Here is a 101,534-nt window from a genome sequence, read left to right as displayed (position 1 = left end):
TTAACTGATGGAATGGGCTTCTACATAGAGGCAAAAATGATAACACGCCGTGTAAAATTGTTTCTCTCTCCCTCTGCAAAGAGACCTGTTTGATGGCAGAACAAAAGGGGACAACCAAATTTCTAAACTGGGCACTATCCAGTACCTCAAATATTTATGTATGTGCTTCATTTCATTTAACTTTTATAATAGATATGACTATGACATAACATTTTGTGAATGTTAAAGAAACACAATAAATAACATTTTTCAGAACTATTTCTGTCTTTACCAAAAACCTGTTGCAATTTTTGCTGAAACTGCCACCACCCATGAAAGTTCACTTGGTAGGTAATCAATGAGACTTAAACCAGCAGATAAAGGGTAACATCTACCTTATCTTAGAATGCTAAAAACTAAGGTTGGTTAGGCTGTGTGTAGGAAGAAGGAAGCTGGAGAAGACTTCATTGTTGGAATAATAGAGTTGACCTGATAAGACAGGATTTTTAAAGATCCTTCGTTGACCCTTTGAACTCCAATATCCTCCACCTGAGGGACTTTAAGGCCGCTCTGCAACAAAAGGTATAAACAAAGCATTTATTATTTTCTGAGTTCTCTGTGTTCTGATAGACCTTGTAGGTGCAGAGATATACTGTTTTCAATTTGGGTATGTCATTTTTCTAGCAGAGACCCAAAAAAGAGGTGCAGGCTGAAAGGGTTCAAGTTGTAAGAGAAAAGCATGGGAAATTGAAATCAAACTGGAAAATCATCAATGGCATGATAGAGAAACAAAACAATGAATGAATGTATCCCTGAAACTGAAAATTTTATGATGTGAAAAGACTTTCAAGGTTACAAGATGGCGAGAATGAGAATACAACATCAGTGTGTTTGACTTTTGGAAGGAGCGCTTACAGAGTGTACTTGGACTATGTATATGTTATAGAGTAGGACTCCTTGAGAAAGCTCCACTTGGGAGCTACAATTGCCAAGATTATTCCCTTATCACAGCTGTTTCCAGGGGAGTCAGAGGAAGTTAGAAATGTGGCAAAAAATGTTGCTGTAATGAATGTGAAGTTCACAGGGAGCAGGCACCATGTTTTCACTGTAGAGGAAATCCTTTTACAGGCTCTGCGCAGGAGGCAGTGAACATGATACGATCTGAGTGTTATTTAAATGATTATCTAAATTTGAATCATTATACTAGAAATTAAGATTATGCCTGTGAGATGGATTTCATTTTCTTTTGTCACTTCACTGAACATTAACTCTGGAGTTCTGTCGTTTCACTGGCAACTCAGGCAAAGGAAATGTGCGTTATCTTTCTGTCATGTTTCACTCCCCTTATTGAAACATATATTTTCCTTTTTATCATATTATTGTGGAGTTTTTTTTTACCATGACAATGTAAAACACTAACCTGTGCATCTTGTCCCCCAGCTACCACTGAGGTGTGGTAAAACCCTGACCCACAGGTCACCAGCCTGTCCAAAGTGTAGTTCTTTTTTCTTTTTCTTTAATCAGTCAAAGTTCATTTTGTGCTCTAACTAATCATTTATGACCTGGGCACTCTGACCTGTCTGTCTTTAGAATCAACCCTCCTCCTGCTTACCTTCTCTCCATGGCCTGATTAGCTCCTTCACATTTAATCATGCCACGTTCATCAGTTCTCTGCCTGATTGTGTTTGCGTGTAGCTGTGTTGTGCCTTCCTGTTTTTCTTTTTTATTTGTTTAACCCTTAGATGACTTGGATACTTTCACACAATCCAAACTTTTTGGACTCTGCCGTAACAAAGATTCACTGAAACCAGTTCACCACTGTAAACAAACAAATTGCAGATCATTCATTTGTATTTATTGAGTATAGACTGCAGTTTGTCCTCATCTGTGACTTTTGTTTCCTGGTGTCGGGCAGCAGTGTTCAGTTCCAGGGGCTTTCCCTCTGAAATATGTTCTTTTTTGACCGTCAGAACTTGGGTGTTGATTTAGTTCCCGGCATGTGTTCCCGGTAGTACCCATAAAAATCACCCAGCCTGGGGGGCTGGTGCTTTTCAGATGTCCAAGAATTTTGTGAGGTGACGTGCCTGCAAGCTAAACATTTCTGATAGTTATCACTCTCTGTTCTTTTTTTTTTTTTTGGAACTTAATTTTTTTATTTGACACCTATATTCACATACACAAATATCATTTCGGAGATGCTTTCACATTTAACAGCAATAACACAGACAATACACAAAATCATTTCTACATTTTCCATATTATTCCTTAGTTGTTGTTTTTTTCATAAGTTCATCTTACAGTTCTCAGTTTAACCTACTTAATGATCATTTCATTACATGATGAACCTAAGTAGTCATCCCATTCTGGACAAGTGTATTTAAGACTAATGTAAGTAAATGAATCACTCTCTGTTCTTAATAAAATCACACCCAACTGTGACTGATTTGGTTTGATAACTTCTAAACTTTTGTATCCTTTGAGCCTGACAGAGCTGATGTGTCTCTGTCTGCACCCAGTGTTACACCAGTGTTGTTTATGTGTCAAAGGATATTGAGTTTACAACACCTGTAAATACGGCAGAAGTCCTGCATCCCGAATGCATCCAAGTTTTGTCTTAACAGTGTCAAAATATCCTCACCAGAGAAATAGCAGATTTTATTTTCAGCCATTACACGTCGCTGTCTTTATGGTTTAGATAGCAGAGTGACGGTGTTACGCTGGTCAAAGCTGTTTCTGTTTAAACTGTGGTGTCAGCAAATCCATCTGCAGTGCAATAAGAGCAAGATCAAAACCAGCACAGGTTGTATATCCTCAATGCTAACAGGCTAACTGAGATGCTACTCATGAGGATGTCTGCTTGTTTTTACCTTCTATGGTGTTATTTTTGCTGAATGGCCCTCTTTATTGTCTTACTGCCCTGCACTGTTAATGCCATATGTTGCAATTACCCTGTTTTTTCCTCCATACGTCAATGACCTGGTTTTCATAATCTACATGGGTCTTTAGCCCATGGTAGAAACACAGAGTTATGTGTATCTAAATCAGTTTGAGAGGAAACTTTATTGCCCCCTTGGGGAAATTTGTTGTGGACTCAGTGCTGACATCATACTGCCTTCATAAATAATAACTTAATAATAATAAATAAGTTAGAACCCTTTAACACACAATGTCTCATACACTCATGCAGTTCAACACGTTGCACGATGCCCATATTGCACAAACCTGATGACATTAAAAGAATTAAAAAAAACAAACAAACACTAAGATACTATTGCACACTACATACAGTCTCCTGCCCAGATGATGTCCACAACCCTCACCCCACCCTGCCCCTAACCCTGAAAACTATTTAGTAATTGGTTAAAATGGGTAAAAAGAGTTTTTGAATTGGTTCAATTTACATTTGAGGACTCTGTACTTCCTGCAACGAGTCCAGCAGAACTCTCTGCACCTGTCTAAGTACAGTCGCAGAGAGTTCTGCTGGACCCATCACACATCCTTTACTCTGGGTTCAAGCTCCAGTGTTTTACCAGGGACTAGAAGTTCATGGACCTTCTGGTTGAAAAACACCTTGTGCTAACTTTAAAATTTTGAACTCTTTAGAACTTAAGATTTGGTGAGTCTGACTACACTTTACCACTTTTGCCTTTAAACTGTGACACAAGGCCTCTACAAGCAAAACTGCTTGACAGTCAGACCCATCGCTGTGTCTAATTACTCTTTTGGCTGTGTAAGGTAGAGTCTAAAATAAGGGCTCCATACCATCATCTTAGCATATCAGTTGGTAAATATGTAGACTTCTGTTTTGGAATCCATCATTCGACCTACTTATTGAGGCAGATCAAATAACAGAAACATCCAAACAGTGGGCATTGAAATGTGTCAGCTGTGATTAATTCAGAGCAAGTTGGAAGAGAAGAGTCCTCTCTCTGTCTTTCTCCCTCCCTCTCTCAGAGAACTGGGTCATCCTTTAGATGTTCAGGAATAGCATTGTTGTAAGAGTTATAACTGAGGCAGTCGACATGCTTTGTTAACATGAACTGTGTCATCTAACTAGTGCATATAAATATTAATAGGAATAATCAGGACTCTTGTGTTATGAGAAAGATTTAGGACAGCACAAGACTGTAAGGAAATATCGTAACATGATTTCATTTCATTTTTTTTCTTTAAGCAATAGATATAAGAATAGCATGAGACATTTATTTTATATGCACACATATAACCAGTAGATAGCAATACATGCTTTTCTCCATGGACATAATTATTTAGTTCAAACACCAGCTGCTGTTCATCTTTTGTCCAGCAGATGGCAGCATCCTCCTTTACAGTGTGTTTATATTGCGAGAGACCAAAGGCCGAACCAGCAGGGATATGCAAAAGGAAATGAATCATGAAAATGATTCCACTTGATACATCAAGTAGCATTATAAATCATAGTCTGTTTCCAATTTTCAGCCCTGCACCTTAATCAATATTTGATTCTTTTATGCACTGAAATATTGACCAGCATAGAAAGAGAGAGAAGGTTACCTTACACACCCACAGCACCTTCTATAACAGCCCGTCCTCTAGTCTGAGCAGACTCCTCTCACCGCTGACCTGCAGTGAGGCAGAGCTGGCAGTCAGAGAATCTGTAGGCTGTAAGAAACAAGAGGATGAATCAATTGGTGAAGTCAAACACTCGATCCCTGTCTGTCAGGCTGATATAAAGAGTTCAGGCTTGTTTGTCAAAGATCAAAACACACCCTGAAAGTGAGCCTGAGGCTGTGTGTTAATAGCTTCGCTCACAGCAGGACAAGTAAATTCTCACACATCCTGCTCTCTGTCTGAAGCAGAAACAAAAAAACAGGTAGAAAAAATGTGCATCATCAGTCATCCATCATTTTTTTTCTACTGCTTTTCCATTCAGAGTTGCAGGGGCTGGATCATGTCCCAGCTGGCATTGGGCACGAAGTGGGTACACCCTGAACGGGTCACCAGTTTATCACAGGGCTTGCATGAAGAGACAGTCACACACACCTAGATTCACTAACTGACTTTTCCAGCATGTTTTTAACAACACTAACAACATAAATGAATCAGTTTTAACAGAAAAGTACTGTTTTGAGCATGAACATGTCGAAGTAAACCTGATTCTGTTTTGTTTGTTGGCATGCCTCAGTGTTGGAGTTGATCATCTCACAATCAGAATATCAGGAGTTTAGTAACATATGCAGAAGGGTCCTCAGGTGAGACTCTTAACCCCAAACTGCCTTCAGTGCTGTGCCATTGGTGTGTGAGTGGGATAAGTTGATGACACTACACAGCAGCCTCTGCTATTAATGTATGAATGAGATGTGAATGTGACTTGTAATGTAAAAGCACCCTAAGTGGTCTGAAGACTACAGAAAGCAATGTAGTCCAATTTACTCTTGTCATCCTGTAGGAAGGCTTTAGTAGTACATTCCTGTGTTACTTAAGCTAAACAACCTAATTTATACTAACAACAAATAGCAAAAATAGTTGTTGGTTGAAAAGTTGGCTTCACGGTTAATTAACTAATCAATGCATCTGTGGTACATTGTTTTACCAATTTAAGATCAAGTCCCCACACAAGTGAATGTGCTTCTTGAACTGGGCTCCTTTATGGATACGTGTTGAATGCTGTGATACATAAAAGGAATCCATGTTTAATGTGTCCTTGATGATTTAATGTCATAATAAAACCTACTAAGCCTGCAGCCTACACACTGGAGGAAACAAAGATATTGTGATAGCTCTATGTTGTATTGTATGGCAAGGCAAGACAAAGTAAGACACTTTTCAAAGCTATTCAGAGTATATAACACCTTAAGCTGTAGATTGAGATCACCAAAGAGCAGAGTGAGAAGGAGATCTTTTGTAAGTTATTACGTAAGACAACAATGTTTTATATATTTAATGTGTATTAAAACCTTTTACTGTAGGGATATATTATGGTCATTATGACATTTAATATACATTTTCAATACATAGTTTTTCTATGAATTCTATTTTTTTTGACATTTGACTATATTAAAATTATTCATATTTGAATTATAACTTTTCAGCACTGGACCATATTGTATTTGTGCATGGGTGCGATATAACTTGTCTTGAATTGTTCAAATATTTCAAGTTGATGCTTACTTGTAAATTTAGTATGTAAATTGCACCTTTTCATTTTTAGTTCATGTGATACAGTTTAAAATAAATGAATAAATAAATAGATAAATAAAATTATTATTCGTAGTATTTTAGGGTCATTATCATACAAAACTTAGGGTCAAATTTATATACACACATTAAAGTGCATAACATTTCATTTTACACTAAGTTGCTTACGGTGTACCACAAAGATCAACACTGAGGCCAAAGATGTTCATACTCTACTGTGTTTATAGAGACAGTTATAAGCTAACGTGTTACATTTGCACTCTGGTTTAAAACATGAAAGAATGTTGAGTTATACCTGAAATTTTGAAGTAACCATGGTCTTGTGAAATGTGTTCAACTCAAATTCATCCAGAATCGGTATGTACCATCTTTCTGAGGAAGAAAGGTGGATTCAGAAAATAAGTTGATAAATTCATATTAACTTCTTTTGTCTCACTCAGTAATTGGTATGAGTTCTGTGTGGCTAATATGGTGCCCAATGTGCCTGGTAAAGAGTCCCTTTCACTGAGGCCCAGAATGAGTTGGCTCCTAGCAGAAACTCTGTTTACACATTATGTCACAACAATATTTTGGAAACATAATCTTGAACTGCATCCATGGACCCCTTCTCTGCTGCCCTCTGGAGTCTGTTGGTGCAGTTGTCAGTTTTTTCTCTCTGTAGGTTTTAGAGGCCAGCCAGGCTCCAGTCCTGCAGATGGATACTGTGGCATTATTGTGACCAAAGTATTTCTTTTATTAATTAAAGGCTTGCAGCTATTACACGTCTTTGAATCTGGCTGACAAAGCATCATCCATTATCATCTCCCTACTCCAGAACAGAACATTGTGTTAGTCGCTGTAAGAAATTGAGTTGTGATAATTTTTATGAGTGTAGTCGCTCATATAATGGCTTTAAGCCCAAATGAGCTGGCACAGCCACTATGAAACTTGATATTACTGTAAGGATCTCCTCTTGGTGCAGGCTCAGTCCAGTTTCTTGAAGCAGACTCACATCCATTATCTTCTACTCTCATTATGCCTCACCAATTTAAGGGCAGAAGGAATACCACTACTTAATTATTAAATCTTATTTATGGCCATCCAATTAAACATAACTCATTGACATATTGTGCATAAAAACCCCCACAATGATGCCTCACTGAAAGGGTAGATGGAGGCAATTACAAAATACTTAACCGCACAAATCAGCAATAAGATAAGACCATTGAGTTCATGGTTTGTGAAAATTAAAAAAAAAAAGATTTTTGAATGACTTTGTCCAGTAGTTTGAAATTTAGCGTTTTAAGTTTGAATGGGTTACAATGGCATCCAAAACAAGATACAACACAATACGATACCATACCATTCGATGCGATAAGTTTGATACGATACGATACGAAACGACACGACACGATACGATACCATACGGTACGATACGATTCAAGACGATAAGATTTGATGCGATAAGATACGATACGTTACAACAAGATGTGATACAATTTGACACAATATGATGCAACACATTGCGATATGGTATGATACAATGAGATACAATACAATAGAAACAATGCAAGATGTTTATGATACAACATAATTCAATGACAGTTTGTAATTTTGGAATGCAATTCTTGTGAAATAAAGTTTAATCTATTCAATTATTGTACATTGTATGAAATGTTATGGACTGATTTGATAAAATTTGGTAATCCAGATTTTTTATATGTTCATTTACTTTGGTTATTATGGTAAACCTTAGTATTTGTTCTGCACTACAGTAAGTTAGATAACTATATTTCATATCACATTGTTTTTTTTTTTTTTTTTTTACAATACATTATTTTACATTGTGATACATAAGTATCATCATGATGTAAGATGATTTGAATAGAATAGAACTTTATTGTCATTGTAACAAGTACAATGAAATTGAAGTCACTGCAGCAATCAAGAAAACGAAAGTAAGAAAGTTTATAGAAAGTGCAAAAAGGTCCATAGGAAAATAGATGATGACAGCTTGTTCATCATTCTCCAGTTCAGCCAGTCTCCACCTCCACAGGGTCCAGGACTGAGCTTCTTCAGCAGTCTGTTCAGTCTCTGTCTCCTGTATCCTGTCTGCTCACAGCAGGTGAAGCTCTTCCAACATGGCCTTGGTGTCTGATGTTAGCTCTGTTAGCCATGTCTGTGAATAGCATGATGCTACTCTGCCCTCTGGTATTCCCTTTGTTGCTGGGTTAGCATGGCAAGCTTGTCCATCTTATTGGAGATAGATCTTACGCCCCCAACAACGATGGATGGAAGGACAGGTCCATGTCCTCACTTCTTAGTGCACATCTGAGAACCAGCACGTCCTCCTCACCTCCTTCTCCTCACCTTGTGGGAAGACATCAGGCCTGGCACCAGTTAGCATTTACATGCCACAGGCTGCTAACAGCTGATTTCACATGTAAACAATGCAGCCATGGTTACATGAAGGATCACCAGACAAACACAGGAGAAAAAGTAGTAAAAATATCACTGAAGACAAAAGCAGTGTGGCGTCCATGACCAACAAATGAGCCATACAAAGTAATGATCCACTCCAAATACAAAGATTACGAAAAAGAGATGAAAAAATTACAAGAAATGGACAAAGAAGAGAGAGCTGCCACAACAGGCAGCCATAGCCAACAGGGCGGCGCTAAGCAACCAACAATTTGATATGACATTATAAAATCCTATGATATTTTTTAGAAAAATACCTTAAAATAAAATAACTTGATATAGAATATGATTCTGTACAATATAGTATAATGCAATATAACACCAAAACTTAAGATTCAGTCGATACAAAACAATGTAGTTTGATAAGTGCCATGACTCTGAGGTTACAATTAAATTTCTGATGTCATACTGATAACAGGATAACACGTTACTTTTAAAGACCTACCTTGGGAAAACTGTCATTCAGAATGAAAATCTCATGCTTCTTATATGCATAACATATAAGAAGGCCTGAATAAATACATTAGCATACTCAAATATGCTATCAGAACAGTGGATTTTTTCAGTCATCCCTTCATTCAATAAGACAATGCATGTTTGATTAAAAATACATTTATTTGACTAATGTTATAACTAAAGATAATGATTACAGGGATTTTCAGATCTCAAACAGTATAAGAAAACTAAATCACTCAAATGTATCAATTATGTATTTAACCCTTGGTAATAAATTATTCCAACATGCAATATTTTCTTTTTTTCTTTCTTTATTTCTTTCTTTCCTTTTTTTTAACATAGCTGCTCTTATACTGCTTTCTATAACATTTTTTAAATGTGTTGCCACCTGGTCACCCCTGACATAAACACTGTATCTCATGAAGTTGTTCCTTAGAAAAACGGGCCGGTCAAACAGTGTATCAATCAAATTCTCTTAGTTATTTTCAGCACCTGACTTAGACTTCTCCCACAGGATATTTATCTGTTATAAAACATGAAACCATAAAAACTGATGTGTCATCCGAAAGCAATTTTTTCTCAGACTTCAATTGTGACCATATATGAGGTCTTGGTCTTCATAAGCAAGATAAGCCTCAGAGTGATGTGTAGTCAGGGGAAATTACTGCCCCGCCTCGAGATCTCAGGAGCTGATCCTCATATTTAATATCAAACACAGACTCCTACGTCCATCAAAGATGTAAATATGTGATACAAAGACTATGAATACTGTGTACCTGAGTGGTACCACTGCTGGAATAATGTGACACTCATCAGTTTATTCTGCTGAAAACAAGTGTCAGAAACAAAACATATACATCTCATTATAAACAACACTGATTGTGTCCTTTCTCTTTGCCGTCTTTTCCCCAGAGTGCACCATAAGCATTGATTTTATGACAGGGTGAAGAATGAAGCAGTTAAACCCTGCTGTGGTTGAATGTAGGACATACTGACAAGATCTCTGTTTGTGACAATTTATGCCATTTTCCTGCTCTCTCCTTCTTATCATGGATGGACGTAACACCAATACTAGCTTTATTAGCCCAATAGATAATGTTCCTAAAGCTAAGTTAATTCACTTCAGAATTTATTCACATGAATCCAAGTTATTTCATTTTTATTTAAGTGTTGAATGGATAGAGAATAAAAAAGGGAGGGATAAAAAAAACAATTAATTGATTTTATTCTGTGAAGAATGTGCAAAGAACTTCTGTATGTTTTTGCTTACTACATTAGGAAACTTCACAAAAACTGAGTATCCCTGCGAGCCTGGTATTGATGGGTCTATTTTGTGTTCTTAAAGGGATAGTTCAGTCCTTTTTAGGCAGGGTTGCCTGAAGTTACTGTCAATAGTAAGTCAATTTGCAACAGGTGATGCCAGTGAGCTTGAGCATTTCCTGGGCAGATCAATCAACCACTGCAGACAGGCTCAACACTGCAGGTGGAAGAACACCTTTGTCTTATGCACATAAATAGAGATTAAACAAGACAATTTTTATATAATGAAGTTAAATGCTGAAAAATTGTGTCAATAGAGTGTAAACTAACATCATCTTTGAGTTAGGAAAAGGTTTTGACATGGTTTATGGCTATGAAATGATAGATTATATGATAAATGGACGTAGCCTCTGTGATGTCACCTATTTGTTCCCGATAGAGAGTTTTGTAGCCCATTGTCAACAGCAGCCATGGTAAAAATGCTAAACACAACTTAGCTTTGTTCAAGTTTGAGTGAGGCAGGCAGTCTTTAGCCTCTGCAGTCAGCTACAGGGTTCCCACTTGTCTGCCTTATCATCCATCCATCATGAACTAAAACGCTTTCCCCTTTCAGGGTCACGGAGCTGCCTATGGGTGCTCGCCTATCAGGGCTCACTGTCATGCGCATATATGGGCAACACTTGTGAGTTTCATAAACTAGTTTGAAATATTTCACTCTCTGAACATGCAGAAATTGCCAATTCAGACCCAAGAAATTTTTGGAACCAGGCTGTAAAAATGTTGATTATTGCTGTCAAAGTCCTCTTTTTTTGTCTGGGTGTGTATGTGGTTTTTGGTGTTTCTACAGCCAGCCTAAAGTGGGATCTGGAAGAACTGCAGTTTTTAGCAACTCCTTTTAGGCTTCATATTTATAGACAGTAGGTTGCTGCTTGTCTTCAATTCTTAGTGGTTGGCAGAGTGATTAGTTATGAATTTACAGTATTTGCCATCTCTTGGTCCATCTTCATTTTTTACTTGCTTGTGCATGGAGATATCAAGCCTATGCAGATATGTTGGGGTTGGAGCAAATACACATTGAGCAGAGAGGAGATGTCAGAGGACATGAATCGGTGTAGATAGTGGATCGTGGAATTGGGAAATACAATCCAAACCAGCAGGCCAATCACAGGACAGCTGCAGTCTGTGCCAATTCCATGCATAGTGACATTTTTGAGTCGGCACCATGTAGATAGGTTTCTGTGGAAGTAGATTGCTGTGTGAACCCACAGCAAATGCAGCAACATAGATTTGATGCAAAGGTATTAATCAGTTTATTTTTGAACAAGTTGTACTGGAGTCTTAACATTAACATACTAGCCAAACTTTGCTTACTGTTCCATGTTTTACAGCAATTGTCATGGTTTAGTCATAAACCAGACACTGAAGAAATCGCAAATGTGACATGGCAATGCTACCAATTAGAACAGTTGATAGAGCAGTTGTGTAGGGGATGGGTACTGAATTAGGTACTTTTATAGGTGCCAACCAAATTCTGTCAAAAGTGCGTAGTACAAATTCATGTAAAACCAAAAGGTATCATGTAAAGGTACCTAATTGCATCCTTGTGACTGTGAGGGAGTGGAAGAGTAGGTGATTTTCCATGCTGGACAGGAACACAGCACTGCAAGGTTATATACTGAAGAATAAATATGTCAAATAAAAAAAAGTACTTTATTATTGAAAAAAATGAAATTTTTTACCGCATAAACACAAGAAAGTACCAAAAATTGGTACCGTTGAGTACTGGTACTGATTGCCAGGTACTGGGCACCACATTGTTTCAAATGTGAAAGGTACCCATCCCTAATTACGTAGAAAGATATTTTTCACCTGACCTGAACTTTTTTATGATTCAGTATGGCCCCCACCCACCTTCACCTACCAACTAAACTGTTTTCGCTGCAAAATACTGGCTAAAGCTGCGTTTCCACCAAGTAGACTGGTTTGGTTCGTCTCAGTACGGTGTACATTTTCTGGCGTTTTCACTGACTTATTCCGACACATCCCCAAATAACCGAGTGAGCCGTCCCAGACTGAACTGATCCGCTCTCGGAAGGTGGAGCAACACACTGGAGACCGTTGATTGGTCAAAAGAATCGTCACTTACCCCGACAGCAGCTGCATTTCTCCTGGCAACACACAAACTTCTCTGAGCTACATGCCAATCACAAAAAGGACGGACTACTGCATGTCTTCCGTCTATGATCTTTGTTTACTGTGTTTTTCTTCTTTGTTGGATTTATTAGCCAGGTAAACTGTGTCACGCTGCTACAACGTCACGCTTTTGTTTAACAGCTGCGGCTTTCGGCATCCGGCTTACACGCCGCCTACCATGAGAGGGCACAGTTTGCTGTGGAAACACAAACAGGAACAGGCGTACTAAACCGTACCAAACCATACTGAACCGTACCAGACTGCTTAGGGGAAACGCGGCTTAAATGCAGAGTATCACCTTTTTATTTCATATTTTAATATCCCTGTCATAAGTAACGTTGTCTCACTGTTCTTTTACTCCTCACACTATCTTTGACGTGTATTTATGTAACTAAATCCCTGCTGAATGCCAGATGTGCCATTATTTTTCCTCTGTGTGACTCCACACTGAGTGGAACATCAGAGCACAAACTCAGTCAGAGTTAAATTTGGCATGCTCAGTCCTAAATGGCCCTTAGCCCCCGCAGCACAAAGTTCACAGCCCGAGCTGGTCTAAGCCGGAGCGGTTGACACTGAACTGCCCTTTCTCGTTCTACCGGGGATTTTCAGAAATGTTTACTTGGGAAGTTCATGACCCCGCAGCTCAACGGCAGCGTCATCACTTGTGATGAAACGCACAGGAAATTAGTGGTTCATACATTTCCTGAAGATGTGATTTCTGACATGAAAGCTATAAGTCAATGAGGTGACTGTGAACGCTGCTTTCTCTGGGTATGAACCGAGGCTAAGTTAAGGTCAGAGCCAGGTCAAGAGTGGAATTAATCAGCTCTGAAAACATCATTGAGCACAGAGGGGATTTGCAGCTATCTTTAGGGATCAAAATAACCTTTGAATAACTTCTGTGAAAGACTTAACGAGACAATGCCTCCACTTCTAAAGAGATATGAGGACGCAGAAGACATTCATAGACCGGAGATTGACATTGCCTTTTCTCCCCGGTCAGTTTGTAAAACATTTACCCTTGTGCTTATCTGACATGGCAAATATCATCCATATTCTTTCAGTGTCAGCCAAGATCCCTCCAGCTGACAGGCTGAACTGTGGACCACAGGGACTTTCTCTCATCATGAATATTACATCCACTGTTTACATGCATGCACATGGCTGCCAACATGGAAACTATGCAGCATAGTGCTTATAGATCAGGACTTCATACATCATGTTTTTTTTTTTATTGGTATTTTGTTTAATACTGATGAAGATGTGCACATTTTACTGAGCCTTGATCAAACTTCAAAACAACAACTACAGACTGATTTAGCAGAATCATTTCTGAACCAGTTAAACTTAAAGCTAACCACAACTGTCACGGCTGAGTCAAAAAGGTCACAGAGGGGGCGAAAGAGACTTTACTGAAGCAGAGGTGCAAATATCTGAAAAAAAGACTTTGGAGCGGTCTTACGGTTAAAGCATTCAGATACTAACTGAAATGTATGCACACAAATTATAATGAAGAGAGAGCTTTCTGATTAGCTCTTTATTAGATATATTTGAGTAAAGCTAACTGGACCTCACATCATATTTGGAGTGTATCGATTATAAAAACAACTCCCCTATCCCTCTAACTATGCTAAATGGAGTGTGTTAAAATAAAATCGAAAAAAAAAAAAAAAAAAAAAAAGATAAATAAAATGGTATTTTACCAAGATAATAAATTCAAAAATAATAATTTAAAATAATAAATAAAATGGTATTTTACCGTCTATCTCTGCAAATTGGTTTGATAAAAAATAATGAATAAAATACATAAATAAGTAAATGCAGAATACAATAAAATGAGGACTTAAATTTGACTCAAACACAAAGTTGTGTCAGATTAATACACATTAAGTAAAGGTCACATTTTTTCTCTGGAGCAGTCGTTCTTCAGGCTCATATACTAATGAATGGAGAAACTTATTATTGACAAAGGATATCAAATAATAGATACTAGAGCAACGAAACTAGCATCGGAGTAGCTTTTTGGTATAGGTTCATAGTTTGGTCTATGTATGTGTTTAAATACATTTATTTAAATGTCAAAAGGGTAAAATGATAAGGTGCTTGGACTTGGTCTAGCTTTGTAAAATCAATGAAGGTAAAATATCTTTGTTTGAAGTTGGTAACATTAAGGTGAAACAGCTCATCACGGAAAAAAAAAACAAAAGTTATTTTCCGCCTTGAAATTGAACAAATGTCTTAGAAAAGATCTTAGTTTTTGCAATGTATGAGGTCAAAGCAAGAGCACCTGAAATCAGCTGTGGTTGGTGGTTTTAACATGACAAAGTCTGAACTGTGGCTTCACCATATTTATTGTTTTTGTGCCAACTAAACATTTAGTTAGGAATTAAGTAAGGAGCTGTGACTGACTTTAAACACCCTTTAATAAACTTCACACTGACAGACTTCTTAAAGCAGCAGCTGCAACACCTGCATCTCAAAATGTCAGCAACAAGACTGAAACTGCAGGGATGATAGTAAATTTGATAAGGTATGTTCAGCCAGAGAAGATACCTTTCAACATTCATTGTTGTTTAGAATAATAAAGAGCAGTAATAAAACCGTCTTTAAAAGCAGTGGGTTGGTGAGCAGAAACCGTACCTATGACTTTAAGGCAATTATGTTAAAGTATTGTAAGGTTGTTGACAGTGAGACAGAAAAAGAAATGTTCCAGTTAAACATCTATATCACCCTCACTTCCTTTAATCTTGAGTTAAAGCAAATAACAGGTGAACAGTTTCTAATGGGTAAAACACTGTCCTCACTTTTAATTACTGAAACTTAAATTTTGTAGATATCTCCTTATTCTACTTACGTGTAAACAGTGGGCTCTCAGAGGAAGTCAGTAGTCTTTTTACTTTGACTTATTGTTTCCAGCCTCTCTGCTGCAGCTTATTAGTAATTCATGACTAATTAGAGCTTCATGTGTGTGGAGCAGGAGGCCACAGGAAGCAGCAGGGGTCAAGAGGCTGTCAGCCATGAAAGGAAAGAAAGGACTGAAGCCATGCTGCCACTTGTCATATTTACACAAAACGTTTGAAGAATGGTCTGAACATGATGCAGGGGAGGGGGAGGAGGAGAGAGAGGGAGGAAGGTGGGAGGCAGTGCTGCTGGTGTGTGTGGTTTATGCTTGTATGCGAGGAGAAGAAGGGTGGAGGAGGGGAGGCAGCACAGCTGCAGGCCAACAGTTGATCCTGTCCCGGGAAACAGGATCAGCCAGGTCAGGGCAAGGAGGGGATGGCAGAAGGTCGTGACCCTCGGGGGTTAAGGAACAGACTTCACAAAGAGGTACATCTTCAAAAGCAAAGAACCCACAAGGGGGAAAAAAAAGTGGTGTAAGGTTGTGAAAATAAACCGATGTGACCTCCTTCTTTCAGAGCGGGAGTTTCCCCAGGTGTTTGCTTTAACCTCCTTACTGTTGGCTGGCTCTAACGCTGCTCTCATGCATTTGTGTTTTTAAAAAGAGGCTCAAAAATAACCTGTCTGGCAAGGCTGGTCTGACATGTACCTCCCTTTATTTCTGCATTTTGTGTGTGCTCTACTTTATCCTCAGAAGAATAAAAGGTTACAATCTTGACACAGACTTCCATATTTTATACAACAGAGGGTTAAGTTCAGTGTGTTTCATAACTTAAAAAAAATAATCAGAGGACCTTTAAGTTAAAATATATCGACTTTATAACTTGGGTAGTTTTTCTTTAGCAAAGACTTTTAGGGCTATCTAGGATACAGACTAAATTCAATTCAGATTCCTTTTAGTTAAAACACTAGGAAAGCTGAAAACAAGTGTTTACATCATCTTTTTAAGTAAAAAAAAAAAATCTTATTGGGCTAAATATGAGCCACAGTAACCTGACAAGTCCAGAAAAATATCTTATTTAAAGGTACTAAAACAAAAATGTATGCCTGACTTGCCTGTAGGCAAAAATGTACTTGTTTGGTTTCTTGTATTAGGACATTCTTCTCACGTAAATCAACCCGACAAGTACTCTTTTCCGACTGCATTGGTGTCTAGGTGTCATTTTTGTCTTTGAATTTCTTGAAATAAGACATTTCTCGGGACTTGTCAGTTGAGTTTGTCTCATATTTAGTCTAGTGAGACAACTTAAATAAAAATAAATCATAAACACTTGCTTAAATTTTAGTTTTAGCGGTGTACTTACACACTCACAGGCCAATACAGAATCAACAATACTTCTTATTTAGAGAGTATTTAGGGGGCGCCAAGCTCAACACAACAAAGTGGCGCTTTTATCTAGGTTTATTTGCCAATCAGTTCATACTTACTTTTCAGTACGTCTAACACGGTTTTGCTTCTTGTTACATTACTCATGGCCTTCTTGTTGTAGTTTTCTTTTGGGCCTCATTAAGTTACTTTTTATATTTGAAGTGTCATTGAGCTTCATTTCCATTCATACTTTAAGTTGGTTTTCCCTCTTAGCGTTTTCTCACAGCAAAAACCTCAAGTGAACTTTAGTTCTGTAAGCTGCTGTTTAACATTTGTTTAATTTGCAGTAAATATTAAAAGTTTGATTCCGCAAACATTCATTTATACATTTATTGGCTCAAATTTGTGTTTGTTTGAAGGGAAGATATTTGTATCTGGCAATCATTGTTTACCACTTGCTGTAAAAGAAAGCACAAATCCAGTCTGACTACTGCATGTTTTACTGATACCTTTGGTCAAAAAGTGCAAAAGTCTAGGATTTGCTTTCATTATCCTACCTTTATCAGTCTTCAAACCAATAAAATGATTGTTACTGTAAGTGCATGTATGTGTATGTGTGTGTGTGTCCTTGTATGGAGGAAGACTAAATGGTGTGAATCTCTTTGTTCTTTATCAGTGAATGCATAGAGAGAGATATCCAAGCAAGGTCTGATTGACTAATTAAGTTAAGATAAATAACAGAATGATTCTTGTTCCTTTTTTCTATAGAAGTGTGAATTTTTGCATTTGTTTCATATTTTCTGCTTTTATCACCCTTTAAACCCATTAAATGTTAATTACATTGCATGTGTGTGCGTGTGTGTTTACATAACATTTGAGGTCAAGCTTTGTGCTCATAGTTCAAACACTTGCATGAGGAGGTGATCGAACATCTGTGAGCATATTTATCACCCTGATCAGGCTGACAGCTGGTGACAAGTGTTGGCCGTGTATGGCCTCCATGTGAATAAACAAAGCACCAAACAAACAAAGTTTCCCATCAGCCCTCCAAACTCCCCGAAAGAGCTGAAACAGTTAATGCGTTCCCAGGCAGATAAACCCTGGCCTGAGCATGTTAAGTGTAGTCATTAAGTTGTTTGTCAGAGAATAAGCATCTGTAACGCCAGGAAATAGTTTCAAGAGACCTCATAACTATGAAAGGGCTGTTGTGGCACTTCCGAGTCCTTGGCCCCTTTTAGTCGAGTCACTGGTGGCCTGGTGTGCATGCAGCGCTCACATCCTTTTGGCTTCATGCTGAGGTCAGGAAATCAAAGAGAGAAGCCACAGACAAACAGCCGATTGTCAAGTTTTACACCTTGACCTCAGCTTAAACTTGTGACTCCCCCCTTTATGTTTGCCGCTGCTTCAGCAATCGCAGGAAATCAAGAGGTTACTGGCGGTTCAGCCTTGATAAGAATCTTGAAATGGAGAAGTTCAGCGAGGGGAAAGGTTAGCAGGAGTTTAAAGAGAGTGCGCTCAGTCATGGGGAGTATTAAATAAAAGGGAAGTCAAGGCTGAGGAACTGCACTGCGATTTCAAAAGTGCACTGCAGACAAAAAGCCGTCTGTTCGTTGCTGGACTTCATATTCAAACCCAGAGCGAGGGAAGTTTAGCTTGAACTCATCTTCACCTTTTGGAAGTCTCACGCTACGGGCTGTTTTTCTCAAGTCAGGAGAATTATCACTAAACGGACAACTTTCCAGACTGGATACGTGAATTTCGGGGTTTGTGTTGACTGTACAATGAGGTCTATTTTGGGCTCTAAATAAAAGATATATGCTCAGTTTTGTGAGGCACATCCTTGGGCATTCAGAGTGCATCTGGTGACCTCCACGTGTCCTCCCTCCTTCAGTGTCTTTCCTGCCTTTGTTACAACTCAGCACTGCAGAGAACAGCAGCCAGCTCATAAGCAGAAGTTTTAGGGCAAATACAGGACATCCTCCTGCTCTACTTTAATAAAACAGACTTTGATTACACAAAGTGCAGGGTGGCTTTGAAATACTTTCTTTAAAAATAGTAGCATTCTATTTTATGAGATTTCAGGGTGTTTGGTGAGGAGATTTTCTTATTGGTTGCTTCGATCGAAGCTGATATGGTCTGTAAAAATAACCTCTTACATGAATTAAAAGCTATTAAAATATGTGTTTGTGGAGAACTTAAGAAAGACCCATTGGCAGTGGCAAACCTGATTGAAAAAGTATAGTTTTGAGGTCAAATAATATGTTTATGTAAATTAAGGGTAAAAACCATTCCCTACATTACTATTTTTAAATAGGTATATATAAAATCCGGGTCCTTGTCAAGTTTGCTTCACTATTTAATGTGAACTGTATTGCTTCTGGTGCTCAACGGGTGCCTTTTACACATCAGACAATCATTTTTATACCCCAAATAACACAGATGACCTGATTATATTTATTTATTTATTTATTTATTGCTAAGAATCGTATAACTTTAATTTACCGTCGCTTAATTGCCATTTTTCTGAGCCGACAGTGAACGCATCATAACGTAACTACACGTCGCGGCAGTTGGATAGCTAACAAGCTATTTACTTTTCCGTAAATTTCAACCCATATTGTAGATAACTGCTCTTCACTTGAAGGGCTACAAAGTAGAGCAGCTGCTTGAAGCGGAAAAGGAGGGAAAATATTCAGGAGTTAATGGAGATTTACCGTTATGAAGACGGATGAAGGTATGACATTTTGGACTAAGTAGCTGCACCAGACAGTTTTAAGCTAGGTGGCCTAACTGCTACACAGACTCGTGGAGAGGTGTTATAAAATATATGTGCACACATATCAATGATAAACATGTATGTACACCTCCTGTCTCCACTACTCTTATAAATACTTCCCTTAAAGAATAAAGTTGTTTGTCAATGTACCTTTTATAAGAGGTACATTGACCCAGCGTCCACATATGTAAACATTACATTTCTGCCTCTCTGACCCATAATACTTAACCATGTGAAACTTTGACTTATCAATCACATTTAGGAAAGCTGCCCATGCCATCTTTTATTAAAATCACAACATTATAATAATTTCAGTGAAAAAATAAATAAAAACCAGCGCGTTTAACAACACTAATAACAGCTAATTAATAGTGAACTGCTGCCCAATGCCAAAGTGCTTGACCACTACTGTTGGTTGTCCACCGTTGCAATAAATTATTGTGCAAAATTAAGTTTTAATTCAAAACTATACAAGGCAAACTCTATTTGTGAAGAGTTTTTATTATTGTTATTTAAAGAGAGGGTAGGTTTGCTTTCCCTACTGCAAGCTTTGGTATTCCACACAAGCAAGTGGAGGGCAGAGTGTGAATTTTCATGTATTGCATGGAGATAAAAAGTTATTGTGACGAGAGTGGTCTCAATTAAAATAGTGTTTAAAGACGTGACAACTCAACTGGCTCAAATAGGTTTTGAAAACTGGGTAGTGATAGAACCAGGTTATGATCCTCATCCCCAATTATATCTGACAGGTACATTTTTTTTTAAATAATTAAGATGCAAAAAAGTGTTACGTTGTTTTAAGCCTGAAACACAAGCCCCAGAGCTTCCCTCAGATAACCTTATATAGTATCCAGGAAAACTGCACACATCCTCTTTTTTGGCATATGAAAAACACACTTCTTCATGGTGAACTAGAAAGAGAGGAACACATTCATACTAGGTCATGCATTTTAGTACTTTATTTCTGAGATATCAGTGCAAATGAACACCAAAAATGAAAACATAAAAAATGAAATAATGCTTCAGGTCTTCACATGAAAAAAATGAAACACCTTTTTTATATTTTGCTGCTACAAATGTATTTCTTAGATGCACAATGCAGATCTATGATTGTACGTCAATCCCCCACTATAGCCCCAAGCTCTTTCACAGAGCTTTGTTAACCAGTAACAGAAAAGAAAATCACAAAAATATTCAATGCACGTTTATTTTCCACACATTTTAATCAACTCTCTTGACAGTCTGTGGTTATTTAGGGACTGTTCAGTTTCTAAACCAACCTCTCTCTGTGATAAAAAAAGACCTATTTTAAGACTTGACATTTTCCCCCTTCACCAGTAGGGATACACAGGTAGTTCCCATGCGTCTGCATGCAACAGGCAGCAGTGAGGAGAGTCAGACATTATTACACAACACAGCGCAGGATAGATTATCATTTACCACATAGAGACACATGCAAAGAACAAACCAACCAAAAAAGATGGGCATAGCATCCTCTGCCTTTGTATGTACACTTGTACGCATATAATTCGTATTTACATATCAGGGCATTAAAAACTAGGGTAATATCTTTTCTTAAACATTACAAAATAGTCATCTTTCATACTGAAAGTACTATTTACACAAATATATTTAACCATTGTGAAAATGTATTAATAATCGCAGAGACATACGTCATGGGTATATGTATTAAAAAGATCACAAGACTAAATGGATGAAGCGATGTGTGAAATTAACTGAAAAAAATACAGTACAATCAAAATAAGGAGCTAGATAGCAGGTATCCCTTAAGACACATACATGTCTTGGTGATTACTGGGGGTCAGGTACACATATCCAGCTGCTTTTGAAAAGAAAGATGTACCTGTGGTGTTCTCTCATCATGCAGTTATTTTGACATTTTATGGGTTTAGAGACTGCCACAAAACAAAAGAAGTCTGAAAAACCACAACAGTTAAGAAATTATGAGATAAAAAAATCACAAACCATCAAATTCTCAACAGATAACAGATAAGATACTGACATTTTAAAAACATGCCATTAAATTATCATGAAAAGGACTAAGGACTCAGCTTTGATAGTGCAAACTCTGAGTGCTCATTAAACAACATGTAAAGAAGAAGCCATGTGCTTAAAACTCACTCTTTGTGTGTATGAAGCAAAGTTGTGTCGGTTTACCCAGGATGGTAAGAAAAGTCACTCAGACACGGTAGCCTTCTGACTGTTGCTCTAGAAACCTGTTTACATACAGTTGCTCAACTGTAAGCACCCACACATGCTGTGTTGACCCATCTACTCAAAACTGCAGAGTTTGCAAACACTTCACCCAGAATTTGCACTGTCGAATACTGCCCTCAAAGATTCAATTTAAAGAAAAAAAGCATAACCCAATGAGGTGTGACCATTTAAATCTCCATTGATATATTCTCACTCTGTTGGTTTTTATACCACAACATGAATCTCGAGGAAAAGCAAGACAAAGCATTCATCATGTTGGATCCTCACTGAAGCTATTGCAGTGTGAACATTATTTTCAAGGTCCTCCTTTGAATAAATTTATCATGTACGTTGTTGTAATAGACCGCTGTGTCTGCCCTAGAACGACTTTATTTGGATTCTTATCTAAAATTGATGGGGAGTTCTCTATCTGCAATGTTCTGATGGAGAAAATAAATAAATGTCCACTGAACTGAGCACTAACATTTTTGGAGCCATTAATAATAGATGTTTCCGGAAATGTTTGTTCTAAATGTTTTATGGGGAGCAACAAAGAGGACATGGCATAGTGATATGTGTACAATTCAGATATAAATAATAAGTGTAAAGCAAGATCGGATTGTAAAGGGGGACTTCTTTGATTACAAAATAAAATAAATGCTTCCAGATGATAGGGGAAAGTCAAATTTTGTCAGTTGTGTAATTTTTTTTTTTTTTAACCAGATAAGCGGACCTGTTATGAACCGACCCATGACCTCATTGTTTAAAACTGATAAACTATTGCACATTGTATTTAAGGTACGCATCTAAATTTGAACTTGCTCTATTCCACTTTAGAAAAACAAAACAGAAAAAAACAAAACAAAACAAAAAACCCCCATAGTTTTGTCCTTTACTTTTTGTATCATCAAACCAATTTGGCAAGTCATTAAAAAAGAATAAAAGAGTCAATGATATTGGGTTCCTCTCAGTTTTTTCTTCAGTTGATACAACTTCTATTCAGATGATTGGCTCAGCCCGTGGCTCTCTTGGCTGTGCTTGTCATTATGGGTTGGTGATTGTGGGATAGAGCTCAGACTGTGTTCATAAGCATGCATGTCACTGATTGGCTCTTCTTTAACTCTGACCACAGACTGGGTTCCTTCCGCCTGATCCCTCACCTCCTTCCTCAGCTGAATGCTGCCCTTCTGCAACATGTAATATAAGATCGGGTTAGAGCGCGAGAGCCGGGGGGAGTCCAGGTTTGAGTCACAACCCTCCTCCTCCTCATTCTCCTGACTACTCCACCGCACAGGGCTCTCAGGCTCCTGTTTAACTAGAGTAGGGGGGTCCCGCTTTTGAGTCACTGGCCATGGAGCAGGGTTGCGGCCCCAGGGGGTTCGTACAGGACTGTCACCTTGAGGGGGTGTGGGCAGTGGTCTAAGATTACTTGGGAGCCCTGAGTTAAGGGAACCATGAGGGTGCCAGCTGGGAAGGTGGAGGAAGCTGTGATTATGTGAAGGCTGACTGAGAATGCTGCCATTGGCCTTGCCATTAGCCTGCAAGACGGAAGGACTGGGTGTCCCTCGTGGCTGCTGGGACAGCTCCTTCAGACAGTTATCCGACAGCAGCAGCTGTTTGAGCACATTGAAACCCCGGCTCTCTCTGGTTAGGGCCTCACTTGGTGGGCTCCTGGGTGGAGCCACTGCTTCCTTTGGACTCCGCTGCTGTTCAGGCTCTTCCTGAACAGGTGGAGAGGCAAACACATTTGTGTCACCATTGTCTTTTGCTCTTGTAGAGCAGGTATGATTCAAACAATCAGTCCGATCAGTGCAGAGGCGTCTCTTCTTAGGACTGGGGCTTGGATACTCCCTCTGTTCCTCTTTCACCTGTCTGGGCTGTGACTCAGCCTTCATAGCAGCACTGGTATAATAGGTAGCAGTCTGTTGTTTAAGCAACTGGCTGAGGAGGCCATATTTTTCTATGACCTCTGTAGGCCTTGGCTCTGTTTTAAAGTCCTGCTGAGGATCCAACAGGGGGCTCATCTTCTCGTAACTACTAGGTCTTTTTCTGCCACTTGATTCCTCAGAAATAGCTGAAGACGGTCCTATTTCCTCCATGATCTCTGTTTTAACTTTTACATCCAAAGGGGGCCCATTTGAGCTGTCACAGACAGCACCAGGCACCTTTTCATAACTGCCTCCAGCCACCTCTACACTCCTTCTCCCACAGGCACTGGGTCTCTCTTTGCGACTGACCGTGGAAGTCGTTGAGCCTGTTCCTAGAAGAAGCTGCAACACAGTACGCCTCTCTAGAAGGTTCTCAATCTGTGATGAAGGAGGAGAGGCTTCCTTCTGACTAAATGGTGTGCCACTGCCTGAGGGTCCATCTGAGAGTGGAGTGGTTGTGGTTCTGGGGATTGGAGCATTGAGCCTTTCCAATAGGGCAAGGGGCCTACTGGCATCGTGCTCCTGACTCACCCCACTGGAGGGGATGGGTGGGGAGGAAGCGGTGCCACACTGAGCCAGATTCTGTAACAGTTTACTGGCACTGAAGGCAGGCTCTGAAGACTTCTCAGCAGGGCAGATCTTAGATTTACACAAATCCAGAGGACTAGACTGGACATGTGGAGAGGGGTGGGAGTATGGGGATAATGCACCACTTGGGTCCTGACTAAGTGGGTAGGGAGGCTGGGCTGGTGCTGCAGGTCTGTCTATAGGGCTTTTTGTCCTGGTCTCTTCCCAGGGCAACAGTCCCTTTGGCTGGCCACGAGACATGGTGGCCATGGTTATATCAAGTGGCAAATCTTGATTAACTGCATTTTTATTGACCATCTCATTATTTCTGCGCTCAAGAAGAAGCTGCATGAGTGTAAGTTTTGGGTGGGATTTTGCTTCAGGGCTCATTTCAGGTTCCTTACTCTTGGACACTTTCGATCCTGATGGCTCTGGTTTCCACTTGTTTAGTAAAGATTCTGTTAGTTTATCCAGGGAAGATGTAGAAATAGAGGGAGAGGAAGATGAAAAAGTTGCAGTGGAACCAGAGGAGATAACAGTAGAGGATGGTGAAAAGATCGTGGTAGGAGTTGGAGCAGAAGCTTGAGGAGAAAATGCAACTGGGGGGAAAGAATATGCTGTGGCTGAGGAGGAGAGGGTAGAGGTGGAAGAGGAGAATGAGGAGAAAGAAGAGGAGGAAGTTTTGGGCCCTGTCTCTTGTGTATTTGCCCGGCTTCTAATAGAGAGGTCAATGGGAGAGCAACTGGAGTAGGTACTCTCTGCATCACTGCTGTCCTTTGTCAGGCTCCTCTCCTGAGTGGAGCATTCACTGTCTGATGTGACAGAAGAGGAGCCACTTGGTGGCAGAACCCCACAGCTGTCTTCCAGATGCCCATTCTTTGTCAGCTGCTTTTGGTTATTGTGGTTATTGAGAAGCAGCAGTAACAAGCTGCTGCATGTCTGGGGGGGTCGAGTTGGACGTGAGTCGAAGCCTCGCTTCTCCCTAAGTGGTTGGCTGTGGGTGTGGTTTGGGGCATGTGGGGGTGTGGGTGGGGAACTTTGGCTGTGGCCACGCAGCAAAGAGGGACTCTGGGGACTGGAAAGAGTTGTTCGAGGGAGTGTTGATGCAGTAGAAGTTGCTGTCATTCCATTTTGCGTTGTTAGGGAGCTCAATGTGTCTGGGGCTCTGGGTGGAGTTGATCCCACACTAGGTGGCCTTGTATCTGGGCCGTGCTGCTGGTTTGCCATTGCAGCTAGTCTCTCGCTGGCAGATCTTCCAGAGAGCTGGGCTTTGAGTGCATGCTCCCGAGAGTACTGTTGGAGATGGGCTTCACTGGACAGCAGCAGAGCCAGTTGACTGCAGGCCACACTGGGCTTGGGTGAAGGTGCTGGACTAGAACGAATTTTTACCATGTTGGCCACTGCTTTCAGACGCTCTGCACAGGAAACTGATTCAGAAGCTGAGGGAGCAGAGGGAGGAGTGGCACTGTGTGTTGACCGAGGTGATTCCGGGGGTCTGTCCTGACTGTGCCCCCTGCGACTGTAAGGTGTGTTGCTATGATTCTGAAGTTTGTTTTTCCTCATTAGGCCCTTTAAACGGCTTGAGGCTGTCTCGTACGAAGGAAGCGGCTCTTTTTCTGCAGGTGGTGCCTTGGAAGGAGAGGAACACTCACTTGGAGATTTGATGGAGTGCTGAGACATTGCCACACTCTGAAGTCTGGAGCTGAATGACTGTAGCAAGGAAGCCAACAAGGTGCTCTCACCAGCATGCGGAGATCCCTCTAATGCTCCATTTTGCAGGCCACCCTCTTTACCATTCAGCTCCATTGAGGGTGAGCTTTTATGCTGGTTGCCTGGATCATTCCAGGCTCCGGAGCGCAGCAGGCGGGCCTTCTTCAGGTGTTGTGAAGAACCCAGAGTTGGCCCGTTGGTTCCAGTTTTGGGAGCTGTGGGGCCATGGCTGGGCAGTTGGAAAGGCCCGCCTACTTTTTCACTCTGCTCCTGGTTGCTATGGGCAGCCTCAGACCTCCCGCTTGCCGTGGCCCCAGGCCCGGCTACCACTGGATGCATCAGTAAACCTTCCAGATAAGTTAGAACAGCTGAATCCTTGTGTGTCTCAGGGCCAGGCTCCTCCCCATGAGTCATGTTCAATACTAGGATCCCCTCGTATGGTTCAGCACTGGTACTGGGAAACAAATGTCCACTAGGTCATCTGTTCGACAGTGGCATGTACTTCCTAAATACCAAAAAGAGGGCAGGCAATTCCACAGATTTAGCCTGCAGGGGAATGACGGATGCACTGGTCGGATGTGATTCCCCAATACTGTGGGTACAGTCAGCGCTGTGGTGTAACAGCTAGTGTGGTTGGAGGCAAACTGGGGCAGGTGAGCCTGCCAGGCATTGTTGTATGCCTTTACACACTGTAGGATCCCAGAAGGCCCAGATCCAGGATTATGTGAGTGGCAAGCAAGGAGTCAGCAGGATTTCACCACCAAGATGTTGACACATTCCGTGGCTGTGGATGTTTGGGATATTCGTCCTGAGGCCTGGCCGTGCTTCTGTCAGTGGCGCCTTTCAGCCTTCCAGATCTCACATGGGGGACCTATGGTAGAGACAGAGAGATAGAGGAAGGAGAGAAGGGGGATGGTAAGGTGGGGAGAAAGAGGAAAAAAAGGAGAAACTGTGTGAGAAGCAGGAATTTGCAGAGCACTATATCACATTCATTTCTCCACCTCTTCTGCCATCTCTGTTACTTAGCAACATTTCAGATTGACTGCACACGACTCCTTCTCCTCTCTGCACTCTCCCCTCACAGCCACTGAACAGACGACAAATGTAGATTAGGCCTGATTGGATCCAAATTGAAAATTCAAGCCCACTACCTTGAAAACATTCAGGTCGTGAGCCGTAAGCCCCTCACAGTGATGTCTTTCAAAAGTGAAGGGCCTTGTGAGTGCTGTGAATAATTTCTTATGCAGCTTGTCATTTCGGTGGATTACTCCCCCCTCCCAACATGCATACACACACACCTCCAGCTCCTCATGCACTTAAGCAGCAAGCAGCGTCTCCACAATGCAACCCTCGGTCTTCACAAAGAAAGAGCCCCCCACAATCTGCACAAGTTAGCATTTAAGCACTAAGGCACAAGCACAGATATATGCACCAATATGTACATACATATGTGCATAATTTCACACAGAATTAAATCTGGTGACTTCTCTGTTATAAACTGGCACTTGCATCTTTCTAAGGAACTAAGTAGCTAGATCCAACTCAAATCTTATTTCTTTATGTGCCATTTTTTATTAACAAAGGAAAAGATCCAAATGTGAACTGACTTGATGTGACATGAGCCAGTGAGGAGTGTTACGAAAGCAAAAGAGAATCAAAGGTAGGATATTGGGAAGAGGCAAGCTATACTCAACCTCCAAGTGTGTTTGTTTGTGTGTTTGTGTGTGTGTGTGTGTGTGTGTGTGTGTGTGTGTGTGTTTGTGTGTGTGTGTGTTTCCCTGTGTGCGTGTATCAAGAGGTGGGGGTTGCTTAAGGATCAGGTGCACCTGTCACAGCACAACACTGTCAGGAGGGCTGAACTGGTGACACTGGGGTGAGCATTGTGCCAGTTGCTATGACAGTGTGAGTAGCTCTGCCCTGGAAGACCTCTGCTCTGAACCCTGTCAGCGTGGTTTCCGTGGATACAGGACACCTCCGACAGTCCTGGCCGCATCCCATAAAGGTTAATTAATACAGAGTTTCCACCTCCCCTCAGCTGCTGTCCGTGTCCTTTCCCAAAGCCGCCCTCACCTTTGGTGTCCGCTGAGTGGACCGACATAGTAGGTCACACAACAGGACAGCAGCCCTTGATTGTGACGAAAGGCCACAGCAACCCACACAGCCACCAGTCTAAATACTTCACAGAAAACAGGAGCCAGGGCCAAAAACAACAAGGCAGCAGGCCTCTAATCGGGCAGAAATCCATCCCTGTGGCCAAGGTCCACAGGTTGTCATGACAGTAAGGGCAACAAGGTGGCACTTTCAACCCCTTTTGACAATGAGCTTGGATTAGAAGCTGGATTTAAATTATCAGTGCACAGTTAAGTCTGGGTGCTATTAGGAAAACAATCAGGCTTGAAACTTATAAACAACCTGCGGTGCACAGATTGATGAGGCATGTTGCACTGTGCAGCACTGAATTGAATATGCTAACCTTTTTTGAGATTGGCCTATCAGCGTCAATTACAGTTGAAGGCCATTTCTAAGCTGGTGACCTAAATCTGACAACAATAAAAGCCAACCTGGTCATACTGGGCCATCTGACGTCTGCTGTCATGCTAATCTTAGATGCTCAGGATTAGGGCTATTTCCACTCCAGTGAGCCTAAAGCAATTATAATAGAATGCCCTGTAACACTTCGTTTGATCACATTCATCACGTACACATGTTTACCTTCAATACAGGCTGGAAAAGTTGCTAACATGTCATGATACAGCCCCCTTCCTCAGTGAGTGGGAGAATAAAAATAAACTGGAAAGAAACACTGACACGCATTCAACATGGGAAATTCTGTTAATCTCTTTGCTGCTGGCAGTGAACCTTTGGAATTACAGTTGACCTTGTCTCTGTTTTTGCCCACAGAAACTTCAATACAGAGCAGACAAGGCTGCACAGGGACACGATGACACAGCACTATATAAGTTTATATACAACAGAGATACTGCATTCACCGTCTCACATTAAGTACTCTTCTAAAAAAGTAAGGACCTTCAGGCTCTTGAGAGACATGTAATGACAGAGGCGGTGTCAAAAAGCCCTGCTACAGCAAGGGCAAGAGAAAATATGTTTTCCTCCCTGACAGAGCTCTGTTAAATAAATGACCTTAATATAGGGAAAGCTGTCGTCTACACGGAGCCCCTAAAGCACACAGCCCTCCTCCTTCCCTCTCCCTCAATGTGTGATGTGTGCATTACTATTACATTATCTCCCCTGGTGTATACATATAAAATGACCTTACACATCTGTTAACATGTCATCTCATCGGTGGTGGCACCCAAAAAGCGTGACCTCCACCCCCTTCCCCCACCGCGGGACACCACAGCACCAATGAGCTGCTCTATGGGTTCTGTGGTGATTATCCATTATCCTTGACAATGTCAGCCAATGACAGAGCAGGCACCGTTCTAAAGTGATTTTTACCCCTACTGTCGGCCACGTACATGTGAGAGGGAGGGCAGAGAGCTCCATCAACCGCGGGATGGTCGCCTCTTTATCTATCTCCCTCTCTTTTTGTTTCACTTCTCCTGTACTTAAAAAGAAACCAGGAACATTAAAGGTCACTGCAATCTCAGCGGCTTTCCAAGATACGTGAAATTACCAGAATGTGCCGATGCTGAAGTCACGGATTAGATCTCAAAAAGTGACCTTCACTCACTCCCCACGAACACACATGTACTCTTGCTGGTTCCATAGGCTCTTTTTCCATCAGTAAAAAAGTGAGTTCTTTAATGACCTTCATTGTCAGGAATGGTAATCCATTTAAGCCATTTAAAATGTATGAGACCAAACAAAAGAATTAAAGGGGGGAGAGCCAAAGGAGCGGCAGTTAAAGTCAAGGTCATTCATGCCGCCAAGGCTTTTCCACTTGATGCAACAGCTGGTGTCCATGCAAAGCTCTGGGCGTTAATAAAAAGTGACAATGCTGCCCGAGCGGTGTGTGTTACTAATGTCTGACACCAGCCTGGCAGATGTGTTCTCCCTGCATTTAAGGGGAGTCAAGGTTAAAGGAATTTAAAAGGAGAGGCGATGCCTAAACACTATTATATCATGTAATCTGCAGCCCAGCCCTGCTGCACATACTCAACAGGGTAGCTCACTTACACATGCGGCGTGACCGCTATTTGTAAATTCAATATGGTCTGACATGATTAAATAAGAAAAAACACAAGCTACCTGACCAAATGCAGTTGTCTGTAGCCTTCCTCAAGTGAACAAGTGCACCAAAGTTGAATTAAAAGCTCTGGTTCACCTTGAGAGAGGTAAACAAGAGCAGAACACGCTACCAAACAGCGGGATAGCTAGAGCAAGAAGATGTTTTTGCAGATAAGTCAATCAGGACAAAATAACACTGAAATGTAATACACAGGCACATGCACGCCCACACAATGAGAACTAGGGCACTCTGACCCACTTCTTAGGATGCATTGACCAAACAAGTCATGCATAGCACACATGCCTCTATGTGCACACTCAGAAAACAGTGAATGCACCCTGCATAAAGGAAATGTGATGCTAAAAATCAGACCTCTTGTGTTAAGTAGCACAGGGAACCCATCTGAGAAAAAGATTCAGAGACTTTGTATGTGAGGAAGTGTGTGATGACTGAATGCTAACATCTCAGACTTGGACAAAATGGGAGCAGAGTGCTAAAGTTCTTGGCCTGCATCTGGCCTCAGATGAGGAGTGTGTGGGCGGATTTTAACTTCATCTGCACTCATCAGTACAAAGAGTTCTCGGGGTTGAGAGAGAGCAGAGATGAATTCATGCACACTGATGAGTCATCTAAGCAGTTCAGAGCCCAGCTGACTGGTGGAGGACCCAGCCAAACTAGCCAGTGTATTGATGATACCACTGTATCACAGACCCGGACCAAGGGTGCCCAGGCCTGCATGGATATCCTTTTAAAATGTTTTTATCCATAGTAAATATTTGTGTGCCATTTGGAAGACCCACCCAAGGGCCATTTCCTGAGTGCCTGAAAATTGCTGCATCAATTAAACACACACACACATTCCTTTCTTAATGAGCCGTGGCTGCCATCAATCTATACCTGATTCATTTCTATGGGGCTCCGAGGTAATCTTCTGCTCACATCGTCTGTCCAAAATGGTGCTCATTTCCCTCCCGCAACAACACACATTTTCCATTTGTAAACACTGGAGCTGGAAATAGGAACAGCTGATTGCCCCATGGCCAGCACGCCAACAGGCACAACAAGGCACTTGAAACAGACTGCAGTGGTGATGTCTGAGGGAAATGGGCCACTTTGCAATTGAGATCAAATGTCCCACTGTCAGGCTGCCCTGAGAGCTGGATAAAACCAGCTAAAAAACATCATCCTTTAATGAATCATTTCCATAATATGCCTGGCATCCGCCCTGAGAGGGGTATCGCCATGAGTCAGCAAGATGTCTGCCTTTATTGGGTTAACAAAGTACTGCTCTTTTTCCTCTAACAGTCAGTGATTTGAAGATGGTTGGGAGTAATATGGTGTGTGACAGAGGTCTAAGTGAAGTAAAGAAGAGAACATATCTCTGCTATCATTCTGCCTTTCGTAATGCTCCCATTGACCTACTTTCTAGTTTTTAAATCATCCTAATGCTCCGACTGAGGTTGGGGAATGATATTACAGGGTACAGTGCTTCGTGAAGGGACATTCCTTTGGTATCTAAAAAAAATACAGTTTTCATTTCTTAATTTGGGAGTAAAATCACAGGTATATGTTAAATAAATTAAGGTACATTTAACCCAATAAAGCATAAAACAATTATGCGTAACCTTCTCCAGGAAAATCTCCCAAGCAGCACAAATCCAGTTGGCAAGGCAGAGCTGAGTACATGCCAATAAACAGGAGACTTCAATGAGATTAGTCCTACACCTGGCCCTGGTGCCCCGACCCACTGCAACAAAACAGTCTAGCTGGAGATAGTCCTGACTATCTCAGAATCAAAAAGAAAACCAAGGTTGTTTAACAAAACCACCTTTAGATACTTGTCCAACCTTGGCTGTTGTATGAGAAGGGGACACACATGTTTTGTTTCTAAAAGTTAGTAACCTACCTGGACTTTCTCTGCTGTGATTGGCTTGTTCAGTTCAAAAGTAGTTATTATCGAAAACATCAGGGAGATAACTGGAGACCTCTTTTTGTTTCTCATGTTAGGTCAGAGACAAATAGATCAGCCCTTTGTCATCAATGTCACTTCAAACTTTCTGAATCTGTACTGAACCAATACCTAATACCAGGATCACATGGGAGCACCCCTACCTTGAATCTAATCAGTCAGACAAGTTTATACTATTTTAGTAGTGTAGGCTTGAAAAAGAGGCATGTTTCATGTCGGAACCATAGCAGAGCCACTCGTTGGAGCTCTAGCTGTGGTTGAGGATGATGGTTGTAATGATCACAGATGACAGGAGGCACTGAGTTGGGCACAAGATTTGGCTGATTTGATATGAAGGGTGAGAATGCTTGACCTTTTATTGTTTTGGTTAATCTTTAATTGCCTTTAAATGTGTCAGTTACTTGTATTTTTAGTTTCCATTTAAACAGGCAATTATTCCCTTTGGAAAATCCCTAATTTGAACTTTAAGCTGTCCGAGCCAAAAGAAGATTGTGGAGGCCTAGTAGAAAACAATGTACTCACTCCTGAAACTGTCCATTCAGTGTCTGGAAAGTAATCTGACTGCATATACAAATGTGTATAAAAGGGAAGAAACATGGGAACACGTTGCAAACGGAACAAAAAAACTAAAATGTTTAACTACGGGAGGATGAAGTATAATCTCCTTATGTTACAACACTCTTTGAAAAACACTCTAAGTGACTGCTGCTAACTACACTACCCAACAAAACAAGGGTTTTGGATAGCACTCATTAAACAACAACATGGCTGCCTTTCTGTCACCCCAAAGGACCTTGTACCACCCTGCACCCTGCTGTTACACAACCTGGAGAGGACCCAAGTTTAAGCTTAACACACGCAGCCTCAGCTATTCAAGTTAATGTTACAGGCCTCATATGATTTCTCTCAGAGCGAAAACACAGAAAAAAAACAGATATTTACCAATTATTAAGCCTGGATAAACCCGGTCATTTGCAACAAGGATTAGAACGTGATTCTCTCTGTCACTGGCCTGTGGGCGAAGATGTTTGCTACTGCAGTCAACAGAAAATCTAAAGTTCTGTTCTAAATTCAATAAAATCACATCATATACAGCTTTAAGTATGTGATGAAGGACAAATCTATATGACAGGCCTTTGTTAAACATACATTAATGAATTACTGCAATTTTGTGTTTAAACATGGAAACAAAGACTTTGAAGATGATGAAACAGTCAGTACACCCTCTCCACTCAGAGATAACTCTTAAGAAAAAGTATGAGAGATAAGCTGTTATATGACTGCAAACTGTCTCTTGAAACATTTCCATCTGCTTTGGCTTTTCCGAAACATAAAGCTTTACACCCACTGTAAACTTTTTAAGACACACTACTTCCTTTTTGGAACATTTCAGTAGCTCCACTGCTTACTACTTCACTGTCCAGCAGTCAAAAAGTTAAAGCAACCTGTAGTTACACTCCAGTATTTGTGGCCTACCGGGGGGAGTTTCCAGGGGATTTGTTTCTCTGAAATACACATTGGTATTGCAGTTAAATGCTTATTTGTCTAAGCTTTAAGCTGGACTTGAAACAACTAAACACCCAAAGACCTTTCACTCTTTGGATTGTCTGAACTCTGGGAAGTACTGTATGTAAAAAAGCAAGATTCAGTGGGATTTAACCTTTAACCAAAAATGTCAAAACTCAATGTTTTTTTGGTACAGCATGCTTTAAATGATACAATCCACATCCATCTACCAAAATGGACAGACCTATGGATTTATATTTTAACTGCAATGGAAAAATAGAGAGCAGGGGGTTCTGGTCACTCAGAGAAAAAAGAGGAGTGAGAGCAGACCTAATACAAACAAAGCAGTGGAACAGAATATAAGATGCAGTCTCAGTTCAATTACTTTTTTTTGTGCTGAGAAAAAACAAAACTGTGGGGGGGGGGCTAATCCTGCTTATCATGTATCACAATATGTTTAGACATCATTTGATTTTCACAAGTGTTAGATTCAAGTTTTATATTTACTTACAAAAAAAATCCTGTAGCAAATAAGCAGGCTGAGATAAGACAGTATTTTTACGGATGGCAGGAAGTTGTATTCATCTGTCAAATTTCCAACATACTCCTTCTTTCAACAGAGAAACCCTTTTCTTGATGTGTGCCAAAATCCCTGTGATCTCCAATCAAGCCAGAGATAAATCCATATCTTACAGACACTGGAGCCAAACACTCTTTGTTTAGCTTTACTTTCTCTTTAGACTTAAGCCTTCTCTTCAGCACAAAGTCTTTAGAGCTAAAACACAATGGTGTGTACTACTCTTTCTCAATACAGCATGCTTACATGAGTACTTCAATAGAAAGATGTAACCCTTCTTGAGCCTTTTTTTTTGCTAGTAGTAACAGATTTACGAAAGGACTTTTACATAATACAAAATGTTTTAAGGTATTTTTTTACGCATTTAAACCTTCATTAGTGTGCCCAAGAAATCATACTTTTGCTTGGAAGGGATATTTAAAAGTAAAAAAAGGGACAGATATTATGTAAACAAAGTAAGTTTAAATTTTCAATTAATTTTGACAGCCGTACATATCAAACTAGAAAAGCCCTCAGACCTCCGCCAAGCATATTGTGATTGTCACCAACACTTAAGTCTTACTTTAATGTTATACTCCCTTTCAGCAGACTGTCTGCTACAACTTGGTGTTGGTTGCAGGTTTGTGCGATAATTTGTTACCTGACAGTGTTGAAAGTTATGATGTCCCAGTACATATTTCATATTCCAGATCTTAGTATCCAGAATATTGCCAGGATCTGGATCGTACTTTTACATCTGTCAGAAATTATGGTGACCCTGTCTTGTATTGTTTTGCAAAGCAATCCCACCATTTATGGTGGAGTTATCTACACATATGGTGAAAACAGCCCTATCTCACAATGATAAAGAATCCTTAAAAAATATCCTGGATCCAGACTGTGATCCGAATCACCTCCAAAATTTAATCACTTCTTCCTTATCCCATTTTGAACATTTTCTGAACATTTCATCAAGATCGGTTTGTTACTTTTTGAGTTATGTCGATCACAGACAAACAGACAAACTCTCCCAAAACAATAGCCTCCTTGGCGGAGGTAATGAAATTATCATTCAACCTGATACATGAAATATACATGTTAAGACCTCAGCTAAGAATTAAGATTACTTTTCATGACTTTCTACTGTTAAACCATACAGTGAGGAGTTTTCATGCTGTAACAAATAACACTACAATTATTTTGGCCACAAAAACAAACAAGACAATCAGTGAGTGATGCAGTCTAGGCTCCAAACAATTCAACTAACCACACAGTGGAAAATGGTTGAATTTACAAACCGACCCATGAAATGCAACAGACAAGCTTAATTGTCTGGTGTGATTAGGTTAGCATTTAAATTTCACAGAAAAGACTGAAAAGACTGAATTTAGCTTGGATTTCTGTAGTCATAGGTCAGTCACTAAAGCAGCGAGTGACCTCCGTGGTTGTCAGTTCTGGTTGTCATCACTCAAACTGCAGCTGCTTCACTATCCAAGCAGGGTTAATTGCAATTAATTGCCTTCACCTGGAAGCCCAGGTGTGATCACTATCTGACTGAGGGGGCAGGATTGAAAGGTAGGAGGATTAAGCCTTGTCTTTATTTATAGCATATTGATGGATATTATGAAAGAGTACAAAAATTGCTTGCTGTGTTTCTATTGCTTTAAATCTACCTGGATGCTCTAACTGTAGAAGAAACAAACTGTCAGCTGGGATGCAGACAAGCACAGGGCCAAGGCTTGCAGGAAATGAGTTTGTCTTCCTTAAGTCTGCCATTGACTATTAAACCAGACAGAGAGAGATAGACAAGGCCAGCACCCAACTGCAGCCAGCCTATTATTTCTCTGTAATGAAGGAGATCAAGAGGACAGAGAGAACTATTCAAAGGTAAATGTAGTAAAAAAGTTCAGGAGAAGAATCCACCCTGAGCCAAATGCTAACACGGGTATTGTTCTGTGTTTGTGAGGTGAGCGCAGACACACATCATGCTCCCGTACCTTGTCATCCTTAGCTGTGGAGGCTGATACAGGTAAAGTGCAGTAATCAATTTGCTCTACTGGCAGCAGGGCTCCTTTAGAATACTAATCAGGCTTCAGCCCTCCCCTCATCTCCTCATTCTCTCCATCCCTCCTCCTCCACCTCCCACTCTGCCTTTCTCCTTCCTCGTTCACCTTTCTCATGACTTGACACCCCCCTCTCCCCCCCGTGCCCCAGACCTGACCAAATGCTAAAGGAGGGCGGGCTGTCTTCTGCACAGATAACTGCTGCCACTAATCAAGCCTACGTGCACCGGGGCGTGGGATTAAAAGAGCTTGCACAGCTTGACTCAGGCACTGAATGGTGTAAGCGCTCATACACACACATACACACACGAGGTCAAAATAAAAACCTATAGGGAAGCCTGCAGCGTCTCGTCCCAGAAACACACATGAACACACACACACACACATACACACACACACAAGCTCTCAGATGAACAAACAACACAACAAGGTCAACTTAAAAGCTGATGTTAGGTGAACATTCTCCGGCTATAAAAGAACACACAGAAGGAGATTAGATCTAAATTTACTCCGCTAGTCAAAACGGGACTCGGTGGTGAGCCACCCATCTCTATCTCTCAGAACACATGTCACGCAGGGAGCCGCAGTGTTGTGCGCATCTAAAGCGAAAAAGAGGAACAAACTCGACTGTGAATTGACAGGGCCTTAATTCCCGTTCGTTTTTCATTTGGAGAGATGGCTTACACAGGAGGGGGGGTCTCTACACCATATCAAACACATACCAGAGTTGCCTGGAGGCTGTAACAAAGCGTCCTCGATGTTACACACATACAGTACACAGGCAATATGTGAGTGTGTGTGACTGTGTGTGTGTGACAGAGGGAGAGAGAGACAACGCCACCCTATGCATCAGCAGGGATATTTCATTATGTACATAACGAGTGCCATTAATCGCTCTTAACAAGAGGACACAACCTCACCTTGGCAGTCTCACACACGCAGCAGGAAGGTGGGAGGGGGGCTGGGGGGGTTGGGGGCGGGGGCATGGAAATATCTACAGTGCGCACAGAAATTAAAATTCACCACGCTCAAGGACCCGCCGCCTCCTTTTGACCGACCACATCGCAGGGGCCTGGGGGTGTGTGGAGGCACGCCAGCAGTCATATAGGAGCTGCTCGTCTGACGGACACATAAAACACATTAAAAAGAGGAGAAGAAGAGCTAGAGGAGGGGAAGAGAGGATATAAATATATAAATAAAAGTAAGGGGAAAATGCCGCAGTGGTGGTTGCCAGCGGGGGCTCATGCCCTTGACATACTGACATGGGTGGAGGCGGGAGGGGTGTTGCTGTCATGTGACACTCCTGTCATTCGCCTGTCCGCCCGCCTGCCCGCACGCCCGCCTGGCCACCTGGCAACCCCCCCCCCAAATCCTAATATCTTGCCCACCTTCGTTCGACCTCATCCTCCACTGACCTGACGCCACTTGCCCCCCCCCAGCCCTCCTCCACCTACGCCCACTCCACCCCTCTGCAGTCCTAGCACCCCGTCTGCCCCACCCCTAGCGCTCTGTTGTCTCCCCCCTCCCCTCACCCTCCCCCGCGGCTGTGCAGCAAGGTCAGGCGGGTCACCGTGTCCTCATCTGTAATCCGCTGCCATTCGTCAGCAGCCCCGGCCCGGGCTGGAGGAGAGAGAGGAGAGAGAGGAGAGGCAGGCGCTCCGACGAGGGGAGAATGCCCAATTAGGCAGCTGTCACACACACACACACTCACACACACACAGCTCAGCACGGCAGAGCAGGAGAGAGGAAGAGAGGAAGGGAGGGAGGGAGGGAGGGAGGCTGCAGAATCAGCCTACTGTCCACAGACAGAGGGGGTGTGGGGGGTGTACATGAATCCTTTCAGCTGTGAGTGTTTGTGTATTGTTTCAGAGTGTGTGTGTGTTTGTAGAGCAATTGCGGGGGTCAACTACAGTTTAGACATGTATGACTACTATCTGAGGCATGTCAGCGGGGTGCGCAGACTTTTGAGGACACAGTGTTTAAAGCCTCTGGGAACACAGACCTGCTCCTTCCTAACAGCAGAGTAGTTAGCATCTCAGAGACACTTTAAGCAGATTCATCCAAAGTTGAAATACAGTCATCAAAGTTGATAATGGGTTTAAATTGCGTTTGGTTAAACTCCTAAACACTTGTTTCCACTATTCAATCAAGAAAAAAGTGGAGGAGCAGGTGTTAGCACCAAGCCTTTGTGTTGACTGAATAAACAGTAGCTGTTGATTGTTGACACCAGTTGTTTACTTTTGGTTGAAAGAGTTTAGCGCAGGCTGTGATGGCAATGGGTGTTCTACATCCGCTTGGAAGGTTAAGCTTTGAGATGATGATGCGTCGACTTCCACTAAAGAGCTGTAATACTGCTTTTCAGTCCTAAATGCTAATAACAATAGCAAAGTACATTCAAATGGTCAATTCTTCAACTTTCTTACTCTTTTATCCTATTGTGACAAATAAAATTGGGATTTTTGTTCGCCTTGTTTTTGTGGGCACAGCTAGTGGGATGTCATGTGACTCTTATGTACCATTTCTACTCTTCTAAAAGTAAAACCCCTAGAAATGAAGCAGTGGGTCTAATTTGTTTCAGGTGAAAAGTGCTGATTTGTAGCTTTGAAGCTAAGCAGGGCTAAGCCATATGTCTACAAGCTAGGACACAAAAACCATACTGATTGAGGGCGCTCAGTGTAAAAACGGGCACAGCAATGCAGTATCTTTTCTTTTCCACTTTTGCAGAGCTGGAATCCGTGAAGTGGTAAAATGAGATCTGCCACGCCTACAGTTTTTAGAAATGCAGAAAACTGGGCCATTTTCAATAACCTTTCCTGAAAGTTGGAAGTTTATTTTCACAATGATTTAAGTAGATGCCAAATGAGAAACTACAGTTCCATATAATCTGTACAGTGACACTACTTAAGGGCTAATTTTCATAGGCCCTAAATCAGACTTAGAGCCAGGGCAACTTGTCTTTGCTCAAAATCAGGTTTTCTGTTAAGTAGCTGTCTTATCTGTAAACAAAAGATTGATGAGATGATCAGGGAGAAATGGTTTGTTGTATACGGGGCCAGAAAAACACCACAGGGCAGCTCTGTCTAATGGCCAGTTGGCCGGTAAAGCACATCTAAAGGACGGGTCATATCAGCCAAAGTGGACTGTGGACTGGGGAGAAGCTCCACTCTGAAATACTTTACAGTTGCAGACTAGCAGCAGATATCAAATGGGTGACAAATATCCCATAATTGGATCATTCATCACCAGCGAACACATCTGTTTTGAGTAATGGGAAAACTAATCAGCAAAAATGATACAGAGACGACTCCACGCCAGGCACTGGGAAGATTTATGCTCCAGCAATTCAGGACTCAAGCCTGTACCTATTGATTGTTTAGTCTAAATGCTTTTTCGTTTAATCAAAAGAAGGAGTAAAAGTGGTACTTTGCCAGCTGGGTGATGAACAGGTGAGGCTGAACGCCCTCAGAGGGCCCCAGGCAGGGGGGAGGGGGCACTCTTTCTCCCCTCTGTTTTCTTCCTGCATTCCACTTTAGGTGTCAAAGTTCACCAGGGTTCAGTGGAGCTTCAAATCCAGCTTTGAGTGGTTAGGGTTCCAACGGATTGCGTCACAAGTGCGAGGGACACTTATCCGGTAAATCCTGTCTGAGTAGAAAGTACAGTTCATAGAGACTTAGGCGGCATGTCATACTGACAGGATACATATGTTCCTCTGGGAGGGTTTAAGCTGGGATACAGGTGTCCTCAGTGAACTGGTCCTCCCTCTTAGCCTGTCATCGTGCTCACATATAAACTGTAATGGAGGACAATGCAGGCAGAGAGGAATGACCTGTTACATTAAGACAGCAAGAGCGTGCAAAGGGGATAAACAGTGAAATCCCCTGAGCATCCTTCCTCAGAAAGGACTTTCCCTACTGCAATTTGAATGTCAATTTATTATTCATCAGTAGGAGTGACTTTTCCAAGGTAGAAACGCTCTCATTTTCCTTCACTATTCTGCCACAAAGTGGGAAACAATTTACAGTTTAGCAGAGCTGGGCAGTCACGATGGTTTGATGACTTGTTTTTAGAAACTAGTTCAGGGATTACACTCAGAGATTGAGTAATTAAAGTACAGTTACTAATCTCTTTAACACTCTGTCACTTTGACTTTTTCCCTCTTGTTTGCCCTCTGACAAAGAGTTAGCTAGTAGGTTTATATCACTTTTAGCTCCTGTAGAATATGCTAGGCTAGGTAAAGGATGATTTTACTTGGCCTCTGATTCCAAAGATGTCTTATTCACATGAACTGTTTGCTAACATTGGTTATAGTCGTGCCTGCATTTAAAAATAACCACGCTATTGGTGGAGTTTTAGGGTGTGTAACCTGCTAACATACCTTTTAATTGCTGTGTCACTGTGGCTAAGCTAGCTGCTGTTTTTAAGTTAATCCATTCAAATGACAGTCTGTCATTCAACCATAGAGTCCTATTTTTCTGTTTGTATACATGTCTAATTGTAAAGCTTTAAGGTGTGGGTGTTGAAGATTACAGTTTCATTGAGCAGCACTGGGCTGGCATGTTCATAATAGATTACTGTCCCTGCAGAATAAAAAGTCAATTATTATCAGCCCTTCAAACAAATCACAAGAAATAAATTAGGGGGGACAGTAAATGAAAAAAAAATAACATGATAAAGATATGGACACCATATCAAACAGTAAGGGAGCTGCTTTGTAGAGGTTAGATATGTGTCACATAGACAAAGCTACCAAAGGTAAACACAGGCCGCTAACTCAGAATGCTCATAAGCAATATGCAATATGTTTAAAAGTGCTAACAGGCTGTAGCTCATATGGCAGCACTGAGTAGGCCCACTAACAGATGTGAAGCAGAGGGAACTTAGTTTTATCTGTTATTCTTAATGTGTTACACAAGCTGAATAATCTGAGGGTAGCAAAGGCAAGCCTAGATTCATTTTCTTGCAACTGCTCACATTATGGTAAATAGTTTGCAATTGATTGTGCTGCCCTTGTTCATGCCCTGTTCAATATTGCACAAGGTTTTCAATACTTAAATGATACATATGGTAGTGCAAAATTATCATCACCTCTACTCATGCATTATTAAAGACATGTGAGAATATTCCAGATATGACTTAAAATGTTATGACAATCATTTCACTGTAACTGTACTATTTTCATGGAATATGTATCTAAATTCTTATATCTATTTTTTCTCTTATTTTACATTGGGTTGAATTTTAGTATTTGCTGCACTCTGAAATCATCTTTAAGATACTTGACTATGATGATTCACATTGCAAGGCTAAACTAGGGAAACTATGGTATAGCTACACTCACACAAAACAAAACTCTTAAAACTCCCTGAAATTTTCAAGGTAAACCACATTGATGAAGAAAAGCTGTGCGATATCTACCAGCTTCCTGTAAAATGTATGCATAAACTTAGGGGGAATTTATGTGGCGAAAAAAAGTAGGAATTAATCAAAACAAGTGATTTAGGGTAATGGTATTATAATATCACTAGTGCAAAACTTGATATTTCTGCAGAAGCTCTCGTCATTTGTGCCCCGTCATGTTTTGAACGCAACACCACAGCTTTCCCAGTGTGCTTGGTAAACCTCTTGGAAATATCAGGAGTGCATATGTAAAAGAGGCTTATGACAGCAGATGAGACAAGAGGTGGAATTAAGTTCACTCAGGTCACTGTAAAATCCCCATCAAATCCCCCACACACACTTCAAGTCCCGGTGAGAATACTCGAGTCATTTCTGTTCGGCTGTATCACCGAGCGGCCCCACCCATCTCTCTGATTGTTATTATAATGACTCAGTGTTTTGTGGGCCAGTTCTGGCTCTGCTCTTCCAGCTCTGAAAGTACCTAAAGTGCTCCCAAAGTCCACAGATTGTAATCTGTGATGTCATATTGATGCATAGCCTGAAGCAGCTCCATTAGTGGCCTGACTGACTTTGTGGACTTGAACAACGTCTGCTTGTACTTTTACATCTACGAGGAAATTTAGATGATAGGGGGGCTATTAGTTCTGTTCTCAATAATAAAAGCTTATCTTTACGGCAAATGACTTTCACCTTGTCCATCTATCTCAAGTCTTTGTATGTTGGTATATAATCACGAGAGGAAGCTTTTCTCACACTAGGGTTGTAAAACTATGTAAACCAGGACAGCGATACACTCCCAAAAGTGAGGTCAGAGGTCGGTTATGTAGCTTTGAATCAAGCTGGTGGTGATTCAGAGTTTCCCCTAATGACAAATCACTACAGCACAGCATGCTGCCAAAAACTGGGACTTGATCTGCAGTCCTGGAGGTAAAAAGGTGAAGCGTCCCATCGCCTTGAATGCACCTCATATCTGACGCTCTGTGTGCTGCTGTGGAAATTATTCCTAATGTAACGGGCCCTGCAAGCCGATACCTGATTGACCGATGGACACATGACTACAATGTAAACAAAAGGTGGACAAGCAAGTGAGCCATCAGATACTGTAACAGCTACACCTTATTATCTATGCTCTCAGTACACCTGCAGGAACTTCAGCCAGGAACTAAATACGTGCAAACCTCAGATAAACTTCTCAGCTCATTTAATGGCACACTGACAAACAAAAGAAAGAGAAGCATCTCTGTCATTTCAACTCCTCCTCCCTATATAACCCAGGTTCAGTGAGGACAGCCTCTAGGGTAAAGTTATGGCACAGCTATCTGGCAGAGAGCCCAAAAGGCAAACACCTCCTGCTCACGTCTTAGCGAGGTATTCTTAGTACAGACATCCTGGCAGAGGTGAAGAGGCCAGAGAGGTCACTGACAAAGAAGGAACAGAGACAGAAAGAGGTGAGGACAGGAGAAAATACCTGTCTGGATTCTGCACAGTCCTTGCATATTGTATTTTTAAAGCCACTCAAAATTAAAAGATGAAAAAAAAACAAAAACAATAAATATAAATAAATACAAAGAATAAAGTTTTACATCCGAATGTTTAAAGAGCCCTTTCTTCTCTGGCCCTTCCCACTATAAGACAGACTCACTCACTCAGCTGAGTCGCTTTGAATGCAGTTTGGGTAAACACATCTGACTGTATGCAAAACTTACCCAGTATATTTGTTTTATCAGCCCTGCACTTTGAATATTGCCTCTGTTGTCTTTAAAGTCATGTTTTGCACACTACAGCACCTTGGTCCTGGATACATGTAGTTTGTTCTTTACATGACATTTTTGTTTTATTCTCTCAAAGAAGAGAGTAGAAGGAGTTTGGCTGTTAGCTTTAGTTCTTCTTTTAAACGAACCTTTGAGCATGTCTTAAAGCATTTTTTACTTGCAAAACATATTTTAAAAACAGGTTGTTAAATCACAAATATACTGTCTTTTCATAACAAATGTATTTATCTATTTATTTAAGCCTGGCATATTTTTACAATTACATCATGTTCTCTAGAAGATATAAATGAATAAATAAAGAAAGACAAAAAGAAAGAATGAAAGAAAGTAAGAAAAAAGATCATGTTGGTACTTGACTCAAGGAAAAGTCAAAGAAAGAAAAAAAACAGACAAAGAAAGAATGATCATGTTCCTTTGACACCAGAAAAAAGTAAAGAAAGAAAAAAAAGAAGAGACATAAAAAGAACAATCATGTTCCCTTAACTTAAAAAAAGACAGAAAGAAAGAGGAAAGGTCAAGTTGGTACTTTACTCAAGAAACAAAGAAAGGGAAAGATAGAAAAATAAAAAAAGAAAGAGGCATTGAAAAATGAAAGAAAGAAAAAAAGATCATGTTCTTTGACTCAAGAAAGAAAAAAGAAGGAAAATGGAAAAAGGGAAGACAAAGAGTAAATAAAAAGAAAGAAAAAAAAAGAAGAGACAAAAAAGAACTATCATGTTCCCTTAACTCAAAAAAGAAAGAAAGAAAGAAAGAAAGAAAGAAAGAAAGATCATGTTCCTTGACTCAAGAAACAAAGAAAGGGAAAGATAGAAAAATATAAAAAAGAAAGAGGCATTGAAAAATGAAAGAAAGAAAAAAATGATCATGTTCTTTTGACTCAAGAAAGAAAAAAGAAGGAAAATGGAAAAAAATGAAGACAAAGAGTAAATAAAAAGAAAGGAGGAAGGAAAGAAAGAAATGCAAAATGACAGAAAAGAAAAGAAAAGAAAGACAAAAGGAATGAAAGGAAAAACCTTGTAGTCAATTCTTTTTAATCTGACACTCTGACGATCGCTCACCTTATTAGCATAGCATTAGAAAAGTAGAAACAACAATTTGTCAGAGGCCTCTCAAACATTTGCAATTTTCAAACTTAGATTTAAAAATCATTAGTGAAATGGTTTAAAAGTCATTCAGATTTCCCTCTCTTGTCTTTAGTACAAAAGGAAACAGCTCACTCTTTATGATAATATCAGCTCTGCAGGCCAGACAGTATAACTATGTAACGATTTTTAAGACCTACTCAGGAAAAAACAATGTTAATTTTGTAAATGATTAACCTCCAGCGCTGGACATTTTATATGATTCTTATAACTTATTTGTTATAACGATATGTAGGCAAAGAATAATGCACAAGCATGCACGTTTGGTCTGATGTGACTGACAGCTGTGAGTGTTGTAACCAGCAAACTCAACTCATTTGGCCTACTTTAATTCTGGCTTTGTGTGTTCCAGTCAGCATTTCCAATTATGACCGCCATCTTCAAACTTCAGAGCGCCTCATAGCAGCCACTGGTTAATGTCAGTGAGATAAGGTACAGTCTATGTGTGTTTAGAGTATGTGTGTTTATGGCCTTAAAGCAGACATGGAGCTGCCACTGCTTATCAAGGTGAAGAGGTGAGAGGTAACAAACATGATGCTCTCCAGTACAGTGTGTGTGTGTGTTTTCTGGTTAAAAAAAGGAGGAATCCACTCAGGCTTAAAACACACTTTACTCTCAACCGTCTACCGAAGAGCAAGTGGAAGTAACTGCCATTGGTTCACTGTCCCTTTAAATAACTTTAAGACTGTTTTTTTTCTCCTCTCTACCTCCCTCCCCGGAGGTTTATCACTCTGACTCTTCTCTCTTCCATCTTTCCCCCTCACTCTCTCCCTCTCTTTCACACACACACACACTCTCTCTTTGTATGTGTGTCTGGCAACTACAAAGCAGTTAGCCGAGCATCTCTTGGCTCTGTGCAGAGAGAATAAGACACTCTCATTACTGCCCTTAAAAAGCTCTCGCCCCAACAAAATCCAGCCCAGCCAGACAGCGGTGCAGAAAGTCACAGGGAGGATTCAAGGAGTTAAAGGCTACTTTTCCCCTCACAGCTCAATCGTGTGTGTGTGTGTGTGTGTGTGTGTGTGGTTGATGGTCTCGCCTCCCCCCCACCACTATGTTCCCCTTTCCTGTTCCTCTTTAATGTCACAGGGCTGGCTCATATGACCTTGAGCAGCAGCGTTGGCACGGCAAGAGCGAGAGCTGCCTCGCCTGCGGGCGCCCTTGAACTGGATCTGCAAGACAAAAAAAAAAAAACCCTTCATGCGGCCTGATAGACATCTCAGCCTCCTCCTTCTCCTGCACCCCCCACCCCTCCAACCTATCCTCCCCCTTTCTCCTCAGCTCTTTTATTCAATCTACGCCACTCCTTATCTGTTCCCCCTGGTGGGAAGAGATTTATCAGGATGCTGTATCTTTAACCTCTCTATCAGACGCAGATAGAAACAGAATTTCAAAATGTCTGACCAGCCTGCACGAGTTTATTTTTAAACCTCCTTCTCCTTCTTCATGTACAGGCCTCGTGCCATTTCAGAAGGGGGTTTGAGTTGGGGGGGTCTACTTTATGGAACACACCTGTGTGATGACATGGCCGTCCACTCCAGAGGTGTTGTTTACGCACAAGGTAATTCCAGCCTTCTCTTCCTCCCCCCCTCCACCCTCCCTCCTCCACGAGCTGTTGGCACACTGTGACCTGTAGCTCCAAAACAAATAACCCGGCCTCTGTTCCAAGGATGAGCAACGGCTTACCGGACGATCAAGGTCCTCGTACTTAGGCAGAGGGTGGCAGCTTACAGTGAGTGTTTTGACAGGTTGATGTTGACCAGGTCCAAATAAAGACCCCTGATCTTACAAAGAAAACATCACAGTCCAAAGTCCAAAGTCTGGCTCTGCGCTGTCCAACTCTGCACGTACATTATGCTGCATACACACAAAGTCAGTCAGACAGTAGACAGCTATAGGTCCTCATTCTGGTGAACATGAGAGGCAAACAATCTACAGTTTCTGCTTTCAAATGCAAAAAGCCTCTTCTGTTAGCAGCAACAGATTGTTCAGCAAGATGTGCAGCAGTTCCCTCACACAAGGAGAAACCATGAACAATCTGTACAACAAGAGGCTAATAACTTCAGACAACAACACTATCTACAACAACACTGCACCACTTTTGCAAACACAAACAAAGAAAGCAAGTGCCGTTCACGTCGGTGCAGTGGTTAGCCTCACAGCCAGAGTTCCTTGTTTGAATCCACAGCTGGAACTTTCTGTGCAGAGTCTGCATGTTCTCCCCGTGCATGCATGGGCTCCCTGCAGGGACTCCAGCATGCTCCCACAGTCAAAAGACATGCTAAGGTTAATTTCTGAATAGCTCTTAGGTGTGAGTGTGACAGGTGGATGTGTCAGTCCTGTGACAGACTGGTGACCACCAAAGGGGGTTTTTGCCTCTTATTAAAAAACAGCGAGGTTCAGCTCTAGAAAAAATGGTATTCAAAAAAAACACAAGAATGGTTTCCTTTTCACTGCCAATGTTGGAAATGAATGAATGACTTTACGCTTGGAGGGAGCTAATCCTATAAAATATCTCTTAAGTCATTTATCTTCTCAGCCTTACCAGTCACACCAGATGGCTGTCCACCAATGAGTCAGGTCTTGCTCCAGGTTTCTACCTGATTGAGTTTTTTTTCCATGCTCAATGTCCCTGGATGCTCTCTAAATATTGTTGGGTCTTCATATATTTTTTTAACTAGTACTAGGGATGCACGATATTGGATTTTTGCCGATATCCGATAAGCTGATGTATCAATATATCAAAACCCCTTTTGGCTGATACCGATGCCGATAATCACAAGTTTGTTTGTTTTTTTCACTGTAAAGAAAGCTAAGTCTATCCTGTACTGGAATTTATATGTTACTCTTATTGTGACAGTCTTATTTGTTTAAGAAACACACATAAAACAAGACAAAAAACATTTGATTTTACCATAAATAAGAAATGTATTATTTTTCAAACTCAAGACATTCAGTATTGAAATACAGAAAAATAATTTCTTTAGATCATATGAACTTTAAATGTACAATGCATTTTTAAACAGAACCAAGTTGTATTTGATTATTTTAGAGCTACTGTAACAACCTGGTGACAGACACAGAGCTCTGCAGTGCAAATAAATGAGGAGCTACATTTTATTTAAGGAGCTTATTTTTCTGATGGAAAATAATAATAATCCTAACTGAATAGCACCTTATCGGCTGTGCATATCGGCAGAAATTTTCATATCTGCCGATACCGATAAACGTGTTTTTAAGCTTTTATCAGCCGATACCGATACTGTGCCGATAATATCGTGCATTCCTAACCAGTACAGTCCATATTGGTTTTCTTTCTTTTTGTTTTTGGGAGAACACTTTTCATTTGTAAGTGATGGAAAGGGTTATGAAGAAAAAATGTTCATTGTTTTTGTTTGCGTTTGAATATCTACAGATAGCTGCCTTTAATTGAATAGTTTTAGTTCCTTATTTTATTGACAAGCAGGACTGTCAGTGTTAACAGCCTCAAAACCTGTAATGAACTCTTGTCTTAAAACCCAAGTTGTTTTTTTTTTTTAAATCCAGGGCACGCCCAGCACTCCACAGATTTTTTCCACCTCGGCCTAACTTCAGAGCCGTCCCCAGCTCCTGTCAGCACTGATGGGAGTTTTCATGACTAACACTGTTTTCCAGGGATAGCACTTTAACCAAAAAGAAGCAGCAGAAACTGCTTCTGAGGAAGAAAAGTGAAAACTCTGAGTGTATCTATATTTTTTTTTTCACTACAGCGAAGGAAGTCCTTTCTTAAATACAAACACCCTCACATCTTGGTTACAGCTGGTTAGTGCGTTATTAAAAACCTTTGACATGCAAAAAAAGTGATAAAAGTTTTGTCAGTCGAGAATGACAAAAGTTGACAATCAAGTGATGAGTAGCAGGCAAGTGAAGTGAGCTGTACTTCTTCAAACAACTGAAGAAACATTTACATGCATTTGATTCAATTGAAACACCATTCAGTACTTGTTTATGTTGTCAATGTGGACTTAGAAACTGTTTTAAATGCATATAACAGGATTTTAAACACATGATCAAATGTGATTGATCACAATTTTATAAAAACTAATACAAACTGAATTGCACTGACAACACCTTGGGATAGCGTGTGGTTATATGTAGGTTGGGTATTGATAAAATTTTCCTCCTGTGATATTTTTTACTACTTAACAGGTTTTCTGTGTCAACACCATTTTATTGAGGTTATAAGTAAATAGATATGACATGACGCTCGTGGTATTTAACGTGTTGCGTTGATAAATGTTTTAACATGTTGGTGTTGACATCCTTGCGTAATACAGTGTTGCACGTATTGCACTTTGTGTTGTTAGCGTCCCTCTTTGTAAAGTGATGCCAAGCTTTCGATCACTTCCATTTCTCTTCCATTGTCTTGGAAATTCTGCTGTTGACCGACAAGCGAGATTTACGCGTGGTGCATTATGTGACGTCACACCGGTGTAATGTAAAGAATCGACAAGGGAATCGTTTAGCATAAAGGCTAGTGATGTCAAAGGATTGAGCCATTTCTGATGGCTTCTCAACAGGAGCTGGTTATGGAAACCCATCTCTAGTTATATGTGTTTCATTTAGCCGTCCAAATATCCTGTTGGACGTTTTCCTGGAGGTGTTGTCGTGCTGATATCTACTGTAGCCCTAAAACCACGAGTGTTCGGCATTAAAGTCGTCCAGTGTTGGAGCACAAAGACGCTTTTATCAGCATGTAAATATTGTGGCACACTCAGTGTGACTGTGACTCCGGCCACCAAGGTTCAAGTAATACAGCAAATATTTACATTACCCTGTTGGAGGCAATGAGTTCAATCCTGCCTGTTTGAGAAGCCATAAAGAGAGGTTTTGCACATACGGTGAACACACGGCATGACAGTGTGTGTATGTGTGGTTGTGTGTGTGTGTGTGTCTGAGTGTGTGTAGGGGGTTGTAGTGCAGCTTTGGGCTCTCTGAGACTGGACCAGCCCTCCCACTGGTTCCCTTCATGCCTGACCTTTCAGAACTGTAATGTTATCACATGTCATAGGCAGGCCTGCTGGAAACCATCTGCTAAAGGCGCTGCGACTCCCTTTAAAAAAAGATAAATAAATAACAAAGCAACCCGGGCTGGAGTGGCCAAGTACTGGTTCTGACTGGTTTTACTGCTCAGCAGGTCTCACCTTCACACAAACACACACGTAGCTAGACAGACTGTGACACGCACACACACACCCCTCGGAGGCTGTTGTTGAGCGACATGAGCTATGAGCAGCCTCCTCAATTAGCGTTAAGGGGCTTTCGCACAGAGACATGAAGTTCTGCGGCTAAGAATAACGTGAGACAGGTCCACTGCCCGGCAGAGGCAGGGAGGACTCAGGAGCTGTGACACCAAGGAGGAGAGCCGTGTGTGTGCGTACTCACTGCTAATCCAATCCCCCGCCATGTTTAGCCCCACCTCGGGATATTGTGTTTTGTTTGTTAGTGTGACACCTCTGCTAATAAGGCTCTTTTTTTTTTAAATACAGAGCAGGAGCAATATGATTAAAATTAGTCTGGACAGAGATGGGGAATCCAAAAGACAAAATCAAACACTCTAATGAACTTTGTGTTCCTGTGCTGTGAAATCCCTCCCATCAAAAACAAAACTCTAGCTTTAATCTCAGGGACGTTGCCGTGTTGAAATATTAAAGCCCCCTCTAAAGCCGCCCCCCCTGCAGAGGAGCCAAAAAACCAGGCTGGGTTGTGGAGGCACCACAGTGTCCTGGGAGATTCATTACAGGCAGATTTGTTCCACATAGTGAAATATGAGTGAGCTCGACTGCCTGAAAATTGCATCGCTCCATAAGCAGAGGCCGATGCAGGAATAAGCCCCAGTTCTCCAGTCTGAGCTCAATACAACAGCCACAGCGATTATTTGTGAGGAGGAGATCAAACCCAGTGTTTATCCCGCTTTGTCTGCTCCAGACACAAAGGATGTGAAACAACGAGCCGTGGCTCAGACACATTTGAAATCAATATCAAAATATATAAGTGCTGTCTGTGGATAATTTTCTTCCCTGCAGCTTAGAGGCAATTTGCAAAATAAACATGAGCGCAATGACCCACAATAAATCTTATAGTAACAAAACATCAGTCTGACACAGCTGCACTGCAGGGATCCAACGTTCAACTGTGAAAACTTTACAAAATGAGCTCACTCTTTTTAACCACAGCTGGTACGTGCATCCAAACAGAATTTTAAATGCCTTATATACCTAAGAAATGTACAAGTACCATACTGACCGGACTATATGTCACTCCTGCCTGTTGACAATGTGGTAAAAAATCATTGACGCCCATCTCAGGCTGGTCAAGAGAGTGAGGAAATATTGACGGATGAAGCACACAGATGTGAAAGCAGCCAAAAGGACCCCATAACCATCTCTGATAGAGAAAAGTGGCACAACATCCTGTCCTGCAATCCAGGCACCAGCAGCAGCACTAGTAGGTGCTTCTCCCCACATAGAAAACCACATAAAAAAAGAAAGAAAACCTAAATTATGAGAGGGTGATAATGGCATGAATAGGATAGGGTACCAAATTAGATACTTTTATAGGAACTGACTGAATTTCATCTGCAGTGCAAAGTACCTATTCATGTAAAATCCAACGGTACCATGCTTTGGTATCTAAACGCATCCTTGTGACTGTGAGGAAGTGAAGAGTAGGTGATTTTCAGTACTGGACTTAAACTCAGCAATGCCAGTTAATATATTAAGAAAGAAATAAGTTGAGTTGTAAAAACTTTGAGATTTATCATCAAACAAATTAATATTCATATCTACATAAACACCAAAATATATATAATAGTAGTACATGTGTATTTCTGCCTTAAAACTTCAGCTCTCTTCTCTTAAATCAACCTTGTGGTTTCTATTTTAGCATTTAACACTAGTATGATACATATGGTCCCCTGACCCTTGGCCTGTATGTTTCATGATCCACTTTACTTAAGGACATGTTTTCTCTGTTTATAATTGTTTTGTAACTGTTTAACTGTCGCTACTGTTGTTTTATTGATTTGATTATTTTATGTTGTTAACATCAACCTGCCAAAGGGAAATGGAAATAAGCCTATGGCTATAATGTTGCATTAATATGTTCAATAATATGTATTGTCCCCACTTTAAATAAGTAAACTTCAACTTCAAAGTACTGATAATTGGTACTGTTGAGTGCACCAATTCCCAGGTACCACATAATTTCAAATGTGAAAGGTACCCATCCTTGGGCATGGATGTCAAAAGTTGCGACTTTGCCTTGTTTATGTTTAAAGTTCATCAACTGTAAAGCTGAGAGAAGGAGAGCTGAACAAAACTATTCCTGCTCACCTCGTCTAGAATCTTCTTTAATGAAAATGTAAACAAACAACCAGGCTGTGATCAGGATGTTTCAACTTAACTTACACAAAAATTTCCAGTGTAATACTACTTCAGCCCACATTCTAAGTTGTGGGAGCATTTCTTTTAACAGATGACAAATTATATTTACCTGCATATATCAATATTTAACAAATAAAGTCATATTCGAATTAATATTCTTGTTCATTTTGGAGTCAGTCTAATTTCCCAAACCGTTCACTTTAAATCATCCCTTACTTAAAGCTCCAGTGAGAGAAATTAAAGTTGTGTAAATTTTGGCGCCCCCTGTGGTCAAAAGGTAATTTTCTGTCCTGTACATGTGTGAGCAGTGTTCACAGACAAAACACATCACTCACTGTGACTCTTTACCTTGAGGTGTTAATCGCAGCTGTTCATGGCCTTATCTGACACCTACCCCGTGGCAGCATTTATAGGCATTCAAAATAACTGTACAGAAATAATCTCTGTTATTGCTGATGCTCTGGTTTGTTTTATAGGTCGTATGTAGACATCAGTGTTAAATTCTGTGTTTTTCACACAAGGAAAAAAAAATACTCAAAGGAGCTTTAATATGAGATCACATTTCTGAACAGAGAGGAGCTCATCTGGGATTATTCGCCTCCAAAGAGTTTTGTCATTTGTGCTCTCTCTGTTCTGTTTTTTATTTTAGATCTAACAGGATTCTTTTAACAGTGAGCTCTCAATCTGACATAATGAAATGTTTCTTTCCGATACAAAAATAAGCCAGATTATATGTTTATTGATTTTTATTTCAGGTTAATTTAAACAGTAAAGTAAAGAGAGTTATCTCCCTGTGCTGTTCAACATTGCAACCTGGTTTATTTTCCTTTTTTTCCCTGAACATGAAATGATGTGATCACAAACAAGCGTTTAACCTGCTGTTCAAAGGAGAGATTCTGAGCTTTCAGCTGTTTACAAAATGAAGGCTCTTGCTGCTACACCTTTTTTGTTTTAGAATAATCTTAACAGGATTATGTAATGGTAATCTCAAGCATACAATTTTACGGCAATCCGTGTGGTTTTACGCTATTTTTTTTTTTTTACAGCACATGACGTAACCTAAAGAGGTCACAAACAATCATACAATGAGATGTTGGAAAGACGGGATTTTGAGCTCTTGTTTGCACGCAGACTCCGGCTGTTATCGGCTGTTATATACTTCAGATCGGTTTAAGCGGGATGATGTAAAAAACAGCAATAGGGTTTGAATGAAATCTGTTTTTTGGTCAGAATAAATATATCCCAGGGGGCTCATGCAGGCAAATTATCTCCTCATATGTCTGGCTTTGGCACGGATGATATGCAAAGAGGTCATTGCAGCTGAATAAGCATCTGTATTGCTCGTTTCTAAACCACAGTTGAACTTGGTACAGTAAATAACCTGACCTGAATAGAGACGAGCAAATCTGGGAGAAAGCGGCCTATATTTAGAAAACAGCAATCCGTGTGTCAGAGAAGAGAAATGTGAAAGGATCCTTCACTTAAAGGTCTGACTGCGGTAATCAAAGCATATTACTGAAGACTGAGAGCGGAGGAGAGGAACTTAAAGGAGGTGTCAGTGCTTAACAGACTCCTGTGTTAGCTACTGTAAAGCTTATATGTGCCTGTGTGTGTGTTTTTTGTGTGAGTGGGGAGAGAGGAGAGACCTTGGTGCTCAGCTTGGGGCGTATAATCTATGGTTCATTTGCAGCTTTTCTCCCCAGTATGACAAGCCGTTTACAAGACGTAGCCTCTGCCGCTGACCCAGTTCTGAGTGGCTGCCTCTCGCGACAAGGCCCTGCCTCCCCATCAGGCCCTGCTCCTCGTCTAACTGACGATAACACCGCCACCCTCTGCCTCCGTGAACTGTGGGAAAAAAAAATAGGTCGCCCTGACCCACTTTTCTTCCTTTTTTTTTTTTTTTTTCTCTCTTCTTCTCTCTCCTCTCCCTAAGATCGTGCGAGGAGTTCTGCAGAGCATGATCGAGGGAGACAGTAAGAGAGAGGGAAAGAGGGGAGGAAACAAAGGAAGAGAAGAAGTTCAGAAAGACAGACTCGGAGGCTTCTCTCTGATGAGTCCTTGTGTTTCAGATGTGCATTCCTGTGGCCTTTTGAACGGAGGCGACTCTTATCAGATGACCTGCTGTATGTTCAGTGAAAAAAAAAAAAAAAAAAAAAAACCTCCTACGCCTTTATGCAACAACGGCTCCTGAGGTGGAGTGATGTGTTTGTTAAGAAAGAGACGGCTGTAAGTGAACAAGAGGCGCCTGCTTCCTTCTTTCAGTCCATTTATTTCCTTTTATGGGCAGTTGACTGATAAAACACAGGATAAATGAGGGACCCAGTTATATTTGTTAAATATGGTATGTGTCACTTTGGTAATAACACTGATGTGAACAATGCAATTTTTGTATTTAAAATAATAAGACTCAAAAATAACATTAAAAATGCATGGGGTTATTTATTGACCCAATTATTTCACGCTAATGATTAATTAGCATAATGATTAACGGATTCTACTTCTCTACCATCATTGTCATGTTTCAGTGTTTGAAGAAATATATCAACAGTAAATGAAGATATTTAAGTTTTCTTTTTAATTTCTTCTCAAACTGAACAGAAATATTTCATTTTGAAAATGATGAAGGTTTAGATGTTGAAATATGTTCAACATATGCATAACTTCCTCTGGTGGCATGTTGCTAAATTTGGCTTCAGTAGGGAAACTCAAAAAGAAGAAACTTTCGGTTCAGCCAGTCAACTCAAAGTGAAGATCAATGTTTGTGTTTGGCGTCAAGGCTCCGAAACTCACTCCACATGGATTAACTCTAAATGCAGAAATCGAGGAGTGATGAGACAACACTTAAAGCCCTCTGTAGTCAGAGCTTTAAGGTGGATGCTGGGGGGCGGTAGGGATGAAGGTTTGAGCTACCACGTTCTCGTGAGGATATGTTCGTCAGGTGATTGTGAAAATGACACACATGGCAGATGTGAAAAGCTTTAGTTGCAGGCGTTGCACCACTTGTGCAGTTAAGAGCCTGAATAAGTCAGATTTTAGCTCTTGTCTAAACCAAATATGAAATATACTTTAAAAAGAACCACCCCTGATTTAAGCAAACCAAAACGTAGGGTAAGTCTTGCTTGGCCTATTTTGTGTATTGTGCGCATTGAAAACAACAACACAGGATACAGGGAGATTGCCACCTTAAGTAGTTAAGAAAATTGTGTTTAAAATATTCTTTAAAAAAATTATTATTATTTTTTTTTTTTTTTTTTGCCACAGAGAGCTCAGGCAACGTGTTAATAGCAGAGTTGAACAATCCAAGTGGTCTCATTCTCACCTCTCCCAAAGTAAAACCATCTCCTCCACTGCACCCCTTCCCCTAATTTCAACATCCCCCCCTTCTAGGTGTCCATTAGCTCTTGTCTTTCTCAGAATGCTAAATGGGACCCTCTGCCTTATTTAAACACAGACATACACACTCCTTTTTGGAGTCATTTAACACCGTGAAGGTATTGCATGTCATCCAGCCTGAAAAAATGATGAGCCTGTCTTGGCTTGGGGGGGATATTATGAGGCCTGCCGAGCCGGGAGCTGCACTAATGCCTGGTAGCATGACACTGGCCCCCTCGAATGTCTGAGTGCGGGTTAGGACAGCTCATGATATATCTCAGATCACGCACGGGGGCTGCTCTCATGCAAACCTTCCCTCATTAAGCTGCGTTCACTCATGCATTACTTTAGTAATCCCTCCATACATTAAGCACGGCTCTCTCTGACAACACTTTCACTCATTTATAAAACAGATAGTGTGTTCTGCAACGCCCTGTGTATCAGTGTTCAGAGTCTGTCTGAAATTCCTCATCACCGCGCACCTTTGACTGCTAATTTAAATATTAATGTGACGGACAAAAATCATCACTCACAGCTTCCTGCCTCCGTGTCGCGTAGCAACCTTTGTTTAGCTCCTGTTCCAGGGCTATATTTGTGGGTGTGAGAGTGACATTTAATTATTACCTTTTAAAAGCCTTTTACCTTTAAAGACCCTGAATGAACTGAACAAAACTAATCCAACAATGATGTCTTTTGTTCTGCTGTACTTACATCTTTTCGTACAGGTCTGGACTAAATCTCAGTGTTGAAGTGACAAATTTCACAGCAGCTTTGTATTGTTTACATCTGATGTGGTGGTTATCTTTGTGTGTCTTTATTTGATTGTTCTGTTTAACGCTGTCTTGTATGTCGTCATAATGAATAACAAACACGAATGTAGGGATGTCAACAACTGTGTAAATGTGTAATACAGGTAAAATATCATAAATTGTTAATACCCCTGATTACCCTTTTGGCTTAGTTTAACACAAGTGGTTTATTGGTTTACGGCTTTACTAGTAGAGAAAAGAATACATGAGGTGGAAAACAGCAAATAATTAACAAGTTAAATTAAGTTCAATGTGGATTACCATAGAAAAGCAGGACAATGTTCAAACTTTAATATTAGTGAAAATATCTCCTTTACTGTTACTTCAGCCCACAAGTACTCTGATAGATTAATCAATTTTAAAACGATGAAGTCATCTTTACATCAGTGCTTTGTGTCAACGTATTTGTATATCTAGTTGCAGTTTAATGAGCAGGATGGTGTTGTGTGAGCAAGTGGTCAGAGAGCACGCCAAAGGTTATCAGACACAAGGGTCAGAGAGCGATAGAGATCAGTTAGTACAGATTGTGGAGGGTGGAGTGGTTTCGGAAAGATAGAAACAGAAAATGTAAAAATGATTGCAGATAAACTCAAGCAACATGCTGAGGAAGCTTTTATTTGTGGAATCACACTTGTCCAAACAGCCCCAAGCTCCTAAAAGGTGCTTTTCTGGATACTATGTAGTCTGTTTTTTTTCCCGTTTGAATTGAACTTGTGCTTTTCTATTGTACCAATGGTGTCGCAATCAGGTTTGGCAAACAGAGAAGTGTTGAGCCTCGCTTTTGAATGAGGTTCCACCTACAAGATTCATCTCAACAAAAAGATAAAATGAAAATTGATTGAATTTGTAGATGCTCATTTTCATTTTTAGGGTTTCATTAAAGTATGGCATAAACAAAACATCCCAGCTAAATGCATTTAGCTAATAACTTAACAAGGGTTTTTTTTTTTTTTTTTTTGGCTTTTTGCTGTCCCCTGGTACCCTTTAGTAGCGTTACATGATTAACAGCAAAAAATAAATCAGTTTTTTTCTCACACTGACGTTTTAGGAAACCCTTATCTCTGGAGGCCTGTCAGAGGCGGAGCTATGGGCAGACCTTGGTGTTTGAGATCCATAGCTTCAACATGTCATAAATCAATTGGGACATCTTTATGCGACCACTGTGTTATTTTAGCAAGTCTCATCAGGTTCTCGTGCTATTTTTAGAACAAAGCATTTTAAGCAGTTTACAGATTCAGGGATTCCTGTAACGTGAACATGTAGTGGTTTGAAAATCTGTAGAAGTTTAGTATAAAAATCAAGTGTTGTTACTTTATATCCATGTTTAAAATATGAGAAAGCAGCAAACAGCCTCTTCAAAGTAAAATCAAAACTATACTTCTATCTAAATTAAATAAAACATATGAAAATTAATCTGACCTAATGTCCCTCACACATTAGCAGCATTTAATACCAAAGTTATACCAAAATGTCACTCCAGCCTACCCCAGTGTCCTCTAAAAGAAAACCTGAAAACATCACTTCTGTTCTGCTGTTCCAGTGTGGTCTAGTAGCGGTGAAAAGCTCATTGTCAACATTTACTTCAAATCTAAAACCGCAGCATGACTCTAAAAAATGTGGTTACACAAACCTCCTGTCACATAGCTCTGCAGACATTAGCAGGCCTTATGTTAGCGCCCCAGTGTCACACAGTTTGTCCACAAGAACATTAGTCCCACCAGATGCTCGCGACAACATGTGTTTGCGTGCGTGCTCATTTGCATCAGCCACAGTTTGACACTTCACTTTAAAAACCAGAGGAGGGTTGACCTGCCGCTAAACTCTCACCAGCCCGGTGCTAAGCCTCTGCGTGCTAATGGTGACCCACTGCACACAGACATGTTGGTGCCTCAGAGACGAGTCATGAAGGCCGCTGCTCCACTTTCCTCTGCTGCTAGACACGCTGCTCTGCACTATCTTACTTTTTATCAGTAAAGTGCAGCAAATGTGACCTGAGACAGAGAGAAAATGGCCGTTGGAGGAAGCAGAATAAGGTGTCAGGTCTCTTTATTCGGAGGAGGCTGGTGGAGGTTCTAGCTCCAGCTAAAAGGGTGGATGTAGGTCAGGGCCTGCCTCCTCATAAGCACCAAGGTCAACGCTGAATAGAAGCGAAGGTGGCTTAGAGAAAGAGGCCCTGGATAAACCACATTCGTCTGGCTCTTGTGCCAGCACCAGCCTCAGACGTGTAAACACAGTTACACAAGCACACAGTTCCTCTGTGCTAACCCCAGGTGTGTGTGAGTGTGAGTGTGTGTGAGTGGACATGTGTTCGTGAGTGTGTGTGTGTGCATGGGCGAAAAAAGGATCTCAAATGTTATACAAGCTTTGCGAGCTTTACTGTAGCTTCCATTAGCCTTTACTACCCAAACAACTGAAACGACACACGAGTTAAAGACACATGTGTTGTGCTCTTTGGACATAACAGTTATACAACATGAAGCAACACAGCTGAGACAAAACATGAGATGACTTAGTTATTCTGTATTTGTCATTGTTGACACTGTCTGAGCGTGTGCTAACATTAACTTATATTTCTAGAGCTGCATTTTTGTACTATAAGGGTAAACGTAGCTAGCTCTATTTAAAACACTGAATATTGCAGTTTGATATCAAACTTTAAAGTTTGTATAAAAATCTACATTATCAGCAAAGGTCTCCTGCACTTCAAAACAAACTCATCCCATGTCTGAATAGGGAGAAAACACACAATAAAGAAGCTTTTGGTAATAAAATCAGTGTTTCTGTGGAGCTGTTCAGTGGACATGAGGCCTCATGGGGGCTGCTAGCTGAGCTGCTACTAACAGTAGCTTTGTAAGGGAGACATCATTGAGTGTTCAAAGTCCCAAAATTTTCAACCAAGCGCCAATTATTCCTCCTCTCTGTCTTCCATCAGAAACAACAAGAAAGTGTGATTACATAAATGAAAATCAAACTATGCTTTTTCATTTTAGGAAGGCTGTGAGCTGAGCTGCACTTTTAGCTGAGCCCCTATCCCACTTTGCTGCAGGACATCAAAAACGAACTTTGTAAATCTAGTATAAAATTCCAGGGACAAAAAGTATAATTAAGGCCTTCAAAAAACAAAACAAAGCAGAAAGAAGGTAGTTAGCTTGTATGCTAAAGGTCTCTCCGTGATGTTCAAAGTTATAATCATCATTCACATCAGTGTAACTACTTTCCAATGCTGAGGAACTTGTGTCTCCTATAGATGTGAGACGCTCCTTTGATGGGCTCAGTCTGATAATCAACACCCAAATGATCCAGCTCCTTTCAAGCTCAGTGTGAGCTTCAGGTGCATCCAGTCAGGTAGAGATGGATGACTGATTATAAATGTCAAATCCTTGCAGGTGATCGCCTTTATGTAAGTTGACTTAAAAAGACACTGCTGTGCTAATCAGATAAGGTTGGGAAGTTTGAGTCCCACCGAGGCTTTCACGATTTAAAGGAAGGCCTAACGACAACAACTGCATAGAGATGTGGGTTAGATTTATATTTTGTAACTCAAAAGTAAGGAAAAGAGTAAAAATGGAAAGATGCAACACATGAGCTCCTCTGTCTCACCTTTGCAATGGCAACAGTTTGACACAATATCTTATTTCAAGTACACAATCAGTGAGTTTTATTACAGCTGAAGAATAAAGCATGTTTCACGCTGGTATCTAATAAAACTACAGTGAGATGAGAAGGACAGCGTTTGAGAATTAATGACACTTAACTCCCCTGAGAGAACAGTCGGAGTATATTTCTGTGGAAAACAATACTCAAAATAAGTTTTTCAAAACCCTGTGAGCAGCGGGGATGCTTTTAATATCAGGTATAACACTGAGGCCTGCCTTCAAACAAATAATAATATCATCTTTATTATAATGTTGAACTCACTCTAGCTGCACACACAACACCACGGGTCATTTCATCAGCTGACTGATTGCTTTTCTCCTGCTGAATTCTTTTTAATTCCATCACGTTTTTATGCAACACCGAGCTGCGTTATTTTGAATTATTACATCTGAGTTTTGGATTAAAATGCTGTGATGTAATTCTAGTCTCTCTACTCCATTGCCAACTTGGTGAAATCACCTCCGCTGCCAAAGACATAAAGTTTCCCTCTGTCAAGTGTGTGACTTTCACTAAATGAAACTTTTCACCCTGAGCTGATGGAGACAGTTTCTTACTTTATACAGTTATTTTAAAGAAAGCTGTATCAGCTAATGTATAATTACATAATTAAAAGACTTTTGGCGATAAAGCATTGAAGCTACTCCAAGAAATGAAATTGATGTAATTCTGAAAATTTACCAACATTTTCAGCTACATCTTTGCAGTCTGCTCCCTTACTGAGCACATCTCTCAGAGGATGCTGCGTTGACTTTGTTCCGCTTTGAGGATTGTTCCAGATAAACATATGTTGTTTGTTTGTGCAATCAGAAAATAAGCTAAACCAGTTATTGTAATATTTCTGCATTTGGGACACCTTAAGTGTTTGACTTATGCAATATTTTTACCTTAACTTACATTATTATACTATTCAGAACAAGGCTGGCTACAAATGAGATGGTTTTAAGCCAGATTTAGGGCCCAGATTTGACTCCCCCTGTGATCCTTGGGATCTGACCTGATTCAGGACTCATCGTCTCTGATTATTTGTCCAAATAATCGTCAAGTGTGTGGTGTCAATACGACTATTTATCTGTGTCTGACTGCAAAAGTGCTGCCTGAATCTGGATTCGTAAACATTAAAAATGTGAAATATTTACAATTTACCAAAATTGAAAAAGAAGACAAGCTTGTGATATATCGCACTAGACAAAAAAGTTCTTCTTATGCCAAAGAAGCTTGAAATTTCTGAGACAACACACACCTTATTAAAGAGTGTGATCATAACAGCCTTAATGCACGTGGGAAAAACAGTGCTCCCCTCTGATTGGTCAATTCTGCACCTGAGATTAAAGGCATAATACACTGAAAACATATTAATCCATCTGTCGAAAGACTGGCACTTAGGTGAGGTGTGTTTTTGCTGCTTTTACAAAGCAAGTTCAAATCTGGATTAACCCAACCATATGTTAAACACTGACATGGCAGAAATGTAAACGTTCTTACATAAAGTAACCCTGAAGCAGAGACAGACAGTGGCGTTCTCTGCAGCGAGACAGTGAGCCAGCGTGGTTTAAACAGCAGGGCAGCTGTAGGGAGTAAGCGAAGGCAACTGCAACAGCACAAATCCAAGCAGCCAGCTCACTGTTGACATGAATCACTGCGGACATGAAACAACCTTTCCCTGACATATGCTGGTATCAGTGATTAAGAAATAAGAGGATGACTAAACCTGCTCAGTTAGTCACCGCACTCAAACTTGTGGCCAGTCATTCCTAAAATTCAAAGAGTGGGGGAGGGATTATTGGAGACATAACGCTCCTCCTGACCCAACCTTGACCCTCAGTGACCCAAGAGTGAATACTCAACTGTATGACAGCGCCTGCAGCTGCATTACATGCCCGTGGTGAGTGTCTCCTCGTCGACATACAAGGTCAGGAGAGAGGATAGGGGGTGAGGCTGGGTGAAGGGTGTCACATGATTGGATCTCTTTCTGGAGAGTTACTTAAAAAGCCCCCAGCAATCAGGTCAAGGTCACACTCTAGGCTTAATGCCACAGAGGAGAGACTCTGAATGCATGTGAATGTGTTTGTGAGGAGAATATGGGCGAGGGATTTGTACAGCACAACACAACAGTGAAAGCTGTTGTTTAAAAAGGGGAGTTCTTTAGTTATTTTCTGATAGGGCTGCATGACTTTATGAACAAGTGGCATTTTTTCAGAGTTTGTAAGTCCGACTGCACGTCCCAGAAACATTAAGAGAGTTAAATTAACTAAAAACACTTTTTATGAAGAACAGATGGTGGTAAAATATCTATAATCAGCTGTTAAAAGAGAAATTATTCAAAACACAGATATATTCAGAACACTTAGCATATCTCAGATGTTGAAATCACAAAAATATGTCATGACTGTGAATCTGATAGAGACCATACAGTTTGTATTTCAATCCTGACCAAGTGTCTAGTCTCAAAGTATATCCTGAAAACACTGAGCATATCTTGTTCAACAAGGCAAAAAAACCAGATCACAAAATCTGGGGTCTAATAATGCCACCTTGGTTAGCCAAGTGTGGCTAGCGCTAATAGAACTAGCTTAACCAGCACTGATTCAACATTGCAGGTTTGTGTCTGTGAAGGTTATACAGTGACTATAAGACAGCTTTATCTTCTGGATCATAATACTGCCAAACTACACTGTACTAGTGATGTCATCTGTCATTAATGTTTTTTTTTTTTTTTTTTTTTGCCTTTTAACGTAAAAGCCAATAACAAAAGCTACAGTCCTAGTTGGTAGTGAGTGGCTACGCTACAACACAAGAATTGTATAGGACCATACCAGCATTTTGAGCTCACAATAATAAAATATCAACAACTTTTTAACCTGTGGACATTTCTTGTGCTGACTATCAGCAGTAAGAGAGAGCTAACTGCTATCTAAATGCTAACTAACTGTTACTCTTATTATGACACTCACTGCGAGAAAAACAGATGAACGTGCATTTAATGCTGCCATGAATAGTAAATGTGGCCAATTTAAAAAAAAAAATCAAATGTACTCGAGAAAACAAAACAAAGAAAAATGTGGGGTACATGTCCTCAATCTACTGGGCAGTGAGGCTCCACATACTAACGAAACTCATACTCAATGTTCAAAAGTCTTTGGTTAAGCTAATATGATTAGCATTAGCAAGGAGCTTCTCTTTGTGATTGAAGACAAAGTTCAGTTAAGGCAACGTCTGAGAAGTAACACCAGGTGGTTGTAGCCCAGTGGTACTCCAAGTATATCATTAACCTCCAGCAGCTCACAACTTCCACCTCAGCTTAATTCAGTCATTCACTCATGAACCTTCTAAGCTAATTGCTACTACATTTCCTTGCTTTGCTGAAAAGCTAACAAAGAGGTGGGTGACTATTTTATCTATTTGTATAATTATTGCTTTCAGTTTTTGCAAGTGCCGACATTCTTAGATTGTACTTTTCAGAAACTCTTGATGCTTCAGGGTGACAGCTCTCAGGCTTCACTGTAACTGCCTAGTCGTGTTAGAGGCATGTTTGCGTCACCTTTTCTAAAAAGCTTTCTGATTCCAACACTTTAAAAATCTTTCCTATAGCAGAAATGTTGAAGCTCATTGTTATGCAGATGATACCGTGCATTCCTAGCTTAAAGTATCATGATAATATCTTAGCATGGCTGAAGTATGTTGATTGTACTGTACCCTGACTGAAGCATTGTAAGGAGATTGTATAGAGACTCATATTGTGATATCAAAAGAAGGCTTTTGATAACAACACACCCTGTTCTAAATGAAGTACTGCAATACAATAATCTCACTATAGTGTGAGAATTGTGCTTTTTCTGGAGCAGGGGGATGATATTTCCAGACTTATGCATTGGGATAAGGTTGAATGATGTTCTAACTAAGGTATGTGAAAAGTGTATTAATACTGGAGTATTGTGATGACAGCAAATTGAAATTATGAGGATAATTTCACTACATAGACTACAGCATTGTGATAACTACACAAAAGTACATTCCTGACCCTGTTTTCAGGTTGGATGGATCAGAGACTGAAGAGCAGATGAGAGGAAGGAGGGTGAGCACTCTGAACATTCAGCAGTCCTCAGTCCTTGATAACTTGAAAACACAAGCTATGATTCTATTAGCTGTATTAATCGTCCTGCTTAGTGGACACTTTTATTCAAAGTCACTTACACGATTATCACTCTTGCACATCTCTTTCCGTTTCTGCAGCTGGATATTTACTGGAGGAATCCAGGTTAATTGCCTTTGCTCAAGGGCAGAGAGTGAGCAGAGTATGAGCCAGCAATCTTCTGGTCACCAGTCCATTTTCTCAAAGTAATAGGTCATACAGCTGCCTCAAGTCATCAGCCCTGCGCTCTCCATCTCCTCTCAAATGGCCTCTCCACCACCGCGCGCCTCCTATAACGCTGTTATGAGAAAGCTGTATACTTCTGAACCACAGCGGCCTCTCAGTCTGTTTACCCAGCTCTGGTGAGGACACGCTGAATAACGCCACCTCACTAATGGATGTAAAAGTGGGCTGAAAGTTCACAAAAGGACAGCATGTTTCAGGAATTCAAGAGATCACTTTGGGTGAGAGAGGGGGCTGGGGTTACGCCAAATGTCTTCGGCCTCTTTCTTTGTGGCGTGGGAGTGCTTTCATTATTTAATCTAGAGATGTGCCGCTCATTAAACCAGGTCCTTTTGAAAGATGTTTATTGAAAGGTGCAATGACTGATGAATTCACAGACAAATAAAGAATGGAGGGAGGGGAGAGTGTAATATAAGGACAATACTGAGGCTGCTCTTTAATCAAGAAACAAGACGCCGGCCTTATTAGACATTATTTTAGATAAATGAGAAAAGAGACAGTTTGGAATAATCTGCTTAAAAACCAGTTTCTAAAAAGGCATTCAGTGACATTCTTCTGCTATAGGGCAATGTGCTGCAGATCCATCTGAACTCACAGAGCTCAGACTCTCCACGGCCACCCGCACAGGTCCCTTGTTGCCCAGCAACAATTCAGCTCATCACTAGAAGCCAAAAAGTTACACAATTACAGTTCAAGCCAAAAGCGGATTTGGGCCGTTCAGCATGTAACATCATTTAGCAACTTCTATAAGATATGAGTCCGATCAAATGAGGGGAAACCTCGACTCTGTTATTTTCACACTTTCTGTAAAGCTGAGAATGATAAGGAATGAGCGAGGGTTACTCTGAAAAGAGCCCAAATATTGACAGGAGACTGGTGTACTATGAACATCAGTGTTAAAGCACTGCTGGCAGGAAAGAGCAGCTCTCAAGGTACAAAGTTTAATGATGCCTGATTTTCCCTGAACTTCACCCGTTTTGCAATGGAAATAAATCTCAGACTCGATCTTGCAGCCTATACTGCACATGCACCCCCTCTCTTCCTCCCCCTCTCCCTCCCCTTGTCATCCTGTGCAATATATCCATCATTCATTCATAAATTCTGAAAACTCCTCTTTAGTTAATTGCTTGGGAAAATTTAATTTCAAACGAAAGCTTTTAAAAGAGAAAGATATAATTAAGTTGCAGGGATCTTTCTGCCCCCTCCTTGTACTCGGGAGGGGTGGGGGGGTGGGGGGGTAAGGGGACATGTGCTGCGAGCCGTGCAGCTCTGCACCGCACTGCTCCGTGTCAGGGAAGTCATACACCCATGTTTAAAGCAGCGCGTTACGTAAAGCCTCCCCCTCTGCACAGGCTTACTGCACCAGACGCTGTGTCCTTGCCTGGGCTGCTCAAGGTTCCCAAAAGGACGGGCTGCTAAGAAGTTGGGAAGGACGGGCCCTGTGATAGCCTGCAAAGAGAGGGAGGGAGGTGGGGGGACGGAGGGAGGAGGGGGTGCCGCTTGTGACAGCTTTGGACTTTGAATTCAGCGCCAGACAGGCTCATGCATCAATCCCTCAACTTACAAAGACAAGCCACTAACCTTGACGAGGCCAGGGACTCTTCAGGAATGAGTGGCATTTTCACTTAGCCCCGGCTTCTCCCCCTGCACTGCTGCCACATAACCTGGTTAAAATAAGACACAGTTGAATAACAGCCGACCTTAGTTTCTGGACTTTGTGACCCTTTGTTCTAGCCTCCAACCCTTAGGCCTCTTAGACCGTGTCAGGGACATATGCAGTAATACATTCAGAGGCAACACTAATAGCACTTAGTACACAAGGTGCAGCAGCCTCGTCTGATGGCTGTCAGAAGCTGTCTGAGTGAGGTCTGATGTGGACTCATGTGAATCCATGCTCTCTATGATCCTCCAAGATACCTATTACATTATCACTACTCATATACATCATCTGATGGGGAAACCATGACATCCACAACAAAACACAGAGACTAGAGCTGGACATCTTTTACAGAGATGCTCCAATATCAATTTTCATTTCCTGACTCCTGAATTCACTGAGTTGACAAATCTGATTCTAGTGAGAGACAAAGAAACCAAACAGCTGTTTACTACTCATGCTTTATAGGAGTGGAAATGTTTTATATGCAAACCCTATCTAAACCTGGTCATTCATTTACAGAGGAAGGCTCCGACAACCGTCTGGATAACACTTAGCCTCAACAACAACAACAGAACTACATCAAATTCATCAGAACTTCACTGCTTTGTTTTTTTTTTCTTCTGATATCGTAACACATCCAAGAGCATCGGGGAAGACACAGATTTTAAAGTGAAGCTGGTTTGTTAATAGTTTTAACTCTGTCGTTCAACCAAGTAAAGAGTTGGGAGAAGGAACAGGTTGGTCAAAGTTAGCAGCAGCTCAGCTCGCAGCCTCAGAGGCTTGGGGAAAAAATGTAGTAATACCATTGGCTACATAAAACATAGAGGTTGTTTTAGTAACTACACTCACTCAATGTGTTTCTAAAGAGTTATGAAGCACAACAAAGGTTGGAAATGATGACCTGATCAAATTTTTGGTTAATCCACAAACAGGGAAAGGGGCGGAGCTAAGGTGCGCATTTAGCTTCCCGGCAAAAAGCAACATCATATCTCACCTACCCATTAGCTGAGCCAGCTATTTATGTACAAACAACAAAAAAAAAGAGCCAAAGAGATGAAAAACATGATCTGACAGAGGCTATCAACACTTTTATCTATCATGTAAATCTAGGCAACATCTCTCGCAGCCAGCCCCAGTGGACAATCAAGGAATTACAACTCATTTTTTATCATTTTTTTATTCTCTGGTGTTAAGAACCATATCAGTCTGTTTTGGAGAGGAGAACTCTAAAATACAGGGAAAAATTGTACACAAAAAAGGGAATTCAACCAAAAATCACATCATAAACAGCTGCTCAGCTTGCAGCCCCCATGGACTCAAGTGTTCCAGCCCAGCTCTGACTAACCTTAAACCCTCTGTGAGCTCTTTTCTGTTGTTTGCTTCCATCGTGTGATAAACTACCTTGCATCACTTCTTTCCTGCTTTAAACTACAAGCACAAAACACATCCATGGTGGGGGAACAGCTCTGCTTGCTTTTTGAGCCCACTGAAGAGGAGGTGATTTTTGGTGAAACCAGTTGATTCTATTCATGGCTGATAAATTGAAAACATTATTGGATCACTGCATGAACTGGTGTTCTTTGCTGGCGTTTCATCTCGTCTCTCCAGCAGTTTCAAAAGGCATTTCCAGTATCAGTATTGGCATGAGAACAACTTTAATCCTTTGTATTCCTCTGTATGAAAACAAGGCTCTCTATCGCATGTACACACACTCTGGGTATTCCTTTTATCTCTGAGCGTCTGCCCTCATTCCCCTCACAGCCCGCCCACTCTGTCACGCCTGTGACATTGGCCTGCTTGTGGCAAAGCAGAGACCTTCCCCTCGTCTGACTGCAGCATCCTGGCAGCACGCTCACCACAATGGTAGAGAAACCTTCCTACTGCACCTCCACAGCCCGGGGGCAGCAGCAGCTCTGCTACAGGAGCAGGAGAGGCAGAGGAAGGGAGGGAGGGAGGGAGGGAGGGAGGGAGTCAGTTCCACTCCGCTCCTCTGCTGTGACCACACCAGCCCGGCCAGGAAAAGAGTCAGCTCCTCTCACATCACCCAGGAGGCTCTGCTGCCCCACGCTCCATCTCCTCGGACTTTACTTAACGTATCAGAGGAGAGGGACGGTGCAGGTTTGGTGTTGAGCCGGTAGCTCTGTTACCACAGTACAAGGTACTCTGGATGCTGTTTCCCTGCTCTGCCTCATTGATCGGCACAGTTAGGCTTCCGCAGCTGTTGTTTTCAAAGCGAGCCGATGCTTCATGCGGGTTATAACGTGTAATTTATTTGACCTGCAGTATCTTTTGTCTTTGGCTCTCCCTCTGCTTTACTGAGCAATTTCTGCAAAGTCTAAATAATTCACGGTAATTGCAATCAGCAGCGATCAATCGGCGGAGATAATTGAGGGGCCTGTCATTGCACCAAGGCCAAGGTGAAGTGTGAAGGCAGAGGGGTGGAGAGTTGGAGGTGGTGGGGGTGTGAAAGGAGAGAGGGGGTGTGAGCGGGAGTCATTCAACAGATGAGATCCTGCTCGTATAGCTCTCAGGGGTTGCAGAGGAGGCGTCCATCTTTCTCTCGCGCGTTTCGTCATTCCAGCCTGCATCCAGGAGCGATGGCTGTAAAGACGCATTTAGCAGTTCCTGCCTTGTCATCAAAATGAGTCCCATTGACTTTGGTTGCCTTCTGTTCATGACAGAAGCACCAACAGGAGCCGGAGTGATTGTCTCTGAATGAGATAGTGCTGCTATAACTGAGAGCCCTTTCTAAACCGTATCCTCTCAGCGGCTCGCAGTGGGAATACTCTCAAACTGCCCACACAATCATCTTATTTCAGACTGAGATTTTTACTTGGGGAGTTTTTCTGCCCTGTTATCTAAAGCTGTATTTTTCTTTGGGTATTGAGAAACTGCAGCAAAACGCTGTATAATCAGTAAACAGCATGTTTCCACATGCCTCTTAATGGTCCTGCCTAACTCATTTAGGATCAGCCTCCAGCAGACCTCCACTTGTAGTATTAATGTCTTTATTGTATTCACTTTTGATTCAGTTATGTCAGCCTCAGTCACTACATCCAGCCCTGTATGTTTACACTTTAATCACTCAAGCCTTGACATCTTAGCCCTCACTTTGCTACTTCCATTTCAAGACTTTTTCGATGCCAAATCTGGGCAATCTGGCTCATGACTTGTGCATAAGATACCGTAGTGTGTGTGTAATACTTGTGTAAATCCATTGAGATTTAAGAGGTGTGGAGGAGGAAGAGGAGGCGGCAGAGAAAGGAGTCACAAAGAGTGCCAACATCCTCTTGAATGGTGAGATACGGAAACTGAGCTCCCTAAACCAGAGCTCGACCGACAAATATAAGGCCCAAATAAGCCTCAAACAGACTCAACTTTAAAATAAGCATTTTGTCATTTCGGTTACAAACTGGTAGAGATGGTACTAGTTATTTGAACAGGCTGTCATGAAACAGACAGAAGACAACCAGGTGTCAGCTAGCTATTTTTTTACAGCAATGTGTTTCCTCTACCATCATGGAAACCATATAGAGGGCATGGTTTACATCACTTCCCCTCTGAGACACGCCCACTCTAGTTGGACTGAGTGGTAAAACTAACCCACTTGAAATTGCACAGAGCAGTAGTGAAGACTAGGGATGGGTACCTTCCCAATTTGAAACAATACGGTTCCAATGCCTGGTACCTGGCAGTTGGTACAGGTACTCAACTGTATCAATTTTCAGTACTTTTTTGTGTTTATGTAGTAAAAAAATACCAATTTGTTTAATAATAGAATCTCATTTTCTTAACTTAAAAAATGATTATTTAATTTATAACCTTGCAATGATGTGTTCAAGTCCAGCATGGAAAACCACCTACTCTTCCACTCCCTTACAGTCACAAGGATGTATTTAGGTATCTAAACATGGTACCTTTCGGTTTTACATGAACCAATACCCAGTGCTTTTGACAGAATTTGGTCGGTACCAAGAAAAGTACCTAATTCGATACCCATCCTTAGTGAAGACCAGGAAAAATTTGGAATTTGACATGAAATTAAGTAGAGTTGGACTTGACATTGATTTGTTAAAGCTAACGAAGAACATTGGACATGTGGACAGAAATCATATCCTGACATTTATTTGTTCCTGATTTCAACGCCAGGAAAACACACAAAAAAAGCCTGAAAACTACAAAAGACTCCATATGATTCAATTTACAGCATTAAATGTATCTACCCAAGTGAATACAAGTATTATCCATTTGTACTTTTGGTATTTAGAAAAGGCTGTATTATTAATGAATGTTTAGTCTCCGCAACAGTATTGAAGTATCGCTAATATCAAATACTTAATACAACACAGCTACAGCTGCTCATGCTGTAGTTCTCCCTCATTTAGAAAACTGGTTTAGCCTCAGTTTGAGTTTGTTTACCTATCATGTTGAGCAAAACGTTCATATTCCTACAAAGACAAAAATGTTTCAGTTATGAAAAATATGATGAATGATAAATGCTAATGTTTGGAGATGTCATAATTAAGGAATGATCTAACTCAAAAATACAGTATAAATTAAATTGCAGTGATCCATCAGTTTCTCTTCTCTTCGTCTTTCAGTAGCCTGTCTGACTGCTTTTCAAACGTGTTCATTCAATCAATCGAGCAACAGCTCTTCCACATTTTTTGAGAATCTTTCAGAGTTTAGATGATATTTAAAACAACGCTGCCACTCATCTCCCTCTTTCTGCCACTCAGTGGGCGTAACCACAGCAACTTCTGCTTGCTGTGACATCACGTGCATACCCTCTATTGGAGGTGATGATAGATGAAAACAAGACACTGCATCTGCACCGAAAAAACTTTCCTGCCAGTTTAGGTTTAAAAATTCATGAAAAGGACAGGTGTGTGGACAGCACAGAAACACAAACATAAGATGGTGAGTTTTTGTTGAAGTGGGAGTTTCTGTCTCGGGGATAATGACATAAAAATATGACTTTTAAATGTATAAAGAGATGGATGATGATGTGTAAGTTGGTCAGCTTTGGCTTGAGATGAAGAAATACTTTGCTGTTCCATCTTTCTGCCTCTACTATATTTAACTCTTTTCTCAATGTTTCCCATTAAAACCATGATTTTATTATTATCACGACCATCTTCAGTCACAGTTATAGAGGTTAAACCAGATACCATCACAACACTAGCTCCTTTATATCAGAGGATATACAGTACATTTAAATGTATAGTATAATCTGCTCAAAAATCAAAATATAATTTTTTCAAGCAGATTAAAAATTCTAGGTATCAGTTTTGATATCTGTGTTTGGTGTCCCCTCTAAAATCAATACCAGTATCCCACTTTTCTTCTCGTCCACACTTTTTCAAGTGAGTACTGGCCTCTTTTTGTGCCATTAGTGACAGTAACTTTCAAGAAAAGTACCAGATATTTTCTAATTTCTAGGGATGCACGATATTGGATTTTTGCCGATATTCGATATGCGGATATATCCCCTTTTGAAACCCCTTTTGGCCGATACCGATACCGATAATCACAAGCTTGTTTGTTTTCTTCACTGTAAAGAAAGCTAAGTCTATCCTGTACTGGAATTTATATGTTACTCTTATTGTGACGGTCTTATTTGTTAAAGAAACACACATAAAACAAGACACAAAACATTTGATTTTACCATAAATAAGAAATGTATTATTTTTTCAAACTCAAGACATTCAGTATTGAAATACAGAAAAATAATTTCTTTAGATCACATGAATTTAAATGTACAATGCATTTTTAAACATAACCAAGTTGCATTAGATTATTTTAGAGCTACTGTAACAACCTGGTGACAGACACAGAGCTCTGCAGTGCAAATAAATGAAGTGCTACATTTTATTTAAGGAGCTTATTTTTCAGATGGAAGATAATAATAATCTTAACTGAATAGCACCTTATTGGCTGTTCATATCGGCAGAAATTTTCATATCTGCAGATACCGATAAACGTGTTTTTAAGCTTTTATCAGCCGATACCAATATTGTGCCGATAATATCGTGCATCCCTACTAATTTCAGCCTCCTTTAAAGGGAGGATAATCTGACTTTCTCAATTATGACTAGTAAATGTAAAAAGACTAATCAATTAACAGATCAATCAAACAAGAGTTGACACAAATTGAGAGCATATTATCCAGAAAAAAGTGCTTAAATTCCTTGAAGTACTTTCTGCAGCACACAAGCCTGAGCATATCTTGAACTATCTGCACAATTTGCTGTCAAATATTTCCCTTTAAAAATATTTGTTCAGGAAAAGTCTCATCATGCATACTTCTACATACGTAAATCAGAGTGTAAACTGCTAAAAAGCCAAAGATCCATTTATAGTGCAGATCAAAATTTCACGGTATCGACTGTAATGTCTGTATTTGTGAGCTCGCTCTTGAATCAATACCAGTATCATCTGCAGCGTTCATGTAACATCCAGGCTCAACTCCTTTCACTTTAATTAATTACAACATTGACCTGTCTCGTGTCGTGTGTTTGTCTTGTAATTTGAGATTAATGTTTCAGTCTGACTATGAAATTTACAGCATCATTGTTGCCGTGTAAATCTCTCCTTTCGAACAGCTGTAGTCTTCAGTATTATCATAAGTGCAGAGTGTTCACTGAATAAACAAACAGTAAAGAGCACAATAAAGTGATTTGGCTTAATGCATGCTCCACACAGATATTATAGAGCCCAAACAATTAGAGAAATGAGCTTGTGGCCAAAAGGTCTCTGGTTTGAATCCTCCGTGGGCTGACAGAGTGCGGGCCAGTAAGTAGATGAGAAATGCACTTCTATTCCTCTACATCTACTGTCAAAGTGCCCTTGAACAATGTTCAGTGGCCAACAACACAAGTGCTGGGCAGCTCCCAGGTCTATAATAAATCAAAAACTCTGCAGTAAATGCATGACACTTGTTCTGCTAGATTGCACATTAGTTTGTTTTCGCAGACCATCTCGGCGATCAAAAAGCAGGATGACGCCCTCAGTTTTGTCTGTCCTGTGTGTCATGCTTTGTGACTGACAGATTTACAAACAGAGGGGTTTGAGTTGGCACAGTGGTGGTAGTTAGAGAGGCTGTTAGTGCGAATGAGTGCCTGGGCAGGTACTCCTTTATCTGTGGCACCACCCTGTATAAAAACACACTGTTACATCAAACTCTTTAAAGGACGAGGCAAAGTCACCAAGATGTAAATCTGGGATAGTTAATTGATTATTCAGCTATTTGAAACAAACAGGACGAAATCTGCCACAAACATGAATACGTTCTGCAGTTTTTAAAGCAGAAATGCCACATTTCATCTCGTCCACACTTTTTAATGGAAGTAACAGCTTCTTCATTGCCATCAGTGACTGTAAAAAGAAGTCAAAAAGAAGATGAGTTTAACCGATTAATCGATTAAAACTGGGGATACACAGATTATCGGCGTATTCAGCATTTTGTGACATATTAGCATTGGCCTTTTTTAATGATGAATATGGAATATAAACAATAATCGGCCACAAATATGGGTTATCGGTAGGGATGCACGATATTAGATTTTTGCAGATATCCGATATGCCGATATATCGGAACCCCTTTTGGCCGATACCGATACCGATACCGATAATCACAAGTTTGTTTGTTTTTTCACTGTAAAGAAAGCTAAGTCTATCCTGTAATGGAATTTATATGTTACTCTTATTGTGACGGTCTTATTTGTTTAAGAAACACACATAAAACAAGACAAAAAACATTTGTAATTTACCATAAATAAGAAATGTATTATTTTTTCAAACTCAAGACATTCAGTATTGAAATAGAGAAAAATAATTTCTTTAGATCACATGAACTTTAAATGTACAATGAATTTTTAAACATAACCAAGTTGCATTTGATTATTTTATAGCTACTGTAACAACCTGGTGACAGACACAGAGCTCTGCAATGCAAATAAATGAAGTGCTACATTTTGTTTAAGGAGCTTATTTTTCAGATGGAAAATAATAATAATGCTAACTGAATATCACCTTATCCGCTGTGCATATCGGCAGAAATTTTCATATCTGCAGATACCGATAAACGTGTTTTGAAGCTTTTATCAGCCGATACCGATATTGTGCCGATAATATCGTGCATCCCTAGTTATCGGCCTCCTTGATTACTAATAATAATCAGTATAGGTATCCGCCCTAAAAAAAAACATATTTTTTTTATCTCTAGTTAAAACACAGTTGATTATAAACACCAAATTCAATACCTTTACTAATTCCAACTACATAAAAAAGAAGTTTTTCTGACCTTCTCTGCTATAACTGTATGAATGTGAGAAGACAGTCCCCAGCAATGATGATTAATCGATTAAATGATTAATCGAACAAGAGAAAATGATTGCCTTCTCTTTTGGCGACCCTTCAACTGTTTCAGACAGTTTCGAGGAGAAATGTCAAAAACTGCTGTCAGCACCTTCTTGAAAATGAGAATCTGCTTCTTGTCTTTGTCATTTTTGACAGCTCTTGTAAGAAAGGAGGGATGCTAACGCAGCTAATTAATCGATAAATCGGGTCAGTGAGATTTTTTTACTCAACGTTTTGCTGGTTTTAGCTTGTCACAGGTAAAGAATTTGCTTCTTGTCTTTGTCTTTCTGCCATTAAATGATGACATTTTGGTTTTCTGGGCTGTCCGTCATTTTGATAATCTTGTCACAATACTTTGGCTTTTATCATACTTAAAAGTTAAACAATTAATCATTGGGATAATCAGCAGACCAATCAGTGAACTGGTTATTAATGCAGCAACAAGTTCCCAGCAGTATGATTCAGGCTTTGTTTCCATAAAAGAAATTGTAAATAAACACAAAGATGTGTCTAAGCTACACCTACGTGAGCCCAGTCACCACCACATGTCAAAACAATCCACCTTCACGCTGCAGCTGTGTTGTTTTGATGCCAGATAAGACTCGCTGTCATGAGAAGGAGCCAGTGGATCAGAGGGTAGGGTGCAGAGTCCAGTCTTGTGACTGTTGAGCAGCCTCGACATCATTTGCATTTGGCCATTTGAATGTCCTCTGGTTCTGTTGCAGGCTACTGCACATCACTCAACAGCAGCTCCCCGGACAATAGCAGATGTCCCAGTCAAATCAAGCCCCCGTCCAGCAAAGAGGATCCCTGAGTTACAACGTCCTACCTCTGCCCAGATCACTCAAACAAAAGTGCTTCTGCAACTTTCAAAGTTGGCCTATAAATGTGCAGGTTTTAGTTATCTCTGGCAAAAGAGGACAAGCTGAACTACCTTGAACATCTTGTGTAAGTTCAGGTCAAATAATTAAGCAGCTTAAACGCTCAACAAAAGAGAGGCTAAAAGGCAGACCCCCAGACACAGACAGTATTTAGCAGGCTTTAGAAAAGTTTGACTTTCCCCTCACATTACTTTTTCGTCTAAGTTACAAAGATTCAGTGAAAGGTAGCACATTAACTCAACACACACATACACACACACACACAGGCGCGTTTTGTCTAATCCTCTGATTATGAAACCCAAACAGGTTGCAGGAGGGCAGCTCGGTAGACAGCCCTCTGAGAACTTGAACTGAAGATGTACTCTGCCCCCTTCCCTGCAACTCGCGGCACTCTTCAGCCTCTGACCTTTTGCCTCATCACCAGACCAAAGTCCAGTGAAGCAATAGGACATTTAAGGAGAAGGAACACCTTCACAAAGGCTGCTCCAAAAGCCTCACTGTGGCAGTGGCTGAAAAAAGAAACATCCAGGTCTTTGAACTCCATCAAAACATTCTGACATGATGACACAGTGATGTGACGGGCTGCAACTGACTGACCTCGGCACACTGCAGACTGAACCGGACTACACAAAAAAAACCTTGAAATGGTGACAGACATGAAGATTTTTTTTCAAGCATGTAGAGCACAAAATAAGGATTAATGTGGATTATTTACACGTCTTATGAAAGGTGCAGTGCAAAACTACATGTCTATCTATGATAATCTGAAACAGACAAAGCTTTGCCACATTTACAGCCTCTATCGTCTGCGCTCTATAACCTGTACATGCTGAAAGCTGAGTGCCACTGCTCCCATGTTTCCCTAGCATGTCTGAAACTTCCAGTAACATAAAAAAAAAAAAAAACCTTCAAATGTAAGACCATGATGTACATTATAACTATGCAACAGTAAAGTACAAGGATAATAAGCTCTCAGGTGTATAAGGATGAGAAAAAAATCACATAAGTTGGCCTCGAAACTGTACTCATGACTCAACCCTTAACATATAAACATGCTATTGGGTCACTTTCAATGCCTTTAGCTTCATTCAAAACCCCTCAAGGTCTGTTATAGTGTCAGATTTCTCCAGTAGTAATGTACAGAATAGTGTAACTGTGAAGTGTTTCCCATTGGTGGTGCTAAAACGGCTTATAAATAGGAGTCTGTCTACTGTTTTGACCCAATGTGATGAACTAGATTAATAGTGCTTAGGTTACATTACAACACAGTGACATGGGCAGCTCTACGGTGTGTATTTTTATTGAATTAGCCCATATGGTGTCGTTATTCATTCAGTTTTAATACGCCAGGGATGTGACAGTAGCCTAAATTACACCCCGCTTACATTTGATTTGGCTGCGCTCGGTTCATACAAAGATAGAAATCATTTCAGCTGATTTTGACACACGAATACTTCAATTCAGGGCCCAATTTACCAGCGAATAACCGCCCGTGAATATTCACAGTGGCTACAGTGTTACTTAACGCCATGTATGCTGTAGGAGAAGCGTACAGCACCGCGCACAGCCAGGTCTATTCACTTCTTTATGCAGCGTTTTCAGCGCTATATCCATATGCGCCTTACGACACACGAACAGCCTCTCCTACCCTCGAAAAAACACGCTATCACCCACAGTGATCCTCGACACGGCGTCCTGTGTGTGTAATTTTCACCCCCAGTGGTAATAATAATCACCCTGATATGACAGTGCGTTTATCTGGAGCCCCTACCTGCGTTGTCCACCCCACAGTCAGCCGGAGAGGCGCATCGTTATTATTCGACAGGAGGAGGCAAATCCACTGAAAACGGTCTCATCTGTCTTCCTGACACTCTCAGCAGGACGCGGGGACGGCGAGGCAGGCTTTCAAAATCACAATTTTAGTCCAAAAAAAATGCCTCGTCTTTTATTGTGCTGCGACTGTACGCGAGCAGAGGTGTGTGGCGTGCAGTCTGAGGGAATTGTTTATTCTCAGAGTCCCCTCGCTGTGGAGAAGTGAGCGGAGACAGCCACACTCCTCCTACTCCGCCCGCCCGCCTGCCCGCCAGCGACACCACCCTTAAAGGAACAAGCCTCCACTCTGCTGCCAGCCCATACACTAAGATAACCTGAGATTATAATAATAATAATAATAATAATAATAATAATAATAATAATAATTATTATTATTATTATTATTATTATTATTATTATTATTATTATTATTATTATTAGTATTATTATTATTATTATTATTATTATAGAGAAATAAAAGAAAAATAAAAGTAAAATTAATAAAAAAAAAACAAGAAGAATATTAAAATTTAGCATTTTTAAAATGTTTTTATTTGTTTGATATACTTATTTAGCTCCAATTAGCATTTTTTTTTTTAAACTTTTTTTTTACTGGGATGATAGTCTTTGAGTTGTTCTGGCTTTTTTAAGTGAAGCAAAAATGATGAGTGAATTAATATTGAGTCAGAAATCAGAAAATGTGACTTGTTGAAATTTGCTCATTTGGTTGTAAGTTCACTTATCCAACTTTGTATGTAGGAGTGAACTTTGTCTATTTTATTTAATATCCTTCATTGGTATCAAATTAAACTGTTAATACAGAGAGAGATTTAGATCAGTTATGTCCAGAGTTAAAAACTAAAGTATCCTGAGATATGGACCTGGCAGCTGGAGCTGTCACAGCAGCAGTGGTATCCTTTTACCACTCCTATTAAACAGCTATCTCCAAAAAGTGCTGTACACTAAAACTTCAGCTGGGCACAGAGACAAAAAGGAGCTTTAACAGTTCTTTTAAAGTTTTACAAGAAAACTAGAAGAGGAGCGTCACAGAGTTTAGTCTTTTAGTGAAAGGGGAGCACTACTCAGTCCAAATCATCCAAACTGAAGCAAGACCTGCAGTTCCCAAAGCGTCCACTTGAGGCTTGGCCCAGAAGTGAGTCATTCTCTATTTAGCAACACATAAAAGTGAAACCCTTACAGCAGGAATAAATGTTTATGGTCTCTTATAAAATAGTTTAGTCTCTGTAGTTAGTCTTGTTTTTATGATCGCTGTACAGAGGGGAAGTTTTCATGTTGTGGAATTGCACTAAAGGTTAAAGATCATGTATGATGTCAAATCAGCTAATTTACTTACTGAATGAATGTGAACGGTGACTATGATGTTTCAAGTAAATATCTGACAGATGACATGATGAACTGTAAAGCCGCTTGTCATCCATGTGTCTTCGCCAAACTTCCTTCTTGTTTGCAAAACCTAAAGCAGCATTTCCGCCAAGCAGTCCGGGTCGGTTCAGTACGGCTTGGCACAGTTTGGTCCAGTTAAGCCTGATCCTGTTTGCGTTTCCACAGCAAACTGTGCCCTCTCGTGGTAGGCGGCATGTAAGCTGGATGCCGCAAGCTCCAGCTGGTAAACAATAGCGTGACGCCGTAGCAGCGCGACAGTTTACCCCGCTAATAAATCCAACAAAGAAGAAAAACGCAACACAGTAAACAAAGTGCAAATATGGAAGACATGCAGCATTTTGTCCTCTCTGCGATTGGCATGTAGCTCTTTGATACAAGGTGCAATCAAGCTTTGTTTCAGAGAAGACTGTGTGCCGCCAGGAGAAATGCAGCCACTGTCGGGTAAGAGACGATTCTTTTGACCAATCAACGGTCTGCAGTGTGTTGCTCCACCTTCCCAGAGTGGATCGGTTCAGTCTGGCACCCTTACAAAAGGGCCCCAAAAAAGTAGGCCTGCTCATCCCAGTTTTTGGGGATCTGTCCCGGGATAAGTCAGGAGAAACGCCACAAAATGTGCGCTGTGCCGAGACAAACCGAACCGGTCTCCTTGGTGGAAACGCGGCTTAAATGTTCCTCATTTAACTGGCGTTGTCAGGGCTCAGTGTTTCTAACTTGTCATACTGATTTGGTGAAATTTCTATGGCAGCTCTTGCACTCTCTATCTCCAACCTCTTATTCAATCTCAGTAACTTTGGACTCCACATAAAGCTCATGTGAATGACTTTCAGTTTGTATTGATTTTAGCACCCCTTGTGGACAAAGTTGTACATCTTACCTCAAGAAAATCGAAAATGTTCAGGGCAAGCTGCACATGTGAATGCAAGTTATTGAACACCACCCCACCCCCAGCCCTTCCCCAAGTTGTACTTATATTCACATCTCTGTTCGTGATACCAAGCGGCTGTCATTATCTTTTCTGCATCTGCCGCTGAGTTGTACAGAGTTCTTAGTTGAATTTTGTCTTTTATTTCATTATTAATCTGGTAAGTTTTATAACTTTGAAGAAGTGAAAGCCTGAATTCAAAATGACTATTCACGGTTGATTATCTTAGGGTCTGCTTGGAAATGTTATTTACCATAATTTGAAAATCCAACAAGACCTACACATCAAAATGAGGAAAAAAAGGAAAATTTAAGCTAACCAAGGAAAATTAATCAGAGTTCACCAGGTTTATTGTTACATTACAATTAACAGTTTTGAGAAGCAAAACCTCTTGGCTCATGGGAAATGCTGCCTTCACTGTGGAAAAGTTCCAGTTTTGTCCAAAGGGATCACTGCTATCAACACATCGTGGAGATTTCTCACGCCCCCTTTAGTAATTAATTCATTAGAGGCTTAAACAGGGGATAAAATAGAGGAAACTTAAATTTTGTGACATTTTATTCAAGCTTTAGTGATTGTTCTGTTTTAGCAGGCGAACAGAAACACATAGGTGAAAATGTTGCTCATCATTTATTGACACACAGTTAATTTCTTTGCTCATTATCTCACTGTGTTTAGTTTTGTATTTAACTGTGAAATACTCATTGGCCTGTCTAAAATTAAAAAGCTTAAAGTGACGATACAATAACTCTTTAACTTATCTCTTCATAACACAAGCAGGTTAATAAAAAGGCCTCACAGTTAAATGAGGAATCCAGGAAGAAATGCCCCAACCAACCTTTTAGTCAGCATCTCCAAACAAATCATTAGGCCTCTCCTTGGACGAAGCCCAAAAAATGAGAGTTGAAAGGATATATCTGCCACAGTCCCGGAGATTTACTCGCTGCCTCAGCTCACAGGCACCAAGAGGAGAAAATGAACAACATCAACACCATCCAGGTGCCCTTGAACAAAGCACGGAGGCAGCTCCCAGGTGTAAAAGGTGTCACTAAAGTGTGAAACAGGGTGTCATTCACACGCAGCAGATGTGCCATTAATGAAAACTTTCAGTGACTTCAGACATCACGTCATCTCTCACTCTATGTTTCAAAGAATGAGACAAAAAAAATCACTTTACATTTGGATTTAGAGATCAAAAAAGTACAATTGACACAAAGTTAGGCATCTCATCAGACGGTCTTAAAAATAGAGTGAAAAGAAACACCAAGGTCAAAAGATGTTCAGGCCTCTGTCATAAACCTTTGGGAATAAATCACCTTGACTGACATCCACCTGTCTCTGCAGGCTCTGTCTGAGAGAATCAGCTCGTATGAATTATATGCTCAAGTATCAGAGACCTGGTGTCTGAGAGCTTCAGTTCCCTTGTGACATCAAATAGTAATTTTAAAATGCTTAGCTCTCTATCTCATAGTTAGCATTTAGCATACACATGCATTTTTACTTAAGGTGTTTTTCTTAAAGCAATATTGCATTTCTAAACACTGTCTGAGTTAGATTTAGTAGAGACAAATTATCACGAAACTTTGCTTCATTTTGCAACGCTCAATCTAACAAATTTAAACTGACAGATAGCTACCATGGTAATTTTATATGAACGGTTTTGAGATTAAATTGTATGTGCTTCATTTCCATGTCCAGCATGTCCAGCATGTCAAACAGGTTATTTAAAAAGTTTAGTGATGAAAAGATATCAGCAAAAGTTAGCGTTGGGTTCAAACCATAGAGTGCACAGATTTAGTTGAAGTTGTCTTTTTATTGACTACAGTAAATACTTAGTGACTGTAAACCTACAGGATGTGTCACCCTGGGACCAACAGTAGTAAATCAATCAGAAGTTTTTCATCCAAACCCAAATCATACAGGGGGAAAATCTGGGTGTTGAAAAAAAAAGGTCAGTTTTTAGTACCTCCACCAATGAGATTTTGTTTTTGGGAGAGTTTGTCTGTTTGTTTGTGAACAACATAACTCAAAAAGTAACAAGCAGATCTTGATGAAATTCTCAGGAAATGTTCAAAATGGGATAAGGAAGAAGTGATTAAATTTTGGAGGTGATCCAGATCACCGTCTGGATCCAGGATTTATTTTTTTTAAAGGATTCTTTATCATTGTGGGATAAGGCTGGTTTCACCTTATGTGTATATAACTCCACCATAAATGGCTAGATTGCAAAACAATACAAGACAAGGTCACCATAATTTCTGACAGATGTAAAAGGACAATCCAGATCCTGCCAATATTCTGGATACTAAGATCCAAAATATGAAATATGTACTGGGTCATCATAATTTTCAACACTGTCAGGAAACAAATTATTGTACAAACCTGCAACTAACACCAAATTGTAGCAGACAGTCTGCTGAAAGGAAGTATAACATTAAAGTAGGACTCAAGTGTTGCCTGACAGTCACAATGCTGTGCTGTCTGAATGCTTTCTAGTTGACTTATTTGAGGGGAACAAACCTACAAAATGTTCCTTCAAAGGTTAAAACAGAAGTTACAGAGAGTTGAGTTTGAGATACTACAACAATTTTATCAAAGTATACATAGAAGCTAGGACTTTGAAAAACACAAACAAGTAAAAATACTGATCTTAGAAGTAACACATAAACAATAATCACATTTTCAGATTCCTTTAAACAGTAAAGTTTAAATAAATGGAAAAAAATCTTTAACTTGGCTTAATGAAGCTTGATCAAAATTCTTTACTTGTTAACATGGGGGTGATTTTTTTTTTTTTTTTATAACTTTTTCTTTCTTTTTTTAGTATGCCAGGTGAGAGTTGAGAGTTGATTTGCATTAACAGGATCTGACTGGTAGGTGTGGAGTAGCTTTTCAACAGAGGGCTTAAGACCTGACTGATTTCCATCTCTTTGTTTATTCCTAGGTTGCTTTGGTATTTTCTAAGTGACAACCACTCTCACTAGACCTCAAAACATCATTTCATAAACAAACGCTTGCTGAAACTACGAGTCAGTTTCAAAAATAAAATGTAAAACATAAAAATTCAACTAATCATTGAACTTAAACTTTGGATTAAAACTACATTTTCAGATACACCCTGAACTAACAAGTTCGAGACAAAAAGTTTTTCATCATTGTAACTCTAAACTTGTGTTTCTTCATACAAAAACTTCTTCCTCTCTTCCCTGAAATCTGGTGCTTATCAGTGCTATCAGCTGCACTGGCCGGCAGCTCGTCTCTTTGACATGGCCTTGAACATAATGTCTCAGAGGACCTGGGGAACATCAGTGCTCTCATGAATAAGAACACAAAAACATAACCTACTTCCAGCCATCCCTGTCTCTGTTTCCCTTTCAAACCCAGGCTGCTGGGGGTGCTGACTCCTCCCTCCTCTGCTCTGCCATCACGTCATGCTGGGTTATTGGCCACTTGTGTTCAGCCAATTGGATAGTGTGCCTCCTAACCTGCAGTGCCCTCACTGTGGTGTTTAAACAGTAATTCAGTTCATTGCCAGCAGTATAAACAGAGGCGGCACTCAACATGTCAGTCGGCTAAATTGGATAGTTTTCTTTTACAAGGCTGTTGTTCACAATAGGTGTTACCTGCCATTTGCATTTTGACTACAGCAGCAGTTAAAAAGTCTGATCAAAGTCCTCTGCAAAGTGCTATTCATAAAAAGTTGATGTTGCTGTGTTTATTGTTGTTGTCTGATTATTGCGCCACCAGGGCTTCTCAGGACATATTTCCTCTCCTCGGCCTGGAGTTATAGAACAGCAGATTGACTCAGCAATTTGGATGGCATCTCAACTTGTAACCCCTGAACTGGAGTGACCTTTCATCTTTGAACTCTGACCCCGAATGCCACATAAATGGAGATACAATATCCTCTCTTTCATTCCTCCCCCCATCCAGAACAGGCTGAACTTTGACCCTGCAGCTTTTCACAGAAATGTGTTTCAGGACAATCTGTCCTTTGACCTGGAGCAAAGGGACAGATTGTGACTGTCAGAAAAAGTCTGAGGCCTCTCTGAAAACATTTTGTCATGATTTTATTTATGCATGAGGAGGAAACAGGGTTGGTTACGGATGTTAACAGGGCTCGGAGTGGCTGGTAACAAAACAAGCGAAGAAAATGAGAAAGTGTGTCACATTTAAAAGGGAAGGTTAACAAGCATCTAAACGTGATTAGGAAACAGACTCTGTAGTTTTACAAGAAGTGACTTTTTACAATTGTGTTAATACAGAGTCATATTGAGTGTGTAAAACAGGGCTGGAGCAGGAGTTTTCAATTGAATGTTTTCAAAATAACCAGCTGCTGCCGTGGAAAAGAGAATCACACATTTTTATAGTTTGGTTTGACAACAAATGAAAACGAATGAAAAGTGGTATTGAATTCAGGGAAGGCTTCAATTGGACTGGTGATCAGAATTACAAACATATGAAATGATACATTTATAATTTTTTTTGTAGAAAATACAAAGACAAACAGATAGACAAACAAGCAAAAAGCAAACAAAAAAATACAACAAACACTCAATTTCTTCACACAGACTCACCAATGAAGCTATAAAAAAGAAAAAGAAAAACTTTCAGTTTGCATTTCCTAGTCTGTTAACTATTGGTTCTGTGAAATACAACAACAACAACAACAACAACAACAACAACAACAACAACAACAACAACATCAACAACAACATCAACAACAATGTAGGCCAAACTTGCAGACAGTTGTGTGTCCACAGGTGTTGCATCTTAGGAATCTGGGCCCTGTTCTACGAAGCGAGTTCAGCCTAGCGAGATAGCCTTGGAGCTACCTCGCTGAACTGAGCGCGGTAGCCGGCAATCTCGCTACACGGTTTTACGACGCAGGTTATCAACCTCATAAGTGGATCCAGCTAGGCAATGAGCGCGTGCACGCATATGAGGCGGAGCTCGCTGCATCTGACCAATCGGGAACATGGAGCAGTCTGGAGCGTCAGAGCAGGCCGGAGAGAGAAGGACCGCATACTTCACACAGGAGGAGCAGGAGGTGATCATGAGGAAGTATGACAAGGTGAAACAGTAACGTCAAAAGCAGCACTGTCGCTGCTGCTAAAGCACGGAAGGAGTGCTGGCAGAAAATTGCTGACAGTCTAAATGCGTAAGTGTAGTGCAAAAAAAAATCTTTTGTGCCATTTTCATCCTGAAATAGCACTGTTCACCATGCACTTTTACTGTAACATGCAACATACCTCATTTATTTCTTAGATGAATTTATTCATTTGTTCATTCCTATCGTGTTTACATTTTTTGTGTGACATGTAGCCCACATAAGCCCTACATGAATTCCTGTCACAATTTTAAGACGGGCAATAAAATATTGTCATAGAACAGAAGTGCTGGCATTGAAGATCTTGTTACGGCAATGAGAGTTCTTCATTCCCTTTAGAAAGTGTCATGTACTACCAACCCCTCCCTGGAAAAACCGGTAACTTTCATAGAGGTGGTCATCTGAAAAAGAGTGTGGGTCGGGCTTAGATGTCCACGGGATCCTCTAAGAACAGACGAGCCATTTTTTCGTGAGGGCTCATTGGTCAGTGGGCGGGGTTTTAATAGTCCGTGAGTTCAATCTGGAACCTAACCCTCCCCGGAGCAGGTTAGCCGTTCAGCATGTGTTGCCATGGAGACTCGCCTCGCTGAGGAGTGATCCCGTGTCGTAGAACAGGGAATCCGGAACCTATCCTCAAAGCTACCTCGCTAGGCAGTAATCCTGCTTCGTAGAACAGGGCCCTGATCCATGCCACCCAGGTGCAACCCCAAAGTCCTCAACTGTGATTGGTTACATTCCCTGCCAGAGGCGGGACTTATTTTTTTCAGCTTAATGCTGTTTTTAAATAGTTTTATTTGAATAATGCACATTTTCTTTTGAGAGGTACTTTACACACACACACACAAAAACACACACAAAAAACAAAAACAAAAAAAAAACAAAACAAAAAAAACGGACAGTCAGAACTATACACAAAGTTCAAAATCTCTGTCTATTGTGTTACGCTAAAACAGCAAAATTAAAAAAACAAAAAACAAGGAACATGTTTGTCTGACCAAAATCATGCTCAGTTCTTGAAATCAAACTAACATGATACAATCCATCTTTGTCTTATATACCTCAACCCACCGCAACTGGCCTTGACATTCAGCTCGTACCTCTCATACCGAGCTTTGAGCAACAAGTTGGGTAAACAAAACCTGAAGAAAAAAAAAACAGAACGAAAGTCTGTCCATGTTTTCGCCTGTCAACATAAAACCAGTTAGCCCCTCAGTAACATGTTTAACATGTTTCGAAGAAGCTTTGATAGGAACCGTAGCTGAAAAGTGGCATACAGTTACCTACCAATGTGAAAGGCGACTTATTTTTGTCAATGAACTGATTCTTAGGAGTTAGTAGTTGTGGAAAAAATGGCCAAACCACAACCATGAAATTAATGTGAACATGAAAGCATGCTGAGTGCTTCAAAACAAATGTTAAAAGTGATGTTTTTTTGTGTCATTTGACTGTCCAGCATGTAGTTAACCCTCTGAGACCATCATATATTAACCTAAGAAGATTTTTTTGTTTGCAAAAACTGATGAATTATTCAACATTAGAAATAAATACACATTCTGAAACATCTGTGAGATACTATGAAGAGTTAGAGTATGAAGGATAAGTGGAGACAGAAGTTACAATGTTTTTATCATGCTCCGTAACTGGTGCTAAGGTCATTAACAGTAAACAAATGATACATGCTAATAAATAATACGTTAAAGTAAAGATTGTTTCTCCAGGTCAAAAACTTCCCCTGGTATGAAAGCAGAGATTTCACTCCTCTGAGGTCTAAAAGAGGGAACACCTCTGTTGAAAAGACTTCACAGTCAGAATACTGTCACACAATCAGAATGGCAGCACAAGTTCACTGAACGGTTACTGGGGCAGATTATCACTCACATTTTTGGATGAAATATGCACATTTGATTTGTTTCTAAATCCAGGGATTTGATAATCTGACCCGAGCACCCTTTAAAATTGTGATTCTCTAAACTTATAAAGTCGGTGAATATTTCATGGAGGAGAATCATGAATTTAGATGGTAAACACATGAATGTGTGGGCAAAGGTCAGCCTTGCCGTGGCGTCCTCTTGGTCCAGCAGAGCAAACAGAGGAGAGTTTAGAGTCAGACGCCTGATTGTCTCTGAGGGAGGGAGGCAGAGTGTCAGCAGACATTAACCCTCGACCTTTGACCTCTACTCCCCAATTTCAGCTGCAGTGTCTCTCAAGGTTTGAAGTGAAGGAGGACCCTCTTGGGGAGCCGGCAGGTGCGAGCTGCAGTGGGAGGGCCGGCTGAAAGTCACACCATACTGTAACCTTTGAACTGGAATGAGTCAGGGATGGCTGTGACATTCCTCACGTATACAGCTGCAAGGAAGCTCCTGCTGCAAACATGTGACACGGCAAAAAAGTAGCAGCCACCCCGGAGCGGAAAAATGACGCAAAACTGGAAACTACGGGAAACGGCGGTTCCTGGAGTGGCTGTTGAAATGAGTCAATTCCCATAAATACCACATTAAACGTCTGACTGTAGAGCAGAAATGAACATGAACTCAGACTGATACAAACACACAGGAGGCAGTCACACTCTCTGAAGGCTCAAAGTTTTGTTTCATGAGGGGTTTGGCTGTTTTGATTGGCGGATGGGAACTGTAGCTGTCTGCTAGTGACACCTCATCTAATCCAGTTACTTATCCTCTACTTGTTCCTGGTGTCAGTGCCATTTGAGTTTCTGATTTGCATGAACTGATACTTCTTTATGACCCTCCAGTTCACTCTGACACTTAGGGCAGCAAAGGGCAAGTTACTGAATTGGCTCTGCTTACAAAAAGAGTTGATTTGAGTTAATTCATATTAAAAGTAAATGGTTATTCAGGAAACAAACTTCTTTTTCTTCAGTACTTAACTAATGTTCCCTGCCTCTCGTCTCACTGGTATTTTTCCCAGTTAGCTCTTTGAAAGTGGCAGACTGAACAGCTAATATAAAAAGCATGTCTTCAACAATACTCCTTGCAATCAGGTCCCTCCTGGTTTACAGATTCTGGAGCTGGTGGTTATTTGAAATCAAGCCCCGGCTGTTTTGATGGAATGAGTCATCAGCGTCAGTGGTACAAGACTCTCTGGCACCGGCTTTAGAGAACGATGTCATTTGGTTAGATGCTTTGAGAGATTGGGATTATAGTCTTGGCAGGGGTCAAGGTTTTTTGTATTTATTTTTTGGGACTCATTGGCCTTGAAGACATCACTGTCAAATCCCACCAGATCTGTCTCTGCTCCGTCACAGCACCAGAACAGATCAAGCCAATTTGTTAACTCACATTGTCTCCACTCTTTTGTGTTCAGACCATAGACTGTATAAAACATGGACGTAGTCTTGCCGATGTCACCCGTCTGTTTCTGTAATGGAAAATGAAGCACATCGGCTATAGCGGCCATATTGGTAGTGGCAAGGGCTTGGCCTACAACCATAGGGCGCCTGTCGGTCACGTGACCCTCAGCTGTGCATCTCATTGGGGGAGCTCGCAATCTTAATATCCTCTGACAGGAGACGTTTTTTGAACAGGCTGTAAATAGGTTGAATTCTGCTTTGGAAATGGCTGAGCTCATTACTGCCCCCATCACTACAGTGTGAGCCACAGTTATGAGTCAGTTGTGCTGGTTGACGGGGAGTTTGTGATCTCACTGTAAAGGAACTGCGACCAAGGTTAAAATAATTTTGAAATTGTCATTTTAGTTTAGTTTTAGTTGGTTTTGACATTTTTTTTCCATTACAGTTTAGTTTTAATTAGTTTTGGAGCAGGCATTCTAGTTTTTATTTAGTTTTAATTTTTGCAACAAGGCTTAGTTTTAGTTTAGTTTTAGTTTAGTTTTAGTTTTTTCATACCTCATTAACCAGGTGCAGGATTCAAAAAGGTCAGAGTAAATATTTTGTAATACAGTTTATTTTCCAGTTCAACATAGTGCTCACTGCTCAGTCAATGCTGATACTGAACTGTCGGCTGCCGCCTTAAACACAAGAAAATAATATAAACTTAATATAAAAATATAAACATAAATTATATAAAATAATGTTAACATGAATTAAATAGAAATAATAAAAACACAAATTATATAAAACCATATAATATGAGCTTTAATAATTAGAAACTTGGACTCTGTAACAATAAAGTCAGACTCACATGAAATTAAACTATTACAGATGCTCTGATTCATAGCTCCACTACGTTTCGTCGCAGCACAGTGCACAGCCAGTCAGTGCAGTAAATAAGCACGTCCCAGTACGTCGCTGTGATGGTGCCGTATGGCACTGACAACTGCCCAAAATTGTTGCAAAAATTGGTTGGGAAAATGTATCGGATTAATTCAAATCCTAAAGGCTATTAATATTGTCAAAAACTATAACTAAGGACATTTTGTCTTGAATTTTAGTTTACTTATCGTTTTTGTTTTCTTTTTTAGTTTTTATTAGTTTGAGTTAACTGCAATGTATTTAAAATTTTTAGTTTTCGTTTTTAGTTTCATTTTAGTTAACTATTATAACCTTGACCGTGACTGGGCTTGAACGCTAGCAAACTGAGACCACCTATCATTAGTGAACGCAACCCGCTTGTTTTGTCCCGCATTGCTGTGTTCACATGTGCCCAAACGAACCGAGATTTCATCTGACTTTCACAAGTGAAAACACACTGTGTTGATGCCAGATCTTTTTTAAGGGTGCATTCACACCTGGATCGTTTGGGGTAGTTGCTCCGAAACAGTGACACCCCCCCCCCCCAAAAAAAAAAAAAAAAAACCTTGGTTCATTTGGGAATATGTGAACACTTATCGCTCTCGGATGTGGGACAAAACAAGCAGGTAGAGATCGCCATAAATAGGTGGTCTCCGCTTGCTTCCATTCGAGCCCTGTAGCGGTTCCTGTGCAGTGAGAACACAAACACCCCAGCAACCACAACTAACTTATGACCGTGGCTCACACTGTAGTGATGGGGGCAGTAATGAGCTCAGTTGACAATTCAGCAGTCAAAACAGTAGAAGAAGAATGAGTAGAAGAATCAACAACTGCAGAAGAAGAGGAAACCAAAGAACTGAGGAAAATGAGTTGTGGGCTCACTTGGAGCAGTAAAGAAATAAAGTGCCTTATCGAAGTGCCTTAACAAAGTCAAGACTCTTAAAATCTACATATGTTGATCATATAGAGCACACTGTTAGCCAGATAAACGCTATAACGCTAATTAGCCACACACATTATTGATGCTCAATGGCTGTTCCTCCCTGTGGAAAGCAGGTAAGAACATGAATGAATGAATGAAGATAAGGAAACTCCTCGTCTTTTGGGTATGATTTCTGACCAATGAGAGAAAATAAAAAAAAGATCACACATGGAATTTGTTTACATCTTTGGACCACAACAGACTTTTGCCTTGTAAACACAAACAAACCAAGTTACAACCACTAGAATTGTTTCATTTTTGCCCCTGAATTGGAGCTAAGCAAACGAGCCACAGGTGTGAATACACCCTAAAACAGGCTTAAGATTTTAGAGCCCAAGTAACAAAAAATAAATGAGGAGAAGCTCGAGAAACCTTTTACAGAAAGGCACACTGTAACCGTTATCAAGGAGGGAAAAGACACTGAAGTTCACCTCTTTGTTCTTTGCAAGGTCGACCAAAAGTTACCTTTCCACTATAAAGTGACCTTACTGGGTGGGCGGCTGTGGCTCAGTGGTAGAGTTGGTTGTTTCAGTCTGAAGGTCAGGAGTTGGATCCTTGCTGTCCACATGCCAAAGCGTCCTTGTGCAAGATACTTAACCCCAAACTCCTCCCTGTGCTGTGCCATCAGTGTGTAAAAGATAATAGTTAATGGTGCTTTACATAGCAGTGTTTTCCATGAGTGTGTGAAGTCATACCACCTCAGATGCTTCCTTGATGGTGGTAACAGAGGCGTAACGGGAGGATGGAGGTGATGTGTAACAGCTGAACCGGCAGGATGGGAAAGTACAGTGTGTCTGAGCGGCGTCTGGATGTGTGTGTGGAGCTCCTGCTGTGACTTTATACGCTCCGTCTCTTGTGCTGCTGCAACGCTGTAATGTAATGTGAAATCACACGCTGGAGCACCAACATTGCTCTGTTCCAGGGTTCAGTGTGTTGGTTCAGAGGTGAAGTGATGGTGGAGCTTCATTATGGTGCAGATTTGCGTTGTGTAAAAAGCTTTAGTTACACATTATTCACATCATCTCTCTGGCTCCAAAAACCAACAAGAGGTTGATCGTACGGCAAAGGTCAAGGCCTCAAAACAGCTCTCCACAGAGCACTCCACTTCCCAAATACTGCATTAGCAAACTCAGGGCGACAGATGAGGCATGTTTGACTCATCTAATGTGCGCCTTTGTATGAGAATATGCGAAGGCCACACATTCAATTAAACCAGAAATAAGAAGCATTTACGTAGAAATCCTCCTTCAAATATTTCTAACAAGGTCAGAGCTTGAACTTGAATAACACAGAGCAGAGCCATGAAAGTGACACTTTTTTTTTTTACAGACTGAACGCTGTCCTTGTGATGAGTGGATTATTCATTAACAAGTGAAACTGTCTTTATTGGTGCAACAAAGTAAAGAGTACGGAGGAGAAAATGCCTGACCTCTGTTCAAAATAAACAGACAAGAGTGATTATGACTGGATTATGGCCGACATGCTAAACAGCCATCTCTGCCGTCTCAGTAAATATTCCACTTTTGTCCTTGAAGTGTGTCAGGGGGATGAAACTGTGTCTGATAGACGAGAAAGATAATTCCTGTACGATGCTAGGAGAGGAGATACATGAAAGTCGCAGCTGCCACGCAAAGAAAAGGTGTGCCAAACCGATGATTCAACATGATGACCCCCATCTCTCCCTTTCCACATTATTTTTTCATCAGATGCACAATCAGTTCATCCTGGGGGCTGTTTCAAGATAGCCTGCCAGGAAAGGAGCTCCAGGAAGGCAACATTATATTTGACTGAGGTCATCATGGGACACAGAGAAATGTCTTCTCAGACAGTTGATACCACACTCTCCGTCCAGGTATGTCAGTGTTATTTAGTGCTGCAGCTCCGTGTTGAGTTTCTCTGGAGAGCCAATGATCGGCCTGAAAAGATCCACAGTCAGAGCAGGGCCCTGCTCAGGGATATCATGATGTTGGACTAACAATAGGGATGGTGTCTGCTTTCCCATTCAACAGTTTCTTTAGTCTGCGACCTGTGTGGAGAAGAATAGGCTTTATAAACACCTCTGGTTTCAGAAACACACAAAAAAAATCTCCAAGGCCGCCCTGCCCCGAGCTGTTGTGTTCAGATAAAACTGCAGAGATGTTGTTCAGTCATCTGCATGACCTTAACACAGATGGTAGTGACTTACCTCAAACAAAGCTGCACTGTTCAACCGTCTACTGAGAGGTGAATCATGAAATGGTTTCTGACATGTGTTCTGGACCCTGCGATCAATAAAACTCTATGTGATATTCCATTTATTTACATTTTCTTGCTCCCAAAATATCCACTGTTTCTCACTGAAACCGACCATCTCTCCTAAAATACTGTTTCAATTTTCATTATAATAACATAATGAACTTTGTTGCAATATTTAGTCAAGAGACATGGTTAGGTTTAAACATTTTAAAAAGAACTTAGACATTTACGTTGTGTGTTCAAGATGTTATAAATCATAGCGTCTTATCTATCACATCATTCTGTCCATTTTTGTTGATAAGTTCTCTTCTCAAAGTAACAGCACATTGTTTCACAAACCGCTTGAAGATAGAGCCAAAAAAAAAGTCAGGGTTGCCTAGCCTGGGTCACACAAATAGCCTAATTATAACCAATTCAAACTAGCTAAAAACAGGCTCAAATGTTTTGCAGTTTGAACACAAAAACACCATGAATGCTCAGTGTATTAGCACTAAAAGCATTTTTTCCTATTCTGCTTAAAATATATCCTAAATAGCACTTTGTTTTATATATATATATATATATATATATATATATATATATATATATATATATATATATATATATATATATATATACATATAAATCTGAATAGGGAAGCTCAAACATTTGTCTGTACTGTATCTTCAACAGGCGTTAACAGATAGCTTGTTAGCTATTAGCACTTTTTTTTTTTTTACCTTACTTCACCTGCTAGCACTAGCAACCATTGCCTGTGTCAGTGGGGTTGTGTGTGTGTGTGTGTGTGTTGGTACCATTGACTGTATAATTAACGGACATAGTCTCCCCAAAGTAGGAAAACTTTTTTTTAAATCGTGCTCGAGACTTGACTGCTGCAATCTGTGTACCTTGGTGCCTCTAAAGCTGCGTTTCCACCAAGCAGTACGGGTTGGTTCAGTACGGTTTGGGACGGTTTGGGACAGTTAAGTCTCATCCCGTTTGCGTTTCCACAGCAAACTGTGCCCTCTCGTGGTGGGCAGCGTATAAGCTGGATGTCGGAAGCCACAGCTGGTAAACAATGGCGCAACGCCGTAGCAGCTTACCCTGCAATTAAATCCAACGAAGAAGAAAAACGCGACACAGTAAACAAAGAGCACGGATGGAAGACATGCAGCATTTCGCCCTCTCTGTGATTTTCATGTAACTCTCTGTTACAAAGTTCAATCAAGCTTTGTTTCAGAGAAGTCTGTGTCCCACCAGGAGAAATGCAGCCGCTGTCGGGGTGAGTGACGATTCTTTTGACCAATCAACCGTCTGCAGTGTGTTGCTCCACCTCCCGAGAGCGGATCAGTTCAGTCTGGCACCCATACGAAAGGGTCCCAAAAAAGTGGGACGGCTCGTCTCGGTTTCTAGGGATCCGTCCCAGGATGAGTCAGTGGAAACGCCGCTAAAAGCGCACCATACCGAGACGAACCGACCCGGACTGCTTGGTGGAAACGCGGCTAAGGTCGTCACTCAGCCGTCTTCAGCTGGTTCAAAATGCTGCTACTCGCTTTCTAACGAATACTCGCCGTTTTGAACATATTACCTCTATTTTGTTTTTCCTTCACTAGCTCCCTGTTTCTTTGAGAATTGATTCTAAATTGCCACTTTTTGTTTTTAAAGCCCTTAATGGCCTTGCCCTACCCTATCTGACAGATTGAGTGTGTGTTTGGAACCCCAATAGGGCCCTGTGGTCCGCAGACCAGCTCTTGCTGGGAGTCCTAAGAACAAGGACTAAGCACTGGGGTGATTGTGCCTTTTTGGTCACTGGGCCCAAGCTTTGGAATAAGCTGCCCTCTGAATTACGCACCGCGACTGACTTGGGGCTTTTTAAATCCAGGCTTAAAACCTTTTTATTTAGACTGGCTTTGAACACACAGTATGGGGTGAGATATTCTTGCCATTTAATTGAATTGTATTGAATTCAAATTGTTTGTAATTGTAATTCCTCATGTTTATGATTATAATGGAAAGTACTTTGGTCACCTTTTGTCTTGGAAAAGGCTCTACAAATTAAAGTTGATTGATTGATTGATTGACGTCACCTGTCTGTTTCTGAAACAGATTTTTGAAGCATATCAGCTGTCATAGCCACATGGAAGTGATGCAGGCTTCAAATCTTCACACCCCACACGCTATTGAGCGTGTCAGTCATGTGAGCTGAGCTGCCTCTGATTGGATGAACTTGGGATCCTAATATCTTCTAAACTGCTGAGTTAGGAAAAAAGTACAGTACAGTACCCGGTGCAGTGTGTGCCATTAAACAAGCGATTCAGACGGGAGAGGTTATTTGAAACCAGACTATAAATAGGTTTATTTCTGCCGTTAAAACAGCTTTTTTTAAAAAAAATCTTGGTGTGTATGTGACTTCTGTAGCCAGCCTCAGGCGGACACCTGAGAACCAACAGATTTTAGCACTTCCACTTTGTCTCATATTCATAGACTGGAGGTTGCTGCTTGGTTTGCACCTATTGTGTGTAAGTTTGTAAAACTGTGATATATTCCACGTGTGGCTACTTATCTGCATTTCAATTTGGCATGAACAAGTAGTTATTTACGAAAAAGATCTGTTATTAGTTTATTTGACGTCAAGATTCATCTACTCAATCAGCAGACAATCAAATGTAACCATGGCAACACCTGAAAGGAAGAAGAAAACTGCAGACCTGGCAACCATGAATGAAGCCACACTAATTGTTGGACACAAAGTGAGGAAGATAAGTCTAGCAGGGTCACTTTGAACAGCTTTCCTCCCTAACCATGAATTTCAAGAGACAGTGGTGTGTTTTAAAGCCAATATATTACATTGAGTGCTGGTTTGATTAAAAAGACTCCTCAATTCACGACATGTGACCAGTGAAGATGTGATGCTCTGTAAACTAGTTTCCATGTTGTGAATGTGACCATTTCCCACAAACACTTTATCCTCTGAACTCAACAGCCACACATGTGGCTAACAGACTAGCAACAATACACACAGGTAGCTCTGCACAGAGCTGCACAGCTGCACAGAAAATTCACTTTGATGAAAGAAACTAAACTCTTCTACTTCAGACTGTTGCAATTTATGTTCCAAATGTTATGATACCTGTTGCTAATTAATGTGTGTGTAATGTTTGTGCCACTTCACTTTCAGAATTCCTCTAATTTGTTGTTAAGTTTATAAAATTGTTGATTAAAGTTGTTTTTAACTGTATGGTAGTCAGCAGGCATATCATTGTTAGCTCAAGGCTAACTAAGGTTGCACACAGTGGGTAAAAATATCTGCTCAAATAGTTTATGGTACAAAACCCTGAAACAAAGAGAACAAAATTACAGATTCAAGGTTTTTTAAGAAAGCTTGTGTTGTATTTTTGTCTTTTCATTGTCTTAATGTGTGAATTTATTGATCTGTTGTGTTGTTCTTGGCTCTGCGGTGAGCTGGTTGTGGTTTCACCTGCTCCATATTCTGTTCTGTTTGCTTTTCTGTTTGACTCACTGTTGTTGCAAATGGGGTCATCCCTCCACTATAAATACAGGTTGATTGATTCAGCACATCATTTCATCACTATTTTTTTCTTACGCAGAGCAAATGTTGTGTTTGTGAATCACTGTGAGTGTGCTGACAGCAGGGGGAATGTTTACATCTCCCTACGCCTGTCCTCATACCGAATGCTTAACCCGTACACGCTCGCTCTGAAAGGGAGAAATCAAGAGGAATTTTGGAGTTGTTTTTGGATATCTGTCAAAGCATGGGAAAACAGGTCACTGCGTAAGCGTGGCTGCCTATGTGTGTGTGTGTGTGTGTAAGTGAGGCACAGTTCAGGCGTGTGAATAGGAGCGCAGGCAGGCAGGCAGGACTAGGTCGACTCCTGTGTGGGTGAGCAGCCTCACGTCCCCTCTGTACACGCTCTGGCCCTGCATCTTGTTGACCTAGTTGGTGCTCTTTGACTAATCCCTGACGGTTCTGCGGGTGGTCTGGGAGGAGCTCTCCTCCGGTTTCCTCTGCATTTGAATATCAGATGGCAGAGGCGGGGCCTCCTCACCCAGAGAAAAAAAAAACATCTCTGAACTGCCAAGGGATTTGACTGGAACGCCTGCCAACACAACACGCAATGTTTTTTTAGTGCAACCCCCCTTCATGCGATCATTGGTCTACTTCTTTCATCCACTTGTCAAGCCTTATTTTTTTGCACATATTGACCCAGAGACACTGATACTTTCTCCCTGTGTCTCCCAGGGTATTGGTCTGTGTGTAAATGTGTGTGTGGTGTGTGTGAGTGATTAGAGGGCGGGTGGGTGCCTGACTATCAGTGCTGCGCTCTCAGATTACACATGTAACAGGAGTTTTCTCACTGACACACAGCTGACATGCTGTCTGTGCGGATGAGGTTTTATTACCCATGTTTGGGTGATCCGGTTACTCTTTCACCTCGTAATTTATGGCTTTGCTAACCCATTCATTCACCAGGTGTTTACAAGCCCTTCCTGTATAAAAACAACACAATGAAGGCGTGGCAGATCACAGGGAAACTACCATCTGCTTTACTACCAGCACTTCATACTGCACTGCAGTCAAGTATGTAAGATGTGACATATAAATAAAAAGCACTATTTAAGGTTTTGTTCCCAATTTTACTTAAAGATGTTATGAGGAGGATCTGTTTTGATTGGACTACCTTGCCACCTTCTTGCCTGGAGTCTCTGCACACTGTCGTAAATTACTTTTAGTGAGGCGTGTGTTTTTTTTTTTAATAAATAGAGATTGGATCATGTCAAATTTTCTTTCTTCAAGACAACTTTTTACTGGATAAAACGGGCCAAGGTAAGGTATTTATTAGTAAAATTACGTAGCGCTACGGTTTGAAACGTGACATCAAGCAAACGTTGTAGCAGCCGGCTATATGTTAGCCTGGTGCCCGACGTATCTGTAGGCTAACGTAACAACAAGTAAACACTGTCAATTTCTATGTAGTTTAGTAGCTGCTTATATTTAGCACAATGACAGCCCGGTGCTCGAAGACATGTCTGTAATACATAAAGTTAGTAAATCCCGGTTATGTCCTGCCAGTCATCTACCAAGCAGAGCTAACATAACCTCACTCTTCGTTTCATTGATAGACTCTCAAGTTTGAACAGACAACTGCAGAATAACTGCTGACTGTGGGTTGGAATGAACATTAGCACAAACAGTTTAGCCCCTGTGTAATGGAGTGACACAGCCTAATTAGCCTTTAGCTCAGGCTGTATCACTCTCCTTTTTATCTTCCTTCTGCTTTTCTGTCCTTTTTTTGTCTGACAGTTACGCTCCTGTGTCCACCATCACTACAAAATTAATCATAGAAATAGTTTTTGGCGGATAAAAACACAGATCTCTCTAAACTTCGTCAGCCGGCATGGTGATGTCATAGAGACCTAGACAATAAGGGTGCGTCCGTGAGGTCCCTAGGGGTGTCCCCAGTGGGTTTTCTCAAAACCGGGTTTCAGGTCCAACTTTCGAAAACACTCAGTGTTACGACACCAAGCTACGCGGCCTACCCAAGCCTTGCGGGCCCACACCTAGCCTAGCGGGTAACCTTACCGGCTCCTGTGTTTTCTCCTGTGTGTTGTCGTGAACCTGGACGTGTTGGCTGCCTTATCCTACATGTATGCAGCATGTCCCTGCTCTGGAGGGGGTTTGTGTGTATGGTCACTCACCCCGGTCAACCATCCTCTCACCCGGACCAGCCCGTCCTTGATCCGTCTGTCGTCTTCTCGGCTACGTCGGTCCTTTTACCTGCCAGCCCGCTCTCTTGTGTTCTTGTTCAGATTTTAAAAGGTGTATTTACAGTTTTCGTTCTGTGGGGTGACCAACTGTGCTTCCATCTCCAGTCTGTTTCTTCTGCCGTCGCATCTCCTCTCCAAACAGAGCCAAAACCTCAAAAGTCCGAGCTGCCCGCCTCAGGTGCAACCCCTTGATAATTAGTCCTTGAGTTTCCACACCACGCCCCCCCCTCACATTTGCATGCGTCTGGCCCTGTCACTCACCCTAAAACCACACCTACCCACACAATGGCAGAGAAACCTTTCATAACACTCAGTTTTCTGCGGGCTATTTTTTCAGGGGAAATTAGGCCTGTTTTTAGCCGTTCACCAAATGGGCCGTAACTCCACAAAACATAGCCTGAGGGCTCTGACACTTCTAGGGTGCGCCCGTGAGGTACCTAGGAGCGTCCCCAGTGGGTTTTCCCAAAAACCGGGTTTTGAGTCCGACTTTTGGAAAAACACATTTTTTTTGTGGGCTATTTTTCGGGGGAAATTAGAAATAGGGTAGCAATTTAAAATAGCCTGTAACCAGCAAAATTGGCGCTCATAATCTCATTTTAAAGTGTGGATTATGATTAGGCATATATCTAGAAAGGAGACTTTTTCAAGATCACTTACAAACTCCTCATAGCCCCCTTAAACCCCTTACATTTTAACATGCTTACATTTTCAAAAATGACTTTGTCCTTTCAAACATTCGAGAAATTTTGAGATTTAAAGATAATTCTGATGAACTCTTTCAACCACTAAGGTTTTTTTTGTGACTTTTCTCGCCTCTATCAATAAGATAGAACCATGGATGAGTAGAAAACTGGGAAAGGAGGAGAGAGTAGGCAATGGCTTGAAGCATGTGGGTTGGATTTGAACCTGAGCCAGCTGCTCCAAGGACTAAAGCCTACATACACAGGGTGCACGATTTCACTAAACTACAAGGCTAAATGCAGCGCCCCAGACCAACATAGATTGTCTTTTTTTTTCTTTTTTTTTTTTTTTTCAAGATATTTTATTATTCAGACTTATGTTAAATGTGGGATATATTTGGGTTTTGTTTATGTACTCTTTTTGATAGTTTTTGTTGATCTTTCTTAGTTTTGTCAAAAAAAAGAATAATAAAATAGATTGTCTTTTTTAAACATAATGTTATGGAGTTTTATTAGAATGAAGAAGAAGAGGGATGAGAGGGAAGCACTGGATTGTTGGAAGATTAATTTTATCACTGTGATGTTGGAGGGATGAGCCCCTTCACACACAAAACAGCTGACTATATACAAAGATTATAATTCAAATGGACACATTTTTCACTTTAACAATATCCAGATTTTTTCTCTTCAGCTCTTTAGTAAGGCGTCTAAAGAAGTTGAGCTGAGCTGTGTTTATGTAGATGATAAATTCTCTGAGGCTCAATCAAACCGGTTGGTTGAGCGACTGCCTCTTACATAAAGAAGGTCATAACAGCGCCATAATGAAGTTTCACCGTCATCACCTCTCATACATTAAACTTCTTACAGGAAAAACTGGTGTCACAATGCTGCAGAAGTGAGAAAGCTCTACGTACACACTCTTGACACACACAGACAAAGATACACAGCACTGTTCTGTTGCTGGCTCTGATGCTACATTGTCCCTGTCTTCTCACCCATTTATGCTTCTATTACCGCCTCCAACCGCGGATCCCTCTGAGATCAGACTGAGAGACTTCACCCCTCCACCTCCAAGCTTCACAGATTGAGGCACGGAGGAACAGGCGTGAATCTCTTGAACTGACAGTATGTAAGAACCTGATGTCACTCACACTGAGCAGAGTTTCTGTGCCTCATACTCTGTTAATGCTCATCTCTGTTACATATTGTATTTTTCTATGGATGTTTGTTAAGAAGATAAATCTTTCTTCATGATTTTACTGATTTAAACGCACAAAAAAACTAATTTTCCTGCACACAACGCCAAGTTGCCCCCTGACTGATGTGAACAAAGAGTCGTCCCTCTTCTCACACAGTCAGTGGCTGCAGTACTACATCCTGTGTCAAGCTCAACTTTGAAGCTACAGTCACTTTTGTGAAAATCATATTAGATCTGCACATTAACCTTCAAAGAACAACCTTCAAACTGATTTTTTTGTTTTCTTTTCCACAGTGGGAACATTACAGAGCCTGGACTTTAACATTTTTACTTTGGTTGCGTTACAACTCCAACACCATTTTTTTTCCCAGAGCCCCTTTTACATGATCCTGTCCACCTAAATAAAGGGAAGATGAACTTTGGCAACTCCTGTGTAGATTTAAAGGTCAGCTGATACAAAAAGGATCTGATCACATTCATACATCATTGGTCCAATAAGAGCTGGAATATGGTGTAACGTTAATACAAAACAGAGTTTGATGGTTTTCAAATCATTGAAGTCTGATTAAAACAAGAGTAAATATAACACAAAACAGGCTGTTTTTCTTTCTTATCACAACACTGAAGATGTTCAAGTACAGAGGAGGCCACTTTCTGGACTTTGAAAGTCCAGAAAGTATCCCATTCTTGTCTTAAATAGGATTCCAGGTGCTTTAGATGTCATTTCATGCATTTTTTGGCTTCTTAATCCACCAAATATTATCAATTTTTATGAGATTGACTCTTCTTCAATGGTGCCATGCTGTTGTAATATATGCTAAATGTGATTTGGCATTATCTTACTGATATACACAATGTCTTACACAGATAAAATCAATATCTAGATGGCAACACATGTTGCATTCAGCATCAATGATGCTCTCTCAGATACGAAATCTGGCTATACCACTGGCATGTTGACTATTTCTGTGACATCACAGATGCTGGTTTTTACACTGTACACTCTTTAGACTAAATGATGATGTGTTCATAATTTGTAAGATGTCAAATCTTGATTAATTAGACCACAGGACACTTCCCACTTTGCTCCAGCTGATCTGAAACTGGCTCATTGTTAAAATAGTGGCTGAAAAATTCTACATTATGGTTTCTTCTTTGCATGGCACAGTTTTAACCTGTATTTGTGGATGCAGCACTTAACTGTGCTCAAAAACACAGATTTTGAGCCCATGCAGTGATTTCCACGACAGAGCCTTATCTGTTTTTAATGCAAATGATATTTGGTACTGTAGGCGGTGAAATCTACAAATCCTTTGCAGTTTTACAATATTCTGAAATTTCCCTTTCATACCTATATATGTTGCTAACCTGATGCGGGTGATTTTTTTTTTTTACTAGTAATGCATGTTTCTCGGAGCATTTTGTTTTTCGTGTCCCATCTGTTTTGAAACATGTGACTGGCATCAAATTTAAAATGAGCACTTATTCCACACAAAAATATTTACACTTTTAACATTTGATTAAAACTCAATAGGGGCACTTTTATAGGTACCAGTCTATTTCTGTCTGTAGTAAGGAGTACTGATTCATGAAAAACAAACAGTACCATGTTTAGGTACCTAAACACATCCTTGTGACTGTGAAGGAATGGAAGAGTAGGGGATTTTCCATGCTGGACATGAACGCAGCAATGCATTTTAATATATTTACAAATGTGTTATATTGAAAAACTTTTAGATTTTATTATTAAACAAGTAAATATTTATTACTAAATTAACACACAAAAGACAGTATTGAAAATTGGTACCACTAATTACTGATACCAACAGGTACCAAGCATCTGTACTGTATTGTTTTGAATGTGAAAGGTACCCATACTTGACTTATTATGGGGTTAAATGATCTCCTAACCATCACATTATGTTTTATTAGAATTTACACAAGGTCCCAACTCTGGGTTTGTGGGATTTTGTTTCCTTTGCAGAGGATGACCTTGCTAAAGGAGACAAGCCATGTAAAAACGTCTTGTTTAAAGTCTAAGAGTGTCAGGTGTGTTTTGGCTTCTTACTCGATGGGAAATGTTGCACCCAGTCGCACGTCTTTTTATTTGGTTATGCAAATGGTAGAAATGTTTGTTTTCAGGATTTATAAAAAG

The 101,534-nt window shown here is 40.6% G+C and overlaps 1 protein-coding gene across 2 annotated transcripts; it reads right to left on the bottom strand.

Annotated features, from left to right (window-relative positions):
- Window positions 1-21,256: 21,256 nt before the first annotated feature.
- Window positions 21,257-77,124, bottom strand: nrip1b (nuclear receptor interacting protein 1b). Of its 2 annotated transcripts, XM_074672217.1 has the most exons (3): window positions 76,835-77,124; window positions 65,743-65,825; window positions 21,257-26,801 (listed from the first exon to the last, which is right to left on the bottom strand). In XM_074672217.1, the coding sequence occupies exon 3, from the start codon at window positions 26,342-26,344 to the stop codon at window positions 22,721-22,723; it is 3,624 nt and encodes a 1,207-aa protein (XP_074528318.1). In that variant the 5' UTR covers window positions 26,345-26,801; window positions 65,743-65,825; window positions 76,835-77,124; the 3' UTR covers window positions 21,257-22,720. The 2 variants fall into 2 exon arrangements, with proteins under 2 accessions (XP_074528318.1, XP_074528317.1); XM_074672216.1 differs by lacking the exon at window positions 65,743-65,825.
- Between the last annotated feature and the right edge of the window lie 24,410 nt (window positions 77,125-101,534).

The sequence above is a fragment of the Halichoeres trimaculatus genome, unplaced genomic scaffold (genome assembly GCF_033239565.1).
Source record: "Halichoeres trimaculatus isolate MK-OKI-2021-1 unplaced genomic scaffold, fHalTri1.1 fHalTri1_scaffold_6, whole genome shotgun sequence".
Taxonomy (NCBI): domain Eukaryota; kingdom Metazoa; phylum Chordata; class Actinopteri; order Labriformes; family Labridae; genus Halichoeres; species Halichoeres trimaculatus.
The sequence above is the reverse complement of the archived record's forward strand: the minus strand, read 5'-3'. Positions and strand labels throughout refer to the sequence as shown.

Coding starts and splice junctions, on each gene's coding strand:
- nrip1b (XM_074672217.1), bottom strand. CDS start 26,344: ATGACTCATGGGGAGGAGCCTGGCCCTGAGACACACAAGGATTCAGCT.